Raw genomic sequence first — 144,179 nt, 5'->3', positions numbered from 1 at the left:
CCTTTTACAAAAGGGAAGATGGCACGGGGTGACAGAGGGAAACGAAGATGAATTCACATGCACTAACCTTCTGCCCAGGGGAATTCACATCGTAAAGTCTTGGAATTTACCTACATAAATCTGTGCAACAGAGAGCTGGCAGCCAACTCTAGATGGATGAGAGTCTCCTCTTCCATGCTGTCTTCTCTTGGCTCTGAGTAGAAAAAGAAAGAAATGTTTCGGTATTAGAGGTCATAACAGCATTTATGAAATTCCACAGGCCTGCTGCTTCCTTTTCACCTCCTTTGGTCCACTCTCCTCCCTAACTTTCAGGCTTGACAACTACCAGTCATCCTTCATTGGTGACACAGATATATAGAAAATTTTGACACCTGTGTTCAGTTGCATAAATTTGCACCATGAAATAGCATCATTTCTATCATGAGACTTAAGAAACATACCCTCACCAAAAGCCTCTGGGCACAGAAAAAATAAGAATCTTTAATTAAAGTATGTTCAAGAGACAGCTATACATATTTCAGCTGCTCAGGGTGCAGAGAAGTGTCTCCCTCATCGCTTGCTATAATGAGACTGATTTGTCAGCTGGGCTACATTCATCCAAGGTCAGACTCTAGGGGTCATTTCATCTCTAGAAGATAAGTCAAATACAGCTTTTAATTTGGTGTGTGATGCTTGTAAATGTTAGTGTGGGATCCCATTGTTAGCACATACAGAAATGTTTTTAGAGAAAGTCAATTTTTTTTCTATCTGATTTAATGCTTGAAATTCAGGGGACAGTTAAAGGAACTATTTTGGTAACTTTCATGTTGTGCCTCTAATTTGAGCATCAGGGATATTTCGTCAAGGATGCCCAGCGTGAAACAGGGTGCAGGGGAAGCCAGGTGGGAAAGAGTAGATGGATCGAGTAGATGGATGGAGTCTGAACCTCTACTGCTTCTTAGCAGGTGCTTGGGGATCTAGTCTCCTTATTTCTCAATTCCTTCTGCAGAGACTCTGAGTCAGAGCTGCTTAATTACTGTCATTCTCCAGTAGGCACAGCACAACTGGAAGAGCTCATGCACCCATAGTATGTGCACAAGTTAACTTTGTTACAGCAACGCCTTGAGGACTGCAGTCCTTGTGGACACGGTTATGTCAAAATGCAGGTCCTGATGCAGTAGGTTCAGGATGACCTGAGATTCTGCTCTCAGCTGATGTTGCTGAGCTGGGGACCAGACTTTTGAAGAGTGAGGAGCTCTGCTCACTACTGGATGTTTCTTCTAAACATATTAGTATACCTAAGGTCCACATAGCATTTTAAATTCCTTCCTTGCTCAAAAGTCTTCTTCTGGGGTGACATAGCCTCTTTCTCTGCAGTCACGCTCCAGAGAAGAACTGTCTACACTTTCATTTCTGTTTTGATCACGTTCTTTGCACTTTCCATTGAATGTTTGCTGGACTTTATCCCTACCACAGCACTGACATTACTTTCTCTGAGTTACCATAGCCTTCTTTTGCCAAAATCCAATACCTCTTTTGGGCTTCCCAGGTGGCTCAGTGGTAAATAATCTGCCTGCCAATGCAGGAGACACAAGAGATGTGAGTTCGATCCCCAGGTTGGGAGGATCCCCTGAGACGGAAATGGCAACCCACTCCAGTATTCTGGCCTGTAAAATCTCATGGACAGGGGAGCCTGGTGGGCTACAGTCCATGGCATCACAAAGAGTCAGACACGAAAGAGCACACACACACAACACCCCTCTATTGTCCCCATCTTTTTTGCTCTCTCATTAATGTTAGATGTGCATTATCTGTCCCTTCTCCATGAATCTCTTCCCTAACATCCATGATGTCACTACTGCATTTTATTCCACCTCTTGAGCTTATCCTTTGCTCTCATTTCTCTAAAACTCATCTTCTCTTATTAATCTCAAGCATTTCTATTGTTTCAAATTACCTTGAATTGCTTTGTGTCTAAGAAATCTCTATCTGTATTGGGATCTCTGTCCTGAATTTCTGAACTGTTATTCAGCCATTTGTTGTGCATTTCTGCTTAGATGTCCTGATGACTTCTTCTCAACCTGCCCAACATCATCTTCACCATCTTTATCCTCAACTTTACCCCAGATGAATCTGCTTTTCTTCTACTAGCCCCTGAGTAATAAGGACGAAAACCTGGACTTCATTCTTGGTTTCTCTGAGACCCTACAAGCCAAGCCAAATCTTATTGGTCTAGTTCCTATGTATTCTTCTGTCAGAATGTATTTTCCACTATCATAACCTATATCACCTTGTATTTAATTTCCTGTTATTTGTCTGAATGTCATTGCTGACTATGAATAAGCTCTATCTTGATCACTTTTGTTTTCATTTTCTACCTTAGAGCCCAGTATATAGTACACTCAGGAAATTGTGTTAAGAAAACTAGTTAATGCTATTAGGTTGCTTTTCTATAAATCCAGACAGCAGCCATCTCCAAAGAAAGTTGGCAAGACAAAAATAAGGCAGGTTGAATCTCCAAGGGCACAGCTAAATATAAAATTACCTGTCAATTTATATCCCAGGAAGACAATTGAGTTTTTCTTTTCATGCTGAGGTATGGATTAGAGCTTGTTGCAAGCAAGATTCTTATTAAACGTGTTGCTTGCTTTATTGAATCACTCCTCTTTGCAGATGCTGAGCAAAGCTAACAGGCTCCCTGGGGGGAAACAGATTGGCCTCACCTGAAAGTTAGAGTTTGTGGTCAGATGACGAGTGAGAGCACTTAGTCTTGCTCCTTTCATGGAACTGTAGTCGATGGGAATGTCTGGGAATTCTGGGAATGTCATAGTGGCAGTAGATGAACTCATTCGAACTGCCCTGCGGCAGGCTATGCTGGGTGGAGGAATGTGCTGGAGAGGCCTCCACGAGCATTGAGTGAAGGGAAAGGCACTGTGCTAGCTGTTTGTGGGGGAGAGAGAAGGTGTAAAAGGGCGGGAATAGTATTCAAGCTCGAGTTGTTCACAGTTTTACGGAGAAGCGGGGCAGGTCAATGTGCAGACTGATGTCACTTATTATACAGGATGTGGAACCCATCATGAGATCTCACTCACACAGAGTTCTGGCCGTTTGTGGCAGGGGAGATCACCTATGGCAGTAGACTCAAGACAGTCTTCACAGAAAATAAAATGTGAAGGCTGGACTTCTGTGTGTGGCTATACTGGGAGAAGGCAGTCGTTGTGGGCAGAGAGGACAAAAATCCCAGACACGGGAAAGTATGGGATGGTGCCAGAACAATGAGAGTCGAATGAGAATTCAGATTACTATAGAGAAGGCCTGGAAGAGACAGTGGACGGTGAGGGAGAGCCTTGCGGTTAGAGCTTCAGGAGTCAGCTACAGAAAGTAAGCCTCCAGACAGCTCATGTTTCATCTTAAAATGTCTACTTCATAATATATCTGTCTTAATTTTAAAACTTAAAAGCTGTTTTCTATTGCTTATAGTTGATTGAAATAGATACATGAGGAAGATTCTGGAGTGCATCCTGTGAAGCCAACTACCCCAGGGCACATTAGCACGTGCACACGGGCAGCAGCCCCCAATTTAGACATAGGTCTTATTTACTTGTCAAATTCATCTGTGAAGATGACTATGTGCTACAAACTATACAAATGTCAGCCATTTAAATCTAAAAAAAAAAAAAAAGCTATGTGGTAGGCACTGTCGTTATCCTCAGTTTAAAGGACACCAAGACTCAAAGATGACCCAAGATCATACTTCTAAGAGAGAGAGAGGTCTAGGATTCAAACCCAGACAACAGGGCTCCATGGATGGGGCTCTGATCACTAACTGGAAAGCCTCTGTTGAAATTATAGGAAATTTTTAACTTTATTTTGTAAATTAAAATGAGCCAGATAGAGAGACTAGTACTTATTTAATGAGTCTAAATGTGTCACTGGTATGCAAAGAATATTTTTCCTAATAAATGCTTACACGTGTGTTTATGCATGTATAGTGGGCTATACGGCTCAGGGGTGAAGTATCTGCCTGCAACGCATGAGCTGCAGGAGATGCGGGTTTGACCCTGAGTGAAAAAGATCCCCTGGAAGAGGGCATGGCAACCCACTCCAGTACTCTTGCCTGGAGAATCCCATGGACAGAGGAGCCTGGTGGGCTACAGTCCATGGGGTCGCAAAGAGTGGAACACGACTAAGGTGACAGCAGGCACGAATACATACACAGTATGTGTGTATACACACATAAACTGTAGGTTTAAATGAGCTGACTTTATCAGTAAGTATGATTTTCACTCCAAATATGTTATAATAGTTATGAACATAAACAACATCTAACCAGGACATTTTGGGCAAGCAGTTGGCTATCGGTAAAGAGACTGCCTGCAATGCAGGAGACCTGGGTTTGATTCCTGGGTTTGGAAGATCCCATGGATCAGGCAATGGCAACCCACTCCAGTATTCTTGCCTGGAGAATCCCATGGACAGAGGAGCCTGGCGGGGTACAGTCTGTGGGGTCACAAGAGTTTGGCTTGACTGAGTGAGCAGGCACACACACAGAAGAGCAGAAGAGATGCAGTGTGCATCTGTGTGCAAAGACAGGAAGTGGGGTGTTACCCCTGAGGCTTGTCAGCACTGATAATAAGACTCTTGGGTGGATCCCTGTTGGAGCTGCCCCAGAGGTCACACATCGCCCTTGATGGGAGATGAAGCACACTCCACTCTGATCTGCCTGGAAAATAAGTCAGCAACAGAAAGTGGTCTTTATAATCCTGTCTTTTGTTGGACAAAGATCTTGAGAAGCTCAGATACTCTAGCCCCCCAAGTTTTCTAAATATAAAACAAAACAAAAATGCTGCTGACAACTCCCTCCCCACCCTCATGACAGTCCAACATGGTTTCTGACCAGGAAGGTGGACTTCATATTCTAAATTCCCCTGATCTCCCCATGACACTGACCAGATTATTCTCCTCAAATAAGTCTTAGTCAACAACTCCCTAGCTACTACATGTAGTTCAGAAACAAGGAGAAGTATGTGAATGAAGAAATAAGTCATCCAGTGATAGGTTCAGTCTAAATTATTTTGTTTAAAATATTATATCCTCAGTTGGTCCCACCTTCTCTTCCCCGAAGTGTGTCCAAAGTCTGTTCTCTATGTCTGTGTCTCTATTACCATTGACGTATATACACTGCTGCTGCTGCTGCTAAGTCACTTCAGTCGTGTCCAACTCTGTGCGACCCCATAGATGGCAGCCCACCAGGCTCCTCCGTCCTTGGGATTCTCCAGGCAAGAACACTGGAGTGGGTTGCCATTTCCTTCTTTAATGCATGGAAGTGAAAAGTGAAAGTGAAGTCGCTCAGCCGTGTCCGACTCTTCACGACCCCATGGACTGCAGCCTACCAGGCTCCTCTGTCCATGGGATTTTCCAGGCAAGAGTACTGGAGTGGGGTGCCATTGCCTTCTCTGAGGTGTTCACTACCATGTGTAACATAGATAGCCAGTGGGAAGCTGCCGTATAACACAGGGAGCTCAGCCTGGTGTTCTGTGACGACCTAGAGAGGTGGGATGGGGTGCAGGGGAGGAGGGAGGTTTAGGAGGGAAGGGACACATGTGTACCTGTGGCTGATTCATGTTGTTGAATGGCAGAAGCCAACAAAGCATTATAAAACAAGGACGGGGAAGCCTGTCATGCTGCAGTTCATGGGGTCACAAAGTCAGACATGACTTAGCGACTGAACAACAATATCCTCCAATTAAAAATTAAAAAAAAATATTATAGGTTGTAAATGTAAGCTGTGAACATGGAGTTCACTGAGTTATTCATTTATTTCTTCATTCCACACATATTTGTTAGTACTAGCTGTGGTTCAGGCACTGCTATAGGCGCTGAAACATGAAAGGGGAATAAAGAAACCTAATAAAACTTTGATTCTAGGACAAGGAGAGAAGTGGTACACGGTCATAGTTATAGAAATAAAAATAAAACATATTGACCCTTTGTCCTCAAAGATATGAAGAGAATTCAAAAGAAGAGATGAGAGTAATTGGAGCTGTTGAGGGCTGTATGCATACGGCAGACAGGGAAGACCTCTGCAGAAGCAGGATGAAGGGTGAGGACCATAAGAGGAGACATGAAGAGGCTGGAAAAAAGAACTCCAGATAGAACCGTGTGATGTACAGCACATGACAAGCTTCTGAAATGGGAAGGGACGGGGCTTCTTTGAATAACAGAAGGGAGGCAGGGAGACATCCAAAGGGAGGAAGTTTAAAGAATCGGCTGGAGGGGCTAACTGAGACCTAGGTCTTAGAGAGTGCAAGGAATTGGCTCCTAGACTTTTTCTTATTATTCTATGGATGACTTTGAAAATGTCATCAGTCCCCATGGGTCCTTGTCATTATCTTTGTGTTCTTGAGTGTGATTGTTGTTATTTTGTCTCTCAGTCATGTCTGACTCTTTGTGACCCCGTGGACTGTAGCCCACCAGGTTCCTTTGTCCACGGGATTTTCCAGGCAAGAATACTGGAGTGGGTTGCCATTTCCTCATCCAGGGGATCTTCCAGACCCACTGGTCCAACCCATGTCTCCTACATCTCCGGCACTGGCAGGCAGATTCTTTGCCACTGAGCTACCTGGGAAGCCCTTGAGTATGACTACCTAAGTCAATTTTGTTGAAACATTTAGAAAACCATGGGAAAGACCATTGGTCATTTTCCTAATTAACTTTATCAGCAATTAAGCTATAACAGGACTTCACTTTTGCCTATTTTGCAGAACTTTTACGTACATTTTCTTTCCCTTTGAAAATGAGAAATGATTGCTTTCAAATAAGTGGCAAAAGATTATGAAAGTCACCCTAGAGAGTGTTTCAAATTTGAGAAGTGTGGTAAGAACAATCCAATCCTCCTTAACTGAGATGGAGGAGAAGTCAAGTGCAGTTCAATATCAATTATCACCATGCAAAGACAGAGGGCTCAAGATGTAAACCGTCCTGGGAAGGCTGGGTTGCACATGTGAAGAAGAGGATGACTCATAAGGCTCATCCATGATCAGACTAGAGTTTCTAGGATATGGGAGGGGTTCCACCTGGGAGACAAACCTGGGAAAAGTGCAATAACTGACTTGGATGATTGAGTGTCCTCGATGCTGAGGTTCTTTTAATTTTTCATCAGTGTTGGATCCCATGGCCTCAGGACTTAGAATTCCTTAGGCATAGGATATACAAGGCCATCATGCTAAACTCATTCTCCATCACTGGCTTGGGCTCTGCTCTCAACTGGAGGGCTAGTTTGGATTGTGTGTGATCCTTGAAGACTTCCGTCTCATCTGTCCAAATTCAGGATGAGAAGTTCACTTGATTAATCAGATTTCCCAAGGTCCTTTCATGGAAGGCCCATTCCATCTTCCATGGGGGGAGGCACCTATTTGCTTGAAGATGAAAGGGTACCATTGACACCCTAATACTCTGGAGTCTGGATCCTGAAAGCAATCCAAAAAAGACAACTTGGTCTCCACTGCTTTTCCTGACAGTACCAACCCTATGTGGTTCCATTCCGTTCCATTTTTTGTCCACACACCTCAGAGGGAAAGGGAAGACCAGACTCTGGCTCACAAGGTTAATTTCACAGGAGGTGGTAGGGAACTTAATATGTGTCAGAGAAGGAAAATAATACACTCCATGTAGGTTTTATTTAATGATCATACCTATGATAAAAACTATTAGTATGCAAATTTCCCATGAGGATGGTAAGCAGCTTACTCAATGTCTTACCTGGCCCTTTCAACTCCCGAGCTCACATTGATAAACATTGCATTCTCCCTATCTTGGGCTCAGGGAGGCTTAAATCCTCAGCAGTAAAATCACTGAAATTGAGAACTTTAGAAACACAGAGAGATGACCCAGAGGGATGGGATGGGGAGGGAGGTGGGAGGGGGGTTCAGGATGGGGAACACATGTACACCCATGGCTGATTCATGTCAATGTATGGCAAAAACCACTACAATATTGTAAAGTAATTAGCCTCCAAATAATAAAAATAAATTAAAAAAAAGAAAGAATGAAAAAAAAAACACCAAACAAGTGCTCTGAATATGAAATTCATAAACTTAAGAACCGAAGTTTAAATTAGGTATTTTATGATTAAAATGTTTGGCTTCAATTGACATATATACATTTTAGAGTAGGTCACGATTCTCATAAACAGGTTTTATGGTTCAGAACCATGGACTGAAGGATAAGAGGAGCAGAGAAGGGCACAGTAATTGTCAGAATGCGTGACAGGAGACCGACCCGCTCAGCTTTCAGTGCACGGTAAGTGGGTGTTAAATCCAGGCTCCATGATGTACGGCGGATCTCTAGAAGTCATTCATCGTACACAACCGAAGTGTAAAGCAGGCTGAGCACCGAAGAATTGACGTGTTTGAACTGTGGTGCTGGAGAAGACGCTTGAGAGTCCCTTGGACTGCAAGGAGATCAAACCAGTCCATCCTAAAGGAAATCAACGCTGAATATTCATTGGAAGGTTTGATGCTGAAGCTGAAGCCCAGTACCGTGGCTACCTGATGTGAAGAGCAGACTCATTGGAAAAGACTTTGATGCTGGGAAAGATTGAGGGCAGGAGGAGAAGGGGATGACAGAGGATGAGATGGTTGGATGGCATCACCGACTCAACGGACATGAGTTTGAGCGAGCTCCGAGATGGTAAAGGACAGGGAAGTCTAATGTGCTGCGGTCCATGTGCTCGCAAACAGCTGGACATGAATTAATGACTGAACAGCACACCCACTGCACACCAACTCCACATTCCCCTCTCCCCCAAGCTCCTGGAAAACACAGCTTTCCTTTCTGTTCTATGAATTTGACTTTCAAGAGAGCTCGTATAAATGGAATCAGGCAGAATTTGTCCTTTGGTTACTGGCTGGCTTCACTTCATATTCACTTCATAATATTGTCCAGGTTCATCAGTGTTCTCACATATGGCACAATTTCTGCTCTTCTAAATTTAAATAGGTTATGTAACATTGCATTGTGTGTGTATGTATGTGTATATATATATATATATATATATATATTATGTATGTATGTATGTATGTTTAGACCACATTTTCCTTGTGCATCAATCTGTTGCAGGACATTTGGGCTGTTTCCATATCTTAGCTGTTGTGAATGATTCTACAATGAATTTGAGACTATGAACAGCTCTCTCATTCCTGATTTCTGTGCTTTTGGATGTGTACACAGAAATGAGATCAATAGATCTATGGCAACTCTATATTTAATTTTTTGAGGAACCTCCACTTACTGTTTGCGCCATTTCACGTCCCCATGAACTGTATACAATTCAATGAACCAACATAATGGTTCTAATTTCTCTACATTTTTGCCAACACTTGTTGTCTTAAAAAAAAATTCCATCCTAGAAAGTATGAGGTGATATATTATTTTGGTTTTGATTGGTATTTCCTTGATAATTGGTAATGATATGCTTCTTCTCATATGCCTGTTAGCCATTTACATGTCATCTTTGGAGAATTGTCTATTCAAGTCCTTTGCCTATTTTTAAAAACAGCATTATTCAGTTGTAGCAGTTCCTTATATATTTTGAAGATTAACCTCTCATCAAACACATGGTTTACGAATATTTTCTTCTATTCCGTCGGTTACCTTTTCACCTTGTTGATTGTGTTTCCTTTTTTGTGCAAAAGCTTTTTTTTTTTTAAATTCACTAGTCTGTTGTATTTTTTAGATTACACATATAAGTGATATCATATAGTTTGTCTTTCTGTGTTTGACCTATTTCACTTAGCATAATATCCTCCAAGTCCATCCATATTGTTGCCAGTGGCAAAATTTTATTCCTTTTTTATGGCTGAGTAGTATGTGATGGTGGAGTAGTATTTTATGACTGAGGAGTACGTCAAGGCTGTATATTGTCACCCTGCTTATTTAATTTACATGTAGAGTATATTATGTGAAATGCCAGACTGGATGAAGCACAAGCTGGAATCAAGATTGCTGGAGAAATATCAATAACTTCAGATATGCAGATAACACCACACTTATGGCATAAAGCAACGAGGAACTAAAGAACCTTGTGATGAAAGTGAAAGGAGAGTGAAAAAGCTGAGTTAAAACTCAACATGCAAAAAACAAAGATCATGGTGTCCAGTCCCATCACTTCACGGCAAAGAGATGGAGAAAGAGTGGAAACAGTGAGAGGCTTTATTTTCTTGGGTTCTAAAATCACTGCAGATGGTGACTGAAGCCACGAAATTAAAAGATGCTTGCTCTTTGGAAGAAAAGCTATGACAAACCTAGATAGCATATTAAAAAGCAGAGACATTACTTTGCTGACAAAAGTCTGTCTAGTCAAAGCTATGGTTTTCCCAGTAGTCATGAATGGATATGAGAGTTGGACCATAAAGAAAGCTGAGCACCAAAGAATTGATGCTTTTTTTTTTTCTTTTTTTAAAATTTTATTTATTTATTTATTTCCCAATTTCTCCTTTATTTATTTATTTATTTATTTTTTCAGTGGGTTTTGTCATACATTGATATGAATCAGCCATAGATTTACATGTATTCCCTATCCCAATCCCCCCTCCCACCTCCCTCTCCACCCGATTCCTCTGGGTCTTCCCAGTGCACCAGGCCCGAGCACTTGTCTCATGCATCCCACCTGGGCTGGTGATCTGTTTCACCATAGATAATATACATGCTGTTCTTTCGAAACATCCCACCCTCACCTTCTCCCACAGAGTTCAAAAGTCTGTTCTGTACTTCTGTGTCTCTTTTTCTGTTTTGCATATAGGGTTATCATTACCATCTTTCTAAATTCCATATATATGTGTTAGTATGCTGTAATGTTCTTTATCTTTCTGGCTTACTTCACTCTGTATAATGGGCTCCAGTTTCATCCATCTCATTAGAACTGATTCAAATGAATTCTTTTTAATGGCTGAGTAATAATATTCCATGGTGTATATGTACCACAGCTTCCTTATCCATTTATCTGCTGATGGGCATCTAGGTTGCTTCCATGTCCTGGCTATTATAAACAGTGCTGCGATGAACATTGGGGTGCACATGTCTCTTTCAGATCTTGTTTCCTCGGTGTGTATGCCCAGAAGTGGGATTGCTAGGTCATATGGCAGTTCTATTTCCAGTTTTTTAAGAAATCTCCACACTGTTTTCCATAGTGGCTGTACTAGTTTGCATTCCCACCAACAGTGTAAGAGGGTTCCCTTTTCTCCACACCCTCTCCAGCATTTATTGCTTGTAGACTTTTGGATAGCAGCCATCCTGACTGGCGTGTAATGGTACCTCATTGTGGTTTTGATTTGCATTTCTCTGATAATGAGTGATGTTGAGCATCTTTTCATGTGTTTGTTAGCCATCTGTATGTCTTCTTTGGAGAAATGTCTGTTTAGTTCTTTGGCCCATTTTTTGATTGGGTCATTTATTTTTCTGGAATTGAGCTGCAGGTGTTGCTTGTATATTTTTGAGATTAATCCTTTGTCTGTTTCTTCATTTGCTATTATTTTCTCCCAATCTGAGGGCTGTCTTTTCACCTTACTTATAGTTTCCTTTGTAGTGCAAAAGCTTTTAAGTTTCATTAGGTCCCATTTGTTTAGTTTTGCTTTTATTTCCAATATTCTGGGAGGTGGGTCATAGAGGATCTTGCTGTGATTTATGTCGGAGAGTGTTTTGCCTATGTTCTCCTCTAGGAGTTTTATAGTTTCTGGTCTTACATTTAGATCTTTAATCCATTTTGAGTTTATTTTTGTGTATGGTGTTAGGAAGTGTTTAGTTTCATTCTTTTACAAGTGGTTGACCAGTTTTCCCAGCACCACTTGTTAAAAAGTTTGTCTTTTTTCCATTGTATATCCTTACCTCCTTTGTCAAAGATAAGGTGTCCATAGGTTCGTGGATTTATCTCTGGGCTTTCTATTCTGTTCCATTGATCTATATTTCTGTCTTTGTGCCAGTACCATACTGTCTTGATGACTGTGGCTTTGTAGTAGAGTCTGAAGTCAGGCAGGTTGATTCCTCCAGTTCCATTCTTCTTTCTCAAGATTACTTTGGCTATTCGAGGTTTTTTGTATTTCCATACAAATTGTGAAATTCTTTGGTCTAGTTCTGTGAAAAATACCGTTGGTAGCTTGATAGGGATTGCATTGAATCTACAGATTGCTTTGGGTAGAATAGCCATTTTGACAATATTGATTCTTCCAATTCATGAACACGGTATGTTTCTCCATCTGTTTGTGTCCTCTTTGATTTCTTTCATCAGTGTTTTATAGTTTTCTATGTATAGAAAACTATATGTTTCTTTAGGTAGATATACTCCTAAGTGTTTTATTCTTTTTGTTGCAATGGTGAATGGTATTGTTTCCTTAATTTCTCTTTCTGTTTTTTCATTGTTAGTATATAGGAATGCAAGGGATTTCTGTGTGTTAATTTTATATCCTGCAACTTTACTATATTCATTGATTAGCTCTAGTAATTTTCTGGAAGAGTCTTTAGGGTTTTCTATGTAGAGGATCATGTCATCTGCAAACAGTGAGAGTTTCACTTCTTCTTTTCCTATCTGGATTCCTTTTACTTCTTTTTCTGCTCTGATTGCTGTGGCCAAAACTTCCAACACTATGTTGAATAGTAGTCGTGAGAGTGGGCACCCTTGTCTTGTTCCTGATTTCAGGGGAAATGCTTTCAATTTTTCACCATTGAGGGTGATGCTTGCTGTGGGTTTGTCATATATAGCTTTTATTATGTTGAGGTATGTTCCTTCTATTCCTGCTTTCTGGAGGGTTTTAATCATAAATGGGTGTTGAATTTTGTCAAAGGCTTTCTCTGCATCTATTGAGATAATCATATTGTTTTTATCTTTCAATTTGTTAATGTGGTGTATTACATTGTTTGATTTGCGGATATTAAAGAATCCTTGCATTCCTGGGATAAAGCCCACTTGGTCATGGTGTATGATTTTTTTAATATGTTGTTGGATTCTGTTTGCTAGAATTTTGTTAAGGATTTTTGCATCTATGTTCATCAGTGATATTGGCCTGTAGTTTTCTTTTTTTGTGGCATCTTTGTCTGGTTTTGGAATTAGGGTGATGGTGGCCTCATAGAATGAGTTTGGAAGCTTACCTTCTTCTGCAATTTTCTGGAAGAGTTTGAGTAAGATAGGTGTTAGCTCTTCTCTAAATTTTTGGTAGAATTCAGCTGTGAAGCCATCTGGTCCTGGGCTTTTGTTTGGAGGCTAAATAACACGCTTCTGAATAACCAACAAATCATAGAATAAATCAAAAAAGAAATCAAAATATGTATAGAAATGAATGAAAATGAAAACACAACAACCCAAAACCTATGGGACCCTGTAAAAGCAGTGCTAAGGGGAAGGTTCATAGCATTACAGGCTTACATCAAGAAACAAGAAAAAAGCCAAATAAATAACGTAACTCTACACCTAAAGCAATTAGGGAAGGAAGAAATGAAGAACCCCAGGGTTAGCAGAAGGAAAGAAATCTTAAAAATTAGGGCAGAAATAAATGCAAAAGAAACTAAAGAGACCATAGCAAAAATCAACAAAGCTAAAAGCTGGTTTTTTGAAAAAATAAACAAAATTGACAAACCATTAGCAAGACTCATTAAGAAACAAAGAGAGAAGAACCAAATTAACAAAATTAGAAATGAAAATGGAGAGATCACAACAGACAACACTGAAATACAAAGGATCATAAGAGACTACTACCAGCAGCTCTATGCCAATAAAATGGACAACTTGGATGAAATGGACAAATTCTTAGAAAAGTATAACTTTCCAAAACTGAACCAGGAAGAAATAGAAGATCTTAACAGACCCATCACAAGCAAGGAAATAGAATTGATGCTTTTGAACTGAGTGTTGGAGAAGACTCTTGAGAGTCCCTGGGACAGAAAGGAGATCCAACCAGTCCATCCTAAAGGAAATCAGTTCTGAATATTCATTGGAAGGGCTGATCCTGAAGCTGAAACTCCAATACTTTGGCCACTTGATGTGAAAAACTGACTCATTGGAAAAGACCCAAATGTTGGGAAAGATTGAAGGCAGGGGGAAAAGGGGATGACAGAGGATGAAATGATTGGATTACATTACCGACTAGATGGACATGAATTTGATCAAGCTCTGGGAGTTGGGTGATGGACAGCTAAGCCTCTTGTGCTGCAGTCCATGGGGTCGCAAAAGTTGGACATGACCGAGTGACTGAATTGAACTGAACTGAGTATGTGATGTGATATATATATATATATATATATTACATCAATATGTATATATGTTGCATCTTCTTTATCCATTCATCTATTGATGGACACTTAGATGCTTCCATATCTTGAGAACTGTAAATAATACTATGCAGAAACTTTTCAGTTTGATGTAGTTTTGCTTGTAATTAGTTGCTGGTGCTTTTTAATGCCAAATCCAGGAAATCATTGAAAAGATCTATGTCACAAAGATTTAACCCTATATTTTCTTCTAGAAATTTCATAATTTTATGTCATAAAATTATATCTTTCATGCATTTTGAGTTGATTTTTGTATATGGTGCAAGAAACGTATCCAGTTTCATTCTTTTGGATGTTATATCCAGTTTTCCCAACACCATTGGTTGATAAGACTATCTCTTCCTCATTATGTATTCCTGGCACAGTTGTCAAAGATCAGCTCAGTTCAGTTCAGTCGCTCAGTCGTATCCGACTCTTTGGTCAAAGATCAGTGGACTGTACATGCATGAGTGTATTTCTTGTCTCTTTATTCTGTTCCCTTGATCACTATGTCCACTTTTATTATTTTTTTCCCCTGCTTCCACTTTTTAAAAAATGTATTTATTTTTTATTGAAGGATAATTGCTTTACAGAATTTTTCTGTTTTCTGTCAAACCTCAGCATGATTCAGCCATAGGTATACATATATCCCTTCCGTTTTGAACCTTCCTTCCATTATGTCCACTTTTAAATTGGAAATTTTAACATAAATAACAGTTGTAACTCTTTTCATGTGTTTGTGTGTGAATGTGTATTTCAAAATGAAAGTATGTCAACTTTTTATGATTATAAAGTAATACTTATAAAAAGCTAGTAAAGAAGAAAATTAAAATTTTTAGTAACCCTACACTGGATTCAACCAGTAGTATCTGCTTCTGCTAAGAGGTGTCTACTATGAACTGTGAAGAATTTCACATGACAATTTTTCTACATTATTGCATTTTATCATCCAACAACTATGTAAAAAATACTAGTGTCCTCACATTATGGATAGTAAAATGAGCCTCACAGACTCAATTGTCCTGTACTAACTAATGACAGACTGTTAAGATAAAGGACTTCCCTGATGGCTCAGTGGGTAAAGAATCCACCTGACAATGCAGGAGATGCAGGAGAAGAGGATTAGATTCCGGGGTCTGGAAGATCCCTTGGAGGAGGAAATGGCAACCCACTCCAGTGTTCTTGCCTGGAAAATCCCATGGACAGAGGAGCTTGGTGGGCTGCAGTCCAAAGGGTGGCCAAAAGTCAGGACTGAATACACATGTACATTAACAGTTATTTTGATTAGCGCTAATTTTTTTCACTTCCCATCTTCAAAGTTATGTATACTGTTTTTGTGTAAAAATGATAATTATCACAAAATATGAGTTCCTTCATTTTAAAGGAAAAACAGGGAAGATGTACTAATTCATAAAAATAATTATATATTTAAGATTCTAGTACATCAAGGATGTGACTGCTTCTAGCTTACAAAAGTATCCTAACTATTAATTAATATTTGGTTAATCAAGTATTTGCTTCCCTGGGAGCTCAGATGGTAAAAAATCCACCCACCAATGCAGGAGATGTAGGTTTGATCCCTAGGTAGGGAAGATCCCTGGAGAAGGAAATGGCAACCCTCTCCAGTGTTCTTGCCTGGAGAATCCCATGGACAGAGGAGCCTGGCAGGGTGCAGTCCATGGGGTTGCAAAGAGTCAGACATGACTGAGCGACTATCACACTAATCAAATATTAACCATATAAAGTTTCACAATAAATAATCTATTATATTCCTTCATATTTCTCTTGCTGTTTTCCTCATTATTGTCATTATTATTGTTAGCATTCTCACTGTGAATAACATCTTTTGGATTACACATTTAGAGAAAATAATTATGAATAGACTACACACTAAATATGACTTATGCTAAAGTAATTTTAAATTTAAATGTAATGACTTACTAGTAAGAAATATTAGGTTGCCAGAAGCAAATGGGTACCCATATATAGTTGATATCTCCTTTAATGAGGTTTTCCTTTAATGACTTTTAATATTCTCTTGGCTTTGACTAACCAGATTTTCATCAGGGAGTGAAATTAAAGAATATCCATTATTATAAATTTAGTCTATATGAATAGTGTAATTTGGGTTTAACACTTCAGTGAATACATTTGCCACATATACCAAGTATTATTATGTGGTTAAAGGCTGTAGGCAAATGAGTTCATCCATAAGTCCATCCATAGGAAATGAACCTTTTAAACTGCTAGGGATATCTAATAAACCTTGGTGAGTTGGGACAGTTGCCAAATATAATGATCTCTTGACTACGATTTAGCTATTGATTAACTACACAGAGATGAGGAGATCACTGACCCAGCAACCATGCAAAATGAAGACTTGCAATGTAAAGATGTGAGAAAAGGAGCCATCTCCTGTCACTTGAGCTGTCCTTTCTTCAGGAAACATATCTGTGGAGGAAAGAGTTATAGAGAGATTTTATTCATTTTTAAGTTTTCTTAGTTTCATGAAGAAATGAATAGAACTGAAAATGACCAGGACGCCTCTTTCTGGTTCAGAGATTTTTCCCTTCCTGGTGAAGACAATCTTATCTGCAGATTTATCCTTCAGAACCATTAAATATAGTTCTGCCATTTTAAGAAGTCAGTTTTAATACTGATACTTTCTTATCTAAGAAGAAAACTCATAAGGACTTTGCATTAAAAATTCAAGACAATCAAAACAGGCAATAAAATGGCTCATGTTTTTCAAATCAGCAAGTCTATTTGAGTAACTTGTATTTTTTCCTAATGATTCAATTTTGTGTATTCTTAGTTTTAGTTTTTTCTCTACTATTAAAATAGTTTTTACAATGACTATTGATAAACTTTTGCACAATCATAAGAAAATCAATACTAGGGCATTCACAAATTATAGATTCTTAACTATGGACAAGTACCTAAGGCAAATAGGAACTAAAGGGCCACTTCATGAGGGTGAAAGAAGAGAGTGAAAAGGCTGGCTTAAAACTCAATATTCAAAAAAATAAGATCATGGCATCTGGTCCACTCAAATTCATGGCAGATGGGTGGGGAAAAAGTGGAAACAGTGACAGATTTTATTTCCTTGGACTCCAAAATCACTGTGGACGGTGATTGCAACCACAAAATTAAGACGCTTTGCTCCTTGGAAGGAAAACTATGAGAAACCTAGACAGCGTGTTAAAAAGCAGAGACATCACTTTGCTGACAAATGTCCATATAGTCAAAGCTATGGCTTTTTCCAGGTGGAGCTTCCCTGATGGCACAGTGGTAAAGAATCCGCCTGCCAACGCAGGAGACACAAGAGACACAGGTTAGATCTCTGAGTCAGATACTCTGGAGGAGGAAGTAGCAACCCACTCCAATATTCTCGCCTGGAAAATCCCACAGACAGAGGACCCTGGGGTGCTATAGTCCACAGGGTCACAAAGAGTTAGACACGACTGAGCACACAGGCAGACATGCACACATGGGTTTTCCAGTAGTCATATACAGTTAGACCATAAAAAGGCTGAGTGCCAAAGAATTGATGCTTTCAAACTGTGGAGCTGGATAAGACTCTTGAGAGTCCCTTGGACTGCAAAGAGATCAAAACCAGTCAATCCTAAAGAAAATCAACCCTGACTATTCATCAGAAAGACTGATGCTGAAGCTGAGCTCCAGTACTTGGGTCACCTAATGTGAAGAGCTGACCCATTGGAAAAGACCCCGATGCTGGGAAAGTTTGAGAGCAAGAGGAGATGGGGGCAGCAGAGGGTGAGGTGGTTGGATGGCATCACCAACTCAATGGGCATGAGTTTGAGCAAGCTCTAGGAGATGGTGACAGACAGGGAAACTTGGCCTGCTGCAGTCCATGGGGTCACAAAGAGTCAGCACGACTTAACAACAATCTATGACAGAAGAAAGCACTTGCCTCTTTGAAATAGACTCTGGACTCCTGTCTCATAATCTGAATGGCAGACATTTCAAAATGTGCAAACTGATTGTATTCCAAAAGTTTGAATTGGAGTTTTTCTAATGCCTAATGGTTGGGTTGTGAGGTCAACCTAGATAAGCCCATGCCATACAGGTTAGCAGGAATCAGAAACTCCTGAGTGGGGTAGCTGAGGAGAACTAGGGAGGCAGGGAGGGGAGGACGTGGAGCAGGAGTGCTCATCAGACAGGCTGGTTGCCTGCCAGCTATCCTCCTATTCTGTTACTGAACCAAACTCGGGTGCCGTGCCCTCACACAGAAAAGCCAGTCAGCTGACACTGGGTGATGGTGAAGGAAAGTGCAGGATTAATCACAGGCGCCAAGGAAGGGGTTCAGGGGAGCTAGACCTGTTGGGGCTTAAAAGGCCCCAACTTCCCCATGGCTTTCAGGGAACAAGAGGGGGATTGTGGGGTGCATGATCAGCTCACGGGCAATTCTTCTGATTGGTTGCTGATGACATAATTAGGAGTCAGCCTCATCAACCTTGTTCCAACTGGTCTGCAGTCTCCGTGTTGTGGGCAGCAAACAGTTAACTTCTTCCACCTGGTGGGGGTTTCAGTATCTGTAAAGTTGCTCAAAGAATACGGTTCAGAAGATTATCTCTAGCCTTTGTGGAAGAACTAAATGTCCTTGACTTTATTTAGTAGTTGCTGTTACTGTTGTGTTTAGCTGCTAAGTCATGTCCAACTCTTTGCGACCCCATGGGCTGTAGCCTGCCAGGTTCCCCTGTCCATGGGATTTTGCAGGCAAGAATACTGGAGTGGGTTGCCATTTCCTTCTCTAGAGGATCTTTCCGACCCAGGGATCAAACCTGCATCTCCTGCATTCCAGGTGGATTCTTTACACTCTACCCACCAGATTCCTTGTTAGAGGAGAGAAATATATGCTGACCCACTTAAGGCGCTAATAGTTGGCTTCCTGTCTCTTGCAGCTGACAGCATTCCTCTGCCGGCCCGTCCAGTGCAGACTCCTCCTCTGTCCTTCCTTCTTTGGTTCCTTCTCCTCCTGCTCAACAAGGGGCATCTGGGCATGTGTGCATGTGTGTGTGCGTGCGTTCACGTGCACGCACATGTGTGCATGCTTTTACCTTCAATAACACTCTCCTATTTTTGAGAGATGAGAAAAGAGAAGGAAGGTGAGTGTGTTTGGAGTTGGGAGAGCCTGGCATGGGGGCTGGAGTAAAGAGGGAGGAAGGGGGGCCTGGCACCCTCTGGGCAGGACTGGGGGTTGACTGCAGTCCCCTGAGAGGGCAACCCCGCCTACGAGAGGGAAACCTCACATGGGGCCTGAATAGCCCATTGGCCTGACCATCACAGACAGTCTGTCATCTTGAGAAGCCGCCGTTTTCCCAGGAGTGTTAGAGGCCTCGTGTCAGCAGGTGGAGCCAGCCTGTTTGCCCTTGGCCACAAGCCTCACTGGATTCCCCCCACCACTGCCCCTACTAGGCTGGAAAGAGCAGAACTCGCAGCATCAGAAATTCAGCAGCAGAGGTAGCTCATGTCTGGGCAGGACCGGTCAGGTTGTGTGTGGGAGCTGCCAGCTGTCCAGGGGCGCCATCCGGTCCGGCCTGGACCACTGGGGCTTCCAAAGTCAGATGGCCAGATGGCCACTGCCTCCCTGGGGTCTGGATCACCAGCAGCTGATTTGCTTCTGGTCCTTTTAGGCTGGGTCTTCACACAACTCCAGGAGCCTTAAGAAAACTTATCCTGCTGGTGGTGAGGGTGGGGGAAGGTACTGCAAATCTCTCCTCTCCCCAGAGCCCTCTCCAAGGGCATGACGGGAGAGACAAACATTAAACACCTCTCTCTGGAAAAATGCAGGTGAAAATGGATTATTTTTATCCAATTGGACTTAAGCATTCACGGCTGAGTAAATTCCAATTTGCCATAAGACAACTTAGATCAGCCTTTTCTGGGGACACTTTTATGAAAACTAAGCAAAGTGCCCGTACACTTGTCTGAAGACATTGCAGGTAAAAAATCCTGTCAATATTTCAAGTTCCCAGTGTGAGATATTGTGAGAAAAGGAAACTCTATCCTGCCAGCTCTATTGTAAATATGAACCAGAAAAGTGTCCTTATTTAAGTGGAAAAGTACCAATGTGGAGAGTTGAATTTTTTCTCCTGAAAAATACAACTTGTGACCTAATTGTGAAAGACTGCATCCTAGAATTAATTTTTCATATAACTCCTGTAAAAAAAAAAAAAAAAACTTAAACTCTTTTCTCATAAATCCTATCTAAAATCCAAGGTAGTGATATCAAGTTAATTGCTTTTTACACAAAAAACCTGTTATTTTGTCACAGCAAGGTGAAAACCATGTAGAAACAGGGGTGAGTACTGAACCAGTACTTCATTTTTCTGAAAAACTGAACGCACCAAGCTTGATTAAAAAACCAAGATCTGTTTTGGATCTACAAAGCTGTGAGTAATGAATAGTTAGCCCTCGGTGGATTCGGTCCTCCATAATTTGCTGTCGGGACTCGTCTAGTTTTTAATTTCCCTACCACTTGCCCTGCCACGATCCCCTCTTCATGCTATTTCTACTGCTGTCCTGTGGACACAGAACCTGTTGGCAGGGTGTCCCTCACACTCTCCTCCTGCTCCTTTTAAAACACATCTGTCTTATGTCCAGTTCTCTTGGGGCTGGTGGTAAGTGTTAAATGTTTTTTGATGGACTAACTAATCAAAATATTAATTGGGATATCATCCTTATGAAAGGTCACACTTCCATGTATAACTCATACCAAGTAATACACATGTATTTTAAGACAATGGGCCTTTAAGACTTGATACCCTAAAGACCCTGGATGCGAAGAGCTGAGTCATTGGAAAAGACCCTGCTGCTGGGAAAGATTGAAGGCAAAAGCAGAAGGGGGTGGCAGAGGATGAGATGGTTGGATGGCATCACTGACTCAAAGGACATGAATTCGAGCAAACTCCGGGAGATAGTGGAGGACAGAGGAGCCTGGTATATGGCAGTCCATGAGTTTGCAAAGAGTTGGACAGGACTTAGTGACTAAACCACCACAAATTCTAAAGGCCCGTGAGGAACACCAGTTGTGTGTGGGAGCAGTGTGGGCCTTGTTATCTGTAGGACCTATGGTGACCCTCAGGTCATCACTTGTACATAGGCTTGTGTGCTTCTTGAGCAGATAGACCAATAAGGTCTATGGAGACAAGATAAAGGAGCTGAACTTCCACCAGGGTAGAGGATATCCCATAACTGTAAGAGCAGAGAGCCTGCTTTCAGTTCAGTTCAGTCACTCAGTCGTGTCAGACCCTTTGCAACCCCATGGACTGCAGCACGCCAGGCTTCCCTGTCCGTCACCAACTTCCAGCACCTACTCAAACTCATGTCCATTGAGCCAGTGATGCCATCCAACCATCTCATCTTCTGTTGGCCCCTTCTCCTCCCACCTTCAATCTTTCCCAACATCAGGGTCTTTTCCAATGAGTCAGTTCTTCACATCAGGTGGCCAAAGTATTGGAGTTTCAACTTCAGCATCAGTCCTTCCAATGAATATTCAGAGTTGATTTCCTTTAGGATTGACTGGTTTGATCTCCTCGCAGTGCAAGGGACTCTCAAGAGTCTTCTCCAACATCACACTTCAAAAGCATCAATTCTTTGGTGATCATCTTTCTTTATGGCCCAACTCTCACATTCATAATGTGATTACTGGAAAAACCATAGCTTTGATCAGATGGATCTTTGTTGGCAAAGTAACATCTCTGCTTTTTAATATGCTGTCTAGGTTGGTCATAGTTTTTCTCCCAAGGAGCAAACTTCTTTTAATTTCATGGCTGCAGTCACCATCTGCAGTGATTTTGGGGCCCAAGAAAATAAAGTCTCTCACTGTTTCCATTGTTTCCCATAACTGTAGGAGCACAGAGAGCCTGCTTTACCAGAGCTCTTCTCAGAGTGTATTAGAAGTGAATGAAAGGGATATTTCAATAAGCTGCTGGATGTGGGGACCACCATGGGATCTGCTGGGTGACAGGATTTGATGGTCTGGTCTTCAGCATCCTTTGGTTGGCATGGGGATGGGAGAATCAGGAGGCCAGCTGAGCCCTGGCCCTGGTGAGCTTTTTGTCTTGTTTGTCTTTCAGGAATATTAATGTGAAGAGGTCAAAGAAGTTTGAGCCTCCGTCTAGCCCTGCCAGTAAGAGACTGAGAGAAACTAGAGACGTGACATGTGAGGATGTCAAATATGTTTTCCTTCCATCTTGCAATCAAAATGCAAGAGAAGAAGGTCGAGCTATTGGATTTAAATAATAGTCAATCACATCATGAGTGATTTAAGTCAACATTGTCTGATGACAGTAACTGGGGAAAATTTTTCTGACTCCAACAAAAAATCACTCTTCCTTTCTGACCTTTTCCAAGATAGATTATACTACACGGCAAAATGCCAAGCCCCAGAGTGGGCAAGTCTGGTATTCCTTTCTCTTTGTACTCTTTCTCCTCCTTGTTCACCTCTTTTTTCTTTGAAACAACAAAATATTGTGTTCTGGGAAGATTCTGGCCATTTGAAAAATAGTAATTGGGGTGCATGTACAGAGTGCTTTGTGTTAATTTTGAAGATTTATATCCAAGGAGGTACATGCTTATCCTTGGTTACTGGCTCCTCCCCAAAGACATATAAACATTTCCTAGTTTTCCTACAGTAAATAAATACGTCCTCATCCTGCTCCTCCTTTGTCTCCATCCCCTCACAGATGGGCACAGATGAATTTCATGAGAGCACGGCTGTCTATCTTATTTCATATGCAGTGGTTATCCATATTCAGTGGGTAGTCCAGTGCCGGTTGTACGGTGTTCTCATTGAGTATTTGCTGAATGAATAAACTACAGAGCTACCTTGTCTACTCGTCTGTACTCCATTCTGTGCATATGGATAAAATTGCATCAAATAGTTATGGCCAGCTTGATAAATCAAAACACAATGCCTGTATAATTACTGCTCAGATTTGTTGTTTTTGTTCAGTCCCTGAGTCGTGTCTGACTCTTTGAGACCCCATGGAGTGCCGCACAGTAACCATCCCTGCTCCTCACTATCTCCCTGAGCTTGCTCAAACTCATGTCCATTGAGTCAGTGATGCCATCCAACCACCTCAGATGATGACATGTAATTTTGTCAGCATCCCAGATAACCACTTGGCCCTCTTCCCCACCCTCCCTCCCTTCAAACTTCATTACTGTCTTGACTTCTAGCTTTATCTGTGTTTTGACTTTTTGTAAATGAGATCACACAGTATGTGATCTGTCTCTGGTTCTCAATACTAACCACTGTAAGGATAGATCACCATCTCATTTATCCAATGCATCACTGAAGGATACTTGCTTTATTCCAATTTGAGGCTAACTGCTGCTATTACTGTAACCAATTTGTTCATGCCTTTTCATTGCAAAAACTTACAGTTCATAGGAGTATGATTGCTGTGCTGTAGAATAGGTATGTTTTCAATTGGAGTAGGGAATTGCAAGTGCTAAGGTCAATTTACACTTCCACTAGCACTCTATGAGTTTCAGTTGCTCTAAACCCTCACAGAAACATGATATCCCAGTATTTTGATTTTTAGCTCTTCTGCTAGCTAGAGTGGCAGTTCATTGTGTGTTTAATTTGCATCTTCCTGATTGTAATTTAGGTTGAACATGCTTTTAATGTGCATGAACCAAAATCACTGTGGAAGGTGACTGCAGCCATGAAATTAAAAGAAGTTTGCTCCTTGGAAGAAAAGCTATGACCAACCTAGATAGCATATTAAAAAGCAGAGACATTACTTTGCCAGCAAAGGTCCATCTAGTCAAAGCTATGGTTTTTCCATTAGTCGTGTATGGATGTGAGAGTAAAGAAAGCTGAGTGCCAAAGAATTGATGCTTTTGAAGTGTGATGTTGGAGAAGACTCTTGAGAGTCCCTTGGACAGCAAGGAGATCCAATCAGTCCATCCTAAAGGAAATCAGTTCTGAATATTCATTGGAAGGACTGATGCTGAAGCTGAAACTCCAATACTTTGGCCACCTGATGCGAAGAATTGACTCACTGGAAAGGACCCTGGTGATGGGAAAGATTGAAGGTAGGGGGAGAAGGGGATGACAGAAGATTATATAGTTGGATGGCATCACTGACTCAGTGGACATGAGTTTGAGTAAGCTCCGGGAGTTGGTGATGGACAGGGAAGCCTGGTGTGCTGCAGCCCATGGGGTTGCAAAGAGTTGGACACGACTGCGTGACTGAATTGAACTGAACCATTTTGATGTCTTCTTTGGCAAAAAGTCTGACACTTATTTTTAATTTTTTCTTTTATTGATATAACTATACATGTAACACATGAAAGACTAACACTACTTGATTTCAAAACTTACTGCAAAGCTACAGTATTCATGAAGATGTGGTATTGAAATAAGATTGACCAAATGATATATAGAACAATGGGGTAGAACTGAGAGTCTATAAACAAACTTTCACATTCACGGTCAATTGATTTTTTATGAGTTTATCTAGACCATTCAATGGGGAAACAATAGTCTTTTCAAAAATGGTGTTACAACAGGATGTCCACGTGTAAAAGAATGAATTTGGACAGCTACTTGACACTATACACAAACATTTATTTGAAATGAGTCATAGGCTCAGAATGTAAGAGCTAAAACTAGAAAACTCAGAAGAAATTATAAATTATATTTCAGTGAAGTTGTTATACAAAATTCATACAATTTGTATAACAAAAGAATACTGTGCATGTGTTTGTGAACTTTTGGAAAAGCAAATCATTTGTGAACAAAGATGTATATGTGCTATGTAGCTGGCCTTAGAGAGATTATGTTGCTGAATTCAGCAGGCTAGCAACTGTTCAGCAATGAGGTAGGTGCACTTTAATGCATGTCTGTTCTACTATGTCTTAGCTACAGTTTAAGGCATTGCTTAGGGGATTTGGTTAAGGTGTAATGCATTGTAATTTTCCCATTAAAAGTAATTAGAGATAGACTCATCATTAGCATTTTTCTCATACAGAACTTCTAACTATCAGGGGCACATTATTGCCACTGAGTAGATGACAGATTTTTTTCCTGTCCCTCTGCAAGTTTAGAAATATATCCTGTTTTAGTATTTTTTCAGTTGTTTCCTCAGAGATTGCAAACTTTACCCTTGAAACTTCAGATATATTTTAGTGCTTCACCCTCTTACTTGATGATGCAAAGGCTTTAGAATGCTTTCTCTCAAAGTCATTGTCTTATAACTTTAATTCCATTGCTTCTTCTGTTTTTGAACATATTTAACTCCTAGATGTTATTAATATTGTCTTCATTATTCAATATTTCTTTATTCTTACTCAGATGTTTACCTTTTTCTTAATTTTTATTTGTAGTCTTTTCATCATCTTTACCTCTCAACTGAAATAATTTTCTTCTACCAGAAGGCCCTTTAAAATATGTCCTGTATTGTAGATCTGTTAGTAAATATTTATCTTTTAAAATTTGCTGCTGTTTTCTGAGCTATATACTTCAAAGGGGAAAAAATTTATTTCTGAATTACATTTCTAATTTAATTTTTTATTCTTATTTTCAATAATATGACTATATTATTGCATTTTCTTCCATTTTTCTTTGTTCCTGTTATGCAGTGAGTTCCATCTTTTTTTTTTTTTTTAATTTTTTTTTTTTATTATTATTATTTTTTTTCCAGTGGGTTTTGTCATACATTGATATGAATCAGCCATGGATTTACATGTATTCCCAATCCCGATCCCCCCTCCCACCTCCCTCTCCACCCGATTCCTCTGGGTCTTCCCAGTGCACCAGGCCGGAGCACTTGTCTCGTGCATCCCACCTGGGCTGGTGATCTGTTTCACCATAGATAGTATACATGCTGTTCTTTTGAAATATCCCACCCTCATATTCTCCCACAAAGTTCAAAAGTCTGTTCTGTATTTCTGTGTCTCTTTTTCTGTTTTGCATATAGGGTTATCGTTACCATCTTTCTAAATTCCATATATATGTGTCAGTATGCTGTAATGTTCTTTATCTTTCTGGCTTACTTCACTCTGTATAATGGGCTCCAGCTTCATCCATCTCATTAGGACTGGTTCAAATGAATTCTTTTTAATGGCTTTTTAATATTCCATGGTGTATATGTACCACAGCTTCCTTATCCATTCATCTGCTGATGGGCATCTAGGTTGCTTCCATGTCCTGGCTATTATAAACAGTGCTGCGATGAACACTGGGGTGCACGTGTCTCTTTCAGATCTGGTTTCCTCAGTGTGTATGCCCAGAAGTGGGATTGCTGGGTCATATGGCAGTTCTATTTCCAGTTTTTTAAGAAATCTCCACACTGTTTTCCATGGCGGCTGTACTAGTTTGCATTCCCACCAACAGTGTAAGAGGGTTCCCTTTTCTCCACACCCTCTCCAGCATTTATTGCTTGTAGACTTTTGGATAGCAGCCATCCTGACTGGCGTGTAATGGTACCTCATTGTGGTTTTATTTTGCATTTCTCTGATAATGAGTGATGTTGAGCATCTTTTCATGTGTTTGTTAGCCATCTGTATGTCTTCTTTGGAGAAATGTCTGTTTAGTTCTTTGGCCCATTTTTTGATTGGGTCATTTATTTTTCTGGAATTGAGCTGCAGGTGTTGCTTGTATATTTTTGAGATTAATCCTTTGTCTGTTTCTTCATTTGCTATTATTTTCTCCCAATCTGAGGGCTGTCTTTTCACCTTACTTATAGTTTCCTTTGTAGTGCAAAAGCTTTTAAGTTTCATTAGGTCCCATTTGTTTAGTTTTGCTTTTATTTCCAATATTCTGGGAGGTGGGTCATAGAGGATCTTGCTTTGATTTATGTCGGAGAGTGTTTTGCCTATGTTCTCCTCTAGGAGTTTTATAGTTTCTGGTCTTACATTTAGATCTTTAATCCATTTTGAGTTTATTTTTGTGTATGGTGTTAGAAAGTGTTCTAGTTTCATTCTTTTACAAGTGGTTGACCAGTTTTCCCAGCACCACTTGTTAAAGAGGTTGTCTTTTTTCCATTGTATATCCTTGCCTCCTTTGTCAAAGATAAGGTGTCCATAGGTTCGTGGATTTATCTCTGGGCTTTCTATTCTGTTCCATTGATCTATATTTCTGTCTTTGTGCCAGTACCATACTGTCTTGATGACTGTGGCTTTGTAGTAGAGTCTGAAGTCAGGCAGGTTGATTCCTCCAGTTCCATTCTTCTTTCTCAAGATTACTTTGGCTATTCGAGGTTTTTTGTATTTCCATACAAATTGTGAAATTCTTTGGTCTAGTTCTGTGAAAAATACCGTTGGTAGCTTGATAGGGATTGCATTGTATCTATAGACTGCTTTGGGTAGAATAGCCATTTTGACAATATTAATTCTTCCAATCCATGAACACGGTATGTTTCTCACAACAGACAACACTGAAATACAAAGGATCATAAGAGACTACTACCAGCAGCTCTATGCCAATAAAATGGACAACTTGGATGAAATGGACAAATTCTTAGAAAAGTATAACTTTCCAAAACTGAACCAGGAAGAAATAGAAGATCTTAACAGACCCATCACAAGCAAGGAAATCGAAACTGTCATCAAAAATCTTCCAGCAAACAAAAGCCCAGGACCAGATGGCTTCACAGCTGAATTCTACCAAAAATTTAGAGAAGAGCTAACACCTATCTTACTCAAACTCTTCCAGAAAATTGCAGAAGAAGGTAAGCTTCCAAACTCATTCTCTGAGGCCACCATCACCCTAATTCCAAAACCAGACAAAGATGCCACAAAAAAAGAAAACTACAGGCCAATATCACTGATGAACATAGATGCAAAAATCCTTAACAAAATTCTAGCAAACAGAATCCAACAACATATTTAAAAAATCATACACCATGACCAAGTGGGCTTTATCCCAGGAATGCAAGGATTCTTTAATATCCGCAAATCAAACAATGTAATACACCACATTAACAAATTGAAAGATAAAAACCATATGATTATCTCAATAGATGCAGAGAAAGCCTTTGACAAAATTCAACACTCATTTATGATTAAAACTCTCCAAAAAGCAGGAATAGAAGGAACATACCTCAACATAATAAAAGCTATATATGACAAACCCACAGCAAGCATCACCCTCAATGGTGAAAAATTGAAAGCATTTCCCCTGAAATCAGGAACAAGACAAGGGTGCCCACTCTCACCACTACTATTCAACATAGTGTTGGAAGTTCTGGCCACAGCAATCAGAGCAGAAAAAGAAGTAAAAGGAATCCAGATAGGAAAAGAAGAAGTAAAACTCTCACTGTTTGCAGATGACATGATCCTCTACATAGAAAACCCTAAAGACTCTACCAGAAAATTACTAGAGCTAATCAATGAATATAGTAAAGTTGCAGGATATATAATTAACACACAGAAATCCTTTGCATTCCTATATACTAACAATGAAAAAACAGAAAGAGAAATTAAGGAAACAATACCATTCACCATTGCAACAAAAAGAATAAAATACTTAGGAGTATATCTACCTAAAGAAACAAAAGACCTATACATAGAAAACTATAAAACACTGATGAAAGAAATCAAAGAGGACACAAACAGATGGAGAAACATACAGTGAGTTCCATCTTATTGTTTTTCTTGGAAGGTAATCATTTTTTTTTCTGGCCTATTTTAATAATGTTTTTGTGTGCATTTGTAATTTTCTTCAACTTTACTCTGAAATTTGTGACCTTCCACTTATTTGTCTGGCTTGGGAATTCAGGGGCCTTTTCAATTTGTGTCTTCACAGCTTTCATTAATTTTTGAAAATTCTCATCTGTTCTCTCTTCAGGTATTTTTTCTCCTTTGTATTACATCTTCTCTCTTCCTGGGACAATTATACATATGCTAGATATTTTCACTTACCCTCTCCATTTTTTCTATTTATTAAATTCTGTGTTTCATTTTGGGTTTTCTTTTTGTCTCATCTTTTAGTTCACTCGCTTTCTATCTATCTGTGTCTATGGGCTTCCCTGGTATCTCAGATGATAAAGAATCTGCCTGCAATGCAGGAGACCCAGGTTTGATCCCTGGGTCGGTAAGATCCCCTGGAGAAGGGAATGGCAACCCACTCCAGTATTTTTGCCTGGAGAATTTCATGGACAGAGGAGCTTGGTGGGCTAAAGTCCTTGGGGTCATAAAGAGTCAGACAAGATTGAGTGACTAACACACACACACACATATACAACCTGCTGATAATACAAACTGCTTAATCAGTTATTGAGTCCTTCTAATTTTCATAACTATAATTTTTATTTTTTCATTTTGTAGTTTCCAGTTTGTTTTTAGTCCTCATTCTCCTGGTTTAGATCTTTAAAGATGCAGGTCTTTTCCTATTATTTGTTTGTTTTTTCTTCATTTTAATTCATGTTGCTTGTCTGACTGCATGTTGGTCATTTTCAATTGAGTGCATTGTATACAGAATTGAATACCCTTAAAGCCTAGAATAATGGTTCCATCCTTCAGAGAGTATTTAATTTTAAATTGAATTTCACTTTTGGCAGACATTGGCGCTAGATTTTGGCATCATCTTAATCCAGTCTCAGGGTCTGAAATGATTCACTTTGCTAAGTATGGATAAAGCTAATTTCTTTCTTTCCTTTCAGCTAAAGAAGTTCAAGTTGAATGATTCTATGAAGACCTATAAGATCTTCTAGAACTAACACCCAAAAAGATGTCCTTTTCATTATAGGGGACTGGAGTGTAAAAGTAGGAAGTCAAGAAACCCATGGAGTAACAGGCAAATTTGGCCTTGGAGTACGGAATGAAGCAGGGCAAAGGCTAATAGAGTTCTGTCAAGAGAACGCACTGGTCATAGCAAACACCCTCGTCCAACAACACAAGAGAAGACTCTACATATGGACATCACCAGATATATTATACATCACCAGATTGATTATATTCTTTGCAGCCAAAGATGGAGAAGCTCTATACAGTCAGCAAAAACAAGACCAGGAACTGACTGTGGCTCAGATCATGAACTCCTTATTGCCAAATTCAGACTTAAATTGAGAAAGTAGGGAAAACCCCTAGACCATTCAGGTATGACCTAAATCAAATCCTTTATGATTATACGGTAGACATGACAAATAGATTGAAGGGATTAAATCTGATAGACAGAGAGCCTGAAGAACTATGGATGGAGGTTCATGACATTGTACAGGAGACAGGGATTGAGACCATCCCCAGGAAAAAGAAACGCTAAAAGCAAAATGGCTGTCTGAGGAGGCCTTATAAATAGCTGTGAAAAGAAGAGATGTGAAAAGCAAAAGAAAAAAGGAAAAATATACCCATTTGAATGCAGAGTTCCAAAAAATAGCAAGGAGAGATAAGAAAGCCTTCCTCAATGATCAGTGCAAAGAAATAGAGGAAAACAATAGAATGACTAGAGATCTCTTCAAGAAAATTAGAGATACCAAGGGAACATTTCATGCAAAGATGGGCTCAATAAAGGACAGAAATGGTAGGGACCTAACAGAAGCAGAAGATATTAAGAAGGAGTGGCAAGAATACAGAAGAACAATACAAAAAAGATCTTCACACCCAGATAATCACGATGGGTGATCACTCGCCTAGAGCCAGACATCCTGAAATGTGAAGTCAGGTGGGCCTTAGGAAGCATCACTACAAACAAAACTAGAGGAGGTGATGGAATTCCAGTTGAGCTATTTCAGATCCTGAAAGATGATGCTGTGAGAGTGCTGCACTCAATGTGCCAGCAAATATGGAAAACTCAGCAGTGGCCACAGGACTGGAAAAGGGCAGTTTTCATCCCAATCCCAAAGAAAGGCAATGCCAAAGAATGCTCCAACTACCACACAATTGGACTCATCTCACGTGCTAGTAAAGTAATGCTCAAAATTCTCCAAGCCAGGCTTCAACAGTACGTGAACTGTGAATTTCCAGATGTTCATGCTGGATTTAGAAAAGGCAGAGGAATCAGAGATCAAATTGCCAACATCCACTGGATCATCAAAAAGCAAGAGAGTTCCAGAAAAACATGTATTTCTGCTTTATTGACTATGCCAAAGCCTTTGACTGTGTTGATCACAGCAAACTGGAAAAATCTAAAGGAGATGGAAATTCTTAAAGCGCAGGTCAGACCACCTGACCTGCCTTTTGAGAAATCTGTGTTCAGGTCAAGAAGGAACAGTTAGAACTGGACATGGAACTACAGACTGGTTCCAATTCGGGAAAGAAGTATGTCAAGGCTGTATATTGCCACCCTGCTTATTTAACTTATATGCAGAGTACATCATGAGAAATGCTGGGCTGGATAATGCACAGGCTGGAATCAAGATTGCCGGGAGAAATATCAATAACCTCAGATATGCAGATGACACCACCCTTATGGCAGAAAGCGAAGAAGAACTAAAGAGTCTCTTGATGAAAGTGAAAGAGGAGAGTGAAGAAGTTGGCTTAAAGCTCAACATTTAGAACACTAAGATCATGGCATCTGGCCACATCACTTTATGGCAAATAGATGGGGAAACAGTGACAGACTTTATTTTTTTGTGCTTCAAAATCACTGCAGATGGTGACTGCAGCCATGAAATTAAAAGACGTTTACTCCTTGGAAGAAAAGTTATGACCAGCCTAGACAGCAAATTAAAAAGCAGAGACATTATTTTGCCAACAAAGGTCCGTCTAGTCAAAGCTATTACATTAGTCATGTATGGATGTGAGAGTTGGACTGTAAAGAAAGCTGAGTGCTGAAGAATTGATGCTTTTAAACTGTGGTGTTGGAGAAGACTCTTGAAAGTCCCTTGGACAACAAGGAGACCCAACCAGTCCATCCTAATGGAAGTCAGTTCTGAATATTCATTGGAAGGACTGATGCTGAAGCTGAAACTCCAATACTTTGGCCACCTGATGCAAAGAACTGACTCATGGAAAAGACCATGATGCTGGGAAAAAGTGAGGGCAAAAGGAGAATGGGGGCTGCAGAGAATGGGGTGGTTGGGTGGCATCATTGACTCAATGGACATGAGTCTGAGCAAGTTCTGGGAGATAGTGAAGGACAGTGAGCCTGGCGTGCTGCAATTCGTGAGGCTGCAGAGTCAGACATGACTTAACAACTAAACAGCAACAACAACAGAAAAAATTAGTAGGCTCTCATTCTGCTATTTGTAGGACCCAAGGTCCATTCTTTCCCCATTGTCCTATTAAGCTGTCAGAAGTACCACTCATGATTTTAGTCTTTTTTCCTTACTTTCCAGAATTTGGGAGATGACTAAATGAAATTGCACCACAAATTTCCTTCTCTTGGATCTAACTTCTGAATGTATCACAACCTTACTAGCTCTCTCTAATATTGTCCAGCAGACATTTTAGATCATGTTGAAGGTTTTTGATTGCTCTCCAGGTTAGTTTTGGTCCAAATTTTCTAGCCCACCCTCTATTCATTCTTAAACCCACCCCATTCTGAGTTTTCCCACTATCCCTCCACCAGAACGTCCTTGTATAAAGTCACCAACCAACTCCACATTCAATGGACATTTTCAGTCCTTGGCTTTCTTGAACATACTGAATCATTTGATTCTGTTGTCCTTTCTCTTCTTCAAAAATGTCCTGTTGATTTTCTTCCTTCGCATCTGATCGTTGGGCTTTGCCATGGTCTCCTCATCTGCCTGACAGTTACACTTTCTTCCTGAGTGAGGTCATCCATCCAGTGGCTTCATCAACACCCATGTATGAATGGTTCTTGAAGGTATGTCTCCAGAGAAGACCTTTTACTGTGAGCTCCAGCATGCTGCTGAGCCCCACCTAAAACAACTCTACTTGAATGCTTCTTGACAATCTCAATCTAAATGTGATCAAATCACCTTATCGCTCCCTAAGCTACACATTCTTAATCCCTTTCGGTTCTTAGTTCCACAGTGTCACTCACTGTCCCAATCTAGTTGAAAATTCTTCTAAGTATCTATTCTTTCCTATCCCCTCTACTTCTGTTTTTGGCCAAATCACAAACATCTCGAATCTTCTTAACCTGATGTTCATAATTAATGCTTCAAAAATATTCTCTGCCTGTGTCCAGATTGGTCAGTAATGGGACTCAGTGTATCACAGTGACTCAGGCACCCAGACTGACAGGTTCCATCTTAACATGTGCTTCTTTAACTGCAGGAACCAGCAGAGGAGAACATAGCAAACCTCACACTGATTTCGAACGTTCTTGCCTTAGACTTACTCAGGATATTGCCATTCCCATCCCACTGGCTATATCACATCCTAGGACCATACTTAACTCAACAGGGGGAGTATATAATCACCCCAAGGCTGGGTGACTCTGTCAGATTTTGTCTGAGATCTCTCCCCATCTTCCCTTCTCCCCAACATGGACATACTAATTAGCTCTAATATTCCCTTCTCAGGAAAGCATTTCCTTCTTCCATATATTGGGTTAGTGCTTCTGTTGAATCATCTTTCATCACACTAAACATTACTTGGCTTATGCCACTTGCTCTCACCAGGTTGTAAAATTCATGAGGACAAAGTCTGTGTCTGCCTTATTTGCCTCTGTGTTCCTTGTGTCAAGTTCAGGACATGGCCCTTAGAAAGTTCACCAAACAGTGGTTGAGCAGATGAGTGAAGGGGTGCAGGTTGCCCAAGTAAGCTCGGTGTGTAAGTTAATCAGTAAACAATCACTATCCGGCAGTTAGTTTATCACAGGGAGATGGAGACAGCTCCTTTCTGACCAGGAGAAGATTGCCACCAATGCTGATGCAGCGAAGATCTACGTTCTAATCCCACTCTGACTACACTGGTCAGTTCACTTCTTTGAAAAATCTATATTCACCTGTAGAATGGAAATACCTCTTGTGTTAGTTCATAGGGTTATTGTGAGGATAAGTCCAACATACCCTGAAGTTGAAACTCCAATACTTTGGCCACCTGATGCGAAGAGCCAACTCCCTGGAAAAGACACTGATGCTGGGAAAGACTGAGGGCACAAGGAGAAGGGCAGGCAGGAGGAAACAGAATGAGACGGTTGGATGGCATCAGTGACTCAATGAACGTGAACTTGAGCAAACTCCACAAGACAGTGAAGGACAGGGAGTCTGGCATGCTGCAGTTCATGGTTTGCAAAGAGCTGGGCATGGCTTAGTGACAACAACAACATTTTTAAGGATAGCGGCTAAAAAAGCAGGTGTTTTCAGGAAGTTCTTTCATCATCAATTTCTCTCCTTTTCTTCATTTATTCTTCTCTATTTCTGTCATTTTCTTCCTCTCTTCCTTCATGATGTTTAAAGCTAATATTTAGGATGCTTTGCTCTGTTGGGCTTCCCTTGTGGCTCAGCTCGGAAAGAACCTACCCGCATTGTGGGAGACCTGGGTTTGATCCCTGGATTGGGAAGAGTCCTTGGAGTGGAGAAAGGCTACCTACTCTAGTATTCTGGCCTGGAGAATTCCATGGACTGCGTAGTCCATGGGGTTGCAAAGAGTTGGACACAACTGAGTGACTTTCACTTTCACTTTCCTCTGCTTGAGGTACTGTGGTAGCCTCAATTGTTTGTCTGGTTTTATTCCCATGAGCCTCTTACTATTTCTACCCCATTTTTAACTTCTGTTAAGTGAACAGTGGTTTTTACTCGATAATCCTTGTTTCTCTGACATTCAGCTGCCACTGTAAATTATTAGCTGGAATGGCACATTTATCGCTTTTTTCCCCCCGGTGGAGCAACAATGCAATTTTGTTTATATTCTGAGATCATAGACCTTCACGTAGGAGTTCTATTTCTTGTCACCAGGAGCCTGGCAGGATACAGCCCATGGAGTCACACAGAGTCAGACAACTGAGTGACTAAGCACGTAAGCATTCACAGAGACAGGACGCACTGTATTCAAATCCTAGCTATGTTTTCCTGTCACCTAATAGCTGTCTTGGATAATTTGCTTTTGCTCAGTTGCTAAGTCGTATCTGACTCTGAGAGCCCATGGACTGCCTCATGCCAGGCTTCCAGATAATTTGGGCCTTGGTTATTTAGGTTACTCTCCAAGTATTAGTTTCTATTTTTTTTTTAATTGCAGGATAATTGGTTTACCATGTTGTGGTAGTTTCTGCTCTACAACAACATGAATTAGCTACAAGGATGTACACCCCCTCCCTCTTGTGTCTGGCTCCCTCGTGCCACCATTCCACCCCTCTTGGTCATCACACAACACCAAGCTGAGCTGCCTATTTGTTAAAAATTAGAAATGAAAATAGTCATGTCGTAAAAAAATTTGGTGAAGATTAAATAGCATTGTATGATAGTGCCTAGCGTGGAACATTCCATATAGTATGATTTTAACAAATCATAATTGCTTTTATATTTATTATATACAGTGCACACTTAAGGAGTTAGGCTGATTGGATGTAATGCATTAATGTGAGTCCAAATGTTAACCTGTTCAGAGTATGACTAATAATAATAGACATGAACTTTTATCACTTTAGTCTAAATATGATTTGAGAAACAGGTCTGCTTTGGCATTGTGATTATATCCTAGCTTCAAGCTGTTCTGGAAGAATAAAAAATCGATGTTGTTAATATGCAATATAAGTAATATAATATTAATTTGATTATATAATAAGATTATTATAATAGCCAATACTCATTAAGAACCTATATTCCAGACAAAGTTCTAAATAGATAGAGTTCTAAAATGTATTAACAGTTCTTCACAGTATTAACTCATGTAATCCACACAACTATCTGAAACTGTAGTTCTCTCATTTTTCAGATGAGAGAAGTGAGGCATAGAGTTTCAGTAACCTACCCAAGGTCAAACACTAGCAAAGCATGGTGGCTGAGATATTGTCCAAAGCAACGAGCCTCTGAAATCCAGGATCTGACCCAACATTGTCAATAGTGTGTTCTGAGATAATGGGCTGTTTCATATCCACACTGCCCTGCTTGGTGGCCACTAGCGTATGGTTACTGAGCATTTGAAATGTCACTAGTGCAAGAGAGGGACTCTTCTAATTGAACTTAAGCCTCAATAGACACACGTGGCTGGTAGCTGTTCCATTCATGCGGCTCTAACCTCTGTGCTCCACTCCTTCTCCAGTTAAAATCAGATCATCAGAAGCATTCACAGTAAGACGGAGACATCGCATTAAAAATGAGAAAATAAGTACCTTTAGGACAGCTGAGCTGAGATGTTATTTGCAGTTGTGCTTGATGGAATGCAGCCAAAATTTTTTCAATTCCAGATTCATTTAGTAAAATAACTTGAGACCTTAAATCTTGCTCTGACAAATGAAACCCAAGAGCAATAATATAATGCAAATTGACTGCTTTACTACATGGAAAAAGAGAGTTTTGAGTAAAACACAGCATAGGCAGAGTCGAAGGCCAGCGACAGGCCAGGAGAGTGTGCGTGACATGTAACACAGAAGGACTGGTCTATGCCCACAAGGAGGAGAACAGGAGCTGACAGAAAGATGGGTAAATGCCATGAAAAGAAGAAGGATGACAAATGGTGAAGCAGCATATCCTTAGGTGCCCAACTTCACTAATAAGAAAATGAACATTTATATGTATATATTTAGGGCATCAAAAAGACATGAGTTTGGCCATCAAAAAAAACTGCCCAAAGAGTGTTCTGTCTATGTCTTCTCCTAGAATGGAAGTCATCAAAAAATCAACAAACATTAAATGCTGGAGAGGGTGTGGAGAAAAAGGAACCCTCTTGCACTGTTGGTGGAAATGAAAACTGATACAACCACTGTGGAGGATATTATGAAGATTCCTTAAGAAACTGGGAATAAAACTATTACATGACTCAGCAGTCCCACTCCTGGGCATATGCCCTGAGAAAATCATAATTCAAAAAGACCCACGTACCCCAGTGTTCCCTGCAGCACTATTTACAGTAGCCAGGACATGCGAGCATCTGAGATAGACATCAACAGATGAATGGATAAAGAAGATGTGGTGTGTATGTGTACCATGGAGTATTACTCAACCACAAAGAGGAGTGAAATCGGGTCATTTATGGTGATGTGGATGAACCTAGAGTCTGTCATACAGAGTGAAGAAAGTCAGAAAGAGAAAAACACAGATCGTATATTAACACACGCACACACACATATAGCAATTGAAGAAAAATGGTACAGAGGAACCTATTTGCAGGGCAGGAATAGAGACACAGATTGGAAAACAGACTTACAGACACAGCAGGGGAAGTGGAGGGTGGGATGAACTGGAAGACTAGCAATGACATGCACTACCAGGTGTGAAATAGATAGCTGGGGGGAAGTTGCTATGTAACAGGGAGCGCGGCTCAGTGCTCTGTGATGACCTAAAGGGGTTCGATGTGGGGTGCCCCCTGATATCTGAAGCTTCCTGTTTTCCAAACCACAGAAATATATGGGAACTGTCCAGTTTATTATCCATACTACTGCCTTATAGTATGATTAAAGTGATTTTTTTGGTCTATTCAATTAAAATGTAAACTCAATTTCAAATGTACTTTTGTACAGATTTTTAGGGTAAAGCTAAACCTATTTAGACTGAAAAGATTTACCTTTTTATTTTTAATAAAAGACTAGGTTTAGAGCAGAAGAAATTCGAGTTTTCTTTTTTTCTCTTTACTAAGATGCACTTATTGTCCTCACAGATGGAGGACAACTATAAATTTACAGTGTGTGTGGGCTTATTGGGTCTAAAAAAGTTGCACCATTATTTATGTCTTACTGTAGGAAAGTCCTTGTCTGGGGAGAAGAGAAACAGCCTCGGGCTGGCAAACCTGGTTGACATAATTATTAGCTAAAAAAAGACTGAGGTTTTCTTCCTGCTAAAGCACAAATATAAATTTGTTATGGCACACTTCAGTACCTTGGAGTCTCTGAACTTTGTTTATGGTTGTGGAAAAATATGTATTTATTGCTCTTATTGTCACCAAGCAAGCCAGGCATTTGTCACTTCTCTGGACCCAAGGACTAGGCATGCACGTGTGTGTGCTCAGTCATGCCTGACTCTTTGCAACCCTGCAGACTGTAGCCTGCCAGGTTCCACTGTCCGTGGGATTCTCCAGGCCAGAATACTGGAGTGGGTTGCCATTTCCTCCTCCAGGGGATCTTCCTGATCCAGGGATCAAACCTGTGTCTCCTGCATTGCGGACAGATTCTTTATCTACTGAACCATCTGGGAAGCAGGGTATCTACAGAAAAGACCACTAACGTCATTCTTGCCCCATTTTTTTTTAAAGACAAATTCTTTTGATCTTGGATGTGAAAGTGATTTGTTCAAGGCACAGTGATTTATATGAGTTGTTTTTCCCCCCTTTTATTTCCAAGTAGCAAAGGGAAGAATAAAATGACAACCCAAAGAAAGATGCTGAATAAATGAAGACACTCGTTTTTCCATGATACACTGCAAAATACCAAGGACACAAAAGTCAATCGATGCAATCAGGTCCCTGCCCTGTAGGAGCTCAGATTCTAAGGCACTCTATTGTGATTTTAGGATAATGACAGAGACTGGCGGATGCCAACAAGCTGAGCCATTTTGCCTACTTAATGCATCTTCTGTGGTGGACACTCTTCTGTGATACAACATTATTCTACTTAATGCCCAGCCACTCTTGCATGTCCTGCCACATGCCTCTGTCCAACCTTTTTTGTGTCCATTGTCAAGTAAAAAATACAGTCACAACCTCAAAGTAGAGAGCTATTTTATTTGGTGAAAATGTTTAGGACCCTGAGCCTGGGAGACACTGTCTCAGTAGCTCTGAGAAAACTGCTCCAAGGAGGCGGGAGTGGGAGTCAGGCTATATATAAGTTTGCAACAAAGGGGGCAGACAGTCTGAACATCAAAGCTTATGGTGAGGTAAGGAAAATCAGATTATCAAGTTAAGGAATTCAGCGGTCTATGTATAGGAAGATGCAAGCCTCTGGGCTCACTGAATTCATTCCTTTCAAATGCACTTTGGCTCTCTGGGGCCAAATCCTGTTTCCTTGTTCACCTTAAGGGGTGGCAGATGGAGCAGATGGCTGCTTCTTGCATTCCCCCCGAGATCCTCAGCAGTCACCGTGGGAGGGGGTTGGCATCTGCTGGATTACGGGCATTGTATCTCTTTTCAGTTCAGTTCAGTTCAGTCGCTCAGTCGTGTCCAACTCTTTGCGACCCCATGGACTGCAGCACGCCAGGCTTCCCTGTCCATCACCAACTCCCCGAGCTTGCTCAAACTCACGTCCATTGAGTTGGTGATACCATCCAACCATCTCATCCTCTGTTGTCTTCTCCTCCTGCCTTCAATCTTTCCCAACATCAGGGTCTTTTCCAATGAGTCAGTTCTTTGCATCAGATGGCCAAAGTATTGGAGTTCCAGCTTCAGCATCAGTCCTTCCAGTGAAGCTTCATTCACGTTTGGAGGCCAGAAATTGGTGACAGCTGTGACGTTTTTCGCCCACTGATGTGATAGGAGATATTCATGTCACACCATCAGTCAATATTCTGCTTTCCAGGCTTATGGCCAGCCCGTCGGGCCATTCATCACGGCCCCACCAGTCCTGTATCTCCTCTACCTGGCGGTCCCTTCTCTTTATACACAGTGGATGCCCAAGTGCATTGCCCACAGCTCTGCCCAGTGGAGGCATTCCCTCTCCACTGTCTTTCAAGATTGTACTTGAGAGAGGCTGCCGTCAGACGCCACCTACTCTCAGCTGGCCCGTACATGCTGAGTCAGTCTTCCCACAATACCCAGCTTGGGATTTTTGTCTCCTTTCTGGCTGTTCAGGATAGTTCCTAAGCCCACAGATGAGCTGAGTGCACTCTCTCTGCAGAAAGCATTCATGTGCTTGTGGCTGTATTAATACATGCGACCGTTGTGGCACATTAGTGAAAAGCATGACTTGGTTACCGTCTTTATTTGAAAATGAATGAAGGTTTAGAGAGATGTGTGAAAGAGAGTTAGCCAATCAGTCTTGTCCGACTCTTTGCAACCCCATAGGCTGTAGCCTAGCAGGTTCCTCTGTCCATGGGATTCTCAAGGTAAGAATACTGGAGTGGGTACCCATTTTCTTCTCCAGGGGATATTCCTGAACCAGGGATTGAATCCAGGGCTCCCGCATCACGGGCAGATTTTTACCGTCTGAGCCCCCAAGGAAGCCTCAGAGAGATATGTAGGAGTGCCAAGTGGGCAAGGGGTGGACTGTGGCAGATTCGAAGGTGTTCTGTTGACCAGGCTGGAAAGTGTTTCCTAGAATTCCCTTCTTGGTATATTCCCACTTGTGGTGAGCCACGGGAGGCATTCTTGTGTGAGGTTTGGAGGGCAGTAGTGAAGCGGTGATCCTTTTGCTCTTTGCGTTGAGAAAAGCAGGGCAGGCACTATGTGGCACACACGATTTGAAGCATGTGCACATGCACACACATGCACGCACACACACAAATGCACACACATGCATGCACACACGCACACACACACATGCGCAAGTGCACACACGCACATGCACATGTATGCACGTGCACACACACAAACATGCACACACACGTATGCACGCGCACACACATGCACAAGCACATGCATACGCACATACTTTGCCGTGTGCCTCCTGGCTCACCTCGTTGGTGTCAGGAGGCAGCCAAGGCTGCATCTGCTCTTTGGGTTCTTCCCCAGTGAGCTCATCTACTTCTCTTGACTAACGTCTTAGCTTCCTATTGCTGCTTTAACAAATCGCCAAAATGGAGTGACAAAACACGGCATACCTTTGTTATCTCATGGGATGCTCAGGCGGGACTGCTCCTCCTCTGTGTTCCCAGAGCATCTGCTTCTCTCTGGGCAATCGCCATACAGGTCATCAGCCTCACTCGGGATATTTGCTTATCTGTCCTGGTTCCCTGTCCCCCTCTATAAACTCCTTGGTGGTGGGAACGGGTGGGACAAATGTCAGATTCCACACGTGGCATCATCAAAGACTGGGGTTTCATCTTTTACAACGAAGCCATTTTTGTAACCCTGCGAGCCTATTCCATGAGATAAGCGTGGTGAAGGCAGATCAGCATTGGGATACAACAGCTCTCCACCTCTTGAGAACCCAGAAATCACAGTGCAAGCACTTTGAGAAGAGTGTTGCCACTAATTGGCTCATCTTTTAGAGTAGAAACTGTTGGATTTGCAGAGAATCACTGACTCCCACCGAAAATGAAAGCACTGTTCACTTGGAGCCAAGATGTTGCGTTTAAGAAAAAACAGTAATTGGATTGATTCTTTTGCTGATTCAACCAGCATAACTGAGATGCCACGGGACGATATGTCGTGTGCTAGGTAGGCATGAATCCCACAGGTTCTGTCCCCAACGCGCTCATTTTCTAGTAGGAAAGGCAGACAAGGAAACACATGACTAAAGCAGAATGGGGGGCCTTAGTTGTTTTCATCTTTTCCATCACCTGCAGCCTGTCTGGTTCCAAGTGAGCGTCTGCTGCACTGATGTAGGAAGAGAGAATATTCAAACCAGACGTGCATTATTTTGCAAAGAACAAATTGAATTCACAGAACTTCAGCAACTTATATTATACTTTAATTGAATCTGATCTCCAGAGAAAATGTTTTATTTGCACATAATGAATACACATTATTTTTAACTGCTCTAAGATCATTGAATTTGTTGACCTCCCCCTCCCCCATTTTAGAAATTTTCAAATCTAGGTAGATACCATTTTTGCATAATATAGTTATCAAAACAGAAAGTGAGCTTGTCATTTATCTTATTTGTAAATAATGTGAATACTGATGACACTTAGGACCATTCAACACACAACAAACAGCAATTCAATTTCAGATTCATGTGGCTTTCTGGGTATCAAGGTGCAATAAGAACCAGTGACATTCCTGAGTTCCCTGTGGTGTGTCAAACACTTGAAGAAGACATTTGGACTTAACCTGAGGCCACGTGTCCGTTACCTGTCAGCCAGGTTGTCGTAATGGGGTTCTGCCCTCACCCCATCTCTGCCAACAGAGCTCATGCAGCCATCTGGCCAAAGGGAATGAATTTTTGGTGTTCATGAGATGGATTGCTGGATCTTGGACACCTGTTCCATTGAAGTTATAATTTACCTTTGGGAGAGAAAACGCTTTCTGACAATCTTTTCTAAAGAGTTTCCGTGTTATATGGCCTTGGGCTTATTCGTCTCTTCAGGGTGTGATAAACTAGAACTCTTTCTCTGGATATTTGCATTCACGTTTTGCTGCCCTCCACACAGCATAAGGAAGCTTTGTGCTGTGCCAAAGGACTCTCTCCAGGTGTTCAAACACCTGGAAAAAGTTGGCTGCTTCAGCAAAGCGTGTAGTCTTTTCAGTTGTGGGGGAAAGGATGGGGTTCGAGAGGGGAAAGAGCCTTCCCACTGCCTCCCACGAGATTACTTCCTGAGAAATGATGGCAGGAGTGATAGTGACTAAATGTAAAAAAAAAACAGCTAATGTATCTGTTAATCCCATACCCCTAATTTGTCCCTCCTTCTTCACAAACTATGTATAAAATAAATAAGCAACAAAGATACATTGAATAGCACGGGAAATTATAGCCATTTTTTATACTTTGAATGGAATATGATCTGGAAAAATATTTACTCACTATGCTGCCCACCTGAAACTAATATCATGATAAATTACTGTACTTCAGCTTTAAAAAGCTGCTAATATATTTCTCCCAGGTGAACACAGCATTTTAGCGAAGCATGAGAAAGCAATTACATTTTGGAAGAAACGTGTGCTCTGACAAAAGCCCTGGGAAGTAAACACATGGAAACGTTTCCTTCATCGCAATTGGAGCCACGTGATGGTATTGCAGAAGCCATTGTCCTCTTTAAAATTGTCCGTGTCCATACGCTTGAAAGCTGTAAATGATTTCTGTCATTTAATAATGCCCTAAATGACGACTTTCAGTGAGTTTTAAACCTATTTAACACGTAAAAACAGTGCGCCTTCTAAGAGAAACCACCTACATGTTGGTGGGAATGTAAATCATTGCAGTAACTATGGAGAACAGTGTGAAAGCGCCTCACAAAACTGAAAATAGAGCTGCCATATGATCCAGCAATCCCTCTCCTGGGCATGTATCAGGAATAAACAATAATTTGAAAAGATACATGCACCCCAATATTCATTGCAGCACTATTTACAATCACTAAGACATGGAGGCAATAAATGTCCACTGACAGAGGAGTGGAGAAAGAAGATGTGATATTTAAACAATGGATTATTACTCAGCCATTAAAAATCATGCGATAACATCATTTGCAGCAACGTGGATGAACTGAGAGATTGTCATACCAAGTAAGTAAGTCAGAGAAAGGGAAATCACGTATGATATCATTTATATGTGGAATTTAAAAGAAATGACACAAATAAACTTATTTACAAGTCAAAAACAGACACAGATTTGTAGAGAACAAACTGATGGTTAGAAGAGGGAAAGGGTGGGGGGAGGGATAGTTAACGAGTCTGGGATTGCCATGTACACTTCCACATTTAGAATGGATAACCAACAAAGACCTACTGTATAGTTCAGGGAACCCTGATCAATATTATGTAACAAGACACAGGGAAAAGAATTTTAAAAAGAAAAGATATGTATATGTACAACTGAATCACTTTGTACACCTGAAACTATCACAACATTGCTAATCACTATTCTCCAATATAAAGTGAAAAATTAAAAAAGTCATGTGAATTTGTAAGATAGAAGAAGAAACTTCAAAGTCACTGAGAGATGAGTTAAAAGCCAGCCACAAAAAGGGTGCATATTCTGATTACTGCATAAGAAAAATTAATTGACACTATAGAGCATGGATCTTTTAATAACCAAATTTTAATAAAACTTTTGCACAATTGGTTGATGAAATAGACAAATAAGTATCATAATTTAGTAAATTCAAAGATAATGAGGCTGTGTTTAAAAACCCAAACCTATTTGCCTGAACACCTAAAATATAAGGGCACAGAAAGACTGACAGTTAAAAGGGTAAAATAAAGCAGATATAATCATGGTAGTATCAAAAAAGGTAAGTTTTGAGGCAAAGATTAGTAGAATTGAAGAGGTACCCCTTCATAACAATTACACAGTAAATAGTTTGACCACAATTCAAGTAAGTTAGAGATCAATAAAAATACATAACTAAAAAATTCCTTTGTATTTTCATTAAGAAACACTTAAAAAAAACCTAATGTAAAGAATAAATCAAAATAGAATTAGGAAATATTTAAAATTCAATAAAAATAATAATAATGCCACATTCAAAACATATGAGACCCAGGAATTCATCAATTTAAAAGCATTTATTAGATAAAAAGACTGAGAATGAATGAACTAAGTACAAAATAGGAATTCATTTTAAAAAAATTTTTATTTTAATTGTGGGATAGTTAATTGATGATGTAATAGTTTCAGGAGTACAGCAAAGTGATTCAGTTAATAACTCAGCCGGCTAAGAATTCACCTGCAATGCAGGAGATCCTGGTTCTATTCCTGGGTTGGGAAGATCCACCGGAGAAGGGATAGGCTATCCATTCCAGTATTCTTGGGCCCCCTCTGTGGCTCAGCTGGTAAAGAATCTGCCTGCAATGTAGGAGTCCTGGGTTCAATCCCTGAGTTGGGAGGATCCCCTGGAGAAGGGAAAAGGCTACTCACTCCAGTATTCTGGCCTGGAGAATTCCGTGGACTATACAGTCCATAGGATCACAAAGAATCGGACACGACTGAGCGACTTTTACTTTCATACATGTATCCCTTCTCTTTCAGATTCTTTTCCCATTCAGACTTTTACAGAGTCTTGAGCAGAGTTCTCTGTGTAATACAGTACGGCCTTGTTGATTATCTGGTTTAAATACAGCAGTGTGTATATATCAGTCCCAAATTCCCTAACGATCCCTCCCTGCCTCTCCTGCCCCTATAACCATAAGTTTGTTCTCTAAGCCTGTAAGTCTGTTTCTGTTTTATAAATAAATTCATTTGTATTCACAATTGTACATAATATAGTACAATATTACGTATGTACATTCATACTGTACATAAATATTCATAGGTACAATGCTTCATTTGTATCAGTTTTTCAGATTCTCCACATAAGCAATATCACATGGTATTTGTCCTTCTCTGTCTGACTTTGTTCACTTAGTATGATAATCTCCAGGTCCATCTATGTTGCTGGCATTATGTCATTCTCTTTAACGGCTGAGTAACATTCCATCGTATATGTCACATCTTTATCCTTTCATCTGTTGATGGACACTGAGGTTGCTTCCATGTCTTGGCTGTTGCAAACAGCATAGCAATGAACACTGTGGGGCATGGATCTTTACAGACCATGGTTTTCTCTGGATATATGATGAAGATTGGTATAGCTGGATCATATGGTAGCTCTATTTTTAGTTTTTTAATTGGAAAAGACCATGATGCTGGGAAAGGTTGAAGACAGGAGGAGACAGGGATGAAAGAGGATGAGATGATTGGATGGCATCACTGACTCAATGGACATGAGCTTGAGTAAACTCCACGAGTTGGTGATGGACAGAGAGGCGTGGTACAGTCCATGCAGTCAAAAAGAATCAGACAGGACTGAGCAATTGAACTGAACTGAAGGATAACAAAATAAGCCAAAAGAAAAGAATAGAAAGAAACCATCTATTCCCTACCTATCGTATGTCTGCATCATATCTATCTATAGTATTTCTATCCCATATTTCTATATCTGTCTCTCTATCTGTTTATCTTAAGGGATTTTCTTGTGTTATTAGAAAGACTGGCAAGTCAAAATCCTTATGCAGGCCAGCCGGCTGGAAACTCAGGCAGAGTTTCTGTATTGCGGGCATGAACAAGAGTTTGTTCTACTCTGGGAATCCTTGGTCTTTGCTCTTAAGGCCTCCAAGTGTCTGGATGGGGTCCCTGCACATTATGGAGGGTAATCTGGTTTACTCCAAGCTCACTGACAAACGGCAATTTTCTCTAAAAACTACCTTCACAGCAACATCTAGACCAGTGCTTGACCCAGCAGCAGACGGCTTGGCCTCTCCAAGCTGACATATAATGTTGGTCAGCACAGTGATTAAATTATGACCCAAAGTAAGCATTTTTATCTGTTGGGCTGATTTGGTTTTTTGTCATTACACCAGTTTTGCTTTGAACAGAGACTTTAGGATGTACTGAGTCATGTGGATACAAATGTGCAATTAATTTGCTTTTGTGTAGACACAGTTTTTTCAGGACTGAGAATGCCTGCAATGGGTCATTCCAAAGAGAATGCCAGAGTAGACAGTGCAAGAAATACTGTTACAGTGCTCTTTATAGTGCCCACACGCGGAGGCGACCTCCCATCTGCCCATCGGCAGGTGACGGGATAAAGAAGACGTGGGACATATGTACAAGGGACTGTTACTCAGGATAAAAAGTAAGGAATCTGAGTCAGTTTTAGTGAGCTGGATGAACCTAGAACCTGTTATACAGAACGAAATCAGTCAGAGAAAGAAAATCAAGCATTGTATATGAACCCATATTTATGGACTCTAGAAAAACTGGCACTGCTGAAGCTATTAGCAAGGTGGAAATAGACTCAGATGTAGAGAACAGACACAGGGACACAACAGGGGAAGAAGAGGCTAGGGCGGATCGAGAGAGTGGCATCAAAATATATACACGGCCGTGTGTAAAACAGCCAGCCAATGGTAAGTTTTAGTACAGTGCAGGGGTCTCAGCCCACTGCTCTGTGATGACCCAGAGGGGTGAGACGGGGTGGGAGGTGGGAGGGAGGTTCAAGACGGAGGAGATATGTGTACACCTATGGCTGATTCATGCTGACTTATGGCAGAAACCAACCCAACATTGTAAAGCAATTACCCTCCAATTAAAAATAAATAATTTTTAAAAAGAACAACAAAAAAGGGAAATAAAGCAGAAGAGCTCCAGATTCCCTCTTTGTTCTCTTTCTCCTGGCATGGTTCAAAGGAGCAAGTCATCAGCCCAGAGAGATTTGTTGGGAAGGGGAATGCTTTCTGCCCTCTTAAATACAAACCTGAGTCACCATGGGTGGGGAGCTATGGCCGCAGCATCAGGCTCTCCAGGCACAGGCTGCCCAGGTGGCCACCATAGGGATGTGGTTTCCCATCAGCAGCAGCATCTCCTACCCCAAGACCACTGAGCACCAGCGGACCACGCTCAGATGCATCTCTCAGTCAATGATGACCTCCGCCTCCTGCCTGCCCTAGCTCGCCTCTGACTCCCTGTGATCTTGAGCTTTTAATCAACCTCTCAGCCTTAGTTTCCTTAAAGATAAAATGAGAGAAATCATATGCATTCAATTTCAGGGATGCTGTGAAGCTCTTAACATTTAGATACTCATCAACTATTATATAACTAGCCCTTTGTGCCCTATGCTACTTATCTGAATTTTCCCTAAAGAGCTGTGAGAAGGGTTAAGAGGGAATGAAATTTCCACTAATTGGAAGCTGTTTCTGGGTGACTTTTAAAAGGATTGAGGCTGGAGGGTACAGATCTGAGCACTGGAGACAATAAACAAGCCAACCAAAAAAATGCAAAAAAGAACTGCACATCAGCATCTCTGGTTTCTGTGAGGATTCCTGGGCTCCTGTTGCCTCATTTCTCCACTAGGCTGCCCTGCGCTAGGCTGCACTTAGACCTTCAGTCATCGGTGTGACTCTTTGCCATCCAGGGACTGTCGCCCACCAGGCTCCTCTGTCCATGGGATTCTCCAGGCCAGAATACTGGAGTGGGTTGCCATGCCCTCCTCCAGGGGATCTTCCCAACCCAGGGATCAAAGCCAAGCCTCCTGCATTATGGGCAGATTCTTTGGCATTTGAGCTACTGGGGAAGCCCAAGAACACTGGGGGTGGGTAGCCTATCCTTTCTCCAGGGGCTCTTCCTGACCCAGGAATTGAACCAGGGTCTCCTACATTGTAGGTGGATTCTTTACCAGCTGAGTTACCAGGGTTGGGTTTGTATAATTGGTTGTAGGGACGTGTCAACACTGAGGTAAGAAGGAAATGTGTCAAGTTTAGAAAACGTGAGCACTTCTGAAGCCTTTTGCAATCCATGTACACACTACCATAAACCAGTCATTCATCCATTCAGTCATCCAGCATTCAACACAATATGGTGCCCCTACTGTATGCCAGGAACGTGCCAGACCAGAGAGGGAGGTAAACAGTTGGGTGAACAGAAATGGACCCTGTGCTCCTATATTTTTCAGCTAGTGGAGGGACTTATTAAGTAATTTTCACAGGCAAAGATAATTTAAATTTGTGCCATATGCAATTGAGAAAGATTATGAGATATTATGGGGACTTCCCAAGTGGCTCAGTGGTAAAGAATCTGCCTGCCAATGCAGGAGACACAGGAGACGCAGGTTCGATCCCTGGGTCAGGAAGATCCCCTGGAGGAGAAAGTGGCAACCCACTCCAGTATTCTTGCCTGAAAAAAAAATCCCATGGACAGAGGAGACTGGCAGGCTAAAATCCATGGGGTCACAAAGAGTCAGACACAACTGAGCTCTGAGTATATTATGAGAGAGTAACATGGTGGGGTCTGGGGAAATCAGAATGAGTCAGAGAAGAAGACACTGATTTTCATCCCATTTGAAATACATATGGCAGAGAATCAAGTGAAGGAGGATGTAGGCAGAAGCAGGGAAAAGCTGGTGATGATGATGGGTTGGATGAGCAGGGGCAGAGGGAGTAGGCAAAGGTGAGGCCCAAGAGTTGGCTTGGCCATGAAGGGCTGAGCTTTGGGATTTCAACCTGAGTGCAGTGGCCAGTTCTTAAAGCACTGGTCAGCAGAGTGAGAAGCAGCCAGACCTGTGGTTTTCAGAGGTGACTGTCTGCTCTGTGGGAAAGAGAAGGTGCACACATGTGCGCCTGGGGTTGCTGATGCAAACCCCAGCATCCAGTTCGTGCCTGGGGATTTCAGCCATGTGGGATATTTCGATAGGTTTCAAGGTTGTCACATGCGATCCCACACTGGCTTTTTTTCTGCTCTGATGCAGCTTTGGCAATGCCCCTTCAGTGGTCTGAGTCGCTGTTTAATCAGTTTTAACATTGAACTGATTATACCCTGAACGTTTCTCTGAGCAGTGAAAAAATATTGAATATGAAATCTGGTGCGTTGTGGAAGGTCGACCTGTCGTCTGAACTGGAGGGCGGGAGAAATGGAGTGAGAACTCAGTGAGAGTGTGTGGACTGCGTGGACAGTTTCTTAAGAGAGGGGAACAGGGCCAGATTGATTCATGTTCCTTCCAAAGGACTTCTTTTCTTTTCAAGGGAACATCTGACCTGTCATATGCTTACCTGTTCTATGCAACTATAACTTCCCTACGCCTTCCTGATGAAGATAGGTATGCTAACACACAGACATGAGAACTTATTGATGAACCTGCTTGATTTTTAAACACAAAATTTAATGGGCTTTTAAACTAATACTACTAGTTTATATGACTGGAAACTTGCCCAAGGCCACACAGGAAGTGGGGGATCTGGGGTACCAGACAGCAAGGTTTCTGAGCAGCAGGCGGTCCCCTTCTGTGCCATCCCCTTCTCTCTCTCTCTTGTTGTTTTGTCCCTAGCATAGAATTCTTTGTGAACCGCATTAAATATTTTCTTGACTTTGTAAACTGATGATTCTGTACTTAAGGCAATTATCTCCTCTTGTCTTCTGTGATGTGACTAGGAACATCATTTGTTGGGTTGTTTTGTCTATGTGGATAATTAGGATAGCTAGCTGAATCATTTCTGAACTGGGGACCTCCCACCAAATGTGACTTATTGACAGCACCTTAGTTTCTCATCATTTGCAGTTTTTCTGAAAGTTTGCACAAAGACATTTGTAATCGCATGGTCTACTGGTGATAAGAGGACAAGTGTTCATTTTTGAGGTATAAGGCTGGCAAAAGCCCACATAATAAAGACAGAATTTATGACCTAATCAATAGATCACCATTTGTTACCTGTTGATCCTATAGAGGCATCAGTTCTCATGTTACCACTGAGCACTATTTGCTCTGACAGCCGCTGATTTCTCCCCTAGAAACTGCCTTTCAGTTTCATGATATTTCACCACATTTCATTATTCATGCTCCATTTGGTTTGTGCTTAGGCTCCATGATAGAAATTCAAATGTCCATTTAGGCAGTGTGAAGCAGTCATCGTTTAATTAGGAACTGCTCTGTTGCATCATATTTGGAAATGGGCTTTTGAGTTTGCATTGCCTTGTTTATTTAAATAAGCATTGCCCTCAAGGGTATAGTTACCTCAATTATTCAGAGGTAAGGACCTGAGTCTTTGCTTAATTAAAATCTCTGGAATCATCAGCTGGATCAGAACCCATTTGAACAGAGTCAGACACTCACAAAGCGAAAGAAACTTACCAAGCAAATGTGAGCAGTGCTGCATGGGGATTGCATGGCTGCTCCTTCTTCAACCAGAACAAAATGCCTCCATTTTGTAAACTCAGATGTTTAAAAAATCCAGATGAGTTTAGAGATTTCCTATCAGCATTAGTGGGCTTCCCAGGTGGCGCTAGTGGTAAAGAACACACCTGCCAATGCAGGAAACATAAGAGACACAGGTTCAATCCCCAGGTAGGGAAGATCCCCTGGAGGAGGGCATGGCAACCTACTCCAGTATTCTTGCTTGGAGAATCCCATGGACAGAGGAGCCTGGTGGGCTACAGTCCACGGGGTCGCAGAGAGTTGGACATGACTGAGCACACACAGATGTACACATCAGCGGTGGTGACAGGTAAGCATAAGACAGCACATATATTTCTCCACTTAGCAGCAGGTGCTTCAAATATTAGCAATCCCAGGACACTGAAAACACACACCGGCAGGTTCCCACCACACTCCCTGTGCAGCCGCAGAACTCTCTGGAGTTCAACAAGTTCCAAATGCACCAAGATGCAGCAAGAAAATGCACCAAGGACCAGTCATGGCATTTTACAAACATCATCTTTTCTCCTATCAATATCCATAGAGTATACACATTTATTACAGGAACCAGATATTATTTAAGGAGGGGAAATGTTTTCAAGTTGGTGCTTAAGAATAACCTTTGATTGGGCACCAAATTGTGTTTTCATATGCCACCTATTTATTCTTTCAATGTCCATGAATAATATTTTCTTGTCAATGAAAATAAGAACTCCTGGGTTATCTGGCAAAACCAAATAAAAAAGCTATCACACAACAGGGTTTCTGAAATCTGAGAGTCCTTTTATGTGCCATTCCCTCCTTTTTTTTGCATCTGGTATGGAAACTTCTGTGAACCATATTAAAAATTTTCTTGACTTTGTAAACTGATTATTCTATACTTTAGGCAGTTAACTCCTTTTGTCTTCTGTGATGTGACTATGAACATCAGTTGCTGGGTTGCTCTAGCCATGTGAACAACTAGGGTATTTGGCTGAATCTTTTTTGAGCCGGGGACATGCCCCCACATGTGATTCCTTGACTGTAACTTGCCTTCTCATCATTTGTACTTTTTCATGTAATTTGCATGAAGATAACTGTAATTGCATGATCTAGTGGACCTTCTATCCTATGGTAATAAATAAAAAATCCAAGTAAACTTCTCCCCAGTCCCTTTTTTTATGTACCAGAAAATCCTTGTCAGTGATTGATAGGGAGAAGCATTGAACATTCTTGTATTTTCGCGGTAGCTCTGTTTCTCTTCGATCCTGCAGGCTTTATTTCTTTTCATGTCATATTGTGCTGCTGGCTGGTAGAGTGAGACGAAGCAGGGGCATTCCTCAGCAATGTGATAATTTCTATGATTTGTGTCTTTTCATTATGGTTTAAAGTCATCATGGTTAAGTAAAGACAGTTTTACAGGTATGTCAGAACACAACGTTTTCTAAGATCTCACACGGTTTGCTTTCAATAGAATTTGAAGCCCAAGTGGCATCCAAAATTTGCATTTTAAGGTGACAGCAGGTCAGAATTTCTACTAAAGGATCGTGCAGAATTAATGAAAAATCTCTTTCAGCCTCTTGGTCAACCTTGTTTGAGTTCAGGGCTGGTCATCTCCAGGATGGGCCCACTTTGCATCAATAAGATCAGTGAGAAGAAGGAAGAAGATAAAAATATTGTCAGGCACCATCCCTGTTTCTTGGAACATGTTCTATTTCGTTGTATTGGGTTGACCAAAATGTTCATTAGGGTTTTCCACAAGAGCTTATGGAGAAACCTGAACAAACTTTTTGGTCAACTCAATAACAAAAGCCTCATTTGCCTCCATTAAGTCTTTGGTTCTGAAAGGTTCTTTCACAACAGGTAGACATGGTGAGGTAGATGTTTCTGAAAACAATAGGTAAATGTAATGTACCATCCATCCATGATACATGTTCTTGTCCTAGAGTTTGATGGATGGGTTATTAGCAGCAGATAACGCACCCAGTAGATTCTGAGTCTGTTTCTATTCTGAATTCTCTGGCTTGCAAGCATTTTTTCACTGATATGCTTGAAATCCTTCAAAAATAGCACACGCACACACATCTTTATTTAAGGTTTGCTTGTTTGTTTGTTTTAAAGAGCTCATTATCACCAAAAGCCATGTCCCAGTTTGAACGTCTTCTGTCATTTTTTAAAAATAGTACAAGTTGATTGCAAATTTGTTAAAAATTTTGCAAACTCTGCTTTTAAATTATGAAGCAAAGGGAGTAAACTCAGGTGACATTTCTACTGAATCGTGGCCAGGAGCAAAGAGTCTCTTTGAAATAGCTGGTCTTCCTCATGACTTCCTTTCAAAGTTCTTAAGAGCTGTTTTAATTAATTATGCCATCTCTATGAGACAGCAGATGAGTCAATTTCTGTGAAAAGGGCTAATAAAAACATGCCCCCCGAATTCCGAGGATGTTCTCGTGACTCAGTCGACCTGGGCTAGGGATACTGTTTCTAAGGTTTATGAATGTAAAAACCAGTACATAGCGTGGCCTCCTTTTCACATTTGCATACTGGCCTTCCCAGGTGACACAGTGGTAAAGAAACCTCCTGTCAGTGCAAGAGATACGAGAGATGTGAGTTCATTCCCTGGGCTGGGAAGATCCTTTAGAGAAGGAAATGGCAACCCACTCCAGTATTCTTGCCTGGAAAATTCCACGGACAGAGGAGCCTAGAGGGCTACAGTCCATGGGGTTGCAAAGATTCGAACACAACTGAGTACACACACATAATTAGAATGGCTGTTCTTTGTAAAAGACTTAATGAAGGAAAGAATATTAGCCCAGATTTCTGAAAGCATTTCAGGATATCGAAATTCATTGTTAATTGATATATAATTGAGTTACAATATTATGCTACTTTCAGGTGTATAATGTAGTAATTTGATATTTGTATAGATTACACTCCACACAAAGTTACTGTAAAACAGTAATTATATTTCCTTTGCTGTACACTATATCCCGGTGACATTTATTTTATAGCTGGAAGTTTGTAGCTCTGAATTCCCTTCACCAGCTTCACCTCTTCCCCCAAACTTCCTCCCCTCTTAAACACTATTTTGCTGTCTGATCTGTGAGTCTGTTTCTGTTTGGTCATATTTGTTCATTTGTTTTGTTTTTTAAATTCCACATATAAGTGAAATCATATGGTATTTGTCTTTCCTGGTCTGACATATTTCACTTTGCATAATACCCTCCAGGTCCATCCAAGTTGTTGCAAATGGCAAGATCTCATCCTTTTTTATGGCTAAGTGTATTCCATTGTGAGTGTGTGTGTGTGTGTGTGTGTGTGTGTGTGTGTGTGTTTATGTACCACAACTTCTTTAACCATTCATTTATAGATGGGCATTTAGGTTGCTTCTGTATCTTGGCTACTGTTGATAATTCTACTATGAACACTGGGGTCCTGGCAATTCCTAGGTATTTATTAATATCAGAAGAAAAGGAAAGCAGTAATTCACAGTACATTTTAAGAAATTGCCTAATGTAGCAAAATAAAAAAATATTTGTAGTAATAATATTTTCATTTAAAGAAATGCTGGTATTAAAATGCAAGGAGACCCTAAAGTTCAGGTAAAATACTGTTTAAATTTCTAGCTGTCTCTTTTACCTTCCAGGCTCCTCAAGGCAGAACATCTTCAGTGGGAAGCCTTGTACAAAATAACTTTCTTACTAGCCCTTTCTGCTCTGTGGTGTTATGAAGTTAATTTAGAATATCAATAATCCCTCTACAATGGCCTGGAAGGGAGCAAACAGTGCTGATCTGTTCAATCCCGAGGATGGTGGCATGTACCTGAACTGTCCCCGTGCAAGGGGAAGCTTCAAGACCTCCTGTCGCTACACTTACGCTATGGGTCTTGAGTGGGTGCAGAAACTCGGGCTATGAGAGATGATATAATGTCTGGGCTTCTGGAGTTTTGGGGACCACCTCTCTCTCTGAACTTGGCTTGCACCTGGTCTTTTTGGGCCCCTGTGTTTTGGGGTATGTTACTGACTTGCTAACAAGTCACTCTCTGTCCTCCCAGAAAGAATGACTCTGCCCTCTCTCAATCCACCAGCTCTCCTGTGCCAGGCATGGCTGTGTGCATTTTATGTGAAACAATTCGTTTAAATAACCCCAAAGAACCATCACCACTTAACACAAGAACAGGGACCTTAATAATGGAGCAATTTGTTGGTCAAAATTGCTCCAAAGAGAAAAGGAAATTAACTCTGATTAATTATTGGAAGGACAGATGCTGAAGCTGGAGCTCCAATACTTTTCCACCTGATGTGAAGAGCTGAGTACCTGGGAAAACCCTGATGCTGGGAAAGATTGAGGGCAGGAGAAGGAGGGGAGATGGTTGGATGCCAACACCGACTCAGTGGACATGAGTTTGAGCAAACTCAGGGAGATGGCGAAGAACAGGGAGGCCTGGCGTGCTGCCGTCCAGGGGGTCGCAGAGAGCTGGACACGACTGAGCAACTGAACAGCCACAGCATGCACAAGGCTGTCGTCTCCGTGGGGCTGGTTTCTGTACTTTCTGGAAAGCAGGCAAAGGAGTTTCAACCATGCGGGTGTCTGTCGTCAGCTGCTGCAGCAGAGATGGCCCACATTACTCTCATTATTGCTTACATTCTACTGAAAAAAAGCTGACAGACAGAAATGTAAGCCTTTTCTTTACACGGACCATTTCAGAAATTGGGTTCACCACTTACTGACTTGCCAGTATCCATCTTCTAAGAAAGATTCAACAAAGGAGACATTTTGAAAATTGCATTAGAGGTTGTGTAGGGATAGCAGAAAGGTGAGGGCAGCCAAAAGGGACCAACTGGAAATACAACGTGAGGGGAGGTCATCCGTCTTATACCACGGAAACACTCACCTGTGTGGGGTCATGGCAGCTTGTCAGGACCGGCTTTCTGCTCAAAGCCCTCTTTCTTTCTACTCCTAAATGAATGGGAAGGGCAATCTCCACTGCCTGCCCAGAGGGTGATGCAAACTGGCCCAGGACCTACCCCTGGAGTGTGGACAGAAGAGGCTGACTATGTGTTTAAAGCAGCATCTGCAGTGTACACTTGTATACTGTGCCCCATTTCTTTCCTCTTATTTATTGATCCTTTTCTCTTTCCTTTTTATTTTTTAAATTATAAAAGTATGATAACATATTTACAGGAGACTTGGAAAATACAGAACCAGTTACATATAGTTCCACCATATATTACAATTGTTTTTTTTTAAGTCAAAAAAATAAAATTTTCTGTTGGCGTTTCAATATCCAACTCTCCAAAATTAATAGAATGAATATACAGAAAAGTAGAAGGATAGAGTAGACCTCAAAAGCACTGTGAACCAGTTCAACATAATTAAACTTATACAATTTTCACAACAAAGTTCCCATAGTCTATACACTAGGAGACACTGGGACACATCCAGTGGGCCCCATTTCTGTTAGAATCTTGAGGATAAACTGCAGATTCTTAGAATAACTAAGAGCAGTGTGTGGCAACCATCTGTGTTCCGAATTAATGGCATGGGTGAGACAATGCAAACAGACTCCATCAAAGATGAGAAGCCAGGGACTTCCCCAGAAGTCCAGTATTTAAGAATCCGTGCTTCCATTGCAGGGGAATGGGTTCGATCACCGGTGGGGAAACTAGGATCCCGCAAGCAGAGCAGCGCGGCCAAAAATAAATAAATAAAAATAAATTTTAAAAAATGTGAGTTTCATTAAAAAAAAAAAAAAAAAGATGAGAAGCCAGGGTTAAAACAAGCCAACTGAATGCTTTCCCCCTTGAAGCCTTTCCTCATTAAACCCGGAGAAAGCTTCGAGTGCAGCAGGCAGCTCACAAATAGGTTGAACGCAGCCTCTCGCTGCCCGAACTGCTGTCGGCCTTGTGTCTCCCGAGCCTGCTGGGCGCCTGCTGGCGCCTCTCCATCAGCTCCGCCGTGGAGGGAGGCAGAGCACACGTGCTTATTCACTGCCGTCAGGATGCTGTGTGTCTGGCATACTCGAGAGGGAAGTCGGGTCCTGTTTAATTAGGGGAAGAGCAGAATGGCTTTCATGTGAGAAGCCTGCAGCCAGACACACGTCATCTGACCTGCTCGGGAGAGGGAACTGTGCCTCTCCCAGACCTCCCGCTGACTTCCAAGGATCGGTCTCTTGCATTTAACACGAAGCCATCAAGGATGCTGCTCTGGCAGCTGACTAGAGAGAGAAACTGCCTTCAGAACAAAGTCAACTCTTCGTCTTAACAATCTCCTCTTAATGAGTCCGATATTTCTCTTTTTTGTTAGTATGCTTCTTTATTTTTGCCTCATTTCTCTCATGTTCTGCCCTTTACTATGTCATCATTTTTAACTTGGTTCATTCTCTCATTATCCTTAAACACAAATGGGACATGATCTGATTAGGTTTATCTGTGTGTGTGTGCATGTGTGCATGTTAAATCGCTTCAGTAGTGTCTGACTCTTTGCAACCCTAGGGGCTGGAGCCTACCAGGCTCCTCTGTCCATGGGATTCTCCAGACAAGGATACTGGAGTGGGTTGTCATTTCCTTCTCTAGGGGATCTTCCCGAGCCAGGGATCAAACCCACATCTCTTAAGTCTCCTGCATTGGCAGGTGGTTTCTTTACCACCTGGGCTTTGCTGATAGCTCAGATGGTAAAGAATCCACTTGCAATGCAGGAGACCCTGGTTCAATTCTTGGGTTGGGAAGATCTGCTGGAGAAGGGGTAGGCTACCAACTCCAGTATTCTTGGGCTTCCCTTGTGGCTCAGCTGGTAAAGAATCCACCTGCAATGTGGGAGACCTGGGTTTGATCCCTGGGTTGGAAAGATCCCCTGGAGAAGGGAAAGGCTGCCCACTCCAATACTCTGGCCTGGAGAATTCCACGGACTGTATAGTAGTGCTGTAAAGCTGTGCTTATTTGAACCTTGTATTCCTTTCTTTATTTCACAGAACTTTTTGGCGTATGTTTATGGTAATCTCAGAAATGGTAATGAAGACGGACAGATAAGCCCCCTTGCAAGGCCTTAGTGGTGGAAACAAATAAAACGAGTCATCTCTGTGCAGGGTGGTGGGTGCTGCGTGAAGGTCATGTCGGTGCATTGAGGCTCCAAAGGAGTCAGTTTCCCTGACAGGTTGTTTTAATGGAGAATTGGGGGAAATTGGGATCCACTGTTGCTGAGTAGCTGGGGAAGAATATTTCAGACCAAGGGGATAGGGATGTCTTGGGCCAGGACAGGGAGGCAGGAACCTATCCATGTGCTTGTGCAGGGGAGCAGAGCAGTTGTTGGGGGTGTGGAAAGATCAGGAAAGACCCTGACCGAAATATTTGTATGGGAACAATGGAATCTCTCTGAAGGACTTTCTAAAGATTTTGTATTGGTAAAAACGACAGAGGATTGCTGCAGGGAAGGACAAAATCTGACTGTGTGTTGGATCTGCTTCTTTTGCTTTAACCTTTGCTTCCCATGGCTTTTGTTCACTAAAAGGATACTGTCCATGCACAGTGGCCCGCCTTGGGAAGCCCCGTCCCTCTGCCTGAGTCTTAAACCAAGGTGCCTCTGTTTAAGGAGACATCTGGGCCTTGTCCACCTGTGAATGGCTGCAAGAAGAAAGAAAGAAATTAGTCCGTCTTACCCCCGAGTCTGGTCTTTCAGGGGATATTTGCAAGACTAATGGCTTTTTTTACTGTGTTTCCCCATCTCCTCCCTTTCTCAGTTTTATAAAAAGACGCTGGCATCCAGACTCTGATAAGATGGCTATTTTGAGACGTGAGTCTGCTATCTTCTTGATCTGCCCACTTTCCAAATTAAGTCATTGTTCCTTGCCTCAACACCTCATTTCTCGACTTAATGGCCTGTCATGTGGCTAGCGGAGGGAGCTTGGACTCAATAACAGGATGAGCTGGAATGGAAGACAGGGAGAGGCTAGATGGGCTCCAGGGGAGTAGCCAAGACCTCTGAGCAACAGTACAGAACCATGGTGCTGTCATCAGGGCAGGAGAGAAGGCAATGGCACTGGGGAGGGTTAGCATTTGAGGGATAACTGGGTTGGCCCGTGGTGATGAGAAGGAGGGTGGTCTCTCTGGAGCTCCCAGGTGCTGGCTGAGGTCAAGGAAATCTGATTTGTGCCCAGAGAATTCCTTATAGAAGGAAGGTGAGGAGGGGGCTTTGAAGTATCCAAAGGAAGGTGAGCTTTGAAATATCCAAAGCTTCTATATGCATAAAGCAATTTGGAATAACTAAAAAGGTTCAAGAAGGGTAGATGTTTAGGGAAATGTCCAGCTGGCAGGCAAAAGCCTGGAGAAGGGGGAGCTTTGTGGGTGAGGATATTCCATATAGAGAAGTGGATATTGACCTGGGATGGAACCTGAGTTCAGCAAGCGCTGGCCCAGCTGGGATGAGGGAGGAGTTTACTTCTGAATTCTGCAGGAGTGTTTCTATGTAAGGATCTTAAAATTGGGATTTTAAAAGATGAAGCATAATGGAGGTGTGTCCAATACTCAGCGCTGCCATGGATGCGTTGAACCACCTGGACAGAAGGACTACGCCATTCCTGAGATGGCAGGGACCTCCAAGGCCAAGTTCACCCAAGCAGGACTCCCTCAGGGCTGCACACACCTGTGCTGGACTATCTATCTGCTCCCTTCCTTTTATTTCCTACTAATTATAATTTCAGAAACCGGTCACTATTATGTGCTGTGCTGTTGTTTTACTGTTTCACTGTAATGATCCTATTGCTCTAAGAGGTATAGCCCTGGACGAGCACGAACTTGTCTACATCTTACAGCAGCCCTGGGAGGAGGGCTGAGTGTGATTAAGCCAAAGAGCCCTGGTTTGGGAATCGGACAAACCTTGGCTTATATTCCTCCTAGCTCAGTAGGTAAAGAATTTGCCTGCAATGCAGGAGACCTGGGTTCGATTCCTGGGTCGGGAAGATCCCCTGGAGAAGGAAATGGCAATCCACTCTAGTATCCTTGCCTGGAAAATCCCATGGACAGAGGAGCCTGGCGGGCTACAGTCCATGAGGTCACAAGAGTCGGGCACGACTTAGCGACTAAACCACCACCACCAGCACTGAACAGAGGTGTGATCTTGGTTTTCTTACCTGCTGCCTTGAGACTCACTTTGTATGTGGGGTCCCAGTAATGCTGTGTGAGATTCTATGAGAAAAATTGTCTCTGGGGGGCCTGATAGAGAGCTGACATTTACCTGCACCTGCATTTTCTCATTGATTCTCTGCAGCAATGAGTGAGCACAACATACATTATCTTTCCCCTCATCATCCCTTCTATATCCCACACCAGAATGGTCTCATTCCTCCCCTACAGCCCTCAGTGTCTCCCTTCTGCACGTGACTATAAGGCTCCAATGGGTTTAGCAAATACACCATGGTTCACAGTTTGCTTGTGTGGTTACTCTCCTCAGGGGCAGGAACCCTGCGGTTAGGGAGTCTTAGCTCAGGGCTTGAGTTCTTGGTGACGGTTGCTGCCGTTGCCCTGGTCCAGATAGTCCTCTGTGATCTTACCAAAGGGGTTGTGAAAACCTGTGTGCTTGTAGTAACAGCAAAAGGAATCTAGAAGATGATTGGACCCATAAGAAATTAGGCAGTTGTAACCAACGACAAATATTAAGAAATGCAGTTGCAAAGAGGACAGTATGAGTGTCCTGCAGCTGCTGTAACAAACTTCCACAAATAGCAGGGCTTAAAACAAGAGAAACTTCTTATCTCACAGTTCTGGAGAAGCAAGCTGAAGTGGGTGTCACCAGGTCAAGATGAAGGGTTCAGCAGGGTTGCGCTCCCTCGAGAGGTTCGAGGGAGAATATGCTCCTTGCTTCCTCTAGCTTCTGGGGGTCTGCCAAAATGCCTTGGCCTTTGACTGCGTCACTTTGGTCTCTGCCTCTGTGGTTGCACTGTTTCTTCCTCTTCTTTCTGTGCGAGAAATTTCCTTCTGCCTTCCTCTTACTGTGATACTTGTGATTGCGTTGGGTCTACATGGAGAATCCTAGACAATCTTTCTGTTTTTGTTTTAATGAAGTATAGCTGATGTAAAATGTTGTGCTAATTTCTGCTATATAACAAAGGGATTCACACACACACACACACACACACACACACACACACATATATATATATATTTATATGCATTCTTTTCCAGATTCTCTTCCATTTTGAGTTATCACTGGATATTGAATATAGTTCCCTGTGTTATACAGTAGGACCTTGTTGTTCATCCATTCTATATTCAATAGTTCGCATCTGCTAATCCCAAATTCCCAGACCTTCCCCTCCCCGTGTCCCTTCTGCCTTGGCAACCACAAGTCTGTTCTCTATGTCTGTGAGTCTGTTTGTGTTTTTCTGATAGCTTCATTTGTATCTTATTTTAGATTCCACATATACATGATATCATGGTATTTGTCTTTCACTTTCTGACTCCCTTCACTTAGGATAATCATTACTAGGTGCATTTGTGTTGCTGCAGATGGCATTATTTCATTCTTTTCATGACTGAGTAATAATCCTTTGTGCATGAGTACCACATCTTCTTTATCCATTCATTTGTGGATGGACATCTAGGTTGCTTCAAAGTCTTGGCAATTGTGAACTGTGCTGCTATGAAGATGAATTGAAAGTGAAAGTCGCTCAGTCGTGTCCAACTCTTTGTAACACCATGGACTATACAGTCCATGGAATTCTCCAGGCCAGAATACTGGAGTGGGTAGCCTTTCCCTTCTCCAGGGGATATTCCCAACCCAGAGATCGAACACAGATCCCCCACATTGCAGGAGGATTCTTTACCAGCTGAGCCACAAGGGAAGCCCAAGAATACTGCAGTGGGTACCCTATCCCTTCTGCAGTGGATCTGCCTGACCCAGGAATCAAACTGGGGTCTCCTGAATTGCAGGTGTATTCTTTACCAACTGAGCTATCAGGGAAGCCCAATGAATATAGCTGTGCATATGTCTTTTTAAATTAGAGTTTGGTCTGGATATATCTGCTTATCCTAAGATTCTCAATCACATCTGCAAAGCCCTTTATTTCCATGCAAAGTGACATTCACAGTCTAGAGACCATGATATTTATAGCTTTAGGGAGACATTTTCCAGCCTCCCTCAGTGATCTTCAGTTGCACCTCTTATGAGCACCTGTGAACCTGTCACCTGCAGCCCCTGATGTCTGCTCAGACCCCTTCTCTCCATGACCCAGTGGTGTTTCTGAATAATCCTCTTCTGTAGGTTCCACTCCGTTCTGTGGGTCAGAGCTTAATAGAACTTGCAGAGAACTGGTTACAGGGCAATTGCAGACATTCAGGCTTTCAGTGAAGTTTTCAATGGCAGTTTCTCATGCTCTGCCTACTTTTCTCCCCTTGGAATTGCTCGAATGGCTTCTTTCCTTGCGGAGAAAGAATGTCCTAAAGTCCTCGTGGACCCGAGCCCGATCCTGGTGCCCGACTTGGGCACAGTGAGTCCATGTGAACTTTGGCTGACTCAGTGTAGGACTGATTCAGCGGGAGACACGTCACAGCATCCAGACTGATGCTCTACCAGGAACAAGCTTGCTGAGTCATTCTCTTGTTCTCACCATAAATTTTCAGCAAATCACTGATATGAAAGGCAATGGATCTGCAAATTGTGAAAACCACAGGAAAAAAAAATCAATAGGCACTTTTATTGTCTCTTGGTTTCTGAGCTAAAATTATAGATTCTTTTATAGCTCTTAGGCAAGATTAACTTCCCCACAAACATTATTATTTTTTTTTTAAAGAATTGGTCTCCTAGCAGTGTCAACACTGTTGCCTAAACCACTGATAAAATATTTCTGCTTCAATGCTCTTTTTAGCACCTGCAAGGAGAGCTAAATTGCTAAAATCTGCCTTCCATTTTGTGTATTTTACAACCATTTGCAAATGAGAATATAGGTTTTACTCATAATGGCAGCCTTAGTTTTATTTTTTAAGAAGTTTTTGTATTTAAGGAAAACTCGCCACACTGAGGCTTTATCATGCTCAGATGATAAAGCATCTGCCGGCAGTGTGGGAGACCTGGGTTCCATCCCTGGGTCAGGAAGATCCCCCGGAGAAGGAAATGGCAACCCGCTCCAGTACTGTTGTCTGGAAAATTCCATGGATGGAGGAGTCTGGTGGGCTACAGTCCGTGGGGTCGCAGAGAGTCGGACATGACTTCACTTTCACTTCTCTCCACACTTAGGTCCAGTGGCCCCAGGTTTAAGTCTGGGGTGGCGAGCCCCACTCTGCATTTCCTATCAGTTTTTTATGACTTGCTGCCCACCTGTGCCTTTTCTATTGAAACCGTGTGCAAGTCCCTGTGTCCTTGTCTTTTGAAGTAAAATGCTGACTTGAGAGTTAATGAATGGGAAATGTGAAGATGTAGAGACAAAGAATAGCTGTTGGGCTGGGAAACTGGTAACAATTTAGACTGTAACTCTGCCACATAGGGGAATCACTGAATTCACAGTTCCCTAAAAGATATAAAGGCCTGATACACATCCCTAAGTTGCTTTTACAGGAAGCAGACTCCCTCTACATGAAGACTGCAGAAGAAACTGGACCCTAGACAGGTTGAAACCAGAAAGTTGATGATGTTTAAACTTCACCTTGATTCCAGCCAATCCAATAATTGTCCATGGGCTGATCACACTCTGCTCTTTGAACACTAGAAAACTCCTCACCACTCCCTCCGGGAGATCTCTCGATCCGGAGGGCGTTAGGCCCACTGTGGCCCCCTTTGCCCAGCAAAGCAGTAACGGTTACTCTCTTCTGCTTCACCCAAAACTCTGTCTCTGCATTTCTATTGGGCTCCAGTGAGCAGAGGCCAAGCTTTGGCAACCACGACCACTTTTCTTGCCGGGTCCCTGCTGCTTCTGGAAACCTCCATCCTCTCCCTCCCGTCAAAGACAAGTCTGGGGAAGGGACTTCTGAGTGTGCATGCTCCAGGGTTGGCTCCATTAAAACTAAGCATCTCTGATGAAAGGGCTGCCTTAACCTACACCTAGGAGGTCATTATGAAGCATTCATCCAGGACACTCAGAGAGGAAAATCCGTCCTTCAAAATGCTGCCCATGCACGTTGGGACTCCTTCCAGAGAACCCTGGTGGCGTCACCTGCTCTGAAGCCCATGGGCAAACACTGAGAGGGTCTCATGTGGTTATTGCTTAAGGAAATGAACCTTATCTCTGGGGAAATGTGTCAAATTTAGAAAACGTGAGCTCTTCTGAAGCCTTTTGCAATCCATGTACACAGTACAATAAACCAGTCATTCATCCATTCAGTCATCCAGCATTCAACACAATATGGTGCCCCTACTGTATGCCAGGAACGTGCCAGACCAGAGAGGGAGGTAAACAGTTGGGTGAACAGAAATGGACCTGTGCTCCTACATTTATAGAAGAATGGGGAAATGCCACCTGCACCCAGATAGGAAGGAAAGGAAATAAGTTTGTGCGTGCATGCATGCTAAGTCACTTCAGTCGTGTCTGACTTTGGTGGCCCCATGGACTGTGGCCCGCCAGGCTCCTCTGTCCATGGGATTCTCCCGGCAAGAATATGGGAGTGGGTTGCCATGCCCTCCTCCAGGGGATCTTCCCAACCCAGGGATAAAACCCATGTCTCTTACGTCTCCTGCACCGGCAGGTGGGCACTTTACCACCAGCACCACCTGGGAAGCCCCAGATAAGTTCACAGAAGCATGTAAATCAATTCCCAGAGCTGTCTATGACCCTGCACAGGGTGGACAGCTCCATCGTCTCTAAAAGAACCTGTATTTGGGATATCGTGCTACACGGAGTTCTGGGTAGTGCTCACTGTTTGCTTGAGAAATTCAGTGTATTCTCTATGATTTGCTCTATTCTCTCAAAAAATTAGGACTTAACTGTTGATGTTAGATTTCTTTGGGCCCACAATTTGCTCTGTAAACTCTATACAGTTTTTCAGTCTTCATTAGATATGTTCGTAATCTGATTATTTCAACAGTGAAAGAAATAAAGGCCATTTTGAAAAACATTTAGTTTTAAAAATAGAAAAATAATTATAAAATAAAATAATAAAGAATAAATAAAATATGATGAATAAATACAAACAAAATGAATACGATAAATAGATATAAATAAAACATACATAAAAAAAACCACTGACAGATAAAAATCCAGTTTCTCATGAATCGTTCACTTCAGAGGAAGGCAGAGTATTATAAAGACAGAAATCACAATGTCAATACAGATAAACTGACTTTCCATCTCAACTTTGATATTTTTTAAAATACAGAAATGGAGTTAAAACTGAGTAGACTTTTGGTACATTTCACAGAAGTACTGAAATGCTTATGAATATTTTGGGATTTTTTTCCCCTGATATCCTAGTAACCTTTTTCTAATTATAAAAATATAGTGCTCATTGTAGAAAAAGTGAAATATTTACACACAGCCCTATGTTCTTTGTGCCACTATATACAAAAGACAAGATATGGAAACAGCCTAAGTGCCCAGTGATAAAAACACAAATAAATAAATATGTGATGGAATAATGTTTAGCCATAAAAAGCACCTTGGGGCTTCTAGTGGTAAAGAACCAGCCTGCCACTGCAGGAGACATGAGACCCAGGTTCAATTCTTGGGTTAGGAAGATACCTAGGAGAGGGGAATGGCAACCCACTGCAATACTCTTGCCTGGAAACTCCCATGGACAGAGAAGCCTGGAAACCTACAGTCCATTGGGTCACAAAAAGTCAGACAGGACTGAAGCGACTTATCATGCATGCATGCATAAAAGATGAACTCTTTCCATTTGTAAACACATAGGTGAACCTTGAGAGTATTATTCTTAGTGAAATATATCAAAGAAATAAAGATAAATATTGTATAATTTTGCTCATTCAGTTCAGTTTAGTTGCTCAGTTGTGTCTAATTCTTTGTGACCCCATGTACTGCAGCACGCCAGGCTTCCCTGTACATCACCAAGTACCAGAGTTTGCTCAAACTCATGTCCATCAAGTTGGTATGCCATCCAACCATCTCATCTTCTGTTGTCCCCTTCTCCTTCTGTCTTCAACCTTTCCCAGTATCAGGGTCGTTGCTAATGAGTCAGTTCTTCGCATCAGGTGGCCAAAGTATTGGAGCTTCAGCTTCAGCATCAGTCCCTTCAATGAATATTCAGAACTTATTTCCTTTAAGATGGACTGGTTAGGTCTCCTTGCAGTCCAAGGGACTCTCAAGAGTCTTCTCCAACATCACAGTTCAAAAGAATCAATTCTTTGGCACTCAGCTTTCTTTATAGTCCAAATTTCACATTCATACATGACTACTGGAAAAACCATAGCTTTGATTAGATGGACCTTTGTTGGTAAAGTAATGTCTCTGCTTTTTAGTATGCTGTCTAGGTTGGTCATAACTTTTCTTCCAAGGAGCAAGTGCCTTTAATTTCATGGCTGCAGTTACCATCTGCAGTGATTTTGGAGCCTAAGAAAATAAAGTCTGTCACTGTTTCAATTTCATCCCCATCTATTTGCCATGAAGTGATGGGATTGGATGCCATGATCTTAGTTTTTTGAATGCTGAGTTTTAAGCCAGCTTTTTCACTTTCTTCCACTTTCATCAAGAGGCTCTTTAGTTCTTCTTCTCTTTCTGCCATAAGGGTGGTGTCATCTGTCTATCTGAGGTTATTGATCGAAATATCAATATTTATATTTCTTGATTCCAGCTACAATCTTGTTTCCAGCTTGTGCTTCATCCAACCCGGCATTTTGCATTGATGTACTCTGCATATAAGTTAAATAAGCAGGGTGACAATATACAACCTTGACATACTCCTTTCCCAATTTGGAACCAGTCTGTTGTTTCATGTCCGGTTCTAACCGTTGCTTCTTGACCTGCATACAGATTTCTCAGGAGGCAGGCCAGGTGGTCTGAGATTCCCATCTCTTTAAGAATTTTCCAGTTTGTTGTGATCCACATAGTCAAAGGCCTTGGCATAGGCAATGAAGCAAAAGTAGATCCAGCTTGAACATCTGTAAATTCTCAGTTCACGTAATGTTGAAGCCTTGCTTGGAGAATTTGCTCATTAGTGGAATATAAAAAACAGACAAACCAAAACGAGTGAAAAAACAAAAGCAAAGTAAACCAAACAGAAGCCAGTATGTTTACTCAGGTAGCAGAGTCGTGGTTCCTGGAGGGGAGCCAGCAGGGGAGAGTGAAATGGGTAAAAGATCAACTGTGTGTGATGGATACTCTTGAGAGTACCTTGGACAGCAAAGAGAGAGATCAAACCAGCCAGTCCTAAAGGAAATCAACCCTGAATATTCACTGGAAGGACTGATGCTGAAGCTCCAATACTTTGGCCACCTGAGGTGAAGAGCCAACACTTTGGAAAAAACTGTGATGCTGGGAAGGATTGAGGGCAGGGACAGAAGGGGGTGACAGAGGATTAGATGATTTGATGGCATCACTGACTCAACGGACATGAGTTTGAGCAAACTCTGGGACATGGTGAAGGAGAGGGAACCTGGCGTGCTACAGTCCATGGGGTAACAAAGAGTAGGACACGAGTGAATGAGTGAACTGAAGTATGCTAAAATGTATATAGAATTAGAAATATAATATACACATGAAATCTATACTGTTATAAACCAACATTACCTCAATAGAAAAGTGGAAAATTCCGAGGACTATAAAGAAAAAAAGACTCAAGCCATCCATAATTCTGCCACTCAGAGCCAACCATTCTATATATTTTTTAACCCTTTTAGTAAACTTTTTCCCCATTTGACCTTATGAATTTAGTGCCATGTTTTATTTATTTTTTCTTTGACACGTACCATCTTTCCAGTTATCTGGGAAACACCACACAGTGACTTGGTTTGCAAGATGAGATGACTGAGGTGCCCAGATGGTCAAACTGTCTCCCGTGGCCATCGGATATGGGCTGATTGTTTTTAGCCTTTATCTGTAATGCTCCATGAACATTCTTAGACATATATCTTTTTGTTTAGTTTTCTTATTGTTTTCCTTTTTTGTTATTTTTTAGTTGTTGTCTCCAACTCTTTTGTGACCCCATGGACTATAGCCTGCCAGGCTCCTCTGTCCATGGGATTTTCCAGGCAAGAATACTGAAGTGGGTAGCCATTTCCTTCTCCAGGGGATCTTCCTGACCCAGGAATCGAACCTGCATCTCCTGCATTAGCAGGCGGGCTCCTTACTACTGAGTCACCAGAGATGCTGCAGACTTTGGGGTTCTAGTTCATGTAACCCCATAGAGTGTAGCAATAACTTCTAAAGTTTTTGTGTCTCTGTTTCACAAGACCCTTTCAAGGGCACTTTTCATAATAGAAACAGGATAAGGTTACATATTTTAGTAAATATGGATAAGAGTATGAGAACTGAGGATTTCCTATGTGGTCTTGATTTTCCTACTTTGTAAAAACCAGAATTTGTGTTAATGTATTCACAGATCATGGGCTTCCCAGGTGGTGCAGTGGCAGAGTCTGCCTGCCAGTGCAAGAGACTCTGGAGACACAAGAGACGCGAGTTCGATTCCTGGGTCGGGAAGATCCTCTGGAGAAGGAAATGGCTACCCACTCCAGTATTCTTGCCTGGAAAATTCCATAGAGAGAGGTCTGGCAGGCTATAGTCCATGGGGTCACAGAGAGTCAGATACGATTGAGTGCACGTGCACACACACACACACACACACACACACACACACACACATATTCACAGTTCAGTGCTGGTTTTACTTTAGTTGTAGGAAAAAGAAATATTTTCATTCTTTTCTTTTTCTGAGATTTCTTTCACCAGCAGTCAGGCTGGCCTTTAGTTCTCAGGGACATAAATAAAGGCATTCCTTTATTTACCAGCTAGAGAAAGGGGGAAAATGTCTCAAAGCATGAAAAACTTACAATATGCAAAGGAAAAGAAAAAATATTACAGCTATGATGCCTTCTTGAGAATAAAATTTCTAGATCAAAGGCTGTGAAATCTGTTTAAAGGGTTTTGCCCCCAGAGACCAAATTATTTTCTAAAATCATTACATCAACTTCTGTGTCCATCAGCAGTAACTGCATGAGCACCCAGGTTGTGGCATCATGCTTTAAAAATTGTTAGCACTTGTACTTATTTCTAGCAAAATAATGCTGCATATTTCTGAAAATATTCCATTGGAGTTGATAAAAGTGGAGAAACACATTTTAGTTGAAATACTAAGTTCTATTTAACTTTGTTGTTCAAAAAACATTTTATTTTCTATTGGAGTTATAGCTGATTACCAATGTTGTAATAGTTTCAGGTAAACAGTGAAGGGACTCAGCCGTACATAAACATGTATGCATTTTCCCCTAAGTTCTATTTAACCTTTAAAAAACCTGGGTGAGTATCTCTTCTATGTAGCTTCTGTTTTCTGATTACATTTGTCCCAGGTCATTTTGAAGGTTGGCCTCTGCTAAGCAAAAACAAGAGGTGAAGGTTGGACGAGTTGTTGTAGGAAAACAACCCAGTACAACTTCATTATAAATTCGCTAGGGGAAAAGCCCCAAAGACAGAGTTCTTACATGTGATGCTGCTGGCGCTGAGGCTCTGCAGAACTTCCCCATGGTACCTCCTCTTAGCTGCCATGGCCAATATCGGCAGGCAAGTATTGGCCAGCATGTGGTACATCATTCAAGTCTGGTAAATGGCAGAAGGCAGCTTGATGGATGTGGTCTTCCTTGCTGATGAGGGCATTGTCTACAACTCTGCCGTTGTTGGACAATGTATGATGGAACAGCCATCAAGCTATCGAGCTGCCTCTGCCATCTTGCCAAAGCCAATATTTGACAATGTCAGAGTGGTGGGTGGAAAAGCAAATGAGGTGCCCACAAGGCTTGTAAATCTCCAGCTCCTTGGCCTCTGAGATATATTTTCCTGCTAATAAAAGTCAAGAGAAGAAATGCATGCTTTGAAGGAGAGTCAAGCCCTTCATTTAAATACATTTAAATGAAAAGGAACAATGTAATTCAGGAGAACTGAATGCCATTTTCTCCCTGTTCTGTCACCCAACTGCCAGGGCTGTCTGTCTTCAAGGGGACATGGCAGAATCTGGACCAAAACTCAATCTTTGTAAAAAGAGAGCATTTTTCAGGGAAACATGCTGCATTCTAAATGTTACACAATTATCACCTTATATTCAATTATTATTCCCAATTCTATGAGAAAAATGAAGTGCTACAATAGTAGGAAAAAAACCTTTTTCAAAAAGAATATTTACCTGTTAACAAGCAGTGCACTATAATTTTTTAAATTAATTTTTTATTTTAATTGGAGGCAATATTGTAGTGGTTTTTGCCATACCCTTAAAAGCTTTTGAACAATGAAAGAAACTATAAGCAAGGTGAAAAGACAGCCCTCAGATTGGGAGAAAATAATAGCAAACGAAGCAACTAACAAATAATTAATCTCAAAAAATAGACAAACAGCTACTGCAGCTCAATACCAGAAAAATAAATGACCCAATCAAAAAATGGACCGAAGAACCAAACAGACATTTCTCCAAAGAAGACATACAGATGGCTAACACACATGGAAAGATGCTCAACATCACTCATTATCAGAGAAATGCAAATCAAAACCACAGTGAGGTGCCATCTCATGCCGGTCAGAATGGCTGCAATCAAAAAGTCTACAAGACGGAGGAGCCAAGATGGCGGAGGAGTAGGACGGGGAGACCACTTTCTCTCCTACAAATTCATCAAAAGAATAACTGAACGCAGAGCAAACTTCGCAAAACAACTTCTGATCGCTAGCTGAGGTCATCAGGCGCCCAGAAAAGCAGCCCATTGTCTTCGAAAGGAGGTAGGACAAAATATAAAAGATAAAAAGTGAGACAAAAGAGCTAAGGACGGAGATCCGTCCCGGGAGCTCTTAGGCGGCATTGCTTGGGGTAGGGTCCGGGCCTGAGTGCCCTGAGGACAATCGGAGGGAGCTTCTGTGAGTTGCCAACTTGAACTGTGGGAGACCAAAAGAGAGAGAGTAAATTAGCCGGCCCGAACACACTGCCGGCCGTTCGCAGAACAAAGAGACCGAGAGGGTCCAGAGAAGAGCTCCCAGGCTGTGGACCGGCCCAGCCTCGCCGGAGGCAGGAGGCAGGGGGGAGGGGAAGGTCGCGGCGAGACACAGGGCGCAGGCACCCGACCGGCGCGGGCGGGGACTGGGGCTGGGGACGCGGAGGGCAGAAGGCGCGCGCACCCGACTGGCGCCGGCGGAAACTGAGACTGGGTCAGCGGAAGGGAGGGGGCACGCCACACCTGGGGAGAGTGCGCCCACCGAGCCCCTGGCTGCCTGGACCGCTCTGACGGGGAAGGCTCTGAGAGCAGGCGCAGCTTCTCCTTCCGCGCTTTTGTGGAACACCCGAGGGCTGGAACCTCGCGCAGCGCGGGGCGCGCTCCATATAGAACAGCCCGGAGCCTGAGCAGCGCAGACGGAGAAAGCAGCGTCAGCCCCTCCCGGCAGCGCCAGCCCGTCCCCGCGGCGCCGGCCCCTCCCCGCAGAGCGACGGAACTAGCTGCCTGAATAAGAGTCCACCTCCGCCCGCCTGTGTCAGGGCGGAAATGAGGCTCTGAAGAGACCGGCAAACAGAAGCCAAATAAACAAAGGGAACCGCTTCAGAAGGGACTGGCGCAACAGATTAAAATCCCTCTAGAAAACACCGACTACACCGGAAGGGGCCTGTAGATATCAAGAAGCCTAAGCTGGAACGAGGAGCTATCTGAAACTGAGCCGAACCCACACTGACCCCAACAGCTCCAGAGAAACTCCTAGATATAATTTTACTTTTTTCTCTTTTTTTAATTTTTTTTTTCTTTTTTTCTTTTTTCTTTTTTATTTTTTCTCTTTTATTTTCCTTTAAAATCCCCTATTACTCCCCCATTACTCCTTAACTTTCATTTCCATAGACTTTTACGATTTTTTAATTAGGGGGAAAAAAAAAATTTTTTTTTCCTTTCTTTTTTTTTCTTTTTTTTCTTTCCTTTTTCTCTTCTATTTTCTATTTTTCTTTTTCTCTTATTTCTTTTAAAGTCCTCTAGTACTCCTCTACTACTCCTTAATTTTCGTTTTCAATACACTATAACCTTACAAAAAAAAAAAAAAAGAAGAAGAGAAGCCCTATTTTTAAACCGAAGATTATTCTCTCCCAATCTTGACTCTCTGTTTTCTACCTCAGAACACCTCTATTTCCTCCTTTCCCCTTCTCTTCCCAATCCAATTCTGTGAATCTTTGTAGGTGACTGGGCTACGGAGAACACTCTGGGAACAGACAGCTGTGTAGATCTGTCTCTCTCCTCTTGAGTCCCCCTTTTTCTCCTCCTGTTCATCTCTATCTCCCTCCTCCCTCTCCTCTTCTTCATGTGACTCTGTGAACCTCTCTGGGTGTCCCTAACGGGGGAGAATCTTTTAGCCATTAACCTAGAAGTTTTCTTATCAGGGCTGCATAGTTGGAGAAGTCCTGAGACTACAGGAAGAATAAAACTGAAATCCAGAGGCAGGAGACTTAAGCCCAAAACCTGAGAACACCAGAAAACTCCTGACTACAAGGAACTTTAAGTGATAAGTGACTGTCCAAAAGCCTCCATACCTACACTGAAACCAACCACCACACAAGAGCCAATAAGTTTTAGAGCAAGACATACCACGCAAATTCTCCAGCAACGCAGGAACATAGCCCTGAACATCAACATACAGGCTGCCCACGGTCACACCTAACACATAGACCCATCTCAAAACTCATTACTGGGCACTCCATTGCTCTCCAAAGAGTAGAAATCAAGTTCCACGCACCAGAACACTGATGCAAGCTTCCCTAACCAGGAAACCTTGACAAGCCAATCGTCTAACCCCATCCACTGGGTTAATCCTCCACAACAAAAAGGAACCACAGACCTCCAGAATACAGAAAGCCCACTCCAGATACAGCAATCTAAACAAGATGAAAAGGCAAAGAAATACCCAACAGGTAAAGGAACATGAAAAATGCCCACCAAGTCAAACAAAAGAGGAGGAGATAGGGAATCTACCTGAAAAAGAATTTAGAATAATGATAATAAAAATGATCCAAAATCTTGAAAACAAAATGGAGTTACAGATAAATAGCCTGGAAACAAAGATTGAAAAGATTCAAGAACTGTTTAATAAAGACCTAGAAGAAATAAAAAAGAGTCAATTACAAATGAATAATGCAATGAATGAGATCAAAAACACTTTGGAGGGAACCAAGAGTAGAATAACGGAGGCAGAAGATAGGATAAGTGAGGTAGAAGATAAAATGGAGGAAATAAATGAAGCAGAGAGGAAAAAAGAAAAAAGGATCAAAAGAAATGAGGACAACCTCAGGGACCTCTGGGACACTGTGAAACGCCCCAACATTCGAATCATAGGAGTTCCAGAAGAAGAAGACAAAAAGAAGGGCCATGAGAAAATACTCGAGGAGATAATAGCTGAAAACTTCCCTAAAATGGGGAAGGAAATAGCCACCCAAATCCAAGAAACCCAGAGAGTCCCAAACAGGATAAACCCAAGGCGAAACACCCCAAGACACATATTAATCAAATTAACAAAGATCAAACACAAAGAACAAATATTAAAAGCAGCAAGGGAAAAACAACAAATAACACACAGAGGGATTCCCATAAGGATAACAGCTGATCTATCAATAGAAACCCTCCAGGCCAGAAGGGAATGGCAGGACGTACTGAAAGTAATGAAAGAGAATAACCTACAACCTAGATTACTGTATCCAGCAAGGATCTCATTCAGATATGAAGGAGAATTCAAAAGCTTTACAGATAAGCAAAAGCTGAGAGAATTCAGCACCACCAAACCAGCTCTTCAACAAATGCTAAAGGATCTTCTCTAGACAGGAAATGCAGAAAGGTTTTATAAATGTGAACCCAAAACAACAAAGTAAATGGCAACAGGACCACACCTATCAATAATTACCCTAAATGTAAATGGGTTGAATGCCCCAACCAAAAGACAAAGATTGGCTGAATGGATACAAAAACAAGACCCCTATATATGCTGTCTACAAGAGACCCACCTCAAAACAAGAGACACATACAGACTAAAAGTGAAGGGCTGGAAAAAAATATTTCATGCAAACGGAGACCAAAAGAAAGCAGGAGTCGCAATACTCATATCAGATAAAATAGACTTTCAAATAAAGGAAGTGAAAAGAGACAAAGAAGGACACTACATAATGATCAAAGGATCAATCAAAAAAGAAGATATAACAATTATAAATATATATGCACCCAACATAGGAGCACCGCAATATGTACGGCAAACGCTAACAAGTATGAAAGAGGAAATTAATAGTAACACAATAATAGTGGGAGACTTTAATACCCCACTCACAACTATGGATAGATCAACTAAACAGAAAATTAACAAGGAAACACAAACCTTAAATGACACAATGGACCAGCTAGACCTAATTGATATCTATAGGACATTTCACCCCAAAACAATCAACTTCACCTTTTTCTCAAGTGCACACGGAACATTCTCCAGAATAGATCACATCCTGGGCCATAAATCTGGTCTTGGAAAATTCAAAAAAATTGAAATCATTCCAGTCATCTTTTCTGACCACAGTGCAGTAAGATTAGATCTCAATTACAGGGAAAAAATTGTTAAAACTTCAAACATATGGAGGCTAAATAACATGCTTCTGAATAACCAACAAATCATAGAAGAAATCAAAAAAGAAATAAAAATATGTATAGAAATGAATGAAAATGAAAACACAACAACCCAAAACCTATGGGACACTGTAAAAGCAGTGCTAAGGGGAAGGTTCATAGCATTACAGGCTTACATCAAGAAACAGGAAAAAAAAAATTAAATAACCTAACTCTACACCTAAAGCAATTAGAGAAGGAAGAAATGAAGAACCCCAGAGTTAGCAGAAGGAAAGAAATCTTAAAAATCAGGGCAGAAATAAATGCAAAAGAAACTAAAGAGACCATAGCAAAAATCAACAAAGCTAAAAGCTGGTTTTTTGAAAAAATAAACAAAATGGACAAACCATTAGCAAGACTCATTAAGAAACAAAGAGAGAAAAACCAAATTAACAAAATTAGAAATGAAAATGGAGAGATCACAACAGACAACACTGAAATACAAAGGATCATAAGAGACTACTACCAGCAGCTCTATGCCAATAAAATGGACAACTTGGATGAAATGGACAAATTCTTAGAAAAGTATAACTTTCCAAAACTGAACCAGGAAGAAATAGAAGATCTTAACAGACCCATCACAAGCAAGGAAATCGAAACTGTCATCAAAAATCTTCCAGCAAACAAAAGCCCAGGACCAGATGGCTTCACAGCTGAATTCTACCAAAAATTTAGAGAAGAGCTAACACCTATCTTACTCAAACTCTTCCAGAAAATTGCAGAAGAAGGTAAGCTTCCAAACTCATTCTCTGAGGCCACCATCACCCTAATTCCAAAACCAGACAAAGATGCCACAAAAAAAGAAAACTACAGGCCAATATCACTGATGAACATAGATGCAAAAATCCTTAACAAAATTCTAGCAAACAGAATCCAACAACATATTAAAAAAATCATACACCATGACCAAGTGGGCTTTATCCCAGGAATGCAAGGATTCTTTAATATCCGCAAATCAATCAATGTAATACACCACATTAACAAATTGAAAGATAAAAACCATATGATTATCTCAATAGATGCAGAGAAAGCCTTTGACAAAATTCAACACTCATTTATGATTAAAACTCTCCAAAAAGCAGGAATAGAAGGAACATACCTCAACATAATAAAAGCTATATATGACAAACCCACAGCAAGCATCACCCTCAATGGTGAAAAATTGAAGGCATTTCCCCTGAAATCAGGAACAAGACAAGGGTGCCCACTCTCACCACTACTATTCAACATAGTGTTGGAAGTGCTGGCCACAGCAATCAGAGCAGAAAAAGAAGTAAAAGGAATCCAGATAGGAAAAGAAGAAGTAAAACTCTCACTGTTTGCAGATGACATGATCCTCTACATAGAAAACCCTAAAGATTCTACCAGAAAATTACTAGAGCTAATCAATGAATATAGTAAAGTTGCAGGATATAAAATTAACACACAGAAATCCCTTGCATTCCTATATATTAACAATGAAAAAACAGACAGAGAAATTAAGGAAACAATACCATTCACCATTGCAACAAAAAGAATAAAATACTTAGGAGTATATCTACCTAAAGAAACAAAGGACCTATACATAGAAAACTATAAAACACTGATGAAAGAAATCAAAGAGGAAACGAACAGATGGAGAAACATACCGTGTTCATGGATTGGAAGAATTAATATTGTCAAAATGGCTATTCTACCCAAAGCAGTCTATAGATTCAATGCAATCCCTATCAAGCTACCAACGGTATTTTTCACAGAACTAGACCAAAGAATTTCACAATTTGTATGGAAATACAAAAAACCTCGAATAGCCAAAGTAATCTTGAGAAAGAAGAATGGAACTGGAGGAATCAACCTGCCTGACTTCAGACTCTACTACAAAGCCACAGTTATCAAGACAGTATGGTACTGGCACAAAGACAGAAATATAGATCAATGGAACAGAATAGAAAGCCCAGAGATAAATCCACGAACCTATGGACACCTTATCTTTGACAAAGGAGGCAAGGATATACAATGGAAAAAAGACAACCTCTTTAACAAGTGGTGCTGGGAAAACTGGTCAACCACTTGTAAAAGAATGAAACTAGAACACTTTCTAACACCATACACAAAAATAAACTCAAAATGGATTAAAGATCTAAATGTAAGACCAGAAACTATAAAACTCCTAGAGGAGAACATAGGCAAAACACTCTCCGACATAAATCAAAGCAAGATCCTCTATGACCCACCTCCCAGAATATTGGAAATAAAAGCAAAACTAAACAAATGGGACCTAATGAAACTTAAAAGCTTTTGCACTACAAAGGAAACTATAAGTAAGGTGAAAAGACAGCCCTCAGATTGGGAGAAAATAATAGCAAATGAAGAAACAGACAAAGGATTAATCTCAAAAATATACAAGCAACTCCTGAAGCTCAATTCCAGAAAAATAAATGACCCAATCAAAAAATGGGCCAAAGAACTAAACAGACATCTCTCCAAAGAAGACATACAGATGGCTAACAAACACATGAAAAGATGCTCAACATCACTCATTATTAGAGAAATGCAAATCAAAACCACAATGAGGTACCATTACACGCCAGTCAGGATGGCTGCTATCCAAAAGTCTACAAGCAATAAATGCTGGAGAGGGTGTGGAGAAAAGGGAACCCTCTTACACTGTTGGTGGGAATGCAAACTAGTACAGCCGCTATGGAAAACAGTGTGGAGATTTCTTAAAAAACTGGACATAGAACTGCCATATGACCCAGCAATCCCACTTCTGGGCATACACACTGAGGAAACCAGATCTGAAAGAGACACGTGCACCCCAATGTTCATCGCAGCACTGTTTATAATAGCCAGGACATGGAAGCAACCTAGGTGCCCATCAGCAGATGAATGGATAAGGAAGCTGTGGTACATATACACCATGGAATATTACTCAGCCATTAAAAAGAATTCATTTGAACCAGTCCTAATGAGATGGATGAAGCTGGAGCCCCTTATACAGAGTGAAGTAAGCCAGAAAGATAAAGAACATTACAGCATACTGACACATGTATATGGAATTTAGAAAGGTGATAACGATAACCCTATATGCAGAACAGAAAAAGAGACACAGAAATACAGAACAGACTTTTGAACTTTGTGGGAGAATGTGAGGGTGGGATATTTCAAAAGAACAGCATGTATACTATCTATGGTGAAACAGATCACCAGCCCAGGTGGGATGCACGAGACAAGTGCTCCGGCCTGGTGCACTGGGAAGACCCAGAGGAATCGGGTGGAGAGGGAGGTGGGAGGGGGGATCGGGATTGGGAATACATGTAAATCTATGGCTGATTCATATCAATGTATGACAAAACCCACTGGAAAAAAAAAAAAAAGTTAATAATCATAATATTTCAGAGCATAATATTACTATAAATTAAACATAAAAAAAAAAGTCTACAAACAATAAATGCTGGAGAAGATGCAGAGAAAAGGGAACCCTCTTACACTGTTGGTGGGAATGCAAACTAGTACAGCCACTATGGAGAACAGTGTGGAGATTTCTTAAAAAACTGGAAATAGAACTGCCATATGACCCAGCAATCTCACTGCTGGGCATACACACCAAGGAAACCAGAATTGAAAGAGACATGTGTACCCCAATGCTCATCGCAGCTTTGTTTACAATAGCTAGGACATGGGAGCAACCTAGATGCCCATCGGCAGACGAATGGGTGGTACTTATACACAATGGAATATCACTCAGCTATTAAAAAGAGCACATTTGGGTCAGTTCTAATGAGGTGGATGAAACTGGAGCCTATTATACAGAGTGAAGTAAGCCAGAAAGATAAAGACCAGAAAGAAAAACATCAATACAGTATATTAATGCATATATATAATGGTTATTTAGGTGAGACAATTTTAAGAACTGAACATTTGAAGAGTTGTTGGGACTGAATTTTAATTCTTTGGGTTTAAGACACAAACTCACTAAACAATAAAACTGGTAGTTAAAAGTTGTGATAATAATGCCAAGAATGAATTTGGCTTACACTGATGTGTGTAAAGCTGAAGGTAACTAGAAAGAAAAAAGTAAAATGTTGTATTGTCATTATTTTTGGTACTGATGATCCTTTGAGATGAAGAAAGGACTTGGAAGAAACACATCAAAGGTTTAGTGCCATGAGGATGGAAAGTGTTGTGTTTGCAAAATATTTTCTATGCAGAGTACTGCAGAGGCCCAGTGAGGACTCAGTAAAGATTTGCTGGTTGAAATGGTGAAAAGATAAATGTTTCAAGGAATGAATGAATGAACAATGCCTGATAGGTATGGGACTGGATGAAGCACAAGCTGGAATCAGGATTGCAGGGAAAAATATCCATAACCTCAGATATGTGGATGACACCACCCTTACAGCAGAAAGCAAAGAGAAACTAAACAGCCTCTTGATGAAAGTGAAAGAAGATAGTGAAAAAGCTGGCTTATAACTCAGCATTCAAAAAACAAAGATCATGGCATTTGGTCCCATCACTTCATGGTAAATAGTTGGGGAAACCATGGAAACAATGATAGACTTTATTTTCTTGGGCTCCAAAATCACTGCAGATGGTGACTGCAGTCATGAAATTAAAAGACACTTGCTCCTTGGAAGAAAAGCTATGACAAACCTAGACAGCATATTAAAAAGCAGAGACATTACTTCACTGACTAAGCTCTGTCTAGTCAAAGCTATGACTTCTGCAGTAGTCATGTATGGATGTGAGAGTTGGACAATAAAGAAAGCTGAGTGCTAAAGAACTGATGCTTTTGAACAGTGGTGTTGGAGAAGACTCTTGAGAATCTTTTACACTGCAAGGAGATTAAACCAGTCAATCTTAAAGGAAATCAGTCCTGAATATTCTTTGGAAGGACTGATGCTGAAGTTGAAGCTCCAATACTTTGGCCACCTGATTGTGGAGAACTGATTCACTGGAAAAGATCCTGATGCTGGGAAAGATTGAAAGCAGAAGAAGGGGACGACAGAGGATGAGATGGTTGGATGGCATCACTAACTCAATCGACATGAGTTTGAGCAAGCTCCAGGAGTTGGTGAAGGACAGGGAAGCCCGGTGTGCTGCAGTCCATGGGGTCACAAAGAACCAGACACGACTGAGTGACTGAACTGAACTGAAGTATGGGAAGTAAAAAGAACTGTCAGACCAAGTATTAGGTCTTCAGAATCCATACTTAAAGGATGACAGTCAAGAGTTACTCAGTCAACCAAAGATGGCCCTAGGGGAGTGGTGTGGGCTGTATGCTGTTATTAACAATGAAAATCCATTGGCCTGCCTGTAATATTCCTCTGTGGAGGCAGACAGTCATATTTTTTTTCAGTCCCTAAGTCATGTCCAACACATTCTTATAACTTTATAAGATAAGGAATACTGTGCCAAGGAATATTTAAAACATATAAGTTATATATTAAGTGTAGAAGTATAGATATTTATCAGTGCTTGAATTAGTTAACAATTAATTAGTTACACACAAAACTTTGGAAACTTTTGGTTCTTTGTAACAATTGAACCAAACATTTGGGACTCACATCAGGATTGTCCTTTAACAATTTCATTTTAGGAGTGTTGACCTGTAGAATCATTCTCTAAGATAACCAAGTTAACTGAGTAACTGCTTTAACCCAGGAATATTATAGGCAGGCCAATGGATTTTCACAGCTAATTGCAACATACAGCCCAAGCCGCTCCATAGGGCCATCTGTGGTTGATTAAGTAGCTCTTGACTGTCATCCTTTAAGGATGGATATTTTGAAGATCCAATCTTTGGTCTGATGGTCACTTGTTCTTCCCATGCCTACCAGCTACAGTTCATGGGGTTGCAAAGAGTCAGACACAGCTGAGTGACCTAACGACAACAGCTGAGTTAACTACGGCAGCAAGCAGAATCCGCTTGCTCCTCTCGATTAAAGGAAAGGACGAAAAGCACTGGCTGCTTCAGCATTTTGGTTCTACCAAGTGCGGCAAATTCAAGTTGCTGAGCAACTCCTTTTTAGAAATAGAGCGGTTTAGAAGTGTGTCCTGCTGCTCTCAACTCTGGACAGTGAGGAGGGTTGTTTCAACCCACAGCCTGCAATGGAGCCTGTGGTTGCAGCCACCCAAGGCTCCTTAAGCCCTACGGGTGTGCCCTGTCGGAACCAGACTCTTCCCTTCCCCAGGTTGTTCCTCCAATGAACAGATTTCCCCTCTGAAACACGGCGGGGAGGACGCAGAGACGTGATGGTCCCTGTATGTCCACTTTCCTCAAGGCCACGATGTTAACATGTCTCTAAAATTAATGTACTCATTTCTAAAGGCTTCTGACCCTTTTCCTTTGGACTTGCTATATTATCATTGTCGGAAAAATATCACTGAGCTTTGGAGACACTCCAATAGGAGCTGATTTATTTCTAATAATTTTTCTGCCTAAAAAAGTCTTGATAATGACTTTGGGCTTACATATCTCCCACTCAGGTGCACACTGTTCATGCAGATGTCTGGGGCCAATGGTTCAGCTACTTATATTCTCTGTGACTGACAGTTCAGATCAATATCTCCAGAGATCTGAATTTTAAGGTTAATAGTGGGGTTATCAGAACGCTCCATGGAGTGCCCTTGGGCTATTTCTTTAGGAATTAACAGTGTAGATTTAACTTACAGTGCTTCGAGAAATAACCCCATGTGCATTTTAATCCTCAAAAATATTTATATCCAACTGGAATATTCTGTAATCAAAGAGGGACTTGAAAAAACAGAATGCTCAACTCTGAAATAAATAAAACCAACATAGTTGTACCATCTCTGTGGCATGCAAACCAGGCTTGACAATTGACAATTGATTAGGCTCCATGGAATCCTGAAATGAGGCTAGGTTTATGAGGTTTGACTCTATTTTTAAACTAAAGAGGAAAATGAGGTTTTAAAGAGAAGAACAAATCTCCCATAAGCACTGATGGTAACTTTCCACTGTCTAGCTATTCCATATGCAGAGCCAAATCCCAGCTACCTCAGGGCAGAAAAAAGTCCTAACGGCGAAGGAGGGAAGGTTCAAAGCTGCCTTTGTCTCTGAGTTTGCAAGTTGTGGGGGTCCGTCTCCCTGGTGGTTCCTAGTTCATTTTCCAGCGACTGAGAAAGCAGACGGTCTCCTTGGAGAAGAGCTTGGGCTGAATGGACTCCCCCTGGGCTTCTAAGAGCTTCTCTGGAAGGCTTGGAAGGTCTGAATTAGAAGCCAATGGAACGGCTTCCCTTCAGCTTTGACGTGAAGGGCTCTTGAGTTGTATCACAGACAGCTCCAGATTTGAGACCTGATGAGAAAAAGTTTCATGCTGTGAAAAGAAAATGTCTCCTGCCATATCCATAAACAAGAAATGTCACATCCATCAGTGATTTCTGGGCTCCAGATGTGAACGAGGGCTCCCCAAACTGTGATCCGGCGGATGGGGCCACCACCCCACTGTGACTGCTGAGGAGCTGGGGGAATGCAAGAAGCAGTCATCTGCCACCCCTGAAGGGGAACAAGGAAACAAGTTTGGCCCCAGAGAGCTGAGCTGCACATGAAAGGAATGCATTCAGTGAGCCCAGAGGCTTGCATCTTCCCATACATAGAATGCTAAGTTCCTTAATTTGATATCTGATCTTTGATGTTCAGACTGCCTGCTCCCTTTGTTGCAAACTTGGATATTAGCCTGACTTTTCTTCTTGCCTCCTTGAAGCAGTTTTCTCAGAGCTACTGAGACGCTGTCTCCTGGGCTTGGAGTCCTAAACAGTCCCACCAAATAAAAGAACTCTCGACTTCCAGGTTGCGACTGTATTTTTTTAGTTGACAATGCCCTATTCCAAACTCCAGAAGCGGGAAAAGGAGTAACCGTGTCAGTGCTGTATTGGCAGCACTGAAAATGAGACGACATGGGGCAGGGATGGGCGGTCGTGGAGGGCAGCTCACCACGCGGATGTCAGTTACACCTGGGCAGCCGCCATAAAACTAGAATGCTTGCCGCGTGCAGGAAGGTTGACCCCCAGTCCTTCATAGTGAAAGTCGCTCAGTCGTGTCCGACTCTTTCATGGCCCCATAGACTATACAGTCCATGGAATTCTCCAGGCCAGAATACTGAAGTGGGTAGCCTTTCCCTTCTCCAGGGGATCTTCCCAACCCGGGGATCGAATTTAGGTCTCCTGCATTGCAGGCAGATTATGAGCTGAGCAACCAGGGAACCCCAAGAATACTGGAGCAGGTAGCCTATCCCTGCTCCAGGGTATCTTCCTGACCCGGGGATCAAACCAGGGTCTCCTGCATTGCAAGTGGATTCTTTCCCAGCTGAGCTATCAGGGAAGCCCAGTTCTTCATAAGATACAGAAAATTTCCCTCCAGCTGACATCCTTAATGAATCTTTGCCAAGACTTCTTTGTGATGCAGGTGGATATAGAAACAGCAGATCATTCGTGAAAGCCAGATGAGAAGTATGACACCCACCGTTTTAAGACTCAAGAGTTACCCTGAAGCCCAGTGATGGCAGTGTACTGGCCACCTGTGAGATACTGCAGGACCCCAAATGTGTTTGGGACACAGGACCTGGGGGACTTTTTTTTTTTTGCAAAAATTCTTCTATTAAAATAACACACGTGTGAGTTAAATAAGTAGCATAGCATTTTCTGAAATTCTCAGTGTTTACTGAGGTTGAATGAAGAGTGGCGAGTGTGGCGATAAATGCAGATCAAGGTATAGATGACAGATAAGTAGATGATGGAGAGATGGATGATGAATGGGTATTGAGATAAATGATAGATCTATAGGTAGAGATACAGATACAGATATAGATATTTTATTGGTCTATTCCTCTGGAGAACTCTGGCTGATACAAGAAGTTTATCACAGAGGTGAACACTCAAAGCAGAGAGGAGAGCCCCATGGACTGTAGCCCACCAGGCTCCTCTGTCCATGGAATTCTCCAGGCAAGAATACTGGAGTGGGTAACCATTCCCTTCTCCAGGGGATCTTCCGGACCAGTGATCAAACCCTGGTCTCCGGCATTTCAGGTGGATTCTTTACCATCTGAGCCACCAGGGAAGCCCATGGGTATTCTGTTGGTTCTATTCCTCTGGAGAACCCTGAGAGATATGAGCAGTTTATCACAGAGGTGAACACTCAAAGCAGATTGTCGGTATCTGAATTGGACGATATTGGAGTGAACATGAGAAAGTTACCTAACCTCTTTCTTTATCAGCTTCTTCATCTGTACAGTGGAGGTAATATTAGCATCTACCTCATAATTTTTTGTGAGGATTAAATAATCTCATACATTTAAAATTCTTAGAACAATTGTGGGCCCAGAGTAAACATTTAAATGTCTGCTAACTATCTATATTAATGTTGATAAATGCTATTGCTTATTAATAACTCTGAGTAATACACAAAATTGAATATTTTATGAAATAAAATTGATGTCCTTAAGCAATCAACTTCAGGAACTCTTAGCAGGCTCCAATACACCCTAAGACTGATAATTTGCATAAGAGTTACTTTAAGGTGTGGATTCCTGTGTTTTCTTAAATCTGATGTGAGATATTATTTTAGTCTCTGGAAATCCTATTGTTGAAATACCTATGCAGTTGTGTGATGATACAGATAAATGTTTTGAGATGGGCCTAAAGCCACAATACCATTTTGTAAAGAAGTCGGCATGATGTAAAAAATTGTTAGCTTGAAATTTTCCACGGTATCAAAACGATTCTTGCTTAGGAGCATCATGGCTCACTTGCAGGTAGATGTCTTTGATGGTTTATGCTGGACCTTGGCATGTGTGGGCTTCCTTGGTGGCTCAGCTGGTAAAGAATCCGCCTGCAATGTGGGAGGCCTGAGTTCGATCCCTGGGTTGGGAAGATCCCCTGGAGAAGGGAAAGGCTACCCACCCCAGTATTCTGGCCTGGAGAATTCCATGGACTGCATAGTCCATGGCATCACAAAGAGTTAAACACGGCTGAGCGACTTTCACTTTGGCATGTGTATCCCTCTGCTATATTCTCTTTCCTTCCAAGAAGTCAGATGTGCCTTAGAATGAGGTTGCCTTTTTTTCCTTTATAAAAGTTATAGAAAACTTAGGGAAATTTGATAAGTGTAGAAAATTTGAAGGAAGAAGTATTAAAGAATTCCTATCTTTTTCTATATCTATTTTAATTTTGAATGATATTTTCAGACTAGTATATCTTAAGTTAAACATCATATCAGCCTTTCTAATTATGAATGATGTATGCCATGGTGGAAAATTGGAAACATGTAGGAAAAATGTATCAAAAATTGGAAGCTCATAACAATAGAAAACCCAGTTTTAAGGGGTATAAGCGTTTTAGTTTTTCCTATGAAAATTTAACAATTTTAGAAGTTGTTATCAATACACTGACTATCAGAAAGGTTAATACAGAATGAAGCACAGATTATTGATAAGAGGAACCATGAAAGGGATGTTTGGGTCAGAGCATAAGCCCTTTCACTCTCTGTAAAAACATATTTATTCAATCCAGCAAAGTGTTTTTCAATTGTGTTTATGCTCCTGGCTTCTTTGTAATTGTTCTGGTTTCCTCCATAAAAGCAATCTACAATGCTCAGCTTGGAAACTTTCAGAGTGTGAAAACACTCTGTGTGGCAGTATCATGATGGAGACATGTCATTATATGTTTGTCTAAACCCACAGGATGTGCAGTGCTGAGGGGAACCACAATGGAAGCTATGGACTTTGAGTGAATGTGCTGGGTGATGTAGGTACGTCAGTTGTAACAAATACCCTACTCTTCTAGTGGGTGTTGATAGTCAGGGAGCTTATGAGTCTGTAGAGCTAGGAGGTATGTGAGAAAATTCTGTGCCTTCCACTCAGTTTTGCTGTGAGCCTAAAACAAAAACCTGTACACAGAGGCTCACAGAACCTCTTATGTATAATTGCAAAACAACCAAGATTTCTTCAGTAGGTGAATCGGTAAATAAACTGTGGTACATCCAGACAATGGAATATTATCCAGTGCTTAAAAAAAGTCTTTTTTAAAAAATAAAGTTTTTTTTTAAAAAAGAAATGTCAAAGGAAAAAAAAATCACATTTTCCCCCTTATGATCTTTATAGGATTAAGACATATTTTCTTTGTCTTCCAGTTTTGACCAGGAGTTTCCAAATGCTGGCCTTCCCAGGTTTAATGAGTAAATCCATGTTCATCTTCCACATCAATTTCATTTTTTCGTAATGTGTGAACACAAGTCAATGAATGGCCCCTGAGATGCCTATAGTAAAATTTCTTAATGTTTCTGATCCGAATTTGCAAAGAGAGTGTTGTCACCTGCTTCTGTGGGTGGCTGAGGCCAGTGGTACATCAATGCCACCCCCCCACACATAGCAGGCACTCTGTAAGTTCCACGGTCTGTGGTCAGCTGCTGTGGTCTGCTGTGGGCATTAATTAGATTTTCAAGTGCCGAGCCGTTGATGGGAATCAGAGAAGGGAGTGTGCTCAGCCGAAATTTTTTTATAGGGTCAGAAAGAGACAGGATTAAACTCACAGAAACAGAGTATAATGAGAAAAGGCTGTTTATTTTGAATTAAGGGGATTTCAGTTGAGTTTGGGAACCCTCTGAGAATAACTCTCACCCAACTTTGATGCTGACGTTGGTGCTCACGCTTGACACAAACATTTCTGATGGTACCCTGCTGTCTTTGTGATGTTGAACACACCATCAGGGAATGTTTTTGTGGCCAAATTCTAAGCAGGACCTTATATCTGAGCCGTTTTTCTTTTGTCTGTCGTATGACTATGACTTGTCTGTAATACTATCTAAGGTCAGATAGTTCTATAAAAGGACACAATTAAATAAATATCCCCAAGAAGAAAAAGGAGATAGTTTGGGACCTTTTTGTTAGCTATAAATTAAAACCTTGATTGTCCAGGCCGTTACGGAAAGCTATAAATTGTGGTTTATAGGTTTAACTCCAGTGAAGCAAACTTAGATGGTTGAATTGTTTATAAAAGAGAAAAATGGGAGAAATCTAGAAGGTACAATTATGCCAAGCTTAAAAGTCTAGCAAAAACAAAAGTATAATTTACAGCTATACTTAAGAAATCTAAGGAGTACAGAAATCTAAAATTGACAGATTTTCAAATTTTCTCCCAAAAGGATTGTAAAAGTGTCTTGGGCATCTACCTGTGATGTCTTTTGCCATGTACAATAAACCTGATAGTGTTGGTTTGGTGATTTGATGAAAAGAAATTCAAATGAGTCAAAATAATGTGGGGTTTAGAGTGTTCCACTGGCCACGGATCTAACTGTCCTTGCAGAGGTTTTATTTTGCAACTCTGTAGAATCCTAATGAGATATGAAGAAAGCAAGCCTAGAAAACAAGTGAATTTCCATACTGGCATGGACACAGGAATGTCAGCTGAAAGGAGGTAGGAAGGCAAGCCTCACTGAGCTTTTCCTGACCCAGCATCTTAAAAAGGCCCTTATTCTAAACATCCGATCACAGACTGTTAGAAACTCGCCATGGCATATCTTCTAGAATGGAATAAACAACAGGACAGCAGGATGCCCAAGGTAAAGAAACTCGATTAACTTAGATCAAAGCGTATTTTCTTTTGTTCCATGGTCTTCAGTGCTCAGAAGGGGAAAGACTGGATACTATGGAAAGACATTTTGTAAAACAAAATAACCCTTGACACGCTGGCTGAAGAAGGCAAAGCAAGAAAAACCAGTAATGGTCTGAACCAAGGAACAAAGGGTGGAGAAGGAAATGGCAACTCGCTCCAGTTCTCCCCTCCAGAACAGTGCAGTCTGGGGGGCTACACTCTGGCTGCAGAGTCGGACACGACTTAGCGTCTGAGCATATATGCAAGAACAAAGGCAAATAAAATTTTTTTTTAGAGAGAGAGCTCAGAGAAACTAACACAGCACAGGTACGTAGCCTGTCCACACATGTTACGATTTATGGTGGTGCTTTTTCTGGTTAGGGGAAGAAAAACTCGCATTTTTCATCTTATGTATTATGTGGGCTTCTGTGGTGGCTCAGATGGTAAAGCGTCTGCCTGCAATGTGGGAGACCCAGGTTCAGTTATTGGATCAGGAAAATCCCCTGGAGAAGAGAATGTCTACTCACTTCAGTATTCTTGCCTGGAGAATTCCATGGACAGAAGAGCCTGTTGGGCTACAGTCCATGGGGTCACAAAGAGTCACACATGACTTAGCATCTGAGCATGCATGCATGCAAGGAAAAAGGAAAATAATTTTTTTTTTTTTTTAGAGAGAGAGCTCAGAGAAACTAACACAGCACAGGTACATAGGCTGTTCACACATGTTATGATTTATGGTGGTGCTTTTTCTGGTTAGGGGAAGAAAAGCTTGCATTTTTCATCTTATGTACTATGTGGGCTTCTCTGGTAGCTCAGTGGTAAAGAATCCACCTGCAATGTGGGCAGAAAAGAGAATGTCTGCTCACTCCAGTATTCCTGTCTGGAGAATTCCATGGACAGAGGTGGGCTACAGTCCACGGGGTCACAAAGAGTCGAATACAGCTGAGCAACTAACAGTTTCACTTTTTCAAGATTGTGTGCACGTCCAGGCAGTTCATTAGCTCCTCTCACAATCCCTGTCATGCAGTCATGCAGGCCCACTTTTTATAGATAAAGCCGCTGAGATGCAGAGAGCTCAAGAACCATGTAGGACCACACCTTCAATGGTGGTGGAGTTGGTCTCTGTCTGGGACACCCTCTTCGTTGGAAGGTGACTCTTGAGAGACTGGCACGACCAGGTTGGTGGGGTCAGGGTTAGTCAAGGCACCATTTGGGCAGTAGATCCTCTAGGTATAGGCTGGGGCCATCTTGGTGGGATTAATGAGGTCCTTTTAAATTCTGCTTGGCTTCCCTGGTGGTTCAGCTGGTAAAGAATCCTCCTGCAATGCGGGAGACCTGGGTTCGACCCCTGGGTGGGGAAGATCCCCTAGAGAAGGGAAAGGTTACTCACTCCAGTATTATAGCCTGGAGAAATCAAAGGACTGTATAGTGCATGGGGTCGCAAAGAGTCAGACACGACAGCGCCTTTCACTTCACTAAGAATCTCCTTTGAAAAAAACAGATTCCTTCATCTTTCCTCCCAGGAAATGTTGGTTCCAGACATCTGTGTTGTGGTCCAAGAACGTGTATTTTTGAAAGTCTTCTGGAATCGACCTCGGGGAAGCAGGGCATGTCTGGTCTTTTTTGTACATTGCTGTTGTGATTTGCATCTGGTTTCCATGCCTGTGGTCATCATAGTTCTCTATTCTCCTTAATCTTCTTCATCTTGTTGTTCTCACTGTCCTTTTTAAAAAATATGAAAGTAAAGAGGATAACAAAGCAAACAGTCATGCACTTACAACTAGAAATGTCTCCTTTGCTTATTTGTGTTTTATATTCATTTGAACACGAAGAGCACAGCACTGGCAATGAAGATGAAATTTTCTGCAATTTTCTACCTGTTTTTGCTCTTTCTTGTCCTGAGTTGTGTTCTTGGCATTGTTGTACAATCATTTCAACTGAAAAAAAAAAAAAAAAAGGGCAGAAAAAGATCATGTGATTTGTCTAAGAATCAGTTTCCCTCCTTAAGCCTCATTTGACTGCTCTGACCTGCAAAGCAATGGAAGCAACTACAAAAGTTCTCCCTTCACCCAAAGTAGTCACTACTAAGAATAGGCTCATCACGAGATAATTAAACCTTCTTCCTGCTCCCTAGAGGGGACAGAGAGCAAATAGAGAACCCAGAGATGATTCTCCTTCCTAGCTGGAGGAATAGATTTCCGAAATTATGTGAGGCTGAAACAGTCCTCCACACTCAGTTCTTTGAAAATTCATTTTGTGGATTGCTGTTAAGTATACACTTACAAACACATGCATTCTTCAAACAGTATCGCACAACCCAGGCTGAACTTTCCAGTCCTTCAAAATATGCCCTTGAAAAAAATCAGCACAAATTTGTGTTACCTCCCATGGTCAGCCCAAATTCACAGCAATTGCATTTGATGATACTCCGTGGTCACTGAAAATTGCCCACTGCTAACCTTCCTTACCAATAAATCACTAGACTCACCGAAGGTAATTTCAGAGACACACGGGTGGCTGAAAGTAATAAAAGTTGAATGAAGTGCCAGCATTTTCACAAAAGGTCCCTCAATGCAGATTTCTACCAGGGGTTCTAAAGGGATCCCATTTTTAAAATCTCAAGCATGTCACTACTTAACTTACAAGAAAATGATGAGCGCTGCATTCAGAGACAAATGAGGCATCTGCACTTTCATTTACATCATGGCTTTTATTTTTCAGTGTAAATCTCATGTTATCTCTACAGCACCCATGTGGATGGAGAAAGGGGGGCGGTTTCATCCCTCCAAGTCCATCAGGAATGTAAAGAGTAGAGAAGAAAAATAGCTCGGCTGAGAGCATAATTAATACATGTAAATCTGAAGCAGGACCTAAATGTCCCCCCCTTGACGCTTGTAAATCTGAACTTTGCCCCTCTTTCCCAAAGTGCTGCTCCCCTGAGATCCCCCCAAAGGAGTAATAGCCATGCTGTTCCTTAGGCTTTCTGAGAGTGAAATCATGTTGTTCATTGAAGTGCCTCTCCCCGACCACCGTGAGCTAGTTACAGCCTGGAGTGTTTCTTTATTTTGTGCTTTTCACATAGTACACTGCCCTACACTTAATAGGTTCTTGGTAAATGGGTTGTTGGGTGAATGAGATTTACCCATAATGACTTCAAAAAGGCTGGGCACTGGCCACGTTATTTCAGAAGAAGACAGCAGAAACAGCAAAGTAACCACATGCATGATTGTCTGCTCAGTCGTGTCAGACTCTTTGAGACCCTCAAAGACTGCAGCCCACCAGACGTCTTTGTCCATGGGATTCTCCAGGCAAGAATACTGGAATGGGTAGCCATGCCCTTCTCCAAGGGATCTTCCCAACCCCAGGGATCGAACCCAGGTCTCTCGCTTTGGCAGGGAGATTCTCTACTATTGAGCCACGTGGGAAGCCCAGAGTAGCCATGCCCTTGAACAATATGTAACCTGCAAATTAAGACTGAAAACCACAATTTACTCTTGGAGTTTATTTTAAAGGTATTACACAGGGCTTCAGAGTGTGGCCATGGGTCATTAGGAAGGAAGTCTATATCTCCCAGCCAAAAGCAATGGTCTACCTTATAAGACAGCTATGAAATATGTTGCACTATTCTTCCTTTGTTTTGTAGGGGAAGACTGCTGGAAAATGTAAAATAAGAAATTTTATATACCACATACTTACTATGCTGGTATTTTATCACTAGCTGGAAACCGTTTGTTTTGAGTAGGTGCCAATATGGCTTTGTGGGGTAGGTTGATAAAAATACAATGAATTCAGGCATTTGCAAGTGGTCCAGTCTCAAACTTCTCCCACGAGATCTTTGTTTTGGTTAAGAAATTCAATCTGAAGGAAATGTCAGCATTTGTCTTGCTCAAACTCTGCCCCAAATCAATTTCTAGATGAACTTGACAAGATTCACAGAGAAATTTGTTAGGTAGAAACAAAATACATCACTGATATTATTTGCTCGGAGTTGCATTATTCAGAATTTTAAAAAGAGATTTAAAGAGAAGCAGGCATATAGCAAGACTCAGGTAAATCAATATAATTATGTTTCCCCTCTCACTTTCTCAGTATCCATTATCAGTACACTGATGATGTTATAATGAATTCTATTGGATGAGAAATTATGTAAAGAATGCATACACAAATATCCTTTTACTTAAAATTACCACAATCAGAGAATGCTACCGCTAGGTTATCTACCTCAGCTCTTTCGTATATTTAAGCATGAAGGAATTTAGTTCTAAAATGTTCAATCAAAAGCTGCTAAAGGAGGAAGCAGGCAGGTGAACCTCACACCTGCCTTCTCTTTAATATGTCTTTCTCTCCAACCTCCCTCCAAGATTGCTGATTGCAAGTCAGTTTCCAGATAACTGACATGGCCCAACTTGGAGGAAATTTTAGGCATAAAATCCAGTACAATAACCCATGACTCCCTCAGAACTCACTGGCCTCATGCTTATTCTCAGACACCTCCCAGGTGCCCTAGCAGTGAGGACTCCTGGTCTGTTTTATAGCATCACACGGCCAGTTCCTATGCCCTGTGGTATCTGACTCCTTTGAACTGTGGTGTTGGAGAAGACTCTTGAGAGTCCCTTGGACTGCAAGGAGATCCAACCAGTCCATCCTACAGGAAGTCAGTCCTGGGTGTTCATTGGAAGGACTGATTCTGAAGCTGAAACTCCAATACTTTGGCTACCTGATGAGAAGAGCTCTCTCATTTGAAAAGACCCTGATGCTGGGAAAGATCGAGGGCAGGAGGAGAAGGGGATGACAGAGGATGAGAAGGTTGGATGGCCTCACCAACTCAATGGACACGAGTTTGGGTAAACTCTGGGAGTTGGTGATGGCCAGGGAAGCCTGGTGTGCTGCAGTCCATGGGGTCACAAAGAGTCGGATACTACTGAGTGACCAAACTGAACTGAACTGACCCGACTCCTGGTTGCCCAATGATTTTTAAGTATGAGTTCATTATTAACCTCTAGTAGAGCCTCTGGGCTTTGCTGAAGATTCTCTTTGAGATAAACTGGATGCAGACCGCTAGGCAAATTTAAATATTTAATTTTTTTAATTTTAAAGTATTTTATTAAAGTTCATCCCCATTTTAAAAATTTCAAGCAATACAGAAAGGTTAAGATGAGAACATATGTCACCTACAATCTTACCACTGCAAGATAATAATCAATAGATTGGGTGAACACCGTGCAAGTTTTTTTTTCCCTTTATGTTTCTTTTTATTGTCCTTGTTGGCTATTTATTTTAAATACAGAAGCATATACACTCAATCCCAAACTCCCAGTCTACCTTCCTCCTTCCTCCCTGGTAACTGTAAGTTCATTCCCTGAGTCTGTGAGTCTGTTTCTGTTTTTGTAAATAAGTTCACATCTATCATTTTAAAAAGGTTCCACATATAAGTGATACTTTTCTTCATCTGACTCACTTTACTCAGTGTGACGATCTCGAGGCCCATCCATGTTGCTGCACATGGCATTATTTCACTCTTTTTAATGACTAATATTCTCTTGGGTATATGTGCCACAACTTCTTTAACCATTCATCTGTCATGGGCATTTAGGTTGCTTCCGTATCTTGGGTACGGTAAATAATGCCACAATGAACATTGGGATGCATGTATCTTTTTGGACGATATTTTTCTCCAGATCCATGCCTAGGAGTGGGATTTCAGGCTCATATGGTATGGTAGCTCAAAATAAACAAATGAGACTTAATTAAACTCAAAGGTTTTGCACAGCAAAGGAAACTATAAACAAAATAAAAAGAAAACCAACAGATCGGAAGAAAATACTTGCAAGTGATGTGACCAACGAGGGATTTGTCTTCAAAATTTACAAACAGCTCATGTAGATTAATATCATCAAACAAACAGCCCAGTCAGAAAATGGGCAGAAAACCTAAACAGACATTTCTCCAAAGAAGACATCCAGAGGGCCAACAAACTCATAAAAAGATGTTCGACATCACTAATTATTAGAGAAACGCAAACCAAAGCTACAGTGAGGTATCACCTCACACAAGTCAAAATGGCCATCATCAAAAAAATCCACAAACAATAAATGATGGAGAGGGTGTGGAAAGAACGAACTGCTCCCACACTGTTGGTGGGAATGTAAACTGGTTCAACCACTACGGAGAACAATACAGAGGTTCCTTACAAAACACACCCTTGATCCTAAAGCCAGGCTCGGTGCTCTTCTTCAATACCTTATAGCTTTTCTTCTTCCTTTTTCCAGTTCCGTTTCCTTTTGGATGAGCTTACAGCCACCTGGCGAGTCTAACAAACATCCATGGTTAAGCATTTCTAGAATCTTTGAGTGTGGATTTACTGCCAAAATATATTATGCCCTTATCTGGCTCGTGGCACTCTGCTTTGAAAGTGGGGGGTAACGATGGAGGTGACAGTCCTTACTACTAGGGATCCTGCACTATTATAGAAATAAATGGATTTTCTTTTTGTTTGGTATAACCAGTCTAATAGGAGCCAAGGAGATTCAAGAAGAGCCAGGGAAGCGGCGATTCACTGAGACGTTCCTGACCTTAACGACATCCAGTCCTGGGGAGGGAAGTTGGACGTGATGCAGTCAGCCAGCAGGAGTGGCAGGACACCAACAAGGGTGACTTGGGTGCCCCATCACACGCTGGTATGAGCAAAAGGTAGCCGGCATAGTCTGGCAGCCCCACCCCAGAGACAAACGCGGTTCATCCCTGTCTCTGAGGCACCCACCTTCCCACGGATACCCTCTCCTAAAGCACCATCTCATCTCATGTCGTGTTGATTTCCTTTGAGGGAGCAATGTCCTTCCTCCAAGGAGCTTTGCCTGGCTGAATTCATCCTACACTGATCACTTCTTTCTTTTTATTTTTTTTCTTCTCATTCTTCTGTATAAATTCCTCTTGCTCTACTTTATATTTTCTAGTGGTTTCTGCAAGTGAAGCATAGCTTTCCTTTCAGACTGAAATCTGTGCCCAAGATTACATTGTGTGTGTTCTGATTTGCTTCTTTGGATGCTCCCTAAAAACTTTGATAACCCTACCAGGTGTTCCTAGGATGCATATTCGGTGCTGTTCACACTCGCCTTCTACCAGCTCCCCGGGTGGAGAACAAGTCTGTCTCTTGGGTCACTGCTAAACGGTGTTGGCTGCACAGGTAAGCCATCAACACGCTTTTTGTTGCATAAGAGACTGAATGAAAAATGTGCAGATGAACGAAACACCAGGATTATCACCAGAGGGCACCACTCTGCCACACAAATCTCTCCTCCTGGCCACGTCACACCTCCCATCTTAACCGTCACTGAAAGCCCAGTTTACTTGGCCAGCTTCCTAACTCTTCATAATTAAAATGAATTCCAGCAGTTGATCCAGAAAGGACTGGAAAAAACCTTGCCATGTTTGAAAATGAACATAGTAGCTCGGTTTGCATTTTCTCTTTTGGGATAAATTACCCTGAATATTCATTGGAAGGACTGATGCTGAAGCTTTAATACTTTGGCCACCTGATGTGAAGAGCTGACTCATTGGAAAAGAGCCTGACACTGGGAAAGACCGAAGGCGGGAGAAGAAGGGGACGACAGAGGATGAGACGGTGGGATGGCATCACCCACTCAACGGGCATGAGTTAGAGCAAGCTCCGGGAGATGGTGAAGGACAGAGAAGCCTGGCGTGCTGCCGCCCACAGGGTCACAAAGGGTCAGACACGACTTAGCCACCAAACTGCAACAACAACGACATCGTTAGTCTCTCAGCTGTGTCTGACTCTTGGCGACCCCGTGGAATGTAGCCCGCCATGGGCGCCTCTGTTCATGGGGCTGCCCAGGCAATAATACTGGAGTGGGTTGCCATTTCCTTCTCCAGAGGATCTTCCCAACCTAGAGATTGAACCCTAAACTCCTGATTTGGCAGGCAGACTCTACTGCTGAACCACCAGGAAGCCCATGCTTACTGCCGGCAGGATTAAAATAACTCGGACATTGACTGTAATTTGATGATACAGACATAACAATGATTCATATTTCACATTCCCAGTGAGTTTCCTTCCAGTCTTTTTTCTGTGTTTACATTCATTTGCAGGTTTGGTGTCATTCCAGGGAGGCATTCTTGGATTCTTTTGCCACTCATCATGTGGTCTGCCAAATTGCTTGTAGCTGTATTAAAATACTAGGTTAATGCTGGCATGTCAATGGATCCATTGATTAAATTTTGTTTGGAGTCTGAACTCTGAAAGGCATGGATGTGCCCTAAAGGCTGTCATCTTCCCTAAAGGAGATTGTCCAAAATCTGACAGCCAGAGCATCTTATGTGAACCAGCTAGACCAACCTCAGAGGACAAGCAGGTCCCACCACCTGAGATGCAGATAATGTGCTTAGCCAGAAATATTAAAGTTCTTATCTGTTGTAACTCTTGTTGCATGCTCAATCGCTCAGTCATGTCCAACTCTTTGTGACCCCATGGACTGCAGCCCACCAGGCTCCTCTGCTCATGGGATTTTCCAAGCAAGAATACTGGGGTGGGTTGCCATTTCCTTCTTCAGGGGATCTTTCTGACCCAGAGATTGAACCCAAGTCTCCTACACTGGCAGGCAGACTGTTCACCACTGAGCCTCCTGGGAAGCCAATTCTGGTTCCAGGAATAAATAGTACACTCCTTCCCCTCTGCACAGTCTGCTCACCAGAGAACAGACTCCTACAATATACATCCACTTTCCTGACACGTTCCTGAGGCGCCTCTAGTTAAGTTGGAGAGAATGGAAATGCATGCTGATTTTATAAGGAAAATTTTGACAGGTCCCTTCCCTTTCACTCAGTGGGGAAAACAGCAGTCTTTGATCCTCTTCCTATTGTTTTAGGAGGTGTTTTTTGTTTGTGCCCACAATTACACAGTCTTGTTTTAAATACTGTGTCCTATTTTTATAACAACACTAGACTGCATTCCAGAAACACCCATTACAGTATTATGTTGGCAATTCCATTGGGTACATTTTCTGCAAATTTGGCAAAATGGTCCTGGCCAAGTGCTTTCATTTTTAGAAAAGTGTCTTCATTAAAGTATGATGCAATCTCTTGTATAAATTCTGCTAGCAAGTTTGGTTTAACTTCTCTTTTCCTTGGCATCCCTTCCTTTTAGAAAAAAAGACATTGTTTTTTATTCCAATGTTGCTTTTGTCTTTAACTTCATTTTGGAAAACAATATATCGGTTTTTGACAGCTAAGAGGAACTGCAGTAAGAGAAGATAGCAGTAAGGAGAATGGCATAGAGAAAAGGAGTAATAATAATTTATGGCTCTCCAGGGGTGAATGTGAAGTTTAAGCAATTCATAATTTATAAGCCAAACAAAAAAGTCAGTGGCAGAAGGTAGGTCCTGGTCTGTGGGTTATTCCACTTAGGAGGTAAGCTGATACTTCGGCCATCAAGAAGCATGGTCTCTGCCCACCTGAGGATTGAACCTCAGCCTCCTGCATCGCAAGCAGATTCTTTACCATCTGAGCCACCAGGCAAGCCCACCTGAGCAGCAGGTCAACTCAAAGTAGAGACGTAAAACCATTTCCTGTGCTGTTTTAGGTTTACCAATGCGGGTGGCAAATGCTTCTCTAAGAGGCTGCAAAGAACAAGACATGAATGGAAATACAAGTAAGCAAGTACCAATTAGTACATAGCTATGGAACACCCATGGATCTTGTGAAAGCTGCCTGCTATTCCCAAGAATCTTGGATCAATTCCATTACCTTTTGAAAGTGAAAGTGTTAATTGCTCAGTCATGTCTGACTCTTTGCGACCCCATGGACTGTAGCCCACCAGGCTCCTCTGTCCACGGAACTCTCCAGACAAGAATACCGGAGTGGGTATCCATTTCCTTCTCCAGGGGATTGTCCTGACCCAGGGATTGAACCCGGGTCTCCTGCATTGCAGGCAGATTCTTTACTGTCTGAGACACCAGAGAAGCTCCTCATTACCTTTTGGGGGAGTGGAAACCAACAGTCCTTCGATGATAGCACGTCTGTTTAATTTTGCTAATGTTGCTAACACTTACCTCTTGGAGAACTAGTGGAAAATGGGAGTTAGTGTTTGCAGATTCTGCTGGCTCCCTTTCCTGAAGGCTCAGTCTCAGAATTCAGGGCAATTTCAGCAAAGAACCACTTTTAGATGTTTTCCTGTGAATTCATTCCTCCAGGAAGAGCTATTTTGTGATTGCCATCCTTTGAATTGTTTCCATTTTTTAAAAGGTTTTAGATTAGGAGTAAACCAAAATGAGAAGCCACTCTGACTAGCTCCATAGGTTCCCTTACCATTTTAGTTAAACTATAAATCACCTGGGAATCCCAAGTGGAACTAGTGGTAAAGAACTTGCCTGCCAATGCAAGAGACATAAGAGATGCAGGTTTGATTCCTGGGTTGGGAAGATCCTCTGGAGGAGGGCATGGCAACCCACTCCAGTATTTTTGCCTGGAGAATCCCATGGACAGAGGAGCCTGGCGGGCTACAGTCCATGGGGGTCACAAAAAGTCAGACACGACTTTAGTAACTTAGCATACGTAGGTCACCTGGTTCATGTAAAGTACTCTGGATAGTGTTGGGGTGGGGAGAGGGGTCAAAAATCCATCATAAACTTTTCTGAGAACTTCAGAGTCGGCTGTGTTTTCATTGCTTGTGACGAAATCAAACCTTCCTTGTGTCATCAGTTCCCCGACACTGGACTTTCCCCAGAAACAAGGGGGGACAGGCAGCCCTTCCTGTGAGAACAGAGAGGGTGCTTCGCGGGAAGGGGGCAGGGCGGGGCTCGGGGAGCACTCCCATCCCTCCATCCTGCATGCTTCTCCGGGGGATGAGGGGGCGGAAGCACGCTTCTCCTTCTCCATCTTCCTAAAATGGTTCAGGGTCCTTTCCTGCGCCCCCATGAAGGACTCAGCTGTGAGCAAGGCCTCCCTGTCACCCCCACGGGCAGCTTTTCTATAAGGTAAAAAAGAGGGAACTATGCTCAGCAAGGAGCAGGTGCTCCGGAGAAAATCTAATCTAAGTGGACAGCCGGAGTGGGAGGGCCTGCTTTACTTAGACAAGGAAGGGCTGTCTCAGTAGATGACATGGGCAAGGGACCCTGAGTTCTGAGAAGTGACCGTGTAGGGGTCTGGGGACTCCCCCACCTCAAGCAAGAGGGCAGAGCAAGTGCCGAGCCCCTGCAGCTGGAGAAACGCAGGAAAGGGCAGGGCTTTGCCGCGGTCCCTGGGGGAGGACTTAATGTCCCCTCCCCAGAAATCCTGCTCCTTATGCAAAACAACAGGAGGGCAAATGTCCCGAAGAGTCCATAAACTCCCAGACTGTCAAGCACAGCCTGTCAGGTATGCATTCACCAGTGGGAACCAGCCAAGACACTCAGCCACATCTCAGATGGTGTTCGTAAACATTGCCCCCTTGAATGTAGTAGGGTCTCTGCCCCCTGCTTCTGTCCGCTGAGCTGTTAGGAGGTTTTTGTCTTTTGAAGTGCATGTGACCCACTGACCAGCGCATGCAACTCCTCTTAGCACTCAGCACTGTTTTCCATGAGGCTGGACGTGTGACCTAGTGGTCTCCCGGTGTGGGCAGTGAGTGGACAGAGAGAGTTCCATGCCAGTGATGCAACCGTTTTCTTCTCCTAGGTGGGTGGCAGTGAGGAGCGGGTGCTGACTCCTAGGCACGTGGACAGGATGCTGTTAAGTTTCCGGCCTTCTGAGCGGGTGTCGTGGGGCCCCAGCCTGATCCTGATCTTACAACTGGTGGGCTTGGGCAGAAAATGCTCCCAGTAGTCACCTCCCCACAACCTGCACACCTGCCGCTCCCACCGAGCCAGGCGGGACTGGTGACTTTGCCCTCTGCAGTCATGTCACCGGCAAGCCCCTGGTCATGTGGTTCCAAGAAGCCAGCCTTTGCCGCGCTGCTCCCGGGCCTCCAGGAAAACCCATTATAGTGACTGATCTTAGGAGAAAGCCTCCCACTTGCTTCCTGGGTACTAAGGATCGCACTTGAGAGCAGGACCTGGGGGGCAGCCGCTGCTCTGAGGCTCCCCAGCCCAACTCGGGACCCTGCTGGCCTCCGGTGTGTCTGGGTCGGTGAGGGGGTTGCCAAGGGCAACTGAAGAAGTAATGAGGCTCCATCAGTTGCTAGGTTAGCGATTTCTCCAGGTCCACAGAGCTGCGTCTCCCTCTTCCTGGCCCCAGGGGAACTCCAAATGTAGCCAGACGCTTGCTGTGTTCCAATGTCCTCTCCATATTCACTCCTTCCGTTGCTGTGATTAGACTTTCAAAAGGCTTTGTGGGTGCTGGCCAGGAGCATTGCACTGCAAAAGCAGCAGTTTGTTCCTACTCATCAATTCAACAAAGAATCTCTTGGGTGCCGAGCACTGTGCTGGGGAGAAGCAGGGACGAGATCCTCCCCTCCACCTGCCTCTATGGAACTCGCGGAGCAGAGCAGGAAGGCGGCACAGACCCCCTCCACCCCAACCCCTGGCATAGTTATTGCTTTTGCAAGCGGGGAGACTACATGACCAGGCGGCGCAGGGAAGGAGGAAGCCTGGAGAATTCTGATCTCGACGTGCTCAAAGGAAAACGTGATCTTCTCTCCTTTGTGTCTCACGGTGACAGCTGGGCCAGAGGTCCCTGCATTTAAGGCAGAAAATAAACAACTCCACTGAACGCGATGATGCTATTCATGTGACTAGCACACACGCCCTGCCCACTGCTCTAACATTTGTCATTTGACATGTTTGAAAAACATCTTTGTTCCCCTTTCATACTGTTGCATGCTCAAGGCCAGAAAAAAGTGGGAAATTTGTGGCGGGAAGTACGCAAACATCCATACCTTCACACTTAGGATGATTCAGGTTCTCCCAGCTGGATACCTAAAATTCTTATTTGAAGTGTTCATTTTTTACCTGCATATTGTCAGCTTTCTGCTGCCCAAGGGCGTGTGTTTGGACTTCGGGTATAAATTCTGAGACAATTGAAACAGAAGTTCAAACAGAAGTTTACAAAGTTTCCTGTTATTGTAAATTTCTGTCTGACATACTGAGAATCTTAACATAGGTCTGTAATTTTCCATTTCACCGAGCATTTTCTTGGTTATTAGGCCTATTGGTAATAGGCATAAGGCCCGTGGTAATTGTATCATGCATGCGTCCTCAGTCACTTCGGTCGTGTCCAACTCTTTGCGACCCCACGGACTGCAGCCCGCCAGGCTCCTCCGTCCACGGGATTCTCTCGGCAAGAACACTGGAGTGGGTTGCCATGCCCGTCAGGTGATCTTCCCGCGACCCAGGGATCGAACCTGCATCTTTTATGTCGCCTGCATTGGCTGGTGGGTTCTTTACCACGAGCGCCACCTGGAGTTTGTAACACATTCTTTTACCGCCTCAGTTAGCTTTGAGACCTGGTTCTGCGCCTCTGCTGTCCTCCTCTCGGGGCGTTTGAATCCTCTCCCGGGCTGCCCCGGTCCCGAGGAGGGGGAGTCCTGTCCAGGTTTTGGAGGCAGTAGTTTTCCGGAGAGGAGGCACAGTTCTAACAGCGAGAGGAGTCTGTCCTTCCCTCCCCAGCATGGCGCCCGTGAAACAATGGCGCCACATCTGCTCCCGTGTTCAGCTGCTGTCTCGGCCCCGCTAGGCAGCCGCCGCAATCTACCTGGGAGGGATGCTCAAGCAGCAGCCTCTGAAATCTCGGCAGCGTTATCCCACCAGTGAGTGCTGGGTACAGCCCGCCTTCCTTCCCTGATGACGTCCTATATCCAAATGGAAATGAGGAGTGAGGAATACAGCCAGGGTTTCAATTTCCATCAGTCCCCAAATTTAAAATTCTCTTAGGAGGGGAGACGTGACTTCGAAGTTCTTCAAAAACAGTCACGTGCCTCCCAAACCAATACTTAACATTCATGTGGTTGATTCACGGCTACTTCTTTCTTGCTTTTTTTGCCTTTCTGTTCTTCTCTGCTTGCTTTCATCTCTGTCATATATATATATTAGATATATAATTACATAACATAAATAATTAAAAAGAGTAAAGCTGGCATCTGATGTGGGGGATGCAGATGCTGGACTGTGCACCTCATCATTGTTTAGACCTGCCTCTCTAGACGGTGATCAACACAGAATATATATGTTGTCTATGACATTCTGAAAAAGACAAAACTGTGAACGCAGAGATGCAACGACAAAGAGAATCACTGAAGGAAGATCAGTGGATGCCAATGGTTGGGAGGAGGGAGGATGAGAAGGAGCAGAAGGAGGGAAATTTGGGGTGATGGGACATCTCTGATCTCGACTATGATGGTATTTACACGACTTTGTGTCTTTGACAAGCACTGGGAGGCTGTAGGTCAAAAGAGTGACTATTGCTAAATTTGAATTTATAACAAAATAAAAATTGAAAAATCACCCCCTCCAGATTAACACGTGCACATTTTTCATTTCTCTTCCAAGGGTACATTTAATATCTGCATTCTAAAATGGTGTGCAAGTTAAAATAAAAGGAAAAAGAACCATTAAAAAGTGCTGAACTCTAAAGATGTACATACTTAAGGGTTTAGTGGTAAAACATTATCTATAACTTTTACTAATCCATAACTTGGAAATGCATCAAAAATGAAAAAATAGATGAAGTGATGGACATACGGAAGGACAGATGGATGGCCAGTAACACGATAAAACAAATAAAGCAAGGTAATAAATGTAGGGCCAGGAGATGAGCACTGTACACTTCTTTAACTTTCCTGTATATTTAAAATATTTAGAATAAAATTTTGAGAAAAGATCAATATGTGTCAAGATGTTCGACTTTTGACTTGTGTAAGTTGAATGGTGTTAAAAGAACTGATTTAGTTTGTGAACACTTAGGACATTTGAGATTTGTTATGCATCCCTGGTGGCTCAGATGGTAAAGAATCTGCCTGCAATGCAAGAGACCTGCAATGCAGAATTCGATCCCTGGGTTGAGAAGATCCCCTGGAGAAGGGATGGCTACCCACTCCAGTATTCTTGCCTGGAGAATCTCAAGGACAGAGGAGCCTGGTGGACTACAGTCCGTGGGGTCTCAAAGAGTCAGACACGACTGAGCAAGTAACACGTGAACACTTTATGACTGTAGTATCTTAGATCAGGGGCTGGCAATTTTTTTTTCTGTAAAGGACCAGATAGTAAAAATTTGACCCTTCTTGGGTCATTCGGTTTCTGTTTCAACTACTCAACTTTCTCACTGGACCTCAAAAGCCACCATAGGTAATATATAAATAAATCTGTGCACTCTTGTTCCAACATGATTTTATTTACAAAAACAGACAGCATGATGGGTATGATCCATGGGCCAGAATTTGCTGTGCCCAGTATTAGGGACATGACAGTTAATTGTTGATTTTAAGCTTGCCCAGTTATTGGAAATATTTAAATTGAATATGGATCATTAACTTATTAATACATTAATATTTTAAGGAAATTCAATTAAAGAAGTTTGCAAATGATAAATCTTTTAAGGGAGTTCAGCTGAGTCAAGACTTGAGTTGGTCTGACATTAATTGTAATAATAATAATCAATCACAATCAGAAAGTGATTGTTTTATTTTCTTAGTTTTGGTGGTCTAATCAGATCTATGATAGAAACTTAAAAGGAAGAAAAAACTTACTTTTAAAATGTATCCACTTTAGCCATTGGACATTGATTTGTAGCCTAATTAGCTATAATTAATCCTCTCTGCACCCAATTCTAGCATATCAAAAATTCATGCCCATATAAACTAGGGTAAGGCATTTGGGTTCATTTAAAGTAAATCCGTACGTTCTCAGAGAGTTTTATCAGGCACACAACCACTGGATTTAGATTTGTTGGGAATATTGCTCCACTGCTAAGTAGAGAATGGATTTGAGGATGGGAGATAATTTGGAGGTCACTGAAGCAAGAAAGCATGAAATGATGGTGACAAGGATTCAAGGTGTAATTTGACCAAATGTGAGACGTGAGGCAAAGACAGCTTCCCAGTCTTTGGCTTGAGCCCCCAGGTGGGTATAAACACTATTAACAAGATGGTAGCCCAAGGGAGGAACAGTCCTGAATCTCTGTCCATGGGATTTCCCAGGCAAGAATACTGGAGTGCCTTGCCGCTTTCTTCTCCAGGGGATCCTCCCGACCAAGGGATCGACCCTGGGTCTCCTACATTGCAGGCAGCAGATTCTTTACCATCTGAGTCACCAGGGAAGCCCTGACTTCTGCCAAATTGGACACATTAAATAACAGCCCAGGGGTGGCCTTGGAGGTCCTGAGGGTGGGTTGGGAGTCCAAGATGGGCAGGGACCGGGCTCCTCCTTCTTTGTTGCTCTGCTGTCCTTCGAGAGTTTAGGTTGTTTTCTTCAGTGTCTATGCTGTAACCTCAGTCTGTGTTCTAGGAAGGAGTGAGAAGAAGCAAAGCACCATCATGCTGGCTTCAACTCCTTTACCTACAGGTAGTCACGTGACCAGAACTACCTTCAAGGGAGGCTAGAATGGGTGTTCTCAGGTGGGTGTCCACATGCCCAGACACAAGTTGGAGATTTCTCCAACTGGGTGTTCTGAGGACAATCAGCAGCTTTCATTTCAAGACTTCCCTGGTGGTCCAGTGGTTAGGACTCTGTGCTTCCACTGGAGGGGGCCAGGTTCAGTCCCTGGTCAGGGAACTAAAATCCTGCATGTTGCATGATGTGGCCAAAAAAACCAACATTACAATTTTCTTTTCGAGATCCAAAATAAATAGAGAGTCGGCAGTTGGACGTATAAAGCTGCAGTTATGGGAGAGTTTCAGGTTTGGAGAGAAACAGGTGCTACATAAGAATATTGAGGACAGAGGCATTTAATGGGACTTAAAGATCATCCACTATACATTTCTTGGTACTCATTTTAGAAATTACTGTCCCTTTCTGACCAGTACAGAGTCCTTCAGAATAAAGGAATATCCAGGTGTTCTCCACTGATAAACAGACCAGCTTGTGAGCTTTGGCCTTCTGGTGGCAGAGGCCAGCCAGGCAAGGCTAGGTGGGCTGTGATTACTCTGTAAGCCTCGCCTCCGTGCCAGGGACCCTGCAGCAATCAGCAGATGAAAACATATTAAAGAGATCAAAGGATGTACAGGGACCTGGGATATGAAATAACAGAGTCACAAAAGGCAGTTTGGAGAAAATTATGATAAAGAGCAGCCTTGGGATAGTAACATTCCATCTTAATCTACCTTCAGTTCAGTTCAGTTGCTCAGTCGTGTCCGACTCTTTGCGACCCCATGGACTGCAGCATGCCAGGCCTCCCTGTCCATCACCAATTCCCAGAGTTTACTCAAACTCATATCCATTGAGCCGGTGATGCCATCCAACCATCTCATCTTCTGTCGCCCCCTTCTCATCCCACATTCAATCTTTCCCAGTGTCAGGGTCTTTGCTAATGAATCGGTTCTTCACATCAGGTGGCCAAAGAATTGGAGTTTCAGCTTCAGCACCTGTCCTTCCAAATCATATTCAGGATTCATTTCCTTTAGGATGGACTGGTTGGACCTCCTTGCAGTCCAAGAGACTCTCAAGAGTCTTCTCCAATGGCACAGTTCAATCTACCTTAGTTCATTCTTTTTGTATAATTATAAATAACGATGCCACTAATTATGACCTAAAAGTCCAAACCAAGACTTTTTACATGTTTGCTGGCCATTCTGCAGGGAACAGGTGGAGCCTTTTTCCAATCCTTGGTTTGGGTGTTGAGGATATTCTATATATCAGGAGAACAGGTGGGAAAGATACCGGTAGGCACACCCAGTGTGGGTAGACTTAGGCAGAGGGGATGATTTCACTTTAGATGGTTCAGGGGCAGAACTGGGGAAAAGTTCCCATGTGCAGGAGGTTCACATTTCCCACCAGTACCTAAAGGATGAGGTGCAAACCTGGACTTTCTTCTCAACGGTCTGTCCAGACATGGGCAAAAGGGGAAAGTTATGGTGGGGCTCAGGCTTCCCTGATAGCTCAGTTGGGGAAAGAATCTGCCTGCAATGCAGGAGACTCTGATTTGATTCCTGGGTCAGGAAGATTCATTGGAAAAGGGATAGGCTACCCACTTCAGTATTGTTGGGCTTCCCTTGTGGCTCAGCTGGTAAAGAATCTGCCTGCAATGAGGAAGACCTGGGTTTGATCCCTGGGCTGGGAAGATTACCTGGAGAAGGGATAGGCTGCCCACTCCAGTATTCTGGCCTGGAGAATCCCATGGACTATACAATCCATGGGGTGGCAGAGAGTCAGACACAATTGAGCGACTTTCACTTTCACGGTGGGGCCCAGAAAGAAGCAATCTATCACACATTAATGATGGAGGCAAAATCTTTTCTACGTTAAAGCTAGTTAGAAATACGGCAGGAGACAGAAACGGCAACCCACTCCAGTATCCTTGCCTGGAGTATCCCATGGACAGAGGAGTCTGGCGGGCTCCAGACCATAGAATTGCAAAGAGTCAGACATGACTGAGCACACAGGACTCCATATTGTTGTTGTTGTTCCGTCGCTAAGTCATGTCTGACTCTTTGCAGCCCCATGGACTGCTGCCCACCAGGCTCCTCTGTCCATGGGATTCTCCAGGCAAGGATACTGGAGTGGGTTGCCATTTCCTATTCAAGGGGGTCTTCCCAACTCAGGAATCGATCCTGCGTCTCCTATGCCTCCTGTGTTGGTAGGCAGGTTCTTTACCACTAGTACCACCTCAAGTTTGGTATGCTGTGCTGAAAAATTGTAAAATGATACATCCCATAACAACGATGCTCTTATCTTAGGAAAGATCTCCTCTGAGGGACTCAGTGTTAGGAGAAACATAAAGTGTTAGGAGCAAGCAGAGAAAGAATCCAGTTAAAAGTTGTCCTTTCACTGGCTCTGTTTGTGTGTGGGGGGGTGTGGGTGTGGGTGGGGGGGGGTGCGCACTCAATCATGTAAGACTCTGTGACCCCATCTTTTCATGGAATTTTCCGGGCAAGAATCACTGGCTCTGTGACCCTAGTTAAATAATTATTCCATTTGTCTTAGGCTCAGTTTTCTCAAATGTAAAATGTTGATGATAAATGTACACAATTCACAAAGCTGAATGGACTCTGTAGGTGGATATACGTAAGGTATTTCATGTTTGGCACATTTTAGGACTTCATGTGTGTTATACAGTATTGCTGTTACTAAAATAATCTTTTAAATACAAAGTCAGTGGTCATCTTTAGACTCTTTCAAGGTGTCCCATAAAGAGAAATGGTTCAAAGCCAATACAAAAAGGATTTGGCTGAGAATTCCGTCAAATTACAGATTTCATCCCCTTTTAGAAAATCTTAGAGATAGCCTTGAGCTCAGCATATCTCTCTATAAAATCTAGAAAGGGCCTGGAAGTCCTGCCTGGAAAAGAGTGAGTGTCCTTGAGAGAAGGACCTCCTTCTAGCAGCCAAAGCAAGGCTCGCCAGATGGCCAACTTCTATTTTTTTTTTTTTAATTAATTTATTTTTTCGTGGGTTTTGTCATACATTGACATGAATCAGCAATAGATTTACACGTATTCCCCATCCCGATCCCCCCTCCCACCTCCCTCTCCACCCGATCCAACTTCTATTGTAGACAAGCAATCACACAGTTTTCATTGGTACAGTGTAATCTCGAAGTAGCAAAACAACCCTTTAAAGGCAAGCACTCTGGAGTGGCATATAGAAACCAGGCCAGTGATAAGAAACTTCAAAAGCTCTATGCCAGTAGGAATACGCAAGGAAATATACCTAAAGTGTGAGCTCAACATAGAACAACGTGGATACTGTCAGAGTCCCTTCTCGGTGGGGACAGGCACGTTAGGGGCAGGGGGAAGAGGAGGTAATTCTCCCAAAAGGTACCAGGGCCCTATTATTCCTCATCCTGGTAGAGAGTGGAGCTGTGGCCCCCAGCAGACCCAGGATGACCTCCCCCAGGATGGACTTCATGAGGAGAGAACCCAGCTAGATCTCGCTCTCTGGAAGGCGGAAGACACGCCCACGGCTCTGCATCCAGGATGTTCACTGTCCGCCTCATCTGGGGTCATAAGCCCAGCATCTCACCAAGGAACACGAGTCAGTAGTGGTACTGCGGGAGGTTTTCTTTTATACATACATACATGAAAGTGAAAGTGTTAGTCACTCCGTTGTATCTGACTCTTTTAGACCCCACCAGACTCTTCAGGCCGGGGGATTTCCCGGGCAAGAATACTGGAGTGGGTTGCTCTTTCCTTCTCTAGGGGATCTTTGCAACCCAGGGATCAAAACTGAGTCTCCCACATTGCAGGCAGATTCTTTATTGTCTGAGCTACCATAGCAGAATGTCAAATTATTTGGTGGGGGGGAGGTATTTCTTTAAAAAATGAAAACAAAGTCCTCTAACAAAAAGAACCAAAAAGAAATAAGGAATACCAGTTGATTTGCCCACCTTTCTTATTTGTTATATACCTAGTAGGAACTGTGATTGTATATTACTTAGATCCAAAGAACAATAGGACTCGCCCCTAATGGAGCTTACAATCAAAAAGAATAAGGACTATCTATTACTCAAACACTCAGGTGCCTAAGACCCTTTTGGAAACATGAGGTCTGATCTCACCGTGAAATGTAACCTTCGTGTCACTTTGCAAAGTTAATTGCCTAAACATCCCTCCACATGTTAAATGCAAAATGTATATTGTGCAGTTCTCATACCCATGTGTTGCTGAGTGACTTATGTGCTCAGTGGCTAAGTTGTGTCTGACTCTTTGCATCCCTATGGACTGTAGCCCACCAGGCTCCTCTGTCCATGGGGTTCTCTGGACAAGAATACTGGAGTGGGTTGCCATTTCCTCCTCCAGGGGATCTTCCCCACCCAGGAATCGAATCCGCACCTCTTGTGCATCTCTTTCTGCATTGGCAGGCAGATTCTTTACCGCTGAGCCACCTGGGAAGCCCAAATGACTTGTACTATATAATAATAGCAATAATATATAATATATATTTTACTGAAAATGATAATATATGGTACCCCATGTATAACAATATCTTATATTATGTATCTGTGTTATATACAATAAAGGGCTTCCCTGTGGCTTAGCTGGTAAAGAACCCGCCTGCAATGAGGGAGACCTGGCTTCAATCCCTGGGTTGGGAAGGTCCCCTGGAGAAGGGAGAGGCTACCCACTCCAGTATTCTGGCCTGGAGAATTCCATGAACTGTATAGTCTGTAGGGTTGCAAAGAATCCAACACGACTGAGCAACTTTTTCACTTTCACTTTCTTTCATATACTATAAAATGCATACAATAATATTATTTACTAATATACCATAAAAATTATATCATATATTACCATCATTACTTTATATGGTTATATAATGTCAATACAAATAGATAATAATATGTAATATATTATAGTTTATTGTTGCATATGTATCTGTTCAGTTCAGTTGCTCAGTCATGTCTGACTCTTTGTGACCTCATGGACTGCAGCACGCCAGGCCTCCCTATCCATCACCAACTCCCGGAGCTTACTCAAACTCATGTCCATCACGTTAGTGATGCCATCCAACCATGTCATCTTCTGTCCCCTTCTCCTCCCGCCTTCAATCATACCCAGCATCAGGGTCTTTTCCAATGAGTTGGTTCTTCACATCAGGTGGCCAAAGTATTGGAGTATCAAATAACTATATTTTAGACTTGCTAGGTAGTCAAGTGTACACATTTTTAAAAACCTTCATTTAATTATAAATCTCCAGATGCTTCATGTCATTTTGGTTCTTTGGTCTGTGATGCTAAAAATTCACTTGGGAACTTCTCATGTAATTATTTGAAAAATAGCATGAGGCGATATGAGTGAAGAAGATTTGAAGGTCAGACCAGGGTGTGGAGTTATTGCTAACAATTTGGAGAATTAAGAGGTGATGAAATTGTTGTTAAGTTACTGAAACAAATTTTTGTCTTTATCATCTCTAAGATAAAAGTTTTGCCAAATTGTTGGGGGAGTAGTTTTGCTTTTAACTTAAATGAAGTTATATTTTGTGTGTGTATACATATATATGTGTGTGTGTATCTATAATAAGCAAATAAAAGACGTTTTCCCTTTAGATTGTCTTTGAGGGAGCTCCTGTCTTCTGAACTTAGCAGAAAGGAGCAACCAAAATTTATTATATTAGGAGAAAGGAAAGAACAACAAAGTAAATGAATTACCTTGCTTAGCTTGCTGGAAGGTCACCATGTCCCACTTTGATATTCCCTTAATGTTTAATTCGTCTGGATGCCAAGCAAAAACTGGCTGAAACTCTTCATCAACAAGATCCAAGCCAATGCAGTGGGCCAAACAGGACGGTTAAAATTAAATCTGAGTAGGAGAACATTTAGCGGTTGCCAGGGGACAGGGACGGGTGTGGCGTGTACAGTGACAGAACAGACCCGCATCTTGACTGTGATGGGGTCACTCATGGAATCAGACAGACTAGAACTGCACAGACAGACAGACAGACACACACACACGAGTGCGTGTAAATCCTGGTGGAAACTGAATACAGTCTGTCGTCTAGCCAACAGGATTCTACCGAAGCCAGTTCCTTGGTTTTTATGTTGTCCTACATCTATACAAGATGTCACTACTGGTTCGTGAGACTGTTTTTTGTAACTGCTTATGAGTCTATGCTTCTTTCAAAAGAAAGGTTTAAAAGCTAATATTCAAAGAAGGTAATGGTATTGAATTCTATCGAATATTGCTTTTAATGAAAAGAGTGCCAGCCTTCCATTCAATTTAAAGAAATCTGACCATGGAAATTGCTGTCTGTTGGAAATAATTATGAATAGGTGAATCTTAAATGCTTAAGCTCCTTTATTTTCTTCTTTACTTGTTTAGATCACTTTATTTCTTTTAGTTTTTTATTGCTTAGGTTATCAGCAGCTTAAAAGTTACTTATAACCCACTATAGTGTTAATTATCTGCTATTTTAAAGCAGAGTTGACAATTTCTATAGAACCTTCATGGATTATGAGTGTTTATAATTTTTACAAATTATATTGTGTTTATGTTATTTATACTATATTATTTACAAATAATATTTGTTTTATATTATTTACTAATAATATTTAAAGTAGTAGAGATAGATTTTATAGCGATAGTATAAGATATTCTAAGAATAGCATGATAAAATTTCAACATTCAGTTCTCTAACGCAAATAGAACTTCTCAAGTTGAAACTCCTGGTCCATCATCATTCACAAGCACCTTGAACAAGCTTCACCTGCTACCCTTACCCTTTGGGGGTAAGGACACTTAAGCTCTATCTCTCTTTTGATTTCCAGCCCCCAGCATAGGACCAGGCTCAGGACGCAGGCTGCATGTGGTGCATTTGCTGGCTCGCCCACATCAACCCTCCCAACACACACGGCCCAGACAGCACTGCGCTTCCTGGGTGGCTGGGAGCCCATCCTCGCCGGTAGAAAGGGTAGAGAAAAGAGACTTTCCATATGGCTCAGAGAGGTAACGGCATTAGAAATTATTCTTTTCCCATTTCTAGCAGACTCTAAAAGTGACTTCTGCTAGGAGTCAGTTTTATAAATAGAAGGGCAAAGGTGACCCATCTCTCCAGGCACAGACAGCAAAGACTCTGTGGCACTCAGCCTGATAGTTATTTCTGCATCTGATCCTCTATTTTCTGCTTGATTCTTCCTTCTGAAGCTTATTTCCTGCAAGTGAGTGAATGTTGTCTGATTTTCATTTAAACACATAAACTTAAAAATTTCATCTGACCTCCTGGTGGCTATAGAGAAGCAGGCAATTTCCCCTTCCTCCCTCCGTGAGTCCTACAAAGTCAAGGTGAGCTCATCTGGAAGTGAGTTACAGATCTCCGACTCCACAAAGGGCTATCATCTGTCAACTGGAGGCGAGGGAAACGAGGGAATTCTCCTACAGGGTCTCTCTGCTAGCTACACCACTAGATGAGGTCCTCACATCTCATCTCTGCCATGGGTCACTCTTGCTAAGACGCCTCCTTGGAACAAGGGTGACTTACAGAGACCAAAGCTCTGCCATGACCTCTGTCTTGGATCTGAGTGGGAGAGAGTGTGTCCCAGGTTTGACCCCCAAAAGCAACAATTAAAAACTCATAAACTCGGTGCACACCAAACAGCCATCTCTCTTTTTTTTTTTTTTTCCCCAAATGCTAGATGGGCCTGCAAAGAAATGTTGCAGATTAGAACAGAAGCAGAATTTGTTCCTGAAGTGTTAAATATCTATGGAGATACGTTCTGTGAGAGAGGTAGCTGCCTGTCCTCAGCCTTGGGGAGTTTGGAATAAGATGGAGAAATGGGTCAACTGGTCACCCTGAGCTGCATCTTCCTCTCTGGCCACAGAGACTTCAAGCAGTGAGACTTGGACCATCTACACTCCTCCAGAGTGGACGAGAATAAAGAGTTTCAGAAGTCAGCTAAAATCAGAGCAACGAGCCACTCTGAACTGCCCTTTGCTTGCCACCTTGTTGCTATCATCTTCAGAAGTTTTCAGAGTCCAATAAGACAAGGCAAGCTCAGGGTGGATCTGGAGGGGTCACTGTGTAGAGGGCAGAGCTGCTGAGGCATGTGTGGCTAGGGGGTCCTCAGACTGATTGCTTTCACGGGGACAGCTGCCAGCTGGGGCAGGCGTGTGGGCTGAGCAGGACCCCTGGACCCCTGTGGAGAGAGCCCCAGGCAGGAAACGTGGAAGGGTTCCAACCAGAGGTGGGTTGAGGGGCAGAAGGCAGTGATGCAAGAGACCTTGAATGCCGAGCAGAAAGCCAGGGCTGAGGATGAGTCCCTGCAGGCTTGACTGACTGCTCAAAGAATGCATTTGACTCACCTGATGAAGCAATTCTGCTTCATGGTAAACACGCAGTACTGTCCAGGTCAGACCACGTCTCCCACCTCACGGAGCTTACATTCTAGTGCCAGTGACAAATACATCCACGAAGGAGGGAGCCATTTCAGATGCTTATGGGGTGGTGAGGGGAAGGTGGGTGCCCAGGGGGATGACTTCAGCCAGGCTGTGGGGGGCGGTATCTGAGGAGGGGCTGAGGCACTGCTGCTAGAGGACTTGGGCAGAATTTGTAGGGAGCGAGAAGAGCTGGAGGCAAAGCTGATGGGAGAGGCTGTGGCATTTTTGAGAGCCAGTGAGGACGCCTGTGTGCCTGGATGTCAGTCAGCTGTGACCCCCATGACACTGGACAGAAGCCTCAGGACCCTGAGGAATGGACTTGATCCCGCCGTATCGATAAACAGAGGACGTCACAGCCATCAGTAATGGCGGACGGTGAGCTGACGGGCCCTGAGGGGACTCAGGAAGGAAACAGTGCCTGCCTTCTAGCAGCCAGGAGACAGGAGCCGCTTCCCACTGCGAGCCCTGAGAAAACTCAGCAAGTAAAAACACAGGACACTGACCCCAGACAGCTGAGGTGCATATCAAAGGAATGATTTCAGTGGGCCCAGACTCCCGCATCTTCCCATACACAGGAAAGCACTAAATTCCTTAACTTGAGGTATCTGGTTTTCCTTTAATTAGCAATAATCTTTTGACTTCAGACTACCTGCCCTTTGTTGCCAAACTTCTATATAACCTCTCCTCCCCCCGCACCCCGCACCCCCACCTCCTTAGAGCAGCTCTCTCAGGGTTACTTGAGATGCTGTGTCCTGGACTTGAAGTCACGAAATTCTCACTGAATAAAATATAACTCTCAATTTTTAGGATGTGAATATTTTTTAAGTTCAGTTCAGTTCAGTTCATTCGCTCAGTCGTGTCTGACTCTTTGTGACCCCATGAACTGCAGCATGCCAGGCCTCCCTGTCCATCACCAACTCCTGGAGTCACAACCCAAATAAATGTTTCTTCCTTTGGTTTCAAGTTCAGGGTGTTTATAGGATTTATACCTCTCTCTGTTTAGTGCTGTAAGTACTTCGGGGGTGGGCTTCTGGTTTCTAATATTTCCTTACTCTTTAGGTACAAAGGAAGAGGGATTCTATAATGCAATTTCCATTCTCCATGTTAAGTTGCAAGTTTGTGTTAATAGCAAACCTTTAATATCTTTATTTAAAACAAAAAATTCTTATAACTTTGTCTCTTGGCATCTTTTTGCAGGATTAGGTGTTTTTGTTTTCTTTTTGTTTTTCAATCAAGTGCTGCCTTTTTGGTTCAATAGTTAACAAGGACTCCCCGGCTCCTACAGAGCACTTAGCATACAAACCAACAGGAGAGAAGAGACATTACTTCGGCCAGAAATGTCTCCTTCCTGCCATGTCCTTAGGCCACGGAGGACCAGAGAGCAACCTTAAACCCAGACCTTATGCTGGAAGCTCAAGTGGAAAGCAAATCTGCCCTGGATTTGGCAGGAAGTGGGTCAAATCACTAGCATCACCTCAGAGCAAAGAGGATGTGTTGACTTAGCTGGTTCATGCAGAGCAGGATAAAGAGAATTCTACAGGAAGTCTGTCTCTGGAGGCCCTGGCCTGCAGCAGCTTGAGGCTGGGCTTGGGCTCCAGCCAGAGATCAAGACTGGGCCGAGGTGGTGACAGCAACAACGCTCAGCCACTAGACCAGTGTGGTCAGTGTGACAAGGCCCTGGATTCTCAGCTTTGCAGAAAAGAATTCCCACAAGGACGGAAAGTAGTGAAACAAGTACAGTATTTATTAGGAGGAAAAAGAGTGCAGTACGTGTGGACAGACACACAGGCAGATTCAGGGAGAGAGACAGTTGCTGAGCTGCACCCTCATAGCATTCTAAATTACTTTAATGGGATGCTTCTCCTGGTTTTCCTTTGACCAATCATTTTGATTTGCCTGGTTCACAGTCTTTGTTTGGTGTATCTCAGGATTCTCCTGTGTGACAGCATGTGTCTCTTAGCCAACACGGACCCTTCTGCAGAGGGCTATGGGTAATGAGCGTCTCTTGGCATCAGTCCCCTTTGACCTCCAAGGAGCCTTTCAGTACATGTGCGATCAAGGAGATCTCCTGACTTCAAGAATGGGAAATATGTTATCTGGCAAGACCTAGCCTCCTCTCTCAATTGTTCTGCTATTCTTGTCTCAAAGTTTTATCCATAGGGAATGAATCTCCTATTGCTTCACTGTAGGTGATGGGGGGGTGCTCATCCACCTCCTCCCTCAAGTTCACAATCACAGATTATCACACATCACACCAGAAAGGAACACGCCTAGTAAATGACAGACTAGGAAGGCAAAAGGAAAATAACTTTCAAGGGGCATGAAGGAATCTGTCACAACTGTTTCCAGCTGTGTGACAAGTTAACGAGTTATGCATTTAAAGAAATAATAGCTCAAAGACCATATGAATAAACAAGCAAATGGAATGGAAAGGGAGATGGTGTGCCCAAGAAGACACCTTTGGAGAACAAAATATTCTTACCAAATTAGGAAGTAAAACAAACAGTGAGAAAGAGTATGGAACCCAGACTATAGTCAGAAAATTCACTAAGAAAACTGGAGATGATCAGAGATGACCAAAGTACAGATAATTAAAGCAATAGATTTTTTTATAATCAGAGAAACTAGTAGATATGGAAAACAGACTAAAATGATCTGATATACTTGCTAGCCTTGAGGATGAAATCACATGCACTTCAAAAGGACTTTGAAAAAAAATCCCTGAGTTTGTAAAAGAACCAAATCTACAGTTGGAAAGTCACACTGGGTTCACAAAAAATGATACACAGCCTTCAACATGAAAATAATTCTGGGGAGAAATTCAAGGACAAAGGACAGGAGAACAAGTCAACCCTGACCACTGAGTGCAATAAAGATCTGACATTGCCCAGGAAACAAAATACTGGAAGAATATTAGTGTCTGCTGAAACATCACTGGTGAATAAAGACATACAAACATGAAGAGAGTAGGACATACAATCCCTACCATCCCTCCTGGGACTTCATGTTACTTGCCCTCATCCTTTGTCTGTAACAAGGTCCTTGCTCCTTCTCTCTACAGCACTGTGCTCTTTTCACGGGTCTGGCTCCTCCATCGGCCCCTCACCCTCTTAGCTGACCTCTGGCTTCAGCTCTGCAACCTTCCTTATCTCTCATGGTTCTCCCACCCCAAAGTGATGGCCTAAGGTTTCCACGTATCTTCTTTCACATTTCTGAAAGGGAGGAGAGAAACCTTAGTGATATGTCTGCTCTTGTAATGCCACCTGGAATTACAAAGATTTAATGGCCTACCCACTAAAGAAGGGATTTAATAATTCAAAGAGAATTACAATATTGAAATCAAAGCTACTTTAAGACTTTCAAATTCTTATGCAAGTTCAAGTCCATGTTCAAGACAATAACAGGCAAAGTTGACTGAATCTCTTGACTGCAGAGAGTGGCTACTTTAGGACTTTCTACAACTTTATGAATGGCACCTACCTCATTCCCTCTACTGACATTTAATTATGACACATCTCTGAATTATAATTTAATAGAGTGTGTAGTAACAATCTGATGGTTAGGATAGGCTTAGGGAGAGAGCTAAGATTTCTCTGTAATCCTTAGTAGAAGTTCTAGTAAGTGAAGAATAATAAGAAAACATCTCATAAAATCCCAAATGTTTAAATTCATATTTTTTCAATCACATTTAGTGTGAGTTAAGGGTATTTCCATACCACACTGTATTTATTTATTTATTCATCCAATTAATGAACATTTATTGAGAATTTGTTGTATATTAGGCATGGGGGATATTTATTTATGAGGAATTGCCTTTGCTCTAAGTGGCTTAGCATCTAGCATGAGGACCACAACGCAAAGCTGAAGGCATCAGGTAGACTCATCTTTGGACTATAAAGGTCAGTCTCTCTAGTTCAAATTCAGATCTCTTCTTTACTGTGTGCGTGACTTTAAGAAAGTTATATCACTTCTCTGTGCTGTAGATTTCTTACTTATAAAGTCAGGACTATAATGTTACCTACCTCAAAGGGTTGTTGAAAGAATGAAATAAGACAATACCTGTGTACCACTTAATATAATGCCTGGCATAGCAAAAACTCAAAAACATTTAAAAATAAATAGTATTATGTTAATCTCTGCATACGACATTTTAGAATTATTTCAGGGTCAGGACATATATTTGAGATCATTGAGTTTAGCTCCTTTAATTGATAAATGAAAGAAGCTGGAGTTCAGAGACCATGAGTGAATTTGCTCAACATGGGTTGATTCATTCGGTTAGCAAATATGCAGTGATCAGCTACTCTGCCTCAGCTGCTAGAGATGGAGTGGGGTATAGACAAGAATTAGACAGCCCTTGCCCTCGTGGGTTACAGTCTTGGTATGAGCTGATTTCTATTCCAAGCTACTCTGCTTCATTGTAGATGAACCACCTGGAGAAGATAATGATTACTATTTTTTTGCATAAACCATTCCGTTGTCCCAGGGATTTCACAAACATCAACTCATTGAATCTTCATATTTATTCTGTAAGGTGACATGTCTTGTTGTCTAGTTATCTATGACTATGTAATAAATACCTCAAAACTTAGTGCCTTAAAACTATACACATTTATCATCTCACAGTTTCTATGGATCAGGAATGTGGGAATGGCTAACCTGGATGGTTCAGGCACAGAATCTCTAATGAAATTACAGTCAAAATGTTGGTGGGGGCAATCATCTGAAGATTTCACTCTGGCTGAAAGAGCCATTTCTACGACAGTTCACTCCCAGAGCAGTTAATGGGAGACCTCAGTTCCACTTCATTGGACAGCTCCAGAAGACTCTTGGGCATCCCCACAACATGACACAACTTCCCCAGAATAAGGCATTCCAGAGAGACCAGAGAGTAAATTTTCATGGTCTCATCTCAGAAGTCACAGACAATCCTGTACACCACAGACTATTTGTTAGAAGCAAGTCATTAAGCCCAGTCTGCACTCCAGTGTAGGATGCTTGACTTTTGGAAGGGAGTACTACTGAAGACTTTGTTCAGTTCAGTTCAGTTCAGTCAGTCATGTCCAACTCTTTGTGACCCCATGAACTGCAGCACGCCAGGCTTCTTTGTCCTTCACTATCTCCCAGAGTTCGCTCAAATTCATGTCCATTGTGTTGGTGATGCCATCCAACCATCTCATCCCCTGTCGGCCCCTTCCCGTCCTGCCTTCGATCTTTCCCAGCATCAGGGTCTTTTCCAATGAGTCAGTTCTTCGCATCAGGTGGCCAAAGGATTGGAGTTTCAGCTTCAGCATCAGTCCTTCCAATGAATATTCAGGACTGATTTCCTTTAGGATGGACTGGTTGGATCTCCTTGCAGTCCAAGGAACACTCAAGAGTCTTCTCCAACACCACAGTTCAAAAGCATTGATTCTTCTGTGCTCAGCTTTCTTATATTCCAACTCTCACATCCATACGTGACTACTGGAAAAACCATAGCTTTGATTAGGTGGACCTTTGTTGGCAAAGTAATGTCTCTGCTTTTTAATATGCTGTCTAGGTTGGTCATAACTTTCCTTCCAAGGAGCAAGTGTCTTTTAATTTCATGGCTGCAGTCAGGCTGCAGTGATTTTGGAGCCCAAGAAAAGAAAGTCTGTCACTATTTCCGTTGCTTCCCCATCTACATGCCATGAAGTGATGGGACCAGATGTCATGATCTTAGTAGACACATTTTATTGTATTTTTTATTTAGTTTTGGCTGTGCTGGCTCTTCATCATGGTGTGTGAGCTTCTCTTGTTGCTGAGCACAGGCTCTAGAGCTCATGGGCTCAGTCGTTGCAGCACGTGGACTCTCCAGTTGCAGCACATGGGTTGTGGTGCACGGGCTAATTGCCCTGTGGCATGTGGGATTTTAGTTTCCTGGCCAGAGATTGAACCCACATCCCTTGCATTGAAAGGTGGATTCTTAACCTCTGAACCACCAAGGATGTCCCTGTAAACATATTTTCAAACAATACTTGTGATTTTTTCAATAAGCAAGTTAGACAACAGAAACTCAGAACACTCGGCTACATCTGACTCCAGTCACATGGAAGCTTCAGAACTCTTTGCTCCAGGCTTGACTTTTCCCTCTTGCTCTACATGCTGGACATGCTCATTAGAGGCACATGGTATTTCTTTCTGATCTGAAGAGTCTGGTATTTATCCTCTCCAATGCTCTTAGGGAAGATTCTTCTAAACACATTTTTCTCCTTCAACGTGGCTGTGCCTTCAAAGTTTCCTACTCTAAGGCAAATATAAAAACAAATGTTCAAACTTTGCCATTTAACTTTCTTCAACTATTTTAGACATCCCCCCCCCCCCCCCCCCCCCCGCCCAGGTGTAAAAGTTTCTTCTATTGCCCATCTTCTCTGACCCTCCTAGGTTAACTTTTAAGAAGATTGTGGTGGCAGTGAATTATTCTTATTACCAGAGATATTTGAGTTTCTTTGGGAGAAAATTTTAATACACTTCTTGTTTTGTACCTGCAGTATGAGGATTCACTTTTTTATATACTCAAAAAAAATGAGCTAGGATTCAAAGAAAGAAGAAATAGAATGTTCAGTTATAATCTGGACATTTCCTACTTGGAAGAGTTCTTAATCGGCATGAAGATAATGCAACAGAAAAACTCCAGGGCTTAGGCTGGGGATTGTCTCCAAGGGTCCCATCTTTCTGCTCCTCAGCCTGAATGGTCTCTTCCTCTTCACAGAGGAAGGAGCTTGGGCAGTCTTTAAGAGCTTGTCTACACCCTACTGCCTTCTGTCTCTGTGATCCATCTGGTTTTTCTCATCTCCTGTCTTCAACATGTGAAGAGAGAGAAAGATAATCTATACCATTTCCTAGTTTATTTAGCTTGACTTTAAAGTCTCAACATATAGGCATTCTCTGTGTGTATGTGTATTAGCTGCTCAGTCGTGTCCGACTCTGCAGCCCCATGGACTATAGCCCACCAGGCTCCTCTGTCCTTGGAATTCTCCAGGCAAGAATACTGGAGTGGGTTGCTGTTTCCTTCTCCAATGTGTCTTCCTGACCCAGGGATTGAACCCTGGTCTCCTGCATTGCAAGCAGATTCTTTACCACCTGAGGCACCAGGGAAGCCCAGGCAATCTGTAGCTTTCAATCTTATCTCAATCTACATCTATTTTGTTCATCTCTGGAGTTTATCTAAGACTCTAATTCCCACCCTCCATTCTATTAGCTTTGCTTTTGTGGCTCCAAAGCTATTGATATATGAAATGAGAGAAGACACTTGTCTCTAAGACACCTTTTTTTTTTTTTTTTCCCCTCCTAGTGGCAACAGAGTCTTGTCATTTATCCCCACTTTCCACCACTTGGGTGACACAATTCATGTGAGAGAACTTTGGAAATAAAATGAGGCATTTCAGAGAGTGTGAACTTAACTCAGAGATGACTCTCGATGCAGTTCAAAGTCTTTCTATTTCTGGATTCTTCTTTGCTCTCTTTTAGTTAATTTAGCATAAATTTCCAGACACCACTTCTTTTTGAGTACAACTGAAATGACCAATATTCTCTTCCCACTGAAGTCCCTATAGAGGATGTCCTTGATTTAGAACAGAGGAACATATGTAATATATCCACTATGATTAATCTGCATTTTAGCAGAAAGCATGACTGCCATTATTTGTGACATTTTTGTGGTGGAGGATATTATCAGACCACACATGTATTCAATGAATCAAGTGCTAAAAATATGCTTAAATTATCTGGACTTTTTTTTTTTAAGTCAGGAACAGGGGATGTCTAGTTTTTTTAATTTCTCTCAGAATATAAAGGGGGCAGACACGAGAAATCGAAGTTGATGAAGAAGTGGTTAAAAATCTTTCTTTTTCTTGTCGGTTTCTTGGTTTTGTGGAAAACGATTTCATCAGCCTTCCGCGTGCCTTTGATTTCCTCGTCACATTTCCACACACCAAATATAAACACACCGCATGTGTTTTTGGTTATCGTTGGGAATCGGCCGTTCCCCCAATCCAGAGCCCAAATGTCAGGCAGCAACTTCCAGTCGCTTGCTCAGTTGGTCTCTCCTGAAGTGGTTTCCTGGGAAGCAGTGTCCGGTCTGGATCCTGAATGCCCTGGTTTTCCGCCCGGCCTCCTTCACCACTTCTGCCGGGTCCTCCCCTCTGGGCTAACGCAGGGCTCCTTCCTCCCGCCCCCCATCAGGATGGCGGCAGCCCTTTGGTCTGGAGCCTCTTGCCCTTGTCCTCAAGACTTGTCCTCACACTCAGCTGGACACACCATGCTCGGGGTTACTGCCAACACACCGTTCTCGCGGACTCTCATGCCCCAGTTCACACGTGCGTCCTCCTCTCCAGACAAAATAATCCTCCCCGCACACAGAATCCTGGCCTCTATATTCTACCAGGGCTTAGCATGACTTAAGCTTTTCCAGAGTTTTCTAACACGAGTACTTATTCAATTAATATTTATTCTATTTTTCTGTCCGTCTATTATGTATCTGGGTTCCCAGGTGATGCTAGTGGTAAAGAACCTGCCAGCCAATTTGGGAGACATAGGAGATGCAGGTTTGCTTCCTGGGTTGGAAAGATATCTTGGAGGAGGGCATGGCAACACAGTAATTATTCAATATATGATATATTTCAGATAATATGTAACTTATAGAACGTATTTTAGTTATCAGTTCAGTTTAGTCACTCAGTTGTGTCTGATTTTTTGCAACCCTGTGAATCGCAGCACGCCAGGTCTCCCTGTCCATCACCAACTCCTGGAGTTTACTCACACTCATGCCCATCGAGTCAGTGATGCCATCCAACCATCTCATCCTCTGTCGTCCCCTTCTCCTCCTACCCCCAATCCCTCCCAGCATCAGGTTCTTTTCCAATGAGTCAACTCTTCGCATGAGGTGGCCAAGTATTGGAGTTTCAGCTTCAACATCAGTCCTTCCAATGAATACCCAGGACTGATTTCCTTTATGATGGACTGGCTGGATCTCCTTGCAGCCCAAGGGACTCTCAAGAGTCTTCTCCAACACCACAGTTCAAAAGCATCAATTTTTCAGCTCTCAGCTTTCTTCACAGTCCAGCGCTCACATCCATACATAACCACTGGAAAAACCATAGCCTTGACTAGACGAACCTTTGTCGGCAAAGTAATGTCTCTGCTTTTTAATATGCTATCTAGGTTGGTCATAACTTTCCTTCCAAGGAGTAAGCGTCTTTTAATTTCATGGCTGCAGTCACCATCTGCAGTGATTTTGGAGCCCCCAAAAATAAAGTCTGACACTACTTCCACTGTTTCCCCATCTATTTCCCATGAGGTGATGGGACCAGATGCCATGATCTTAGTTTTCTGAATGTTGAGCTTTAAGCCAAATTTTTCACTCTCCTCTTTCACTTTCATCAAGAGGTTTTTTCATTCCTCTTCACTTTCTGCCATAAGGGTGGTGTCATCTGCATATCTGAGGTTATTGATATTTCTCCCGGCAATCTTGATTCCGGCTTGTGCTTCTTTCAGCCCAGCGTTTCTCATGATGTGCTCTGCACAGAAGTTAAATAAGCAGGGTGACAATATACTGCTTTGACGTACTCCTTTTCCTATCTGGAGCCAGTCTGTTGGTCCATTTTAGTTATACATTTATATAATTAATTTAAATTAATATTTAATTTAGTATACAGTAAATATTCAATATGTATTATATTCAGCAAGAGTCCAAAATGCAGTACTCGAGTTTCAAAAACTACAGAATGGTCTCCATTCATTTCCAAGGCAAACTATTCAACATCACAAAAATCCAAGTCTATGTCCTAACCACTGATACCAAAGAAGCCAAAGTTGACCAATTCTATGGAGACTTACAAAACCATCTAGAAATGGCATCAGAAAAAGATTCCCTCTTCACTATAGGGAATTAGAATGTAAAATAGGAAGTGAAGAGATACCTGGAGTAACAGGCAAGGTTGGCCTTGGAGTAAGTACAAAATCAAGCAGGGCAAAGGCTAACAGAATTTTGCCAAGAGAATGCACAAGTCATAGCAAACACCCTTTTCCAACAATGCAAGAAATAACTTTGCACAGAGATATCACCAAATGGTCAATACTAAAATCAGATTGATTATATTCTTTGCAGTCAAAGGTGGAGATGCTCTATACAGTCAGCAAAAAGAAGACCTGGAGCTGACTGTGGCTCAGATCATGAACTTCTTACTGCAAAATTAAGGCTTATAATGAAGGAAGTAGGGAAAATCACTAGGCCATTCAGGTATGACCTAAATCAAATCCCCATGATTATACAGTGGAAATGACAAATAGATTCAAGGAATTAGATCTGGTAGATAGAGTGCCTGAAGAACTAAGGACTGAGGTTTGTAACATTGTACAGGAGGTAGTGACCAAAATCATCCCAAAGGAAAAAAAATGTGAGAAGGCAAAATGGCTGTCTGAGGAGGCTTTACAAATAGCTGAGGAAAGAAGAGAAATGAAACGCAAGGGAGAAAGGGAAAGATATATCCAACTGAATGCAGAATTCCAGAGAATAGGGAGGATAGATAAGAAGGCCTTCCTAAACAAACCATGCAAAGTAGAGGGAAAACAGTAGAATGGGAAAAATTTGAGATCTCGTCAAGAAAGTTGGAGATACCAAGGAGGCATTTCTTGCAAAGATGGGCATGATAAAAGACAGAAACTGTAAGGACTTAACAGAAGCAGAAGATATTAAGAAAAAAAAAATTGGCAAGAACATATAGAAGAACTATACAAAAAAGTCTTCATGACCTGGATAACCATAATGGTGTGGACACTCACCTAGAGCCAGACATCCTGGAGAGTGAAGTCAAGTGGGCCTTAGGAAGCATTACTACACACAAAGTTAGTGGAACTGATGGAATTTCAGGTGAGCTATTTAAAATCTTAAAAAAATGATACTGTGAACATGCCCTCTCCATATGCCAGCAAATTTGGAAAACTCAGCAGTGACCACACGATTGGAAAAGGTCAGTTTTCATTCCAATCCCAAAGAAGGGCAATGCCAAAGAATATACAAACTACTTTACAGTTGTGTCCATTTCACACGCTAGTAAGGTTATGCTCAAAATCCTCCAAGCAAGGTTTCAGCAAAACGTGAACTGAGAATTTCCAGATGTACAAGCTAGATTTAGAAAAGGCAGAAGAACCACAAATCAAATTGCCAACATTCATTGGCTCATAGGGAAAGCAAGAGAATTCCAGAAAAATATCTACTTGTGCTTCATTGGTTATATTAAAGCCTTTGACTGTGTGGATCACAACAAAGTGTGGAAAATTCTTAAAGAAGGGAATACTAGACCACCTTACCCATATGCAGATCAAGAAACAACAGTTAGAACCTTACACAGAACAACTGACTGGTTCAAAATTGGGAAAGGGGTAAGACTAGGCTATATATTGTCACCCTATTTATTTAACTGCTTTGCAGAATATATCATGTGAAATGCTGGGCTGGAATCAAGATTGTTGTTGTTGGTGTTCAGTCGCTAAGTCCTGTCTGACTCTTTGAGACCGCAAGGACTGCAGCACACCAGGCTTCCCTGTCCTCCACTGTCCCCCAGACTTTGTTCAAACTCATATCCATTGAGTTAGTAGTGCCACCCAACCATCTCATCCTCTGTTAACCCCTTCTCTTCCTGCCCTCAATCTTTCCCACCATCGGAGTGTTTTCCAATGAGTTGGCTCTTCATATCAGGTGGCCAAAGTATTGGAGGCTTAGCTTCAGCATCAGACCTTCCAATGAATATCCAAGGTTGATTTCCTTTAGTATTGATGGATTTGATCTCCTTACTGTCCAAGGGACTTTCAAGAGTCTTCTCCAGCACCACAGTTTGAAAGCATCAATTCTTTGGCACTGTCAGGAGAAATATAAACAACCTCACATATGCAGATGATAACACTCAAGTGGCAGAAAGTGAGGAGAAACCAAAAAGCCTCTTGATGAGAGTGAAAAGTGAAGAAGTTGGCTTAAAACTCAACATTCAAAAAACTAACATCATGGCATCTGGTCCCATCACTTCATGGCAAATAGAAGGGAGAGAAAGTGGAAGCAGTGACAGATTTTATCTTCTTGAGCTCCAAAATCACTGCAGGTGGTGGCTACAGCCATGAAGTTAAAAGATGCTTTGAAGGAAAGCTATGACAAACCTAGACAGCATGTTAAAAAGCAGAGACATAACTTTGCTGACAAAGGTCCATATGGTCAAAGCTGTGGCTTTTCCAGTAGTCATGTACGGATGTGAGAGTTGGCTCATAAAGAAGGCTGAGAACCAAAGAATTGATGCTTCAAATTGTGGTGTTGCAGAAGCCTCTTGAGAGTCCCTTGGACTGCAAGAAGACAAAACCAATAAATCCTAAAGGAAAGCCACCCTAAACATTCATTTGGAGGACCATTTGAAGGACTGATGCTGATGGCTGAAGTTCCAATATTTTGGCCACCTGATGCAAAGAGCCAATTCATCTCATTGTAAAAGACTCTGATGCTGGCAAAGATGGAGGGCAGGAGGAGAAAGGAGTGACAGAGGATAAGATGGTTAGATGGCATCACTTACTCAATGGACATGAGTTTGAGCAAACTCTGGGAGATAGTGAATGACAGGGAAGCCTGGCATGCTATAGTCCATGGGATCACAATGAGTCAGACACAACTTAGTGACCGAACAACAACTGCAACATATATTTAATATGTTAGAAAATATATTTTAACACATATTTTTAATAAGTATACTTTGAATTGAATTTGTTTCTCTTATAGAACAATTTCACCCCTTAATGTAACATTTCTTAAGCTTTTATTTTCATTGTAATTCCCCTAAGGAATTTTTAGACACATTTCTTCTAATTGCCCTTATGAAATCTTAATCCCACAGATATACTTTATAGATGTTATTTATTCTGTGCATAAATATGTTTTATATATGAGAGTAAGACTTTTTTCTCCCCCCAACATAATTTTCAGCCCCTTAGGGAAAACCTCCATTTTTCATATCAACTAAAATTCAATTATTATAAATTATATGTTTCATAATTATGACAAGGGCCTCTTCTATAGTCTTTAAGATATATTAGTATTTACATTTTCTCTTTATTTTATTTTTTTATTGAATTGTTTATTAGTTTGCTAAATTAAGTCCAGAAAATTGAAGTAACTCTGAAAGGTTAAAATCAAAAGATAATTACCCTTTTAACAGTAACAGTAACAGTTCAGTCACTCAGTTGTGTCTGACTGTTTGCAACCCCATGGACTGCAGCACGCCAGGCTTCCCTGTCCGTCGCCATCTCCCGGAGACAACCCAAACTCATGTCCATTGCGTTGGTGATGCCGTTCAACCATCTCATCCTCTGTTGTCCCCTTCTCCTCTTGCCTTCAATCTTTCCTAGCACCAGGGTCTTTTCCAATGAGTCACTTTTTTACATCAGGTGGCCAAAGGATTGGAGTTTCAGCTTCAGCATCAGTCCTTCCAATGAATATTCAGGACTGATTTCCTTTAGGATTGACTGGTTAGATCTCCTTGCAGTCCAAGGGATTCTCAAGAGTCTTCTCCAACACCACAGTTCAAAAGCATCAATTCTTTGGCGATCAGCATTCTTTAAGGTCCAACTCTCACATCCATATATGACTACTGGAAAAACCATAGCTTTGACTAGATGGACCTTTGTTGGCAAAGTAGTGTCTCTGCTTTTTAATTTGCTGCCTAGGTTGGTCATAGCTTTTCTTCCAAGGAACAAGCATCTTTTAATTTCATGGCTGTAATCACCATCCACAGTGATTTTGGAGCCCAAGAAAATAAAGTCTATCACTGTTTCCATTGTTTCCCCATCTATTTGCTATGAAGTGGTGGGACCATATGCCATGATCTTAGTTTTCTTTTTTTTTTCCAGTTTTATTAATTTATTTACTTTAAAATATTGTAGTGGTTTTGCCACACACTGACATGAATCCGCCACGGGTGCACATGTGTTCCCCATCCTGAACCCCCCTCCCCCCTCCCTCCCCATCCCATCCCTCTGGGTCATCCCAGCGCACCAGCCCCGAGCACCCTGTATCATGCATCAGACCTGGACTGGCGATTCATTTCACATATGATAATTTACATGTTTCAACACCATTCTCCCATATCATCCTGCCCTTGCCCTCTCCCATAGAGTATAAAAGTCTGTTCTATACATCTGTGTCTCTTTTGGTGTCTCACATACAGGGTTATTGTTACTATCTTTCTAAATTCCATATATATGCATTAGTATACTGTATTGGTGTTTTTCTTTCTGGCTTACTTCACTTTGTATAATAGGCTCCAGTTTCATCCACCTCATTAGAACTGACTCAAATGTATTCTTTTTAATGGCTGAGTAATATTCCATTGTGTATATGTACCACAGATTTCTTATCCATTCATCTGCTGATGGACGTCTAGGTTGCTTCCATGTCCCAGCTATTATAAATAGTGCTGCGATGTAAACCACAGCAGGATCCTCTATGACCCACCTCCCAGAATATTGGAAATAAAAGCAAAAATAAACAAATGGGACCTAATGAAACTTAAAAGCTTTTGCACAACAAAGGAAACTATAAGCAAGGTGAAAAGACTGCCTTCAGAATGGGAGAAAATAATAGCAAACGAAGCAATGGACAAAGAATTAATCTCAAAAATATACAAGCAACTCCTGCAACTCAATTCCAGAAAAATAAACAACCCAATCAAAAAGTGGACCAAAGAACTAAACAGACATTTCTCCCAAGAAGACATACAGATGGCTGACAAACACATGAAAAGATGCTCAATATCACTCATTGTCAGAGAAATGCAAACCAAAATCACAATGAGGTGCCATTTCATGCCAGTCAGAATGGCTGCTATCCAAAAGTCTACAAGCAATAAATGATGGAGAAGATGCAGAGAAAAGGGAACCCCCTTACAGTGTTGGTGGGAATGTAAATTAGTACAGCCACTATGGAGAACAGTGTGGAGATTCCTTAAAAATCTGGAAATAAAACTGCCGTATAACCCAGCAACCCCACTGCTGGGCATACACACTGAAGAAACCAGAATTGAAAGAGATATGTGTACATTTTCTCTTTAAAATCTTCTTCTATTATTCTTTCCTCTTTCAAGTATTAAGATATTAGATTAATAATATCTGGGATAATTTTTCCTACCTTTAAAAAATAGTGAACTACATTATCCAGGCAATTTCTAACTTTTTTTTTTAAATGGCCCATTACAAAAGCAGACACCACAGCTCTAATGCTATCTTTGCTTCTTCTGGAAAGTCCAAATAAATTCCCTCCAAGGCTATATATATCTCACTGAGTGTTCAGAATTTCTTGAAAATAATCTTTGAGCTACCTGACAGCTTGTCTCTTCTGTGAAAGAGTTTTCACTCTAGAACCGTACAATGAGACTACTATACTCAAGATAATAGACTCATATTTCTCTTTTGCTAGGGGAGATGGAAATGCTTATAGCCGTTTTCCCACTAGCTACTAAATGTCCACCAGTCGTATCACAAATCCAGTCGATTTACTATGCCAATCTGTTGCTGATAGGTGCAGCAAACTAAATTTAGGAGTGGGCATGATTTGTCTTGCCGGATTTTATGCTTCCTGGAAGCTTCTACTGTGACTTGTAACCCACTCAGGCAAGAAAATCCCTAACTGGGCAGCTTTCTCTAGATTTTTCTATTACTGTGCCCAAACTGGTGGGTCCACTTATTTATTTATGTCTATTAGTATATATTGGCTTGGCCAAAAAGTTTGATTGGGTTTTTCCATAACATCTTACAGGAAAACTCAAATGATCTTTTTAGCCAATCCAGTAAGTGTGGTTTTGTACAACAACCCATGGATAATACAATACTGCCTTGGTGTTAACATCTAATTCCTATTGTCCATGAGTTGGTACAAAATGAAAAAACAGCACCAATAAAAGTTAAAGCAAATCCTACTGAATTTGTCTTTGAACATCCAAATTCTATGGAAGCTTTCTAGTTCAGAAAACATGGTGTTTTAACCAAGTGCCTTTAGAAAGACAGACCCTGAAACAAAGAGTGTGTGTACCTATGTGTGAGTTGCTCAGTTGTGTCCAACTCTGTAGCCCGCCAGGCTCCTCTGTCCATGGGATTCTCCAGGCAAGAATCCTGGAGTGGGTTGTCATTTCCTTCTCAGGGGACCTTCCTGACCTAGAGATCGCACCTGGGCCTCCTCTTTGCAGGCAGATTATTTATGTTCTGAGCCACCTAAGGGGCTGCTATTTTGGAAGGCAGAATAGCAGGAAACATGGGAGGCAGTGTGAGGGCTGCACTGCAGACTGAATGGGGCTACACCAGAAGCCACAAGAGGACAAGCAGCCTGCCCAGCGGGGGTGCTCACTTGGCAGGCAGCGCCTCTCCCGGTGCAGGCTCTGTGCCCACTTCTCTTCTGTTTCCATCGGTTAACGTTTACCTCATGGGCAGATCAACCCTGAGTGTTTCTGGATTAAGACATCTTGGCTCTTAGTGGACACTCGAGCTAGATACACCTTATCCAACACCAAAGTCTGTGACAGAGAGAATGAAAGGATCTGCAGGAGCAGGAAAAGGATACTTTGGCCACCTGACTCACTGGAAAAAAGACCCTGATGCTGGGAAAGACTGAAGGCAGGAGGAGAAGGGCATGACAGAGGATGAAATGGTTGGATGGCATCACCGATTTGATGGACATGAGCTTGAGCAAGCTCCAGGGGATGGTGAACAATAGGGAGGCCTGGCGTGCTGCAGTCCATGGGGTTGCAGAAAATCAGACACCACTGAGGGACTGAACTGAACTGAACTGAAAAGGACCCGGGTTTGTGTCCCATCCCCAATAACTGATGACTGCTTCTCAGGACCGGCAGGGCTGGCTGCATCTGTGCTCACTCAGAGTTCCAATTTTAACAGGAGACTTTAATTGCATCCAGTCAATAAAACCCAGGGAGGCTTTGCCTTCTTCCCAAGTGCTCACCAAAATTCTTGCCCCTTGGCAGCTTCTCTCAGTGGTCTTGACTTTCTCCTATTCTCTGAGATTTTTCTAGACTTTGAGCAGCTCCAGATCAGAGACTGTATCTTATCCCCCTTCCTCCACTGCACACTCTAGGAAGGATATGCAGAGCTCATTGAATAAATGAGGAAATGGATGAATAAACAGCCTTCTTTGCTGTCTCTCTACTCTGTTCCCCCCACCCTCCATCACATTACAGGGGCTTGTCTTGTACCTCATTACTTTAAATCTTCACCTGAAGTGGAAGTGAAAGTGTTAGCCACTCAGCTGTGTCTGACTCTTTGCAACCCCATGGACTGTAGCCTGCCAGGCTCCTCTGTCCATGGAATTTTCCAGGCAAGAATACTGGAAGAGGTTGCCATTCCCTTCTCCAGGGGATCTTCCCAACCCAGGGATGGAATCTCGGTATTTTGAATTGCAGATGGATTCTTTACTGTCTGAGCCACCAGGAGAGCCTACTTTAAATCCTCACCTAAACCTATGCCAAATAGGATTCCTTATCATGGAGAGCTGTAGACATCATGATATTCACAATGGCATTAAACAAAATCTCTGGATGCAGTCTGCTGCTTATTGTTAGGAGTAATGATGGCTATTGTCTATTACCTGCTTATTATAATTCAAGCACTGTGTCAAGTGCATCACATGAATGGTCCAAATTATTTCTCAAAGTGACCTTGTGAGACAGGTATTCCTTGTTTTCCACGTGAGCAAACAGGCTAAATGATGTGAAGTAACTGAACTGAACTGAACTGATGTACAATGTAAATGTGAGGTGTTATTTGAACTCAGGTATGGCTGACTCAAAACTTGTTATGGGAATCACTCCTCTGTACTATTAATACCTGGCATGTAGCATAAAAATGTAGCATTATTTTACAGCAATGATTCTCAATGCAGGGCGGTTCTGCTCCTGCGGGGGACAGTTGCCAAAGCCTGGAGACATCTCTGGTTGTCACGACTGATGTCTGGGTGGGTTTGCTGCTGGCATGTAGTACATTAAAACCACGCACACTGCTGACCACCCTACAGTGTCCTGGACAGCCCCATCAGGAGCATCACCCAGACCCAACTGTCAACAGGGCTGAGGTCTGTAAACCCTGATAAAGAGAATGCAGAAAAATAATCCAAACTCAAGAATGGATGCCGCTTAAACATCGTCGGAACCCATTTTAAAATTTATACACAAGTTTCTCTGGTGGCTCAGACAGCAAACAATCTCCCTGCAATGCAGGAGATGTGGATCTATCCCTGGGTGGGGAAGATACCCTGCAGAAGGGAATGGCAACCCACTCAAATATGCTCGCCTGGAAAATTCCATGGACAGAAGAAATTGGCAGGCTACAGTGCATGGGATTGCAAAGAACTGGACACAAGTGTGTGATTAATGCATGCATGTACAAGTTCACAGAGTTTAAAAACTGCTGTAAATGGTCCTTGCATGTTGACTATTTTGAGGACAAAATTCATTTTCATTGTTATCTCTTTTTCAGGCCCATGCTGATTTTTCTATTTTATAAACCTGAAGTTACTTCTGTTCTCTAAATACACATGATACACACTGTATCTTTGGGCTTTTAGATCACCTAACAGTGATTTGTTGGCCATCAACCACAACACTAGAAATGTGATGGCAACTCAGCAATGCAAGGCTGCTGAAGACCTTGGCAGCATCTGGAGAGGTTGGCCCTGCACAATGGGGAAGGTGTGGGTAGTCAGAGGACGTGGTGTTCCAGCAGAGGGAAGTGTAACCAGGGAAGACCCCAAAGTAAGCGGGGTTACAGAGTCTGCAGGACATCAAAAGAGCATCCAAGGTCAACAGACAGGACGCTGTGAGATCGAATGAAGCCAAGGGGAGGTTTGAACCAAATTACAGGCCTGGCCTGCTGCGATTCATGGGGTCGCAAAGAGTCGGACATGACTGAGCGACTGAACTGAACTGAACTGAACAGATGCTCTTGCAGATCAGACTTAAAATTCATGCCGGGCCCCATGCACACGAAGAGGCCCCATGCTTCTTGTCTCACTGGCAGCAGGCCCCCGGGGAGCATGAGTTTCTGACTATGGAAAGTCTCCCCCCTGGAACTCTGATTTGAGATGCCCAGAGAGTGGATGTGGCTTCTCCAGCCCTCAGTCGTTGCAGCCCAGCCCCTCTCCCCTAGGATGTGGAGGCCTGTTTAATATTAGGATGTCCTAGTTCATTACAGAGGAGAAGCAGAGAGAAGATGTCTCTTCATGCTTAAAGTAACTAACATAATCCTTAGTCCTTACTTCTGGCCTGCAGTTCCAGAAAACCACTCCTGGAATGTGAAATTCCACTTTCCACAAGCTTAGTTCAGTTCAGTTTAGTTCAGTCGCTCAGCTTAGGGGAAGTGTTAACTTTCTAATACTTTCTCCAACTTTCTAACTAATCAACTTTCTAACACCCTTGACTCTTTCGGTCACTCTCTCATCAGAGGCCATGCTAAGCCTTTCTGGGAGATGGAGTCCCCTTCTCAAGAGCGGGACCAAAGATTGCAAGCCCACCCCACCCCCACATCATGCAACACGCATCCTTTGCTGTTCCCATCCATCCTGCTGTGTGCTAAATCACTTTAGCCATGTCTGACTCTTTGCGACCCCGTGAACTGTAGCCCGCCAGGCTACATGAGATTCTCCAGGCAGGGATACTGGAGTCGGTTGTTATTTCCTCCTCCAGGGGATCTTTCCCACCCAGCGATCAAACCCATGTCTCTTATGTCTTCAACATTGGCAGGCAGGTTCTTTACCACTAAGTCACCTGGGAAGCCTATCTATCTCTGAGGCCCATTCCTGACGACCTCTAGACCAAAGGAAGTCCCGTCCACAGATATACTGACCCTAAGAGAGAAGTAAATACCTTTTGGATACCTCCTAGCCAGGGAAGCAATAAAGAATATTTGCATTAGACTAATATTTCCTCATCACCTATTTTTTTTAATCTATTTTTTATTGAAGGATGATGCCTTACAGAATTTTGTTGTTTTCTGTCAAACCCCAGCATGAATCAGCCAGAGGTATACACGTATCTCCTCCCTTTTGAACCTCCCTCCCATCTTCCTCCTCATCCCGCCCCTCTATGTCTATACAGAGCCCCTGTGTGAGTTTCCTGATCACTGATTATAAGCCAGGCTCTGAGTTGATCATATGGACTTGTGTTAATCCATGTAATGCTCTCAACAGCCCAGTAAATGTGAGTTTCCAGTATTGTCATTATTTAAAAATTGTCTTGCCCAAAAGAGCGTAAAACTTCCACCCACCTAAAAACCTGCACATGGATGTTTATAGCAGCTTTCTGATGAATTATTGCTAAGAATTAGAAACAGCCAAGGTGTCCTTTGGTAGGGGAAATGATAAATAAACTTTGTAGTCTAGACAATGGAATGTTTTTTTCAGTGCTAAAAATAGATGAGCAACCAAGTCATGAAAATATCTTAAATGTTTTTTCACATGGAGGAATCTTGAATTCGTATTACCAATACTAAGTAAAAGAAGCCAGCCTGAAAAGAGTACATACAGTGTGATTCCAAGGAAAAATGACAAGGTCGTCAGAGGTTAGGGGAACGGGAGTGAAGAACAGGTGGAGCACAGAGGATTTTTAGGGCAATGCAAACACTCTTTATGATACTACGATGGCAGATACATGTCATTAAACATCCAAACCTGTAGAATACAAAGAGTGAACCCTAATATAAATTGTAGACTTTGGGTAATTATATCAACGTGGGTTCATCAGTTGTAACAAACACACCACTCCAGTGGGGATCTTGATTATGGCAGAGACCGTGATGTGTGGGAGCAGGAGATCCAGGGAAACACTTGTCCCTTCTGCTCGAATTTGCAGGGAATCTAAAGCTGCTCTACAAGTGTTTTTAAGTTAAAAGAAAAAAATAGCTGGTTTTGAAAAGCAGCCTATAAAAATTGTTTTAGAAGTATTAATTGGGAACTAAATGGAAACATTTGTCCTCAAAATGTATCTTAACGATGTTCTGGTTTTGTTTGGAATCTCTATGCAATGCACAATAGTTAGCAATGTAATATATATAAGGTTTCTCTTTTTGTCTCTGGTAATCTGCAGAGAATTTCACAATTCCACAGCAATATGCTTTATATTAATAGCATTCGTTGAGCAGCTCATTTCCCTCCTATCTGTAATTTTTTTTCATCTGCTAGTTTCCTAGAGTTTTGGAGATTTGGGGATTCACTTTATGAGAATTCTCTCAAGTACTTTGAGAGACATTAAGTTCAAGATAATTTCCTTTACTTCCAACAATATGTTTAAAAAAATCACTGTCATATCTGTGACAGTTTAATCAATGATTTGAACCAATGGCAGCGTGCTTCCTACTGTGTAATGTGTGGAGAGGATAGATTCCCAAATGGTAGTAAAAACGTTAATAAACACATGATAACTCATCCTTAATATGTCAATTTCATACAAGAGATTAGATAATTTGGTACAAGAGACTGTCTGCCTTAGCCATCACCATTCCTAAGCTTGGGTTCTTCCTGCATCATTCTGTCACAAAGATCCAGGGGACCACTCAAATATCCAGGGAAGTTCCCCAAGAGTGAGAATGATTTTTCATGATGGGGGATGGATAATTTTGCCAGTAGATCTGGTCTACCTATATTTCTTCTTTGTGACTTCATTTTTTCTCCAAATTATCAAGTGGCTTCAGTGTTTTGAAATGGTTTATTCCCCCTCTTTACACTGTCATAATTTTTTTCTTTCCTTCATTTGCCTTTAAAAAAATGAACAGTCTAACAACTTGCTCATTCTAAGTTTGGTTTTCAGGTTGATCCATTTTAAGATGTGAATAGTGGTATTTCTTATTTGGAAGGCAATCCCCTTTTTTTGTTTTTCCATTTTCTCCCAACTTTCTGAGCATTTTTCTTATCCTTTTCTCATTTCACGTGAGCTTTTATCCAGACAAATGATGGTTAAGGGATCTTTCATTGGTAGCTTTCTCTTACCCCTCTTTGGATATGAACTGAGATAAGAGGATACAGATTTTGGGTTAATATATTATAACAAGATAAGATTCTTGAGAGTCCCTTGAACAGGAAGAGATCAAACCAGTTAACCCCAAAGGAAATCAACCATGAATATTCGTTGGAAGGACTGATGCTGAAACTGAAGCTCCAATACTTTGGCCACATGATAGGAAGAGCTTACTCATTGAAAAAGACCCTGATGCTGGGAAAGATTGAGGGCAGGAGGAGAAAGGGATGACAGAGGATGAGATGGTTAGATGGCATCACCAACTCAATGGACATGAATTTGAGCAGGCTCTGGGAGACAGTGAAGGACAGAGAAGCCTGGCGTGCTGCAGTTCATGGGGTCACAGAGTTGGACACAACTTAGTGACTGAACAAGGAACAACGGAGGTGAAGTCTCAACTGCCCAGCAGGTGAGATGAATCTGTGAAGTGGCCATATGTAATAGCTGTAACAGAGGTTTGGGATGCTAAGGGCAAATAACAGAGGGGATTGCGTTGGTCTTGGGGGTCAGAGGAATTTCCCTTTGGGGTGACTTTGATCAGAAGGAACTAGGGTGGGGCTATAGGGGCAGGGAGGTCCCCAGCAGTGGATCTTACCTGGCCACAGGATGGGTGTGAGCTTATCCAGGGAGTGAGATAGGGAAGGAAAAAAGGAAGGGATGAGCTGATCAAAATGAATCATCCCAGGGTCTGGCCTTGGGCTGACCTGGTTGGTGGTGGTGGGTTGGGGCTCTGCAGGACACCATGGAGTGGTCCCCTTAAGGGCCAAAGAGTAGTCCTTCTGATCCTGTACCTGTCAGCCATTGTCTGTGGGCCTCCTGGGGTGGGGGCTTCCATCACCCATGGGCAGGAAATTCTCCAAGCTTGAAGGCGTTGGACTTCAAGAAGCCTGCAGGCACTCTCTTCCTATTTTGGATATTAAATAACTAGATACTTATCTGCCATTAGTATGAAAATATTTCCTCCCAGGCTCTTAGATTTAGAATGTCATCTCTTGTCTCATAAATGATTTCAATTTTCATCTTACACAATGTGTCAGCCTTTACTTTTATGGTTACTGGGCTTTGTGACCTGCTTAGAAATGTGTTCCCTCGCCAAAAGATTGTAAAACAAATATTTTCTCATTTCTTTGAGAATTAACACACACATTCTATCTTGAGCTCTTTGTTTGTAGTTGGAGTTTATTTTTGTGTCTTGTGAAGTTAGGCCCTAACTTTATTGCTTCGCAAATGTGTAGCTGATCATATGGTACCATTTATTGAATTATTTGCTATTTACTGTTTTCTATTTGTTTAGGTTTTTTTTTTTTTTTTGATGTGGACTATTTTTAAAGTCTTCATTGAATTTATCACAATATTGCTTCTGCTTATGTGTTGGTATTTTGGCCGAGAGTTACGTGGGATCTTACCTCCTTACACCAGGGATTGAACCCACATCCCCTGCATTGGAAGGCAAAGTCTTCACTTGCCTGGACCACAGGCGAGTCTCTGGTGTCTACTGGTTTTAAATGCGGCCTTTATTCTACAGTAAATGCTTTCTATGTATATGTGTGTATATAATGCATGCATTGCTGTTTAGTCTCTAAGTCGCGTCTGACTCTTTTGTGACTCCCATGGACTGAAGACCTCCAAGCTTCTCTGTCCTTAGGATTTCCCAGACAGGAATACTAGACTGGGTTGCCATGTCCTCCTCCAGGGGCTCTTCCCAACCCAGGGATCAAACTCATGTCACTGCATGGGCAGGCAGATTCTTTACCACTGAGCCACCAGGGAAGCCCCATAATACACGTGTATGATGCATAGGTTATATGTATACATATATATGTCTGTTCTGGACTCTTCTCTTTCATGGGCTCATTTGTCCATTCTGGTGCCAATATAAAACCTTTCTATTACTACCATTTTACAGGTTGCCTTGTTATTTAGGAGGCAAATTCTTCATTGCTATTCTTCTTTCCAAACACGACTTTGCTTTTGGGGTACAGTTTTTCTCTGTTACAGTCCCATGTACTACTGCTTTCTTACCTGGGGTTCATTGCTCTCTTTGCCCTCCCTAATTGAAAGCTGTCAGTTTTCACTTGGTCATCTCTGCCTGCCCTCCACCACGCAGGTCCTGTTCCTCAGCACAAAGCATCAGTTGTTGTTGTCACTGGTGCTGTTCAGTTGCCAAGTTTCTTCATGAATCTGTGGATTAGAGCACGCCAGGCTCTTCTGTCCTTCACTGTCTCCCAGAGTTCGCTCAAATTCATAGCCAATGAGTCAGTGATGCCATCCAACCATCTCATCCTCTGCCACCCCCTTCTGTTTCTGTCTTCAATCTTTCCAAGCATCAGGGTCTTTTCCAAAGAGTCAGCTCTTCCCATTAAGTGGCCAAAGTATTGGAGCTTCAACTTCAGCATCAGCCCATACAATGAATGTTCAAGGTCGGTTTCCTTTAGGATGGACTAGTTTGAACTCCTTATTGTCCAAGGAACTCTCAAGAGTCTTCTCCAGCACCAGAATTTGAAAGCATCAATTATTCAGTGCTCAGCCTTCTTTATGATCCAACTCTCGCATCCATACATGACTACTGGAAAAACCATACCTTTGACAGAGCTACAGACCTAAGATTAATTGATGTCAGTGACTGGGGCCCAGGAATCGGCATGAGCATATGCCCCTGTGCAGGCCAAGCCTGGATGACAGATTGCCAGGGAACTCTGGGGACAGACCTTCTGTGTCTTTGGGAGAAAGAAACTCACTCCCATGAGAAGTGTTCCTTCCTGCACTAGACCACCACTGCTTTCTGCACTCAGGGGAGCCAGGATGGAGATAAAGACAACAGACAGAAGGAAATATGGCCCAGCAACCCAAAGCACAAAACTCCCTAATCTGCTGAAATAAACCAGTCTAAAGCAGTTTAATCACTGGACTTCCCAGGTACATGATCGAAGGAGTAGCCTTTTCTCCTGAACAACTTTGGGTTGTCTGTTGCTCAAATGCCCAAACACGGTAACATACGGACCAACCCATTTCAAAATTAGAGGCTCAGATTTCATGGCAGCTTCCTTTGGGATTTTGATTAAGGTGGCATCAAATTTATAGATGAGTTTGTCAAGAAGTTCCATGTTTACAATGATTGTTTCTATCAGGACACACGTGTTTTCTATCTATGAAAAGGATTAAGCTCCATGTTTTCATGATTTACGGTCTGGGTGCCTATGGTTTGGGTGATCTCATTCAAACCCATTTGTATGTGGAAGGTTTCTAAATTTTTATCTCCAGCCTCCACCTTGTCGTCTGAATTTTGGCTCATAAATCTAACAGGCAACTTGTGACCTCAGCCCCGGGGTGTTTAACAGGCATTTCAAAGTTAGTCTGTATAAAAATCCTTCAATTTCCTCTTGAAAAGCTGTTATTGTTCATCTCGATAAATATCAACTCCATTATCTTGGCACCCCACATTTGATCCACTAGCCAGGTTTGTTGGCTGTATCTTCATGACATATTCCAAAGAAGATCATATTTTACCACCTTCATTTCTGCCACCTGAACTGACCTCTTTGCTTAAGAGGTCCCTGCAAAACCTAGAATGATTCTTCTATTTTTTTTAAAATTTATTTTGTATTGTAGCATAGCAGATTAACAATGCTGCGAGTTTCAGTTGAACAGGGAAGGGACTCAGTCACATGTTTATATGTACCAATTCTCCCCCAAACTCCCCTCCCAGCCAGGCTGCCAGGTAATGCGGAGCAGAGTTCCCTGTGCTCTATAGTAGGTCCTTGTTGGTTATCCATTTAAAAGATAGCAGTGTGCACACGTCCATCCCAAACTCCCTAACTATCCCTTCCTCCTTTCTTCCCCCGACCCAGCAACCCTAAGTTCGTTCCCTAAATCTGCCAATCTATTTCTGATTTGTAAATAATTTCATTTGTTTCACTTCTCTTTAGATCCCACAAGTAAGAGATGCCATGAAATATTTCTCTTTCTCCCCTTGACTTACTCCACTCAGTATGACACCCTCCAGGTCCATTTATCTTGCTGCAAATGGCATTATTTCATTCATTTCAGTGGCTGAGTAATATAGAATGATCCTTCTAAATCAGATAATGTCACTCCAGGGAAAATCAACCTGCCCATGAATTTCCATCACATTGGAAATAAAATCTAAAGTCTCTTCCTTGGACGAATGAATCCCTCAAGATCTCTCCTGGCTTCATGATCGCACCTCCACCCCTGGGGCTCTTTTCCTCACTGACTGAACCACGCTGACCTTCACCTTGTTCTCCCAACACCCCAGACACGTGTTGGCTCTTCCTTAGATGGCCCAGAACAGCATATGAGGCACAGAACCAGAGTCACGGAATGAAGTGATGCACCTTCTCCCACAAAATCTGACACTGTTAGTCTTGTAACTGCTATTTGCTAATGACATGTTAATTAAAATTTTAAAGAAAATCAAATTCAATTAAAACAAAAATCTATCCAAGAATTAAAAAATGAAATAATGAGGAGAAATTCACACTGCATTGGGAAGTGGGGTCTTTGTGATTCAAGTGCCTGTGGAAGCAGCTTTCTCTGCTCCTGTATCACCCTGCATCCCACCCAAGCATTCACACTTTTTTGCCTGTCACAGGGACCAGTTGATTAGTTGATGCCTTCGAACTGTGGTGCTGGAGAAGACCCCTGAAAGTCCCTTGGACAGCAAGGAGATCAAGCCAGTCAATCTTAAAGGAGATCAACCCTGAACATTCCCTGGAAGGACTGATGCTGAAGCTGAGGCTCCAGCATTTTGGTCATCTGATGTGAACAGACAGCTCATTAGAAAAGTCCCAGATGCTGGGGAAGACTGAGGGCAGAAGGAGAAGATGGCGTCAGAGGATGAGATGGCTGGATGGCGTCGCCGATATAGTGAACATGAACTTGTGCAGTCTCCGGGAGATGGTGAGGGACAGGAAGGCCTGGCAGGCTGCAGTCTACGGGGTCACAAAGAGCTGGACAGGGCTGGGTGATTGGACAATAACAACAACTCTTACATGCAAACAAGTTTCCTTCCAAGAGTTCTTTTTTTCCAAAAGCACCAACTCATTTGCTAAGTCCAACGATGTTAGCCTAGGTACCCGACTAACACAATCAGCTTTATAGTTGTTGTGTAGTCACTCAGTCATGTTCAACACTGTGACCCCGTGAAAAGAGCTGGGCACAAAGGACTTAGCAACTAAACAAAGCAACAACGGTATGGCCCACTGTGTTAGCTGGGTCCCTAGGCTAACTCCGGCTATCGCGTACTGTACCATGACAGGTTTATAACGCTTTTCAAAGATAATGCATGAAAGACAAACACAAAAATCTAAGAAAGCGTTTTTGATCTTACAGCAGAGCACCTTGCAAAGTGCAGTGGTACAGTATGACAGCTGGAACACGGGGCTGGCATGGCGTGGATAGGCTCAAAGAGTAACCACTGGAGGAGGGAGAGGAGGTGGGAGACGGCAGAGCTGAAGGGTCGTCAGCAACGGGAGACGCAGGGCCGGCTGCAACGTCACTCACGCCTGACGCTGATGGGCCGCACGGTTGCACCTTTGAAAGATCACAACTTGAAGGTTTGGATCAGCATGTAGGGGGCTTACTGTAACTAATTCTTGGTGGCATTTTGACTGTTTTTTTTTCCTGTCTGCAATACATTTTGTTCTGAACATGTCATCATAAACTTCAAAACTGACTCACATATTCCTCTTCCACAGTGTAATTTTTGTTTACCACGAGGCTCTGCCTGTGATTTGGACTTTTATAACTTAAACACCCTCCACCAAATCCTTCATGGTTTTTAACCTCTGCAAACATTAAACCATACCCCCCTGCTCTCATGTCGGCCCACTAGAGTGTTTCTGGGTATTCTGGGCCCTTATCTGTTGCTCTGTGTTCCCCAAGGAAGAATTCAATCACCCGGTATTTAGAACGTCAAGTGCATTGGAAAAGCATTGATTCTGTTTGTATTAGATGCCTCGTTCTCTGTTTTCCTTTTTATGTTTTAATTATATGTGCTCTTTTAACGATGCTTGTAACTTTTAAAAAGGTGTGTGACACGTTATATGAAGCCAACCATGTGGATTTAGTATCTTTTCCTTCTCAATTAGGAGCAGATGACTGCTCTGCAAATAGTGAGGCGGCAGTAATGCGTTTTAAAAACGTTCTCACCCACTCTCAGCTCTGCCACAAAATACGTACATATTCATTTAGAGTTAGTGCAAACTGAAATGGGTTCTCTTTCTCTTTGTTGTTTTCTTGAATGTGCATCTACATGCACAAATGTTCACATTAGATTAGGACTTTCGAAACACAGAAGTGTAAAAAAGAATAGAAAAATCTTGCATCATCCTGCCATCAAAATACAATCATAGCTGTATTATGTGCTGTACTGATGACAAGCTGATTTTTAATAAACTCCCCATCATGTTGTCAATCCTAAAGGAAATCAACCCTGAATGAATTCCAACGAATATTGGAAGGACTGATGCTAAAACTGAAGCTTCAATACTTTGGCCAAAAGAACTAAACAGACATTTCTCCAAAGAAGACATACAGATGGCTAACAAACACATGAAAAGATGCTCAACATCACTCATTATCAGAGAAATGCAAATCAAAACCACAATGAGGTACCATTACACGCCAGTCAGGATGGCTGCTATCCAAAAGTCTACAAGCAATAAATGCTGGAGAGGGTATGGAGAAAAGGGAACCCTCTTACACTGTTGGTGGGAATGCAAACTAGTACAGCCGCTATGGAGAACAGTGTGGAGATTCCTTAAAAACTTGAAATAGAACTGCCACATGACCCAGAAATTCCACTACTGGGCATTAACACTGAGGAAACCAGATCTGAAAGAGACACGTGTACCCCAATGTTCATCGCAGCACTGTTTATAATAGCCAGGACATGGAAGCAACCTAGATGCCCATCAGTAGACGAATGGATAAGGACGCTGTGGTACATATAATGGAATGGAATTATACATATAAAACAATGTAATATTACTCAGCCATTAAAAAGAATACATTTTAATCAGTTCTAATGAGATGGATGAAACTGGAGCCTCTTTTACAGAGTGAAGTAAGCCAGAAAGATAAAGACCAATACAGTATACTAATGCATATATAAGGAATTTAGAAAGATGGTAATGATAACCCTATATGCAAAACAGAAAAAGAGACACAGATGTACAAAACAGACTTTTAGACTCTGTGGGAGAAGGCGAGGGTGGGATGATCTGAGAGAACAGCATCAAAACATGTATATTATCAAGTGTGAAACAGATTGCCAGCCCAGGTTGGATGCATGAGACAAGTGGGCTGGTGCATTGAGATGACCCAGAGGGATGGGATGGGGAGGGAGGTGGAAGGGGTGTTCAGAATGGAGAACACATGTAAATCCATGGCTGATTCATGTCAATGTATGGCAAAAAACACTACAATATTGTAAAGTAATTAGCCTCCAACTAATAAAAATAAATGAAAAAAAAAATCAAACAAGTTAAAAAAAAAAAAAAACTTTAGCCACCTGATGCAAAAACCATTGGAAAAAAACTCTGATGCTGGGAAAGCTCAAGGGCAGGAGGAGAAGCAGGTGGCTGAGGATGAAATGGTTGGATGGCATCACTGACTCAATGGACACAGGTTTGAGCAAACTGGGAGAGTGCAGGACAGAGAAGCCTGTTTTGCTGGCTGCAGTCCATTGGGTCACAAAGAGTTGGACATGACTTAGCAACTGAAAAATAGCAGCAACAAATAATCATGGTATAATATTGCCTATTTTATCATACTTTAATCAACTTGGGAATTTTGTTAAAAATAAAACCAATTGATCAACAGGGGAGGAGGAGAGGGTGTGGTGTATGGAGGGAGTAACATGGAAACACATATTACCGAATGTAAAATAGATCGCCAATGGGAATTTGCATTATGACTCCAGTAACTCAAACAGCGGGGCTCTACGACAATCTCTAGGAGTGGGATGGGAAGGAAGGTGGGAGGGAGGTTCAAGAGGGAGGGGACATATGCATACCAATGGCTGATTCATGTTGATATTTGGCAGAAAACAACAAAATTCTGTAAAGCAATTATCCTTCAATTAAAAGATATAAAGAGATTAAACCAATTGAAACCTATACTTTTTGTTTAAATTAGAAACAAACTTTTAGAGAATTAATTACTTTCACATATATATACATATGTTTCCAATTTGCTGCTCAGATTCATGTCCACTGAGTAGGTGACGCTATCTAACCATCTCATCCTCTGCCGCCCCCTTCTCCTTTTGCCCTCAGTCTTTCCCAGCATCAGAGTCTTTTCCACTGAGTGAGCTCTTTGCATCAGGTGGCCAAAGTATTGGAGTTTCAGCTTCAGCATCAGTCCTTCCAATGAATATTGAAGGTTGATTTCCTTTAGGATAGGCTGGTTTGATCTCCTTGCAGTCCAAGGGACTCTCAAGAGTCTTCTCCAGCACCACAGTTTAAAAGCATCAATTCTTTGGCTTTCAGCCTTCTTTATGGTCTAACTCTCACATCCATACATGACTACTGGAAAAACCACAGCTTTGACTACAAGTACCTTTGTCGGCAAAGTGATGTCTCTGCTTATTAATATGCTGTCTATGTTTGTTATAGCTTTCCTTCCAAGGAACAAGTGTCTTTTAATTTCATGGCTATAGTCACAATCTGCAGTGATTTCGAAGCCCAAGAAAATAAAATTTGTCTCTGCTTCTGCTTTTTCCTCTTCTCTTTGCCATGAAATGATGGGACTGGATGCCATGATCTTAGTAAATTTAAAGAAACTTACATCACATTTTAAAACCATTGCTTTCTAAACCCACGCAGATCTGGATAGCAGTTAGTCTAAGGAATGTTATTTTCTTCTTTTATTGTTTTTATAATTCTCAAGATTAACCTTTTGAATTCCTAAATTTCTTCTTGCCATTTTATTAGGATTTTGTTTAAAAATTCATCAGAAATGTTCTCAACATTTTGTTATGTCAGTTTACATTTTTGGTGGTTAGCTGTTCTATTGAAAAGAACTCACTCAGTAATGGACTCAAACCACTTGCCACATACTTGCAACAGTTGCATTTCGTCTAGGAAAAAGCTTTGATAATTTAGTATAGATTTCTTGCTTTTTCCAGATATTGGTACTTGAGTTGCGCAGTCTGAGTCTTTTTTAACTTTCCATTTAATATATGTTTTAAAAAATGAACTTTAACCAACACAACACTGTAAAGCAATTATCCTCAAATTAAAATTTTTTTTAAAAATGAACTTGATCTTCTCTGTAAACAAGTCAATTTGATAGGCTCTTTTTGTTTGTTTGTTTTCTGATAAAATCAAGTCAATGTGAACTGGTTCAACCATAATTATCACGGTATTCTCTGCTTTATACTAAATGCTAGAAAATGCAATAACCAGCCAAGTACTGCTCGTTCAGAAGAGAAAGGCTTGTAAGTCCACCAGCCTGATATTCATTTTCATTACGAGGTCGTATGAATATGTACTTGAAGGTTAAAACCAGCACCACATGTCCTGAAAAGTGTGGCTATCTTTTGTCTTTAAAACCCATGGCGGATTTCCCTGGGGGTCCAGTGGCTAAGAATCTTCCTGCCAGTGCAGGGGACACAGGTTTGATCCCTGGTCCAGGAAGATTCCACATGCCACAGGGCAACTAAGCCTGCGCACCACAACTCTTGAGCCCCTTTGCCGCAAGTGCTGAAGCCTGAGCGCCTAGAGCCAGGTCTCTGCCACAAGAGAAGCCACCGCAACGAGAAAACCACACACTATGACTAGAGCAGTCTCTGCTCAGCACAGCCAGAAAGAGCCACGCACAGCAGCTAAGACCCAGCACAGCCAGAAATAAATGAACAAATAAATAAAACGATTTAAAAAGACATACCTTTCTTAAAAAACAATAATAAAGTAAAACCATTGACTTGTTCGTTTGATTTGCCGAAGCCTCATTTTCCAAGCCAGGGAAGCCTGGCATGCCGCGCAGTCTGTGCTAAGTCGCTCAAGTCGTGTCCGGCTCTGCGACCCCACGGACTGTGGCCCAACAGGCTCCTCTGTCCCTGGGATCCTCCAGCCAAGAACACTGGAGTGGGTTGCCATTGTCTTCTCCAGGGGGTCTTCCCCAC

Source organism: Dama dama, chromosome 25 (genome assembly GCF_033118175.1).
Source record: "Dama dama isolate Ldn47 chromosome 25, ASM3311817v1, whole genome shotgun sequence".
Lineage (NCBI taxonomy): Eukaryota > Metazoa > Chordata > Mammalia > Artiodactyla > Cervidae > Dama > Dama dama.
Note: the sequence above shows the minus strand (reverse complement) of the source record.